Source organism: Manacus candei, unplaced genomic scaffold (genome assembly GCF_025592945.1).
Source record: "Manacus candei isolate 608988 ecotype Guabito, Panama unplaced genomic scaffold, ASM2559294v1 h1tg000011l, whole genome shotgun sequence".
NCBI classification, from domain to species: domain Eukaryota; kingdom Metazoa; phylum Chordata; class Aves; order Passeriformes; family Pipridae; genus Manacus; species Manacus candei.
In genome coordinates, this window is record NW_026138059.1 from 30,971,202 (window position 1) to 31,115,380 (window position 144,179).

General features: G+C 41.4%; 3 protein-coding genes across 5 annotated transcripts; 1 reads left to right on the forward strand and 2 right to left on the reverse strand.

Moving 5' to 3' along the window:
- Positions 1 to 22,515: 22,515 nt before the first annotated feature.
- Positions 22,516 to 27,265, reverse strand: LOC127466864 (uncharacterized). Its single transcript, XM_051778219.1, has 2 exons — positions 27,241 to 27,265; positions 22,516 to 25,381 (listed from the first exon to the last, which is right to left on the reverse strand). Exon 2 carries the CDS (start codon positions 24,953 to 24,955, stop codon positions 24,278 to 24,280), a length of 678 nt encoding a protein of 225 aa, XP_051634179.1. The 5' UTR covers positions 24,956 to 25,381; positions 27,241 to 27,265; the 3' UTR covers positions 22,516 to 24,277.
- On the forward strand, positions 26,983 to 31,469 carry POU3F2 (POU class 3 homeobox 2). The gene has a single exon (XM_051778205.1). The coding sequence runs from the start codon at positions 27,070 to 27,072 to the stop codon at positions 28,375 to 28,377; it is 1,308 nt and encodes a 435-aa protein (XP_051634165.1). The 5' UTR covers positions 26,983 to 27,069; the 3' UTR covers positions 28,378 to 31,469.
- A 10,291-nt stretch (positions 31,470 to 41,760) lies between these two features.
- On the reverse strand, positions 41,761 to 104,266 carry FBXL4 (F-box and leucine rich repeat protein 4). 3 transcript variants are annotated; one of them, XM_051778196.1, is made up of 9 exons: positions 104,154 to 104,266; positions 97,180 to 97,345; positions 96,017 to 96,606; positions 86,755 to 87,100; positions 78,934 to 79,178; positions 70,416 to 70,629; positions 60,512 to 60,583; positions 58,843 to 59,155; positions 41,761 to 50,916 (listed from the first exon to the last, which is right to left on the reverse strand). In XM_051778196.1, the coding sequence occupies exons 3-9, from the start codon at positions 96,523 to 96,525 to the stop codon at positions 50,753 to 50,755; spliced, it is 1,863 nt and encodes a 620-aa protein (XP_051634156.1). In that variant the 5' UTR covers positions 96,526 to 96,606; positions 97,180 to 97,345; positions 104,154 to 104,266; the 3' UTR covers positions 41,761 to 50,752. The 3 variants fall into 3 exon arrangements, with proteins under 3 accessions (XP_051634156.1, XP_051634157.1, XP_051634154.1); XM_051778197.1 differs by lacking the exon at positions 104,154 to 104,266 and adding an exon at positions 103,583 to 103,680; XM_051778194.1 differs by lacking the exon at positions 104,154 to 104,266 and adding an exon at positions 97,842 to 98,663.
- Between the last annotated feature and the right edge of the window lie 39,913 nt (positions 104,267 to 144,179).

A 144,179-nucleotide genomic window follows, 5' to 3' on the forward strand; every position in this document is an offset into this window, starting at 1 on the left:
AGCTGTATTCAATAAGGTGGAGAGTGGGGCTTTGGCAGAAAGATGCAAGGTGTGAGCTAAAAGTGAGAAATACAATGTGAAAGATGATCTTAACAGGGATAACTTGGGTACCTAGACAAAAGCAGAGGTCACCCTTGCCACACAAGGGGGAAAAGCTGTGTTCATTATAAAATTATGTTCTGGTCCACCATCTTGTCCATCTTCCTGGCACACAGTATGGAAAACAACATTGAACCCCGTGGTTGCAACATTGAACACACACAGAGTACCAGTTCCAGGATAACGCAGAGCTGGAAGTGGGAAAATTGATCAAAAATCATCCAAGAAATTGTTTAACAGTGGAAGAGACAAGTCCATGAGTCACCCAACCCCATTCCAGTGGTGATGAGTAAGGTCCCTTCTGCCCTCCAAAGGAAAAAGCAGTGACTTAAGAGGTTGCCAGTAGCCCCCCACCAGTGAAAGGGATTAGAAAATGAATCCTTACTTGCAGTGTAGGAGCTGTTGTTGGCAAGTTTACAGCTGAGGAAATGAAAGTTTCAGACTAGATAAATCATATTTGTGGTGTCTTATCTTTCTCCCTGAGGTATGGGAAAGCAAGATGGAGGGCAAGGCAAGGAGATGCCAAGCGTTGCGAGTTGATACGTGGATGTACACAGGAAAAGATGACATTAGTCAAGATGGGAGATGAGAAGAGCTGGCAGTGCCCACAGAATAAAACTGAAAAGGAAGATGTGGCAAGCATTGGAGACAGCCCTAGGGGAATGGGGCCATGGGTAGAAAGGGGATGAGGAAAGAGGCATAGAGAGGTACCAGATCTAAAAGATAACAATCTAGTAGAATTTTGCTAAGAATAAAGGCTTCTGAGCCATCACTTTGAATTCACATGTCCACCCTCCACTAGTAAAACCATTAGACAGACAAGAATTAAGAGGAGAGAAATCACTCGCCTGCAAACAGCTTGCTGAAGACATGACATTCCTGAAGAAAAATGTACACAAGCATAAGCAGCTTACAAGAGCGAGCTATCTCACCCAGCTCACCCCCCACGAACACTATTAAATCCATGAGAATCAGAACAAGGAAATTGTCAGGGAGAGGCTGCGATTAGCCAGAGTCTCGGCTGGAAAAATAGTCTATGAATTGTCATAAAAATTTAAAGCTCAACCTCACATTAGCTGATGCAGTGCCTCTGCTCCCACCTACAGTACAGTTCGTCTCCCTCTATCTTCATCACTGACTGTGCCAGTACAAGGGAGAAATCTTCTGAGTGTTTCCCCAAAATTAAGTGCTGAAACAGCATATCATTATTTTTGATATTCAAATCTATTATTAATAAGTTATACACTACAAAAAGATTCTGAACATGAGTGATACATCTCATAATTCTGACCTATTAACAGAAGTACATGAGTCTCCCTGGACCAAAAAAATAGTTGTTAAAAAAGATGAATCGCTTACTCAAATCAAAATAACATGACAGTTCCATGAAATATTTCAAAATAAAAGTTAATAAGCTAATGGATTCATTTTACTGCTTCTAAGATGCAAACAGACAATGCAGAACAGTCAGTCATCTTCTTATTAAATAATATGAATCAACAACTCCATCATATTTGTATTAAGCAACAAGCGATAATATGCTCTCTGGTAGTGTGTTAGGTGAGGGTGTCAGTAAGAGGACAAAGCCAAAGAACATTCTGAATTTTCTTTGGAGTCGATGAGCATGTATTTAATATTTTAGTGTGTACCTAAGTATTATCCTGAATGCAGGGGCAGAAGCATTGCCCCAGTTGAGAGCCACCATTTAAACCACCCAAACCTTTCCACTTTGCAATTGCTCCTAATCCTCATGGTTCAGGTAAGACTCCCCTTAGCAACTGCCCTGTTATCTGCCATGCAGCTGAGTGCTGAAAGCACCTTGCATCCCTTCTCTTAAACACCTCTCCAAGGGGAGAGAGCACTTCCCTCCAAGAATGCCTAATAGCTGCTGATGGAGCCCAGGCAAGTGGCTTGAACCAGGCTGCTGGCTTTTCAGTGGTGAAAATGAGGGGAGAGGAATACCATGATCAACCTGCACTGGAGGAAACCATTTCTGAAAACTTTGATTAAAAAAAAATAAGTTTTTTCCAGTATGAGGAGAATAAAAATAAAATGACATTTCCCTGATATAAAAATAATTCTTCTGGCTTCTTTCAAGTGCTGTAGCTAAGAAGTATTCCTAAGGAGAGAGAAGAGACTTGGGAAGAACATTGCCTTTAGGGAGTGACAGAGGGACTTTCTCCAGCCCCATGGAAGTACTGTTCAGGTTTGGCTGCATTATGCAGGTGTGATAACCAAAGTCTTTATATGCACAGGAGTTTAATAAGAACAAGGGGTAACAAAGAATCTTCCACCTGAAAGTGTATTGCACTGTACAGGCATAAGGGATTTCATTGCCTGCTCAGAATAGATAGATGTGGGAGTTTTAACGTTCTAAATCAGACGGTGAAAGGACAGGAAAAGAGTGACTTGTTGCTTCTGCCATTTAAGCATGAAAGGGGCACGTGAAGAGGCATTGATTTCAGCCATGCTAGGCTGGAGGGTAAGGACTATTCACAAAAGTAAGGCTTTGGAGGACTGGTCTTGTAAACTGCAGCTGCTTAAACAAAAGTTTGAGGCACCTTTTTCAAGAGTACCTAAGTCTGGTTTACAAAAGGACATTCCCCTCTTAAGTCCCTAGCATATATCTACCCCTTCCAGCAGAGCCTTGGTTAATAGAGGGACTTTGGCTGGGCTAACAGGGGGAGGAGGGTTGAGGGAGACTGACTGTGAATGGGGCTGTCACCTCAGCAGGACTTCCTTGGGCTGCTGGTGCAGAGCTGTACCAGTGTGGGTGGTGCACTGGGGCCTGCATGCTATCCCACATTTTTCATTCCCTCAGGCACTTTCAAAACTGCCATCTTAAGCCTGCAGCAGGCTTTCAGCAGAGGTCTCTTAGGCTTTAAGCAGCTTCTAACTGTATTTATATGCTTCATCCCTTGAGTAAGATAAACAGGTTAGCAATTAACTCTAGTTTTCTGACTTCTAGCTGGATAACCAGATCTCTAATTATATTTTCAGTGGCAGTGAATCTCCAGAGTTGTGTGACACTGTCTGAAAGTTTCCACTCCCATGTGCAGCTCTATGTGGAAATTGGCAGCTGAGAAATTATTGGCAAAACAGAAAGCCAATTTTTCCCCTCCTTGGTACTTCTGCCTCCTCAGCACTTCCAATCCTTCCACTCTGATGTTTACCCTGATAGATGATTCCTGGTATGCCAGACAGTTCATATTGAGGGGGAAAAAAAAGATTCTGAGAAGTATTTTATTCAAAATTCCATTTTTTTTAATAGGATCCTTGCGGTAGAGAACATTCACAGGAGTCAAGAAACTGGAGGCAATGATAAGCCCCATGTCCTTTATAGGTTGTTTTCCATGGCTTCTCAATAGAGCACTATGTTGTGAAAGAGGGTGTTTTTATTTTTATACAGCTACAGAAATATAATTTATTTGAAAAAAAAAAAAAAAAAAATTTTATGTAGCACTTACTGTGGGAGCACAACTGACCTTTGGAAAGGTGATGCAGTTGGAGGGACAACTCTGGAACTGGCAGAGCACATCTCAGAAACAGAGTATCTAGATGGCCTAACGCCAGAAGTTAACAGTGACAAAGCAGAGCAATTTGGAAAATCAGTTTGCTGTCATCCTGTATGCATGTAACTTTTGAAATAAAACAGTGATCTAACATAAAGGAAGTATATGGATTTACTCTGACAGCTATGCCAAGTATTCATTCTAAGCAAGTGCCACACATATTCTCATTTTAAAAGGGGTAAAATAGAAAGCAAATTTGCTATGCTCACATCTTCAGAATGAGTGGTCTTTGCACAAATTTTCCCATGTGGTTTCCTACCACCTGTACAGAAAATCCGTGTCTGCCTCTGACCCTAATTCTTACTTCATTGCCGATATGAATTATCTTTTCTGAAGACAGATGTGAAAGAACTGTTCAAGGTCTGCATCAAACCTGGAGAAAAATAAACTACTTATTTACATTATAGGACATGATAATTTATTGTAAAAAAAGCTGGTTTGGACTCACAGTACAATAACTTCCACAGTTCAGGCTTCTGTACTGCAAAGAGATTATTTTGGAGAGCTATGCCTAATGTCCTGCCATCAGGATGAAAGGCCATCCAAACACTGGTAGATTCCTTCTCAAGAACACAGAAACTAAAGTGAGATGTGCACACCATGAGATAATGACCTACAAAATTAAAGTCCAAGAGAAGAAAATGTGGTTTACACATCAGCTAAAAAGCTAGTTATACAGGTCTGGAGGACCATGGCAAAGATTTTAGAAGTCTCATTTTGATTCTCTCAATGGAAAAGAAACAGTGGTAGAGGTGAGCCAATTAGTTCCTGCTTAGATCTTTCCATTCTCAGTGGCTTCCTAGTTTCTCACAACTTACCTCCAATTGGGTTCAGCAGGGGCCAGTGGATTACATACTTGGCACCAGCCAAGTCCTTACTTTGCCTGCTCTACCACTACCACTCCTCTAAAGCAGTATGAAAAAAAATATCGTTGTGTTGGTTGTGAAGTACACAGAGGCAAGCCCCAGCACATTTCAGATGGCCCATTACTATCCCCAGGCAAGGTGTGCCTTTGTATCTCTGGCCATTTCACTTTCTGGATTACCTCTCCACAGAATAAAGCAGAATGCAAAGGAGACTGCAAAACACAGTAGCTTTTAAGGGAAGAGCAAAAGCAAATGTGCACCTGAGGCTATAAAGAAGAAGACCCCAAAAAAGAAGTAGCAATGCTATCCCACCTGTGCATTATGGTATTTTTTGCTCCTCACAAATTCCTTGCCTGGCCTGTCTCATCCATATCATGTTACAGCTTCTTCGAATATGAAGGACCATTGTGTACGGTGCTCATGTTTTCTGTGTTGGATGATGCAGACAAGGGTAGACGGGTACCATGGGTAGATTTTCCAAAGCACCCAAGCTGTTGTGGTTAACCCAAGCTGGCAATCAAGCCCCACATACGCACTTGCTCACTCACTCCCAGTGGGATGGAAGAGAGAATTGGAAGGGTATGGAATGTCCCTTTATTCAGCACTGGGCAGCTGCCCTGGCTGTGTCCTGTCCCAACTCCTTGTCCACCCCCACTGGTGGGGTGGGGTGAGAAGCAGAAAAAGCTTTGACGCAGTGCAAGCACTGTTCACCTGTAATGAAAACAGCCCTGTGTTACCCACACTGTTTCCATCACAAATCTAAAGCATAGCCCATACAATCTACTATGAAGCAAATTAACTATCCCAGCCAAAACCAGCACATATGCATAACAAAACCATTGGGCCACAGAGATTCCTATCAAAAGTAGCAGCAAGAAGAGTGTCATCCAGGTCTTAACTTTATGAGAAGAAAGGGAAAGTAGTGGAGGGAACAAATGGCTAAACTAATTTATTGGAAAAGACAAAAGCCAAATTGAAGAGGCCTAAGACAGAACTAAGACTGAAAGAAAGAAACTCATAACAAAGCTCACTCATACAGTGACTATGGAGAAGAGATGCCTAGTGAGCATCTCTTTTGTGCAGAAAGAAACCGGGGGGATTGTGGTGTGAAAAATAGGTGAGATACATTCAAAGGGATGAACACCTGAAGCAGAACGGAGGAAAAGAGGAGAGATCAGTGGAAATTTTACTTGGTCTTGTCCTTTTAAAGCAGTGGACTAATGGAAAATTTTGAGACATGACCTTGAGGAAGGGCCTTAAGCATCTAAATAAACTGTGTAGAGGATATAACTAGAAATCAGCATACCTAGGACAGTTTAGCAAAGTATAAGGTGTGCTGGCTGAGACCAGACTGAGCAGGAGGACAAAAGCACCTATAAACTTTATGTCTATTCCTGTGATGAGCACCCAGCCTACACAGTGCCAGCTCAGCTCACGTGGCACAGTTGGAGCCATATAGTTGCCCTGCTGTCTCCCAGGTAGACAGAGACAGCCACATGAGGTACAACATGGGAATGAAAATGTTGCAGAGCACAGATTCAGGGCAGAAACCATTCTGAGTGATCTAAATAAAGGTCTAAAAAAAATACTATACTGTATAATTTATACCTCAGAGAACAAAAAGATGGGGAATATTCTGTTCTTGAGATGCCTGAAAGACTCCAAATCAATCAAGAACAAATAAGTAGGCAGGCTATTTCAAGCTGATCTTGAAGGGTAATGCGCAAAAAGAGCTGTTTCATGACTGAGTCTACCCCACAAGTGTGTTCTCATTCTCTATAACCTGCTTCTAGGCTAAAAAGAAGACTGGATATCCTTCCTGTTTCTGAAAGTTCTGCCCTGTTTTTGTGCTTGGCAGAGGTTAGAAAGGCCTGACCCACCGTAAATACTTTTTCTGTTGTAAAGAAAAGACAGAGGATCCAGTGGTTGCTGTTGAATAGCCAGCAGTAACAGTGCATGCTTTCCAAATACATTCTTCTCCAAGAAGCTTTGTTGTCTCCCTGTTCCTAGAATAGAAAATAATTACTCCATGAGAGTGTTGGCTTTTTAATAGCAAGTGATATACATATGCCAATATTCAAATAGACTAAAAATTAATACTAAACTCTTGTGAAGTTTTAGAGATTTGCTTTTCCCCTTTCCAGGCAGTGTGTTAGTTTCCATAATCCCATTTAACAAATCTAGAAAACAAGAAGTGACCTGTTTCCAGATTAAAGCTAGCTATGAAAAGTGGCACTTATCCATTGGCATGGTCCAAAGATGTCATCACACCTGATCACACTTTTAATGTATAATAAAACAATACTTCACACATTTATGGAGTGGAATAAAACCAATCTATTACTGGTGCCTTTTAGTTTGGTTTAGTTTGCTCAAGAAATAATGACTTAATAACAGTCCTCCTCACAGAAAGCATGCAAGTCTGAATTAGAAGTGTGAAAGTGAATTTATGTAATAACCTTGGCAGTAAATAATAGCACAACTCAAACCAGGATTCATCACACACCTGTGTGGTAAGGAATGGAAGTCGGCTTCATTACACTTAGAGTATCAATCACTCCCAGGATGCAAATTCTATGAGATACAGAAAGATTACTTTACATAACCTGCAGAAAGTAGTTGAATCAATGTAATAAAAGCTTCAGCAAAGCATTGTACAGCCTACGAGTGTCGTTAAGAGCACACTTTTTTGATCATTTTACATATGAGCACAAGTATGGTATGTAGACAGATATACTAGCTCATAACCGCAGACATACTAGGCTTTATGCGAAGATTTATTCAAAGCTTTCGGTAATGAGTGTTGACTCTTCATGAGAAGAAGCCTCCCCTTCCTTCAAATTAGAAGGAAAAATCGTATGACCTTTGCCAAGGGTGGGTCTTCCACCCCGAATGTATTTTCAGTACCCTGCTTCTTTCTGATAACATCTGGCATTTCCGAGTGGTGTCCAAAGGAGGCTCAGCCAGCAGGACACACAGCCCCATTCATGTGTGTCTACCATTCTAGCTGGCACTGCTGTTTTGGAAGTGTTTCCTAGGGATGGAGATGACTTAATGGACTGCAGCTCTCCATAGGTCTGTCCCTGTCTATTCCAGCGTAGGCACCCAAAGGAAACATCTACATTTCCATGAAGCCAAGAACGCAGTAGCTAAGCTCTTCTGAAAATCCAGCCCCTGATTAAGGTATGTACATTAAAGTCAAATTCTTTTAAATTTGACTTTTGCCAAGAAGTCCAGAGAGGTTGGCCAAACCCTTCTAAACCTCTGTTCTCAGTGGCCATGCGGGGTGCTGGGGAAGGGGAAGCCAGCACAGCACAGTCAGTCTGGACACTCACTGCTCCTTGTGGGCTGTGTGGCAGGCAGAAACTTAGCCAGGAATTTTGCTGGGGAAGGCAAACACCACAGCCAGAAGGAGATAGACTGTCTTATTTTTAACTTGTACTACATAATATAGTACTTAGGCTCCATTTATTGTATATGCAGTCTCCCAAATACTCTGCTATCTGGTAAAACTGTGCATCATGCTAAATCCCTGGATCATGTATATTGCAAGTGATTTCTGACACCAGGATACCTTAGAAAAAAAGATGCTTATAAAATGCGTAGTAGAAAAAAATGAAGATGTCTTTTTCATTCTCATGTTTTTTACTGTCATCAAATAAGTATAAACACATACATAAAAACATAAATCTCATAGCTCATTTTATATGCTTTTTATATATTAAACAGAACTGTTTACTTTCAGTTTCTTATTTTATTCCTTTTGAAAGGAGATTAATACAAAAAAAGTTTAAAAATGAGGCATTGCGCTGCCACTTCTTTTCTGTTCCACTATTTATTACTCCTTTGAGACTGCAGAAAAGAAAAGGGATGCAAAGGACACTTTATTCCGTAAGTCTCTGGGTCAAACTCAGCAGCCTACCATGCTGATCAGATTTCCTTTTTTTAATTTTGGCAAGGGCAAGATATAACCCATCTTCATATTAGATTTTGCAATATAATCCTTGTTATCTAAGCCCACCTACACCTGTCAGCATACAGCTTTCAATTTTTCTTGTAATTTCTTTCTTTTTTTTTCTTTTTTTCTTTTCAGATTCACACATAGAATCCTCACCCTAACTGATATATAAAACATCAGGGTAAAACATAATAAACTTGTTTGCAGTGGCTCTGCAAAGCCTGAGAGGGAGCGCAGGACCAGAGAGCTGGGCAGGTCCAGGTCCTGCAGTCACATCCAAAGTTAATTGAAGCCACTGACAGCCTCAGTATAACATAACCCGAAGTCTCTATTCGGAAAGAAAAAAAAAAAAACACCTTAAAGAAGTGCCTAATTCAGGGCACATTCAATCACCGGCATCATCCACCTTCTGGAAATCAGGCACAGGTCTAAACCTTGGGAGGAGTATAGCACTCCTTGCTATTACACTTCCATTCGGGCAGGGGCTAGGGGTGGATGTTAAGGCTGCACTGCAGAGCACAAAGGCAACATTCATAGCAGCCTTCATTCATTCCTCCACAATAATCCTTCTTCCTATATTATACAGAAAAGTCATTTAATATTTGTTTCTAGGTAATTAATTTTGGAAATGGTCTTCATTAAAATTGAACAGATCACCATGTGTTCTGCATATACTGCAGAAACCTGGCTAACCTGGGGCTTATGCTGTGCAAAGATGGAGGCAGAGGAGCTATAGGTAGGATGGAGAGAATGAAGATTTTTTAAGATTGTTTTTAAAATGTGAGTGAACTGACAAACCTAATTTTCCTCTGTGCAGCAGTGGTTCATCTGTACTTAAAAATTAGTAGATGTAGAATGGTGTTGAATATTCAGTGTGCAAGCAAGACTTCTGCCTTTGCTGTGCCCTCACTGGAAATGACAAAGCATATAAGGCCAGAAAAATAATAAAACTCTGTTCCCAAGAGTTACGCTCACTCTAACTACCTCAAATTGTCATTTTGGATCTTGATTGAAGAGCAAGTGAGGAGGAGGAGGAAAATAGAAGTCAAAACAGGGCCCCAGCTATGAGCTCCTGCAGCTGCTCCATGCTCATTCTCATGGACAAATTGGCCCATCAGAAGCTTCTGTAGTGTTTTCCAGCAACCTTATGTCTTAGAGGACCAGGAAGGTCAGGGTAAGCACCAGCCATTATGACAGGGAACAATATTGCATTAACTTATGTCCATGGATCATCTCTACTTAAGATGAAGAGAACTCAACATTACATTGCACAATGTTCTCTGTTCATCCCAACAAATTAAAAAGGTGGTGTTTTCTTTCACTTCTAACCAAAAGACTGAGTATAATGAGCTTGTATTCCAGCAAATAACAGGAAAGATTTCCTACCGCAGTGAGGGCTAGTTTTCGATGATAAATGAAGGGTTCTACACATATCATAAGGGATGAAAATAATACACACACAATGTATAGTTGTTATCTATCATTGCCATATGCAATTAATGTCTTCTAAAAAGCATTTAGTCGTTTGATCAATTCTTCACAAAGAATCACTCAAGTTTGGAAGTCCAATCTTAGTCAACTGGGACCAGACATGTGATCACACAAGCACATATTAATTTATATACACAAGAAAAGAAACTTTATTCTGACATTCTGTAACTTTTGAAGGCTCAGTTATTCAACTTTCATACCCCTCAAACAGATGGAATTCAGGAGGAGGAAAACTTTATTACTTGTTTTAAAATAAATGTATCGCTGGGTAGGAGAATTAAGTCCTCCACTCATAATTAACTCTGTGACATCATTCCTTGCTTGAAATAAGGGCAGTAACAGGCTGTTATCTTTAAGTGCTGCTCACCAGAGGTGTATTAGAGCAGGGGTGTATTGGAGAATGTTCAAGGCTAGTGCATCCACTGCTACTTGCAAGTCAGAACATGAATGCAGAGAGGTGGCACTCTTGGATACTACTTCAAGTCCCTTAGGGAGCTACAAGCCCTTTGGCCTCTTTTCCTCTACGGTCTCTTTCCCTCTACCCCCTTTCAGCATTGTATTATGTCCTACTTTTGGCCCTGATGTTTCCCACATCCTCTTAATCTCATCCCATTTCTGCTGCACTTCCACCTTTCTCCTCTTTTCCCTTGTCTGAACCCCCATTCTCCCTCCATCTTTCCACACTTCTGGTATTTCCTCCCTCTCAGTACCCCACACTCATCTCATAAGATGAAACACATAAGATCATAAGAGAGTGACCCTTACTGGCAATTCCCCTGCCCAGAAACAGAAAAATATAAAGTTATCACAAAAAGGGTTTGCAGGGAAGACCCCTCTGGCCCACTCGCTTGGGTTCTCTTTCTCCATCCACTACCTGGTCGTACCAGGGAGAGGTTGAAGCATGTTACAGGCACATGGAGCCTGAAAGGACTGTGTCTGGTTTAGGATAAACAAGCAGCTGTGAAACTCACATTTTCAGAAATATCAGAGTTCGGTTAAAGGCACTTCTCTGTCCTGCAAAACTCTGCATTTCTGTGCCGAAGATCATTGTACTAGACTTTCACAATGAAACAATTGTGATAATTTTTTAGGATGTCTAAATATATAATTTTCCCTTAATTTCATTCACGGAAACTTACTGCTTCCAGGATAGTTTACCTTGAACCACAGACTAGCCAAAAAAAGCTCTTTCATTTTTATATGTTTGACAAAGCCATAAACAATACTGTCAGTTCTGAGCATTAAGAAAGTGCAAATCAGGCCATGCACAAAAAGCCTCATAGATTAGCTGTAAAACTGTGATTTTTTTTCAAATAGAAGTAAAAGAAGACACAGTTGAGGTGCTTTAGCTTTTTCATTGCATTTGCAAGGCTACCCTTGCAAACTTTGCAACTTTGCAAACTCAAGAAGCTTTTCTTTTAGATGAAAGATAGGCTGCTTATATTTTCACTTGTCTCCTGGATCTTGATCTGGATGAAAACATCAAGCACTGAAACACTCAAATCAAGACAGATGGCACAACTATATAAGAAAGAGGAAGCAGAATTTCATGATGAAAAGCACCAAGGAACATATCTATAGGTGATAGCACCAGTGTGTCTATCACACTCCTCATATCTCTTACCATCAAATTCCAGCCAATGAATCTCAATTCTGTGGTTAGTTATGTGCTCCTTTCCAGAACTTTGGATAAGATTTCAATGCATGACAAAGTGATTTAGGGATAGCAGTACTCAGTACAGTAAGAACAGAGTGCAGCTTCTTACCCTGATCTTCTCCCTACCTTGCATCATGTCTATTTTCTTACCTAAAACTACAATAAAAAAAGTTGTAACATTTCTAAACCAGTAGCAACCCTAATAAGTCCCAGTAAAGTCTATGAGGGACCAAGGCAGAGCCAGCAGCTTACATGAGCAATACTTGAGAGGGGTCAGACCTTTTTGGGACCAGGATCCCCAGAGATGCATGAAGCAGCAAGCACATCTGTGCAGCCCCTAGCACACCAGGAGCTCTCTGGCACTCCAGGCTGCAGGGGGGACAAGAAGCACACTCCTGTCTACAATGCTTGCAAGCAAGGACACTGAGGAGCTCGCTGGAGATGCTGCACTTGGCTGGCCTGGGAACTGGAATGAAATTCCATGGAAGAAGAACCACAAAGGGTTGTCTCATGGTTTTGTTTCTCTACAGTCCCACACTCCATCACACTGGGGTGAACATGGGCATTTTTGCCTCTGTTGACACTTTTCCCAGAAAGTGAACCTTTGCACAGCACTGCATATGTGCTGACCTGATATTCAGGGGATTTGTGTAAGAAAAAAAGCAGATATGAAAAAGACAATTAGATGGATACTTATTCCTGTACTCCTATAGGCCTGCAGCTTCCAGAAGATTTTCCTGAATAGGTACCTAATTCCTTCCCAGTGCACTTTCTAAATGGCATATTGACTTTGGCAACTGCAATGCAAGGATGTTTCTAACACATCCAAAACTTCCTGGGACATACTTGTGTGGAACTGATAGCACTGTCAGCAAGATATGGGACAGTGGTCCAGTAATAAACCAGGCTACATGGGCATAGAGATGGAAAGACAGATGCAAAAAGTAGAGGGCAAGAATCCCAAACCTACTTTTTTTAAAAAAAGGAGAACATTTCAAAGTGAATATCAGGCACCTGTTGTTACGTGCTAAAGGGAAATCTTTCCACCAGATCCACAGGGCAGCTCTGAGATAAGCAGCTGGAGAATGATAAGTTATCTCTGTTGCGATTCGGGAAATATAGATGCTTCAGATGCTAATGGTGTGTCAGCAGGGAAACAGACACACAGCACACTGGGGTTAAGTAAGCCTGGGAAGGTGTTTATTCATGTATAACATTCGCAGAGAAGGTGACTCCCCACCTCGCTCCTAGCTGCCCAGAGGAACTGCTTATAACTGAAAATATGCTCAGAGAAGTCACTCAGAAAGGTCTGGAAGGGCAGGAGGTGAATCCCAGTCATGACAGTCCCCCGTGAGCACTGGCACTCTCCACCACCACACACATTCTGGGAAGGACAGCAATCTCTCCACCCATGCCTGCTGACCGCTGCACCTCAGCGTAACCCAGCCGGGCTCCTGTGTCAGTGCTGGCAGAGGGGGCCACTGCCAGTGCCCAGGGACCATGATGTGCTGCAGCTCACAAGAATTAGAGGTCACTTGCGCATCCTTTTGCACTGGACTGGATTGACTGTAGCTGAACCATTCCCAGCAGACATTTGTCCAATCTATTTTCAAAATCCTCCCACTGCCACTCTAGGCAATCTATTCTTGTGCCTTCCAACTGAAAGTTAGAAAGCTGTTCTTAATGTCTAATCTAAATCATAAGTCAACTTTAAAAATGACAAGCATGGTTAAAAGTTTCAAGATTTTTCCTAATAGTAAATGTGGTTTTCATTTTATTTCTCTGTTGGTTGCTGCACATTCAGGGTACTTTCAAATCACTTTTTAAAGCATCCCTCTAGAATCATGATGTGTAGAAACCATATTTTTTATTTTTCACAAGAGCTGAGATTGTCATTTAATTACATAAATCCAGGAGTAGGAGATTTAAGGAGGGGGGGAAAATTGCAATAAAGTCCTGTGAGACATGCCAACACTTAATTTAGCTGTAAAAGATGCTTTTTTTTTTTAATCTGTATGCCTCACAGACCCATTGCCCAAAAATGTTCTGAAGTGAAGCAATGTCAAGCAGAAAAGACATCTCACCCATAACTAATAGAGAAAAATATCTCAGGTGTGGGAGACATATTCCTGGTATGTGAATGCATACATTCATTTACCATTCATCAAAATCCACTCTAACTATCCCAATCCTGTGAACACTGCCTTTCAGTAGATATTTTGCAAGATCCCATTCAAACAGGTTATTAGAAAGAGGTAGTTTTCTCCTGCCTCACCAAAGATGAACCCACAGAAAACTGCCACTTTGCTCTGGTGCTTGAATTTAAAATATTATTAAAAATAAAATAGACTCTCTTTCTGAGTCAAGGTTTTTGAAAGAGCAGCCTAAGGTTGCTACCAGCCTCGATACAAATGCAAAAGCACAATAAAAGCACAAATAGGAGCTCTGATCTTTTACATCAACAGCACCAGATATGAATGAAAACCACACTGCCTCAACTTTCTAGACACACATGGCTGGTCACTGATTTGTCCCTGGAGATGAACATGTTCAAAATTTACATCCTCAAAGCTTGTTATTTATCACTGGAAATGCCTAGCTTTTTAACTGGGGTGTCACATTAATTTTGCTTAACTTTAGCATCCACGCACAGTCAGCTATATCTGAGCTAGGCTTTGCATTTCCTCACACAGCAGATGAGCTGTGCCTCCCCTTGGCTGCCAATGGCCCCTGCATTGCAGACATCCGAAGTTAGGCAACACGATCGTCACCCTCACTGCCTGCGTCCTTCTCTCCAAAACTACCCAGGGAAGAGAAGAGAACAACTCTTGGTATGAGAGGAACAGCTGTGGCTGTTTACCATTTTCTATCAGCAGGCTGAGGCCAGCCAACACGCCCCTTACAAGGTGTCCACTTATAAGGATCGCAATTGCAATAACCTGGAGCGCAGTTCCAGCCTCAGGATTCCCTTGGAATGCCAGGTATCTCGAAATGAGGCATTACAACACTGAGCTTCAGCCCCCTTCTAGGTGTCTAGCCTGAAGTGCGTTTCCAGTCTCTTTTCTGTACCTTCAGCAAACACAGGGGAGGGAAGAGGGCTTGCAGCTATCCTAAGCTGTTTACCTATTGTTTTTACCACATCACACCTAACACCTGACATGCAGCTACCATCACTGCATGTCTCTGAATAAATAAATGTACATATACTTACATATATGCAGCATGTGCCTTTCTCTTTATGGATATAATACATTATATACAAATTACATTCAAATCAAAAAGCACTATCTATGGTCCTGTCTTTTACAGGCTAATATAAGATGATAAATACAGTCCAATGAAAGGTCCAGGAGAGTTATATTTTGAGAAAAGAGGAACAACCATTCATGCTCATTGTGTCATCCATGCACTTACAATGTGAAGGCATGCAATTTCCAAATGGCCCCAATTTCCGCCTTCAGCATGTCTACAGGATGTATAGCATCACTCTGAAAGAATTCAGATGTGTCTAGGAGAGCTAGTTCTTGTATGGTATGTACTGCATCTGAAGCCAGTCCCTCTTAATCTGTTCCCCACTCCTTGGACTTTTCTCTTTGCTCCATTGTTAATTTTTCTTCTCATTCCCAAAGCTCTGGGTGACAACAGAAAATTTGGGCCTTAATGATGCGGTCAAGTAACATAATAACCAAGATTTTTTAACTCCAAGTATCAGAACAATTACAACATTACAACTCTCCCATTTCCACCCGTAATGACCAAGATGGGTTCAGATAGAAGGCAAAGAAAAGAGTGAGATCTTCATCTCCTGCCATTAAAACCAAAGCATGCAGATTTTCAAATGCATTTATTTTTTTCAGCAGCCAGAATGTGGACCTCTTTCAAAACAATGTATGAACACTGGGTGTTGACCTGGTTTTTCTGGATGGTTTCTGGATAAATATCTTGGTATGTTTAAAAGATGACTATAAGAAAAATTAAGAAAGGAAATAAAGCAGGAGGTGTACAAGAAGCCCTGCAAGATGCGTGTGAAAACTGGTGGAAGCCACTAAATCACTGAATTGCCCTTGAGTAGTCCAGCCTAACCATGATGCATCATCCTAAGGGGTTTGAACCAGCAATGCTAGAACTCTGGAGAAAAAGGACTAAATCAGAGACCCTTTTGGCTCCATAAAGACCTGTTATTTTGAGCAGAGAGCAAGTTGTTGTGTAGCCATGGCAGGGAAAGCACACTGACATGGGGTTCCCTAGGATTAGTAGTGCCAAATGCAAAAGCTACTGTCGGCTCACAAAATGCTTTGCTGACACACCGAAGACAAAAATTGTGTATTGCCAACCACCCTCACCACACGTCCCAAAACATGCCATGTGGCCAAAAGTACTACAGCGGATTTTGCCATTCCTCGGGTTCTGGTGTGAATTGACAATGAGTCTAACATATAAATTACATCATCTTTTAACTTTTTGTGATATATAACATTGGACAGCTTTGTCTGGGACAATCCATCATGAACCAGTCTTGTTGACATTCTGGATTCTCTCTTCTGACCTTGTCCTTTCAGCACAGGCATAATTGTGCTTATGATAATTTTATTCCCAGTTAGGCAGTGATTTTGCACACCTTTGAGTTACAGAATAACTAAGAAGCCAGTTCTCTGTATGACTGCTGAAACAAGGCACCTTGAACCAATTTATGCTGAAGCGCAGTCCAGTAGTGTAGCAGTAAATAAAAGTGGTAAACTCATCTCTCTCAGAGCACATAAGTAAGTTAACTCTCTTTAGTCCTGTTTACTATTGACAATACCATAGGTGCACTCTCAGCTGGGAGCTCTCCACTGAGGAAACACCAACCACGTGTTTGCACAGCAGACAACAGAAAGAGGGAGACGTACAACCTAGTGTTCATGGTATGAAGGGTCTAGCAGGCAAAAGGAAGGGATCCAGGCTCATTTCTGCCCCCCAGCTCTCATGCAGAGAGACTCCCATTTCAGCCATGGAGCTCTAGGCTGTTATTATTACTAATTTTTCCATACTTATATATCATCATGGGGGTTAGGGATTTTTTTAGATATGTAACACTTTAGCAATCATCTAGGGTGATGGGCAAATCTTTTTTGTTGAAGAATTGACTGTTCGGTGTCACTTTAGTGGGAATATACAATTATTATGGCACATGAATTATTTGAGCTGTTCCCTATGAAGACTGATTGCCTTTCACGGGCTGTGTGTGGGAGCAGCAGAGAAATCCCTGCTGTTCCAACTGGTGTTGGCACCCCCAGACAGTCAAGTATAGCTGCAGAAGTGCAACTGTCACATCACCTGCAGCAGTGTTTGAGTCAAGGTCCCTGCCCACCCTGCATTCAAAACAAGGGAGTGATTTAGCTTCTTTCAAACCACTGGATTTACACAAATGTGAGAAAATATGCTGGACTGCAAATATTTAAAATTAAACTTCAAGATATAACTCACCACAGCAAAGAGAAAGGGGCATCCCACCACATCCATGCCTGTATTTTGAGGGGAGAAATTGTTATGTGAGCTGTAGCGCCCTTCCAATATGAAACTTCTAGACCAATTATTAGATTATTGCAACAAATAGGCTATTGTACTCCCAGTGTGATAACTTGGTAACTAGAGGACAGCAGGTGTGTTTTAGTTGAAGATCACTACTTCACAACACCAACCAGTCACTTTTGCCCTCTTCAGCACATTTTTCAGCCCCTTCAGTTCTGCCACTAAAGCTGATGGGAGGATATGGAGTGATAGACATCAATTTGACCAGAAGAAAAAAAATAAGTTCCTAAAAAATCAGTTACTGTAAAGTTGCAAGGAGTGGCAAACAGCAGAACCTCTGAAGGCTGCTACTTTTTTTACTGCTTGCCACAATATTCTTTTGTGTGGTTTCTGGATCTGCTTCCTTTACATATGTTTTTCAACTGTTTCTGGATTGAGGTTCTTGTTACTGGGATGTGGATATGTTACTGAAGATGCTTTTCAAGCTCATAGACTGCTTGTATGCTACTAACTTCTACTGCCCTTGATGCTCTTGTGCTCTGTTAATCAGACTGTATTTGCCATCAAATTTAAAATATAAGGTATCTGTTATTTCTTAGAAAGAATAACTCCCTGGGGAATAATGACTTGTTCTTAGTTGGTCTGACTGGGTGGCCTAGGTTTCAGACCTGAAGAAGAAGTGCTTCTGAAGCTCAGGGCCAGAGATCAGGACAATTTCCTCTTATATCCTCCACTGCCTCATCACCTTCTCCATTTCTGGAAGCTGTCACTTAACATAGCATTAAATGTAAATGGTTAGCAATGCAGCCTAGAAAGCGAACAAGAGACAGTAATAGACAAGACATGGATGTTTTAGACAAACGTTGAAGCTCACGGAGGAGCAGTAACATTGCAATAACAAAAACTGAGTTTCAATTGAGTTGAAAAAGCAATTACCTGGTACTACATAATAAAGTGAGGACAAGGAAACATTTTATGATGTTATGATTCCTCTTCCTCACAGCTTTTTCGAGGTGGGGAGGGGGTTGCTGTGACTTTTGCATTTAACCATGAGGCTACCAATGGCCACCTCAGCTCTGCTGCACTCCTCCCCTCCCAAAACAGCCTCTGGACAGTAATGTTGGTCTTAAGTCTAGCTTCCTCAGACATTTATTCAGGAGCTTTCCTGGAGGCTCAGCACAAAGGCAGACCCGAGGAAGAACCATCGAGGCACAGCCAGCATCTCACCACCAGGCCAGGGATGCCTATGGGATGATGGAGCCGACAGGGTCGCCTGCCCCCGCATCCTCCACCCCACCGGTGAGCATACATGTATCCCCCCTCCTACACGCTCCTGCCTCTCCTTTTTCTTTTCCTTTCTTTTTTTTTTTTTTTAATTTATTTTTCCCCTGCAGAAGTCGAGGTTAAAACCCTGAAATCCGAAGCCCTGAAACCGAGCTGCTTGGCCCCGCCGGTGGCACGGCCTCGCCACACACGCCCGTGTCCGCTCGGTGGCCCGGGCGCCGTCGGGATGGGAAGAGAGGCGAGGGGGTGGGGAGGGCGTGGGGGTGCGACAGAACGCAAACAGCGAGCAGCTGCCTGGAGTGACCGTGACCCGTGGGTTTTGCGTGATGACCGCGGAGCTGGAGGGGAGGGGTGAAGGAGCAGGGGAGAGGGGGTTTCTCACGAGCAGGAAAAGGTAGGAATCCGTGTGCTTGCGTGAGGGAGAAAGGGGGAACCGCTGAGGTTTTATTCTTGAGAGAAGCAATTAAACACAAATTAGTTGCATTCATGCGACGGGAAGATAGTCCCATCTCTCTGTCCCTTCTCCTTGGGGGGGCCGAAGGGGCAGCCCGTGGGCCTGGGTGTGTGTCCGGGCCCCTCCTCAGAGCATCACCGGGCGGCGGGTGAGGCTCTCCCGCATCCCCCTCCGCACCCGCGCACCCTCGGCTCTCCCCCGCCCTGCCCGGCCTCGCCTCGCCGCCACGTCCGGGGCAGTGAGTGAGAGAAACTCAAGTTAAAGAAGGGGTTGACCAGGAGCTGCTCCCTGGCCCGGCTCCGAGTCCGCGGTGAGCCCCCGGGGTTCGGGAGGAGCGGGACGGGGCCGGGAGCGCTCCGTGCGGCCGGTGGGTGCCGGCGACCGAACAAGTCCAGTCTTCCCAGGCTGCATTTTAATCCTGAAATCTGGAAATGGAAATTGTTTGATGTATGAGGAGACGTTATCTAATTAGGGCGTAAGAAATTTAATCTTTCCAGCAGGCAGGTCATATAATTAATGTTAATTTAACGCTCAAATTCTCAGTCATTAATTTTTATTCTCTTAAATGTAGTTTGGCAGGGCCCCCTGATCCATGGCAATGGATTTTAGTGAATGTAAGAGCACACTTGGTCTTTGGAGTGAATTACTGCAGCCCTTCCTATCCCAATAACAAGATCACATCATGTATGCATTATTAAGCCATGTAATTGAATGGTCCATAGTTTGCATATCAGACTATTAAAGTAATGTGTTTTGCTTTTCTTCCAACACGTAATGTTAAAGCCTTTGCGAATATTTGGTGATTCTGATAATTATCACCAAATTACTACAAATGTTCTCTTCATTAACGTGATTTCTCTCAAGCATTTTTTAAAAAACGTGAATAATGCATTAAGTGGTGATTCGTAAAGTGTTTTTTTAAATAAAACTTGTCAACTACGATTCCAAATGAGAAAAGAAAGAGAAAGAGAAAAAGAAAGAGAAAAAGAAAGAGAAAGAGAAAAAAGAAAAAGAAAAAGAAAAAGAAAAAGAAAAAGAAAAAGAAAAAGAAAAAGAAAAAGAAAAAGAAAAAGAAAAAGAAAAAGAAAAAGAAAAAGAAAAAGAAAAAGAAAAAGAAAAAGAAAAAGAAAAAGAAAAAGAAAAAGAAAAAGAAAAAGAAAAATGGAGAATGACTAGATGTATGGATAGAAAACAATTCTCCTATGAGATTGAAAAAGACGACTTTCCTTTTTTCCCTATTTCAGATAAGTGACTGTACACCTTAAAAGTTTCACTTTTAAGTGCATACAATCTAAAGAACTGTCGATTGCAGATGATACAGGACAGATGGAGGAACAAAGTTGGAGCTTTTCCCTTTACAGGGAATAGATGGGGACATAGGCAGGCAGACAGAGAGATTGATTTGAAAAGATACTGACCTCTCTCCTTCAGCTGCAATTTAACTTGTCCTGGAAAAAAAAATAACAAGGAAAGAAAAACCCCTCACAAGTGAGATCTGCCTCCTCCTCCGCCGGCCTCCCGCCTCCCCCCGCCCCAAGTTCGCACTGTCATCTGAACAAACTGCTACGCCGATCTCAGAAGGTGAATAATTCTCAATTAACTAAGTAACTAACTTTCTTTGTGCTATCTTGAGTCACTCACTTAACTAAATCTTAAGCCTTCGAGACCCTTCATTATTGCCTTCCCCCTCCACACTATTTTCAAAGTTCAATAGCAAGGCAACAAAAAACACTGCTGCAAAATAAGAGTCTCTTCTAAAATTAAAGAACTGGTCATTTGCATCGGAAGAAGTTATCCCGCCCCCGCCCTTCCCCCCCCCCCCCACTTGGAATTATTTAGGCACCAAAAAAAAAAAAAAAAAAAAAAAAAAAGAAAGAAAAGAACACCCCACAAAACCCCCCGCAGTCCGTGTCAGGATCAGTGCCACGGATGCTCTGCGGGATGCGAAGCTACTGTGACCAAGTGACTAGGCGCTGGATCAGGTGTGCTGTTGGGCTGTGCGACTCGGGGCATCCTGCTGCGCCCGGAGGTTGCTGCTCCGCAGCCCGCAGCGCTCGGCCCCGCCGCTCCCCGCGCACGGGCGGCCGAGGGGGCGCGGGGGGGGCGCGGCGGCGGGTGCGGGCCGGGGCGGGGCGGGGCGGCCGCCCCGCGGGGCCGAGGCCGGGACCGGGACCGCCGAGGCTCCTCGCCCCGCCAGCAGCCCGGGTCGGCCAGCGGCCCGCTCTTATTTTGGTTGGGAGCGGGGAGTGCTGCCGGCTGGAGCCGGGAGAGCGAAGGGAGGCGAACTGTGCTCCTCTGTTTGGTTTAGGGTCGGGTTTTTTTTCTTTCCCTTTCCCTCCTCTCTCTCTCCCCTTCGCTCCTCACTATAGCAACCAACGCCAGTCTGACAAAAATGCACCCTCCGTGGACAATGGCCCAGCCTTCCTGCTCGCCTCAGTCCTCTTCTTCCTCGCCAAGCGAAAGAAAGTTTCCAGCCCCCCCGCCCGTTCTCGCCTCTCCTCCCAGAGCAGGCTCCTGCTCAAATCCCGGCATGGAGCGGCCGGGCCACGCTCAGCCCCGCGGGGACCGGACCGACCCCCACGTGGGAGGCTGGGAAGGGGGGGACACACAAGTTGCCCCCCAGCCAGGGCCTCAATTCCCTAAGCCGCCCTGACAGCGGGCTGACAGAGCGCTCCTGGGCCATCGCCAGCCCCGTGCCCGTGTGCGGGGCCGCCCGGTGCGGCCGGGACCGGAGTGGGGCCGCCCTCTGTCCCGGCGGTGCTCAGCTCCCGGCACCCGGGCTCGCCTTTTTTTCTGGCGAAGAACAGCATCCCCAGCCTGGGGCACTCCGCGCCCGGGGGACGGAGCTGGGCAGCGGGGACCGAGAGCCCTCTGAGAAGGCGCTTCTCAGGGAGAGGAAAGGCAGTCATGCCCAAAAGTGCCCCGAAAACTGTAAGGAAGGAGGGAGGATCACGTCGCCCGGTGAAGCCGGGACACCATTTATCTGAACTCTTGCCGGGTGTGTCTGCTTGTGTCCATCAGGCGTGAGCACTGACAAAACGAACAAAAAAGCAACTGTTAGATCTGTCAGAGAAAGCCTGGCACTTTTCTCTCTCTTTCTTTTTTTTTTTTTTCTTTCCCAAAATCTGTTGCTGTGTTTCGTCCTCCACAACTCTCCGGACAGCGCTGGCTTTGGAAAGTCCTTTCTGAGGCCGCTTTCCCGAGTCCTAGAGGCTGGATCGCCTCCTCTCTCCTTCCAATTCACCTGCTTTTCACGCCAACAGAAACGCCCTTCCAACTACAGCGCTGGGCGGTCATTTCCCAGCCAGGCTTTTGAACACTAAATTGCAAACTCCACTGCACCAATCGCATCTGAGTCTGTCTCTGAGAATTCAATAAACAAACTGTATTAACTCTAACCAGAATTTATCTCATAGAGTGATGGAATTCGCCTTTTTTTTTTTTTTTTGCTTCTTCTGCTTCTTTTTCCCCCAAGGCCTCATATTCACCACTCAAAATTTAGCAGCCTGCCTTTGATAAATTACTCAAAGTAATCCCTGCAACAGCTAAGTCTGACTGGTTGACGTTGTGTTAGAAGTCTTCATAGCGGTATCTGTCTATAAAATATTCACTTGCGGACTACAAAGGGTGGATCATTTTTAATGACAAGATTCAGAACCGGAGGATGAAGGGAAAAGATTAATATCCGTGAATTCAAATAATTTAATTTCAAATACCGAACTTAGAACATTATATCCCACTAGTTCAAACAGTGATGCTGATAAAATAGTAGAGTCTCAGAAGAATGAAGAGGCCACAAGAATAGAGTTGCGGGGAATGTTGGAAATGAACATTAATACAAACTTTATGGGAACTTTTTTTTTCTAATTCTACACCTTTCTACTTTCTATCATCTGGGATAGTCAGTATTCTATCAGGGCAAAAATGTATATGATATTACCTGTGTATATCTACGTATGCAGGGAGGGGGATTTTCTTTTCTCTAGAGATAGGTGGAGAAATCTATTTAGATGACAGATTTTAATTTCAATGGGTAATTTGAGCTTGTGCAATCAAAGTTATCAATTTCTGTCCTTTTTGTTTAGGTTTCTTAGTTAAATGTGTTTGTTATATCTACCCTGAGGAGAAGCAACTTGAAAGTGTAGCTTTTGAGTCATCTTATAAATACATCCCTGAGGCTGCGGTTCTTGCCGCTTTAAGCAGTTTTCATTAAAGCAGCCAGCTGCCTCTTTGTGTAGATTGGATTTTTTTAAAGCGATCACTTGTGAAGCCCCGGCCTCAGTTTTGTCTCTCCGCAGGCCCTTAAAGTTGAAGTTTCATTCATGTCTTGGGTCTCTCCGCCGAATCAGACTCCTTGGAGCAACACTGGAAAGAGCCACACGAAAGCGTAGGCTTGAATACCTCATAGAGAAAGGTTAAAAAGGAAGCAGAGATCAAAACAATCCCATCTCACAAAAGGTGCATTAAATGCGCCCCAGCAATAAGCACAAATCTTCCAAGTTGGCCTTTAAAGCGAGCACCAGGAGCCTCACGTTTATTGCACCCAGCAATTCTCTGAGCGACTCGCCGCGTCTTTGCACTCCTGGCACATTTCCTCCTAAAACAACATCTAATGGGAAGATAATAGAGACGCGGAAAGGAGGCGCGGGGATTTCTCCCCCCTCCTCCTTTCCTTTTAGCTGCGTGAGTCTATCTCAAGGTTTTGGAGACCAGAGTTCAAAAAAAAGCTTTTCACCTCTAAACACAACAGGCATATGCAAACACATATTTCTCACCCTACAATCGCACTCATCCAAACGCAGGCAGGACCGTGTGTTTTGGGAGTGCTCCCCCGGCCCCCCGAGCCGGGAAGGCTGACGACCGGCGGCTGGAAGCCGAGGCTCGCTGGGAACGAGCGGTGCTCTTATTTTGCTGCTGGAAATGCAGCTTTCTCTCCGGAACGCGCGGAGTTGAAACACCAGGGAGCTCAACATCTCGTCAGCCGGAGCCCGCCGCGGCAGCTGGGGGCGGGTGGTGGGCAGGAGACCCCCAAGTGGGGAGATGGGAGGCTGGCAGGGGGCTGCCAGAGGGCTCCCGCAACCCGCCCGCGTCCTTCTGCATGCACCTGATGTGTATGCAGCACCTCGCTTCCCAGCCAGGAGTCAGCTCCAGTTAAGTGGCGCTCTATGTATTTTATAGCGAATATTCTCGAGTAGCTGCACTGCAATGAAGGAGATATCAAGGAGGCCTGTCAGTTCAAAGCTTTTGGGGTTGTTTGAAAATCTTCGTCACGTCAAAGTAAGCAGCCCTAGTATTTGAACAGCTGCTTTGAACAGTGAAAAGGGCTGAGCTGAATCAAAACACTGCAGTGTCTGCCCAAGACACCGCATCACCTTCAACCTGCTTTTATACGAGCAGAGAAAAGGAAAGAAAGGCTGGTGAGACCTTTAATCCCGCGGGGTCAGCTCCGCTAGAAAGGGGCCACATGACTGTCTCTTTTACATCCCGAGCGGCCCGGACCTGAGCGGCGGCCGGAGCCGAAGCCTGCGGCGGGCAGCGGCGCGGCGGCAAGAGCGGCGGTCGGGCGCTCGCTTCCCGCTCCCCGGCGCTCCGCTCCACGGGGGGAGACGGGAGCGGAGGATGCTTAAGGAGCGGTATTAATGACAGAGCTAACAATGATGGGGAGGACGAGGAGGTGGAGTCTGCGGCGGCTCTGAATGCACCGGCCGCGCTCCTCGCTGCTCCCAGCTGCATCTCCATAGGCGTGCGCTCCGCCAGGGAGGGGACAGGAGGGACGCCGGGGGGCTCTGCCGGCGGGCCGGGGTTTTGTCCGCCTCCTCGGGCCGTAGTGCTACTTCGGTAACTGCGATTACCGTTAGCCCGTGAGATCCGCCGCTGGGGCGGTGGGGGCGAGAGGCACGGAGGTCTGTGACCATAGGCATCACCTGCTAGGAGGCCAGGCGGGACAGAGGGCCGGAGGGGGGAAGGGGGGGGGCAGGAAATGCACGACCGGGGCAGGGCTGGAGGGGTTTTCCCCTCAGAAAAAAAAGTATTGGTTGGATCTCGCTGACACCCGTGTCCCATCTCCTCGTCGCGGCGAGCCGCGGGGAGAGCGGTGATGCCGGCACTCCACGGGGACCGGCGGTGCGTGGGGCGCGCACACGCCGTGGGGCCGGGGCACAAAGGAGTTCTGTCGGACGACCACCGGGATAGGTCCTTGCTGCGGGAGCACCGCACGCTGAAGGGACCCACGTGAAAACCTCGCTCTGAAAATGACGTGTGGCGTGGCCCCTCGTGTCTCGTCCACGCACGAACTTTTGGCAGCAGACCTGGAGGCGGGCTTGCAGAAAAGCCGCCCCTGGCAGAGCCCCGGTGGCCCCGGCAGCGAGGCGGAGGGCTGGCCCGGACGCGGAGAGCGGGGCGGCTCTTCCAGGACGGTCCCCGCGATGCCTTGGCAGAAGCATGCTGCGGACTTGCCCTGTTGTTTTGTTTCAACTCACTGGTCTACACCTAATTGGGAGGAGAGAGACGAGAAAATGAGCATCAAATTATAAAATTCCTGGGTGCCCAGTTGTTTACACACGGGAAACAAAAGGCAGAGCTTCACTTCAGAGGCACTGACTTTCTTCTCCGCGACACTTGCAGAGCAGGCAGTATTGTTCCTCCTTTCGCCTGCACCTCGAAAAAGTGGGGTGGTGATGGTGGAGGGGAAACCTTTAGGAAGAATCTCCACTCTTTCATGAACAAAGTTTGTGCCCTTCTCCTCCTCTCCTCCCTCCTTCCTTCCCCTCCCCACCCCCCGGCAGAAGGAGCTCTTGATATGCCGCTAAACTAACGAAACGAGGTAACTCCTGCTGCGCCCCTTGTCTCAGGGCACTGGATATCCTGTTTATGCTGCTGCTGTGTATATGTTTATGTGCAGGAGCCCATCCCCCCGCTCCTCCACACCCCCACGCAGAGGAATATTTCCAGGCAAGGAGCCTTTCCAGCGCTCACGTTAAACACGATGATTTATAAACAACTCGCAGAAGAAAGCTGTTTCTTGTTAGTAGTAATAAATTCCCCGGTTCGCCCTATTGTGTTATTTCGATGAAGATAGCGGGAGCCTACGACGCGCACCTACCCCCGTGAGCAGTTTATTTTCGAGACAAAGCTACGGCTTTCAGCTCAAAAATGGGCAGCGAACTCTTTACGTGGCGGCCAGCTGGGCGCTGCTCATTCCTAGGAAATCCGGATCCAGTTCCAGGGTCTCCTTGCTTCCTGTCCGGGCCGCAACTTCTTGGTTTTTTTTTTTTTCTTTTTCCCTATCCCCTTCTTTTTTTCCTATTTTTTTTCCTTTCTCCACCACCCCCTCACCCCCAATCTTCCGCACCAACGCAGAGCCGCCAGCGCCGTCGAGGCGGTCCCGCAGGCATGCCATCCCCAAGGGACGGGACAAGCAGAACAATACCCCCCACCGCAGTCCTCGAGGTGCGAAGCCCCGGCATCCCCGGAGAAGCGGGGCACTCCGGAGAGCACTGGGTGGCGGGAGGGCAGGGCCAGCGGGCAGGGAGGAGGCCGCTCTGTCCCGGCTCCCCGCCCCCGGTGGCGCGGCGCTCCCCGGCCCCTCCGGCGGGGCTGGCTGCGAGGCGGCGCTGAGAAAGTTGGGGGCGGGCAGGCGGGTACCCCCCGGATCCGCATCGCCCGCTCCGGGGCGGCACGACCGCGATCCGCGCAGAGACCCGCGGTGGGGTGAGAGCAACAGGAGCCGGCGGGCGGACCGGCGGCGGCGGCGGCAGCATCCTCCTCCCGCCGGCGGGGCGGGGCGGGCCGGGGCGGGGCCGGGGCGGCGCGCCCCCTGCCCTGCCCTCCCCTCCGTGCGCTCCCCCCGCCCCGCGGCCCCGCTCCCCCGCGCCCCGTTCCCCCTCGGAGTTGGGCTCCGGGGGGGCGTGGCGGGGGCGTGGCGGGGGCGTGGCCGCACCGGAGGGACGCGCCAATGGCGGGCGGTGGCGGCGGCGGTCGCCGGGAGCGCCGCGTCCGTCAGGGCGCGGGGAGCCAATGGCGCGCGGCGGCGGGGCGGGGCGGCCGCGCGTGCCTTCGCAGTGGGCCCCGCCGCGCGGGCCGGGGGGGCGCGGGCGCCGCGCGGCGCCCGAGGCGAAAAAGTAGCTGTCAAATGCGCGGCGCCTTTAACCGGCGCGATCAGTGCGGCTCGGCGAGTCATGGCGACCGCAGCCTCCAACCACTACAGCCTGCTCGCCTCCGGCTCCCCCATGGTGCACGCCGAGCCGCCCGGCGGCATGCAGCCCGGCGGCGGCTACCGCGACGCCGGCGCCCTGGTGCAGGCGGACTACGCGCTGCAGAGCAACGGGCACCCGCTGAGCCACGCTCACCAGTGGATCGCGGCGCTGTCCCACGGTGGCCCCGGCGGTGGCGGCGGCGGCGGCGGCGGCGGGGGCGGCGGCGGCGGCGGCGGCGGCGAGGCGCCTTGGTCGGCGGGCGCGCTGGGCCAGCCCGACATCAAGCCGGCGGTGGTGCAGGCGGGCGGGCGCGGCGACGAGCTGCCGCCGCCGCCGCAGCACCCGCCGCCGGGGCGGGCGCCGCACCTGGTGCACCACGGCGGCGGCGGCGGAGGGCACCACGCGGCGGCGGCGGCGGCGGCGGCGGCGGCGGCGTGGCGGGCGGGCGGCGCGGCGCACCTGCCGCCCGGCATGGCCGCGGCCAACGGCGCGCAGGCGGGGCTGCTCTACTCGCAGCCGCCCGGCTTTACCGTCAACGGGATGCTCGGCGCCGGGCAGCCGGGGCTGCACCACCACGGCCTGCGCGACGCCCACGAGGAGCCGCCGCCGGGGCCGCCGCACCACGGCCCCGAGCACCCGCCGCCGCCCCACGGCCCGCACCCCGGGGCGGCCGGGCCGGCGCCGTCCGCCGCCGCCGCCGCGCCCCCCGGGCCACCGCCGCACCACGACCCGCACTCCGACGAGGACACGCCGACCTCGGACGACCTGGAGCAGTTCGCCAAGCAGTTCAAGCAGCGGCGCATCAAACTGGGATTTACCCAAGCGGACGTGGGGCTGGCGCTGGGCACCCTCTACGGCAACGTCTTCTCGCAGACCACCATCTGCCGCTTCGAGGCCCTGCAGCTCAGCTTCAAGAACATGTGCAAGCTGAAGCCTTTGTTGAACAAGTGGTTGGAGGAAGCGGACTCCTCCTCGGGCAGCCCCACCAGCATAGACAAGATCGCGGCGCAGGGCCGCAAGCGGAAAAAGCGCACCTCCATCGAGGTGAGCGTCAAGGGCGCGCTGGAGAGCCACTTCCTCAAGTGCCCCAAGCCCTCCGCCCAGGAGATCACCTCGCTCGCGGACAGCCTACAGCTGGAGAAGGAGGTGGTGAGAGTGTGGTTTTGTAACAGGAGACAGAAAGAGAAGCGTATGACTCCCCCGGGAGGGACGCTGCCGGGCGCCGAGGACGTGTACGGGGCCAGCAGGGACACGCCGCCGCACCACGGGGTGCAGACCCCCGTGCAGTGAACTCACGGCGGGGGCGCCCGGCTCCTCCTCCTCCTCTCCTCCTCCTCCTCCTCCTCCTCCTCCTCCTCTCCTTCCCCCAACTTTTGATTGTCCTTCTTTTTTCTTTTTTTGTTTTTCTTTTTTTTTTAATTATTTTATTTTCTCCTATCTTTAAAAAAGACAAAAAATCAAAAAAAAAAACCCAAACAAAAAACGCGAAAAAAAGAAAACAAAACAAAAAGCGAGCGAGGGAGAGGGCGAGCGCCAATCACAGCGGACAGACAGACAGACAAAGCAACTGCACCACACTGTCCCCTTAGACGGTAGCAGGTGCGATGCCGTATTTTGACCTTTCCAGACGAGTGCCCGTGCACCGGAGTGGAGTGAGTACCGCGCACGGGCAGGCAGGCGGGCAGCGGCAGGGCAGCGGCAGGTACAGGCAGGGCAGGGGCAGGCACCGGCAGGGCAGGCGCAGGGCGAAGCGGTTCGCACAAAACTCTCGCTTGCTGGCAAAAACATGCGGCGCTGCCCTGCCGGGGAGGGGCGGAGAGGAAGGGGGGACACAACCACCTCGGGTCCCCTCTGCAGCCCCCTTCCGCCACACAAAGGCAGACTGCATTGTGGAATGTCGCTCGGTGTTGGCACATGCTGCTGTGTTTATTTTCTGTGGATCCCCTATATGAATATATGACAAAAAAAAAAAGGAAGAGAACTGAAAAGCTATCCCTTTTGATGTAGACAGTATTTAACCTTACCAATTTGCACTGCAAGAAAATCGAAGTTTACATAAACAAACTCTTTATTTTTTCTTTTTTCCCCCTTCCTTTCCGACCTTAATTTTGCAAATGACTTGCATTTTCCACGGTAAGCGTTAGTCAACCAGTGACCGACCTACGATATGTTAATGTGTTTTAGCCTTTGCTTTATGTGTATTTGTGAACTTTTGTTATAAACAAGTCTTCTTAAATACGTGTAATGCTTATTTTCTCCTTTTACTGAAGCAAAAAGAATTAGTATATGTGTATGTATGTATGCATATGCATGCCTGCATAGACTTACATATATACACATATATATAACCTCTATATATACACATATATGTGCACCTCCAGCTTCTGTTCTCCAGAGGCGTGACTCTCGTAATTGTTTAATATATGCCTTCAGTGGCAAGAGTCGACTTTGGAGAAGGGAGAATAAATGCAAATCAACAAAGTAAACTTCATTTTCAGGCAGTGTGTCCAGGGGCCTAGGCCCAGCCAGAAGGGGAGAAAAAAATATGTACAATCCTTCCAGATTGTGTCAGTGTGGGTGATCAAGGCCCAGTGTGGGGAAGGCGGAGAGGGAACAACATGTTTCCAGAGTTTTCACGGGGAAAGTGGCACTTCCTTGAGAGGGAAAGGGGATTATTTAGTTTCCCCACCACCGCCCCCTCAGCGCCCTTTCCTTCCCCTCCTCCCCCCGCGGCTGCCGTGCGTTCGTGCCTTTGGCATCCCCAGTCTCACAGCCCGGGCAGCCCGGCCGATATCACCCTTCAAACTTTCTTTCAATGAGCAGTTTCGCATTAAGGCAGAGCCAAGGAGAGCCTGAGGAGCTGCTGGGCCCGAGGTGGGGGTCGGGTGCTTACAACTGCCTGTAAACACACGCTGCCCCCTCCTCTCTGCAGAGACCGTGTGCGTTTCTTTCCCACTTTTAATTTTCGTATTTTATTTTCTATTCGTATCCAGCCCCTCTCCCTCCCCATCCTCCCCTTGTCCTTTGGTCAGATTGTGGTATAATTTATTGAAGGAAAGGACCAGTTTTAACTTGGGCAGCCTTGTGTCTTTCACTGGGGAATGAAATGAAGTGGGGAAAAAAAATGCCATTTTTCAATCCGTGTTTTTTTCCACCCCTTTGTTAATAGTTTTAAAGTGCATTTCGTGACATTATCTTGATGGGAAATGGTTAACTTCCCAAAAAAAAGAAAAAAAAAGAGAAAAACCCACGGGGAGAAAAGGAAAAAAAAAAGGAAAAAAAAAGGAAAACAAAAAGCTCTGAAGGGAAGCAGAGGAGCGGGACCTTGGAGCAGCGCATGTATGTGCGTGTGTCTGCGTGCGTGTTTGTGTACTTATGCACACACGCAGCTATGCATATACATTAGAGGAACTTTAAACTATGATAGTTATAAATTCATAAAGGGATCGTTTAGTCAGCACAAATGGGTGCTATAGAGACAAAGCATTTTTATAATCTAAAAGTTTACTTAGTTGAGTGTTGGACAATTATGGAGAAAAAACAGTGAAGCATTCTCTCGCAGAACTCTCCTATAAATATTGCATTCAGTAGCTAAGGCTTTAGAATATGTTTCTCATTGTCTTTTAAAACGCCTGTGACGCTGAGTTTTCTTTCATTGTTTCTTTCTCCCTTTCTTTCTTGCTTTCTTTCTCTCTTTCTTCTTGGTAAGACAGATGATGATTTCTAAGAGGCACATGCATTAGCCTTTTTCCTGGTTTTCCAACAATTGTTACAAAGATACGGGCACCAAGCTTTTCTCTTTTCTTTCTTTTTTTTTTTTGTTTTTCTTTTTTGTTTTTTTTGTTGTTGTTGTTGTTGAGCTGCTTGTTATTTAAAGTGTTGAGGACTAGCGCCTAGTGAAGTGAATCAGATCAGGGCAGATCCAGTGGTAAAGGGAGGAAATGAACTTTCAGACACTTATTAATACGTGCGTAAGGTCAGAAAACGGAGTCAAGAGGATGTTTGAAAAAGCCTCAAACTCCAAATAGGTTTACTAAAAGAAAAAGTTACCATGCAAACCTTACCACTATGTATATATGTTTAATATTTGTCCTTTGAAATGCAGAAATAGTTTCAATGTTTTCTTTGTCTATTTTTCTTTTTTTTTAAATGCTACCCAGGGAAATATTTTCATATCATTTTTAAGTGGCCTGCCTCAATGTATATTTATTTCTTTTAAAGCAAACAGGTTCTGGAAACTGTTTTTCTGTAGCTTTAAATGAGTAGGTGAACAAAATCTATATGGGATGTAATTTTTTTTGGTTCAGTCTCTTTAAAAATACTTTGTTTTGGTACATTTGGATGTGCTTGTGGGGAAAAATAAAAACGCAGAGATCCTTATATATTTATGTTAAAGTAATATTTTATTATCTACATAAAACAGAAATGCACAATACCTTCATAGTTTCTTCTAATTATTGAAATATCGTTATTTTATTTTTAAAGATAGCACAGATTTGCATAGTTCTTAAGATTTCGAAGGAGAAGACCCCAGTACTTATACTGAGTTGAGTTCTGTGTAAAAGCACCGCCATTCCTTTATATTTCATGGAATTTTTGGAATAAATTTGATGCCTATACTGAGAGGTTCCATGCTCATAACTTTCAGGGTCTTGAAGGAGAGCCTCGGAAGCTGTGTTCATTATGTCTCTCCACAGATGAATCGCAGCTGTGTGTTTTGGAGCATTGATTTCTGTGCGAGTAGGGGTGTCCTGCCTTTGATGCTGGTGGGGAGATCTGCTAGATCTGCTCCTCAGGTTGGTTGCATATTCTGGCGGAAGGCATGGTGGAGAAGAGACTCGATTCTTCTCGGTCTTCTTGATAATTTAAGGTCTGATTCTTTAAAAAAAAAAAAAAAGAAGACAGAAAAAGAAAAAAAGGAGAGAGAGAAAAAGAAAAAAAGAAAAACAAAAAGGCGGGGCTTAATGATGGTAGTACCATTTGCAGGAGGAAGAATGCGGCTGACCGGCGGGGCTGCGCACCCCCGGGCCGAGCCGGGCCCCGGCCCCCGCGGCGACGGCCCCGAGCCGACGGGGCCGGGGCTCTCACGTTATAGGCGTCTGCGGCTCCGTGTTTGTAACGACCTGGTCGGTTTTTCCCGGAGGAGTCCCAGCTGGGCACCCGCGGGACTGGCGCGCTGGCGAGTGACATCCAGCTGGGCAGTGTTCGCATACGCAGTGGAGTGTTTAGGTCCTTTTTGACTGGCTCAGTTTCCTAAGTAAGATATCTTGCTCTTCTCGTCCCTTCCCCCCCCAACCCCCGTTCACGATGGTTTCTAGGCTTATTAGATTTAATCATCTTTTCTAACTTCTAGTCAATATTACACTCATCCCGAACAGATTCAGCTAAATGATCTTATCAATAGTTTCGAAGAGAAGTGACAGAAAGAAGAAGTGTTTTGTGACCGCAGACGTGCTGACGGGTAAAATGTTGAAGCTGGGTATGGATTTAAAAGTCCTTGGTCAATAGCCCGCGGAACGGGCTGCGGAAAGCGAGCAGCCTCTGCCCTCTGCAGGACACTCGGGTGGGCGCCCAGGGAATATTTCGCCTTTGACGACAGGGACCCGCTATTGGGGAGCGCTCCCGTGTCGAGTGAACAGGAGGTGACTTGGATGGATGGTGATGGCCGCCGAGAGCCGGCGGCGGGACAGCGCGACCGGCCGCTGCTCGGCGGGAGCCCCCGGGCTGCTCCTCCGGGGCTCTTTGCCCAGCAAGGGGCTGACCTTATGGGAGCAACTTCGCTCGCCCTTCTGGACTGGTTGTGGGGAGGTCGGCCGGTTCGGGGGTCATTCTTCCTGTTTCCTTCAGTCTCTCTTTTAAGAGAAAGGAGAGGTGGAAATGGAGCAGCCATAGGATGCTCCTTCTGCAGGTGGAGGGGTACGCGGTTGCTTTCCGGGCTCCCCCGCTCTCATTCCCAGCAGGGACACTCTGTCATAGGTCAGATGTCAACAAGAAAAGCCCTACTTCCTCGGCTCGCGCTCTCTTGTGGAGGCCGAAACTGGAGGGCGGAAGGAGACTGTGTATTCCCAAACATTTGAATCCTGCTTGCCTCTCCCCTCGTCCCCGGCTCCGCAGGGACGAGAGGCGGTGGTCGGTGCTGCCTGCCCTGTGGCGCTCCCGTTGCCTCCTAGCCCCGCCGTCTTTACCGAGGGTGAGCAATGAGGGGCCGGGGTTTGGAAAGAGAGAAGCAGGACAAGGGAAATAATGCGGCAAATTCCCCGGGCTGCGGGGCAGGCCGGGGTGGTGTCTGGCGAGGCGATGTTCTCGGGCTGGACAGCTTGTGAGAGACCCGGCGGGGGCAGAGGCCCCAGTTGGCCTCGGCTCCGCCCCGTCGTCTCTCTCTCTCTCTCTCTTTCTCCCTCGGGCTTTGTTGACGGCAGTTCGGGGTCCCCCCCGCGACCCCTTCTCCAGTGCCCGGTCCTCCGAGCGAGCTTCTGGAGCCGGGCCGCGGGGGTGCGGCGGAGCGGGCCCGGCTGCCTGCTCCTTCCCGGCCTCCTGCCCCCGCCTTGGACCCGACCCCAGCCTGGGACTGCCCCAGCCCTCCGGCTGATTCACTGGGGGGAAAACCCCTCCCGCGGCTGCCTACCCTTGCCCGCCGGGCGGCCCCAGGCTCCAGGGTTGTCCTAAGCCGCGTTGTTGGAGGTTTGGTGGCTCTTTGTTGTGGTGCCGTCGATGTGGGGGGAAGAGGACGGGTGACCCTCTCTGGGAAGGGAGGCGACGGTCTCCAGTGGGAGATGAGGCGGGGGGGTCGGGGGGAGAGCAGTCACCAGCGGGCGGGCGCGCTGGGTTTAGTCCGACTTAAACCTCTGGGCTAAGATACAGCAGTGGAACAGGGTGGCGGGCACGGGGGTTCCCCCCAGCTGGAGCCCGGGCAGCGCCTTGCGGGGCAGGGTTTGGGGGCAAGGAAGGAAACTACCCGCGGCTTCTTGGCTGTGGACGGGGCAGCGGTGGCCTTCTGCTGCCTCTAGAAGGGAGGCTGGGCGTTGGGGTCTGTCTTGGGAATCGTGGCTCTTCCGCCTCCCCTGCTCCTGCCGGGGGATGTCTATTTATTGTGCGTTTCGGAAGGGTCAGGGCCTGGGCTGCCTCTCCGTCTTTTATCTCGAGACGGAAAAGATAAAAAACAAATTTTCAGAGTTGCAGACGCTAAGTTGGCAGTCTGTGCTCGGAGCATGGCCGGGTTGCCGTCGGGGATGTAGGAAGATGCTCCGCAGCAGTGAGTTTCCCCCTGGCTCGGACAGGCGGTGCTGGGAAAATTAGGCTCTGGGGAAAATTAGTTAGAGCAAACCCAAAGCATGCTGTAGCAGAAATGGTAAAACAAAAAGCAAGAACTCCTCCTCAGACGCGAGTTCTCATCAAATCACAAACCAAACAAATATGCTTTTCGGCAGGCGAGTCCCAGCTACAGCGAGTGGACTCTCACGCCGCAGCCGGCCTCAGCCCGTGGCCTGACCTGCGCTGTGGATCTCTTCCCTCGAACCGCATATCCCTCCCTGCAAACTCCCTGTAAATACCTCCGAAACTCGGCCAAGTGTCCCGAGTACGCCGAGATTTCACACAGGGCCCGCAGGGCCGGGGAGGCCGCCTATGCCGGCGCGGAGCCCCTTTCGCTCGCAACCCCGGCCCCGCAGCGGCCCACCGCCCGCACCAGACCCGAGCCTGGCGGCAGGACGCAGGCATCGGATCCTACCCTCCCGTCGGCGGGCAGGGAGAGGGCTGGGGCGAGGGCAGCAGCGAAGCAGCGGCCGAAACTCTGCCGGCGCTGCCAGGAGGGGCGGTGGGTGGGCGCTGCGCCCCTGCCCGGGGTCCAGGTGGCTGGAGAGGGGGAGCCGGGTTCCCTTCGCCCCGGGGAGGCGGCGGGTTCGGCCGGTATCTGCCTGGCCCCGTCCGGGGCAGGAGGTCTGCCTCCCTCAGTGAATGGGGGTGCAGGGCGTGCGGAGCCGGCCGGGGGACACCATCGCTCCCACGGCGGGGCCGGGGCGATGCGGGCCGTCCCAGGGCGGGGCTCCAGCTCCCCGGCTGCAGCTCTCCCGGCGGCCTCGCAACGTCTCGCCCGGCCGGGCTGAGCTGTACCGCACCCTATGTCCCTGGGCCTGTCCGCACAGATGTCATTTTTAAGGATTAAAAGGAGAGCAGGCCGGTAGGAAATTGGCGGCCAGTGTTTCTGCCCTTCGTACTCGCACGGCGGTAAATCCTGGCAGGACTCGGACTCGTAAAAGTGATGATGGAACAGCTCTCCCCCTCCTCTTCCCTGTCCCGTCTTCTCCTGTCCCGGGAGTTGTGAGAGGCGCTCGTCTAAAAGTTAGGACTTGTTTTTAGGCAGCCTGACTCATTCATTAATTCTCTTTCCCTCCTTGATTCATTCATATCTACAGTCATTCATTGCCAAGTCCATGGAGGCATCAGCTCCTTGGTCAGTAGGGGAGACGTACAAACAAGGATGGTGCTATTTATTTCCCTCTGCCTGTGGATTTCTAAGACGTTCAAGCAGGCACAATCATTAAACTAATTTGTATTTGATTGTTTGGGCGGACGGGGGTGAATTTTATTGCACTAAGCATTCAAGCACGCACGCATCGCTGATTACCAGTATACATTAAATAAAGTTGTTTGTACACATTGTCTTACCACATATAGGCAGTCTTATTATTCTAATTACTCTAATTAGTGCATTGAAATGTTTTCTACTTGATTTGAGGAGACAGTGATTAGTTCTATTACTTCTTTAACTCTTATTTCATGGAAAACTGTTGATGCATGTTCCAATTACCTTGTTTTTCTCTTTAATATAGTGCGGGCCAAAATTATTATGAAACGATACCGTTGGTGGGTAGAAACATACATCGATTTTCCCTTTTTAAAAGGGCTTCAGGTTTTTTTTATAAGTCTCACCACCAGAGAGAAAACCCCTCCACCCCCAAAGCGTTCACAAATAATTATTTCTAGCCAAAGCAGAAATTGTTTCTTTACAATTTCTTCTGCTGGTGTGTTAGTACTTTATGGTTGTAACATTACCCTTTCTTAATTTTTTTTTCTTAAAAAAAAAAAAGGGGGGAGTCTAAGGCATACTTCACGCGAAGCTGTTTCATAAGTTTTAAATTGAGGTTACTATTAATTGATAGGATCAGTTCATCAAACATGTTACTTCTATAGGGAATTGTAATTAAAACCTTAATCCCGTTTGAGACTTAGTTTTATCTTAAACACTTTCTTGAGGGATTTTTCCCCCTTTTTCCCTGGCAGTTGCTGCTTGAAGCATGACAGGGGTGCGGACGAGAACCCAGACCCCACCAGAGCAGGGAGGTTATTTTGTTATCAAAATAGCCATCTTCACTATTGAACCAATAGAGATTTTATGTCGAGTTTTGGGAGGGGGGTGTGTGTGTTGGCCTTTTGTGTTGATGTGGCGGCCACTTAAACCCAGCCGGTGACGAAGCGGGCGGCGGGGATGGAGTCTCGCCTTCCTTTCACGTTACAGACAGGGATACTGGCTATTTCTCCGTCATAAAAACACTGCTTTTATTGTTGGTGTCTCCCCCCTCCTCTTCCCGTTAGTTTGTTAAATAAATACGAAGGGATGGGGGGGAACAAGAAACGCAAACTATCTCTTAAATTCTTAGAAGTCCAGGTCTGGAGGGAAATCTATGCAGTTACATAGGTAAATACTGGGCCTAGGCTGCTTATACTTTTAATATTTAAACGGGGATTACAGGGGATCTAAAGACGCCTTCCTAACCTTTGCCAATTGCCTGTGCGAGGAGAAATCCCGCAAGATGCACAAAGGGGCGAGACGGCTTCCCACCGCCTCTGACAAACGACTCCGCCGCTTGTGCGGCTGGGGACCGACTTTCTCCCCGGGGCGGGGTTGGCGGGGGAGGGACAGCAGTGAGGTTTTCGAGGGGTGTTTGAAAGCGTGGGCCCTATTTCTCCTTGCCGCAGAGCACCGCCTGGCCCCGCTGCGCGGTCCGGTCCCGGCGCTGGCGGCGCTCCGGTCCCGGGAATTCGCCGCCGGCCGGGCCGGGACCGGAGCCGGGGCCGCGCGTGGAGTGCGGGCGCCCCCCAGCGGCCGCTACCGCCGCAGCCGCGGGGACTCCCCCGGGAAGGGCAGGGGAGCATCCAGCACCCTCCTCTCGCTCCGAAACCCCTCGCTCTCCTTGGACGCACGGGGCTGGGCTCCGGGACACCTGTCGGAGAGGTCGCTAGAGCCCGAGGTGCCTCTGGGCGAGGGAAGAGAAAGTCGTGAGTACGCCTGTTGTCTTCCCCTTGGTTTCTACTTTTTCTTTTTTTTTTTTTAATATATACACAGCAACAACGAAGTCCCGTGTTAAACATACTGCTTCTCCCGCCGTCTGGGTGCGATCAAAAAAAAAAAAAAAAGAGCAAAAAAACCAACCACCCAGCAAACCCACGGTTTATTCTCAAGCCCCAGAAAACCGGGAGAGAAGATGCTATTTGAGTCCCCTCCTCCTCCAGCTGAGGAGATGTCCTGTCCCTCAGACTGGCAATCCCAGCTCTGGCGTGTTGGATAACAGGACAAAGCCATGCCACTTCTCCGCGGCGTGGAAGCGGCCCCGCGTGGTGCCACCCGTGGAGGGGGACAGCTGTGGGGCTCGGCTTTTCTGACCGCGCTGAGTGGGCGCGGTGTCGCTCCTGCTGCTGCCTTCAAGCTTGCCGCGGGGTGTGAGCCCAGCGCCTCTGGGAGCTGTTCGCCGTCCGCCGCGCATCTCCTGGTAAGCGAGGGCATAGCCAGGCCAGCGGGAGAGGGGCAGGTCTTGGAGGGCTCTGAGCATTGCCCATCTCTGCAAGCGCCTTCCCCACGTGTCTCCCTTCTTGGAAGGCAGAGGTGCCCAAATCCCACCGTTTCACCAAATGGCTTCTCTTCTTGCTGAAGTCAAATCACCTCACATGCCAGACTGGCATCCCCATAGGCCTCCAAAAAAACCCCCCAACCACCCCAAGACCCCTTCTCCATTGGATGAATTCCCCATTTTGCAGGAAGAGAGAACTAGAGACAGCCCTGGTCTCCTGCAGGGCCTTTTGATGCTTGCTGGGTTCTCTCTCTTTTCACCCAACACCATGACACCCTCCCCAAGCCACCTGGCAGCTGTCAGGGGGTTCAGCTGTGTGGGACCCAGGCCCCCGCAGCAGCATGGGCTGGTAAGACTGTACAGGTTTACATCTTGTGTTTATTTCAGTGCTGCTGGTTTTGTAATTACCATTTGCCACGCTGTGTATGTAGGTGATGAAAATGTTAAAATATTGTGAATATCAAGAACCCAAGCCATTCAGACATTCTGCTACAGCAGACTTCATTGCACTGAAAACTGATAAGTGACATATCACGATCTCAAAGTCTCTTGTTAACTCAATAAGCAAATTGAGCTGAAACAAAACAAAACAAAACACCCAAGACAGATTAAGTTTTAGGAAGAAATAAGCATTCTGCACAGAGCTAATCACACTACAGACAGGCAATACTGTAGCACTGAGCAGACATGAGAGAAAATAACCTGTTTTCCAGCTGAACATCAGTGCTCGACCTGTTCAGATAACAGAAATGAGATGCTATACTATGGCTGGAACTGGAAAGGTAAGCAGTGGCTACACCTCTAGCTGCAGACGAAGCCTGTGTCCATCCGACCCATGGAGACAGTTTTGTTTTCAGTAGGCAGAAAGCCATGACAAAGGTTCCACCTCTAAACGGCAAAGCTGGCTTTGTTCCAGGCACCTTTCCTAAACCAGCAGATAAGTTAGGATTGATTTATTTGCTAACAGGTCTAAGGAGCTGGAGAACATTGCCCTCTTGCATACTCATTTTGCATACACCCTCAGTCTATAATTCATATCCCAAAGCAGAAGTTTTTAATTTTAGGAAAATTTTAGCAGTCCCTCATTAAAATCATGCATGTCTGGCTCTTTGAACTGTGCAAGAAAGAGGATGGACAACCTAGCCTGTCCACATCTTGTATAGCCAATCAAGGGAGGTAGGTGTTTCAGAGGACCTGCAGAGGGGCTTCTGGTCCCTTCGGCTTCGGTGCTGACCCCTTTCCAGCTGACCATTCAGCAATACAGGCCCACCCACAGCAGCAGCAAGGGCACTTTAGGTTTTATATCTATAGCGGTAGGTCAGATTTCACCCCCTTTCACTTCCACACGCTCTACCCACAAGGCTGAAATCAATCTTCCTCTTCCCTGCCTGGCCCAGCACCTTGACTCCTGCATTCCTGCCACTACATCTCCAGTGAAAGGGCAGAAGAGGGCTCACCCTGAGAATCAACACATAACCTAGCAGCTAAGCCTCAGCTATACCTTCAGTTAATTCCCTTTGGCCTGAATCCACAGCTTCCCACATCCTAGCACTGCTCTACTGCCAGACTTGAACCTAACACTTACCAGGTCAAATAAGATTAGATGCAGGAGGCTCCTACTAGTCCTAAACACACAGTCTGAACAGCCACAGGCTGTTACAGGCAGGGGGAAGCCCCATTATTAATAGGTGCCAAACACCTAGTTAAGGTCCAAGTCAGCAGTGACCAGAGAGTCTGGGATATGGGCACAGTGTTAATCCCAAATGCAGTAGTTTCCTTCTCGACCCTTCTATGAGAGACCTCCTGTGCTAAACTAACAGCCGCCCAAACAGTTAACATTTATTATTGGATACTGGTACTAGAAAAGATAACATGTGGATTGACAATCACATCTTTCTGTCACATTCAGTGCAGTTTTTAAATATTAATGTCTATTTTCTTTTTTTTAATATTTCACCTGTGGTGGACTTTGTTTGAGCCCTGAGCTTGCAGCCAGTTAACAAGGCTAAATCTAAGCATGATTTATCCTTTTCGCAAAGAAACTATGCAGACTTTATCACTGGGTTCCACCTGCACCTAGAAGCCTATTGACCTGAAGTTTGAACTTAAATTGTTTGTGCATTTGCATCCAGAGGGATGGACACGACCTTGTTACAAAAATGCTGCTGTACTTATTCTAACTCCTGATGTTATCTGGTAGTTCAAAACTGCCTGGTCACTGCATCAGGGCATTTTTATTTCTAGCTCTACAAAACCGTGAGGGAAAGCATTATGTTAAAATCTGTTTGAAATAATAAATGCCTACATTGTATATAATGACATTTGATTTTACCAGTGAATAAACAATTGCAGCATGCATGGTATCAGATCTACAGCATTCTGTTTTAAATTTCAATCAAGATTGCCAATGGCACCGTAAAGTAACAGAGGCGAGTTTGCATTTTTGAATGTTTTCACAACACTAAGCTTTACCCCATCCATCTGGACATATAACAAGTAAAAGTATACGAGTATGGAGAACATGTAACTGCTTTCACTTGCCCAAATAATGCACGCCTGCCAAATAGTAATGTAATAAAATGCACTACAGGCTCTCAGGCATTAAACTCTGGAAATACAGAAATAATTTGAAATCTGGCTTTATCTGTTTTTGAACTGTTTGCATTATCAGAAGTGCCACACAGAGGAAGACAGACACCTGACATGCTTCAGATTTTTGTGTGAATTTTCCACACTGTGAAACAGGCATTGGTCAGACACAGGGCTGTCCAAAAACTGTACTTAGCATGTGTCAAGTCAGCTGCATTTTGTCCAAGATGCACAGAAGCCAGGTCCAGTCTCATCCTTACACTTCTGGATAATCAGAAGCATCAGCAGCTGTAAGTTGGTGCTAGAAGACAGTTTTAGCACGTTTGGAATGATACTGGCCTGAGGCAAAGCTGTGTTACAAAAGCTGAACACTTCGGGAGGTGTTGGAGATTAAAAGTCTTACTAAAAGTTTCTTTAGAGATGTAAGAAAACAACTCAAAGGTCTATATTTGTTTTAGTTAATTGTCTTGAACAATTAACAGTACCAGCCAAATCTAACATTTATAAAATTTGTCTGGAAGAAAATGGGCACTGATTAAACCAGCATCAATTTTGGAACCAATAAAACCACTTCAGATAATTCAGCAAAAAAAGGAGGACAAAGTCTAGCAAAGCAGTTGTTCATTTTCAGTTCAATACTTGGGTTGTTCTTGACAAGTGGAGTCCAATTGATCACCTCTCCTCTTCTGGTTCCCATTTTCAAAGCTGCAGAATTCTTAACATCTTTGCTAAATTCCAAGTTTAACATATTAAGTTCCACAACATTTAAAAGCAACTGTACCACTACCCATATAATTAAAGGGTTTAAGAAATACCTTATGGTAACAAAATTTGTGCTAAAGTAGGAAATTATTCTTGAAAGAAATTCAAGCATTATATTTTTCTTGGAGGTCTCTCCTGGTACATTGTAATCTCCATATTCCACTTTATATCCCATCTGTCTATATACATCTGTTGTCTCTTGCTCTGTACCTAGACCACAAACAGTTTCAGCCAGCAAAACATCTATTTTGTGTAATGTGCCTTCATAGGGCTATAGTAAGCTATATATTAAACAATAATAAACTTTTCTAATATTAAAAATTAAAAAAAGCTAGCTTACGAATTTGTATTGAAAAACATCCAGGGTGGCTTATTTCAAAATGAACAGAGACAAAAATATGACCGAACTGCTCCTCTGAATGCATCATATTGTATTTTATTTTGTCGGGTTTTTTAAAATGAATGCACAAAAGGTCAATGAATTTAGACAAATAATTTATTTTTGTTTTATTTATTCATTATTTTATGTACATTTGGCATTTTGCAATATTGTAAAAGGGAAACAAATTAAGTGCAAAGCAAAATAACTATTATAAGTTGAATATATTTTAACACTTTTCTGTCATCTCTGAATCAGCAGACACTGACAACCCAGTGAGGACTTTAATTTCAACTTCTTCATACAGGCAGTAACGAAATAAAACTGCACAATACAGTATTACGACACTTTCAATGATCCAACATATCAGAAGAAAAACAGACTTAATTTACTAAATTGAAATCACTGGTTAACTTTTTTAAGATAAAAAGAAAGTATCTTTGAGTTAGCAATATAAGGCATTAGATAATTTCTCCATAATAATTTAAATCCTTCATAAATATAGGGTTAACATCTCTGTTTTGTGTATGTGTGTGTTCAAGTAAACCCCTACCCTATACCACAGAAACATGAGTCAAAGGCATTCAAATGAGGAGGAGCCTGGTATCCATGCCTGGGCTATGTCTGCATATGCACAGACACCTTTGGGTTTACAAACCTGCTTGGTTTTGCTAACCACTGCCTTCACCATACTTTAAATATGCTCTTATTAGCTTTTCTAATCTAAACCTCTCAACACCTGTTTCTCAAAGGACTTTTGTTGGGGAATTTATTGAAGCCAGTTAGGACCCACATGTTCTTATATATTCACAGTAGCATTTTATACTTTAGGGCTCGAACCACATCATGAGGTGCAAATGAATAACCTCCCTTTGGACATTTTTGTGGCACGGTACTGAGGAACTATGTAAAAGTTAAGAAGCTTTGAATCATGACAAAGAGTGGCTATCCTCGTTTATGCTAATTTGAATTAAAATATTTGCATAACCAACATACTCCTACCTGCTGCTTGTTATTCTTTTAATTGAAGATAAATGCCCCTTTCCTTCGGCTGGCCTAATTACCCAAATTGGGGGGTGGAAACAACTACTAGAAAAAAAAGGCTTTCTAGTTTTAGCTAAGATATTTTGTAGGGAACAATCAGATACAGTTCAACAACCAGAGCAAAGAAAGTTGTGGCCTTTGGTGGAAGCAAGTGAAACTAGGGGACTAATTGGGAGCACTGAAAGGTAAGCAACCTCTTACTCTGAATCCACTCATACTAGCTTCCAACAGAAATTTTATATAGTCTACATAGACCTCTGCTTCTCCAGAGGTCAATTCAAGACCTCAGTTTAAGATTAGTCTCCTAGGGTCTTGTCACTGGGTAGATAGGTTCTTCTATAGGGTAATTCAGATCAGGATATCAGTTTCCTAACTTTAGTACCTACTCTGGATATTTAAGAAAATATCCTCCAGCTACAGAAAATGTGCTTAGAGGCAATTATCCCTTTTGTCCTTCTCAATTTACTACAAAAAGGCATAATTTGCTTCTGGTGCTTACTGGCATAGCATGCACAGCACAGTTATTTACAAACAGTGTCCAGAACTATTCCCTCTATTGCTGCTCTTTCACCTTTTATAGAAATTAGTCTTTAAAAGGTAACCCAGTAGGAGTTTCTTGTTACATTACTCAAACTCCTATTGTTGCGACAGAAAATGGAGCATACTATTAAATCAAAAATACAATGCAAGTATTTTGTTGCTGGCTAATTGATGGGGAGCAGGGAGAGACCTACTATTTTTAAATTAATACAGGTGCTGGGTTTAGGTATTTAAATTTGAAGGTCTGGAGATGCCATTCCTTCTCATTCACACATAGAAATAAACATGAGCAGGAAATTTCCCCAGGCAATTCATGCACCTCACTTACAAACATCAGGCCAATCTCCACAACCCCCAACTCCATTATCTGCCTGGTAAGGACATGAATGCAAAACACCACAAGATGCTAAAGAGCTGCAGTGGCTTTATGCTCACTAGGTAGATCCAGAATGATCAACATCATACAGATTTCTCTAAGATGGCTCAGGGGCAACTGTAATTGTCTGTATGCAAAAGTTAAATCACAAGCTGTAAGGTCCCCCTGTGAATACATCAATTCCTGGTTGTTTTAGTAACTATTCCAAAATAACTTCAAGCACAGACTAGCCATTAGTTTCCAAATCACAACCAAACCAGGTATTTTTAATTCATCTCTATTACTTTCAGAACAGTGTATATGTGGAGAAATCTGTGGCACTGACGTGAAAAAAAATAAATCTAGAGCAACCAAGGTCTGACAAAAGGAAACCCATCTCCTGATGGTGAGTAAAGGGCTGTACTACCCAGCCACTCTTGCCAATGCTAAAATAATAAATAAATACAAAAAAGATGGGAATTCACCACAATTATATCCATTATCTCCCTAAAATGCTCAGACAGCTCAGTATTTCATAAACTTGGTCCTCTTTTTCACCTGAATTCAAATGTTCATGTTTAACACCATGAACAGTTAACTACTGTACTCAGTTCACAATAGAGTAAGCAGGAATAACTGGCATCTAAACAATGTGTAAGATTTATGTAAACAAATACTAAAGATTTTAAAACTAAACTGTTCCTAATGTATTACATAAAGTCAGTTTCTAAACAGAAACTATTGTCAGTACCCAAGAATAAGGTTATTTATTTTAGTCCTTGGTGTAGCTTTCAGACTTTGGAGTGATCACACTCCTGTAAACTGTGTGTTTTGTACATTGCAGAACTGTATGTTGAAAATGATACCAAAATTTTACTTCAATAAGTCACATTTAGCTTTTCCTTAAACCGTGAAAAATGTTACTTGTCTTAAAATGACAAAAAAGGAAATTAAGAAGATTCTTGTGGCTGTTCTCAACATCACAAGTTCCCATCTATTCTTCCTTTTCTCCCCTCCCTACCTTCTTCAGCAATCAGTACACTGAAGCAAACAAAACAACCACAGGGCATGTCTCAAATCACAGAATGATAGAATGTATGAGGTTGGAAAGGGACCTCTGGAGGTCAACTAGTCCAGCCTCCAACTGCTCAAGCAGGGCCACCTAGAGTCAGTTGCCCCCGATGATGAGTTATCTCCAAGGATGGAGATTCCACAACCTCTGTGGGCACCCTGTGCCAAGGCCTGGTCACCCTTACCATACAATGTGTCATCTTGTGTTAAGTTAGAGCCTCCTGTATTTCAGTTTGTGCCCATTGCCTCTTGTCCTTTCCACAGGCATCACTGAGAAGAATCTGGCTGTCTCTTCTTCATTCCCCACCCTCCATCAGGTATTCCCAGACACTGATCAGATTTCCCCTGGGCCTTCTCTTCTTTAGAGCCTTCACTTTAACATTTTTTCCTCCAAGCTGCAGTTTATTTGTGCTCAGAAAAGGACCAATTGCAAAGAACCTAAGCAATTAAGCACCTGAGTGTACATGCACAAAATAATTTCAGATTTTAACAAAAAATGTGGCTGGGCAGTCATAGGCAAAGAAAAATATTTTTATGTAGTTCATAAAAATGAAATGAAGAGACATCATTAATTACTGCACAAATACGTACATGAAAGCCTCTAAATGCTAGATCTTGACTTAAAAGTATGAGCATGTGATATTATGTGGGAAGCTACGTTTCTGCGAAAGATAACAGCTGATCTGGAGCAAGGCACTTACTTTCCTCACATCTGTAAATAGCTCTGGCCACCCTTCCACTAGTTTCCAGATAAATCTGGATGAGTCCCCTTTCTTTCTTTTCTCAACTTTCTTGACATTTGCGTCACTTCAGTAACCAATGAAAATGAGTTTTCTAATAGTTGAGGGTATTTTTATTTGTTTATTTTTAGAAAAGGTGAACAAAACATGCAAGAGAAAAACTTCATTCCTCACAATGGATCACTTTCAATTTAGGACATCTGTCCTAACTGTGCCATTTATCATTCTTAAATGAAAACAAGACAGGGAGAAACTATAGCTATATAACTCCATCAAAAGTAATACTGCTTAGTCCATCTAGCTAAAAAGGAAAATCTCACCACTGCCTGCTAGTACAGAGGCTGAAACTTCTTAAAAAGAGCCACCTCCTGCTGAGCCCTTCTTTGAAGCTCATGAGAATCTGTAACACACAAGACTCATTTCTCACCCCTTCCTAATGTCAGTTACCACAATTTATCCCATGCCCGGTAATATTTAATAAAGAGCACCTTCTGGCATTTCATTTTCAAGTCAGAAATCTAAAAATCACAGAAATCATCATCTCAGTGAAGGACAAATGCCTTCATTTGGGAAAAAATGTTGACTGTGTCTAACACAGCAAATTCAGATGCACTAAACCAGGATTTTCTAAGTGATTTCAAAGCTACAACTTATGGAGTCATTGTGAACGATTAATAATGAACATATAAATCAATATATATAAAGTCGCTCCCATAGTCCTCATAATAAAATGCTACATTTTATCTAGTTTTTTAAAATGTAATAGTCCTGCAGATGTAAATGGGAAATATATCCCATAAGATGCAATAAGTACACACAGTAAGAAGCAGGACTCTACACACAAGTTTTGCAAATGCACAGTGGGTAACATTTCTGATGACAGTAGAGCAATTAAACTACTCAGTCTTAATTACAGCAATATGAAAGATTATCAAAATAGTGGCAATATATCAATTACATCTGCCTGTTACTTTCATGCATTTACAGAACTATACATATAGATAGTTAAGTACATGAGATTTCAGAAGAGGGAAAGGGGATGCATTTCTAAAGAAAAAAACACCCCAAAACCCGACAAAAAAAAACCGAAAGACATACCACAGCCATTGGCAAGGGGCAGAAGAAGATCCTAGGTTTTAGAAACTTCTCAAGTTGTCAGAATTTCTTTAATTTGCTTCTTTCTGGATGGAATTTGAAAGATTTAAAGGTTTGGGGATGGATGTTGTTTCAGGCTTGTTTTTTAAGACAGCTAGTACAGCACTGGATAGAATTAATCTCAGTTTAGTATCTGACCTGAGCTAAATTACAGATTCCACAGTCTCCAGAGAGGCTCTCCAGAACATGATTCATTCTACTTTCCTTAAATATCTATCTTAGAGGGTGATTAATATCTCTCTAGAGGTGCCCAGATTCCTCCCACAAAGGAGATGCCTAACTTTAAGAGAGCTAACATTCAGTGAGATAAATTCTACTCACCATGTACCATGATTACTGGACATCTTGTATCTGGAAAAGTTAGCATAGGAGCTCTAAGGAAAGAATCAGACAGAAAATACTAGTTTTTTAGTGGTTTCTGTTAGTTGGTTGGTTTTGGGGTTTTTTTGGTCTGCAATTTGGACCTCCAAGTACATGGAGATTATAAGGTCCAAACTCCTATGCAAAACTCTTCTATATAAGTCGTGCTCAATAATGTACTTAATCAGGTATATAATTTAAAGAACAGAAATCCCATCCATTTCAATAGAGCTATCTAGCCAGACAGCTCAGAATTATGAATACAAGTAAGTTCACTATTGAATTGAAGGCTTGAAGAGAAGAGGCTTTAAACGGTAAAGGTATCATACTAGTTTTTAAAATTACCAAAGGAATTACGTATTTACCTACATGCCATCCCACATCAATTTCATAGATGGTATGGAAGCCCCCTTCTAGTGTGAGAGCAGGAGCAGTTCAGAGCAAACCTCTTTTTTTGGACATGTTAGCCATGGTTTTTTAACACTGGTTGCCAAAGCACATCTTTTACAAAGCTTCAGAAAGACAGACGAGATCAAAGGACAAGATTAAACAAAAAGAATATCCTTAAAAGCAAAATTTAGATAATGTGACTGAGAGATGGTCTAGTGATGGAGATGACAATACAATTCAAGAAGAATTAAATTCCTCCAATGGAGGAATTGCCATCATTCATTTTGGATTAAATGAAACTAGAATATAAATTTCCTGCTATATGACTGCTTCACAATGAGACAGTCCACAGTAGTTACCGGACTTTGCATTCACACTCTTCATACCCTGTAACACCTTTCATGTGTAGACAAACCAAAAGGCACTTTGGCAAAGCAACATAGGAAATCCAGCACATCTCTTGTCCAGGCTTTTTCTGCTGCATGGGTGGAGAGGAACTCAGTCTCCAGGTACAGTAAAACAACAGTTGAAAGTAGAATTGCTATGAAACATTTTTTGCTATTACACTCCACAAAAGTAATTCCTAAATGACAAACTTTGAGATTTATACATATATAAGTATGTACACACATCCAAAAAATTCATATATATACACATGAACATATGTGTGTACACATATAATTTACGCATACATGTGTATAAATAGGTAGACCCACTTAAGTACAAAATAGCAGAACTAAAAAGACAGTGATCTGTTCTTGCTTCTTTGTGACATATAAGGAAGGTCTAAAAGCATGTTGTTTTCTTTATTCCTACAAGTACTACAAATTTCAAGTCTGGTCTATCTTCTCTTTGCTGGAAGACTTCTTGGGACTTATAAGGCCATAGCTAAAAGAGCTTCTTACTTTCTGATTGAAGGTTGAAGTCTAGAACTACAGATGGAAGTCGCTCCCAATCACTTCTTTGCTGTTTGAATTAATTATATGTTGGCAAAAGCTAAGTTTTAAACAGTCCAAATAAAAAGCTGACTTCAATTTATCTTTCAAGTGACAACAGAGAATTCCTGAAAAAAACAACATGACACAAACAATAGAAAATACTTCAGTATGAACAAAATGTCAATTTAAACCTCCTTCATGCTACCTAAGAAGCAACAGAGAATGAAATTCTTTACACATACGTGATTACAAAACCACTTATTTGATTCACTGATGCCACAGAATTTAAGCTGTATTATCCACCAAGTTGACCAGTTTGAAGGCACAATGGCTATCATTTCACCCACACTCCATTCTATTTACAGTGAAAAACAAACAAAAAGGATCTCTTCAGAAAAAAAGGAGATAAACATAGATGCACCCCTGAGAAGTGAAATTTTACAACAAAAACATTTGTTTGGAAACACTGTTCTTTGTAAACTCCCATTATCTGAACTTGTGTTCTCCTATAACTAGAATAATAGCATTTAATATTCAATTACAATGAAATATATTACTTATAGATAAAAAAAGTTTAAAAGTTCCAAGAACAATAAATGAACCCAAACATAATTGAAAGAAATGAGGTCTCTCACAGAATCATACCAAAGTTGACATCTTTCAGTGTGGAAGAAAAGTAAATCAATCTAAAGTTCTCTGACAACACCTAGATTTCTAAAGGAAAAAAAATGGAATGGTATAATCCAGTTGGAAATCCCATAGTGCCATCTGTGAGGAGGAAAAAAATCAAAAAGCCAACTGTGCATGTCCTTCTTTGGACCTGGAATTCCCCAAAGAGTCAGCAAAATTTAAAAATTTGAAGAAACAGGTCTTTCAATAAAATCAGATAAATGTTCTGTAGCTGTTTCATGACATGGTCTCTAAAGTATTGGCACCAGCACAAAGAGATCAAAGCAGTCATTCAGGAGTCAGAGAGATTGTCAGATTTTTAATGATTCATAGCAGTCCTCTAGTAGCAGTTTGGTTATTTACTGCATGAATGAAGTGTTCTTTGCAACTGATCTTCAGTACAATAATGTACTTCTGCCAGACAAAGTATTTTTCTTCTTAGTCCAGTAGGCAATAAATGCCATCAATACAAGGATAATAGAGCCAATATCAAATGACAGGCTATATTTCATGGTCCATATTCATCAACAATGGCCAAAAAGGCAAAATTCTAAACTCAAGCTGTACATAGTGACATATTCTAGTGGTGCTATTCAAAGAAAAAAAAAAAGTGAAAAGCTTCATCCAAGAAAGTGCAAAAGGAAGAAACTTTCAGAAACTTTCCACCAACACAGTTTTTCTTCTCCAGAGGCTAAGCAGTGCTAAAGAGAGAACGCAATAGTACTTTGAGCTACCATCTCTTCCAAAAACAAAACAAAACAAAAAACCCCCAAACAAAACAAATCCAACACTGAGGTTTGGTGATTAAAGAATCACCAGATCAACATTGCCTGTTTCAAACCCATTACATTTTCATTGCTGTTTTACTGAACAATGATGCTTGTTTTCACTCTTGAAAGTAAATTTGATGCCAGTGTAAGGGATAGTTGCTAACGCATTACCCTAAATTCTACTTTTCATGGTACTCTGCACAATAATCAGATGTATCACAAATCAAGTCTTGACCACGTCAGAAATTTGAAAAACTATGCTGGAGTTTTCTACACATTACCAGCTACAACATTAAGTACCTGGCTCAAACTTTTTATATCGATACCAAGAAACAGATGGCAATTTTCTCTTTTGCTTCTGCTCTAAGTTCAGGAGGTTCAGGTTCTTGCATTTATCTGTTGTGTCGCTTAGGCTGGACTGTAAAACATCACTACATCTATTTCAGGTGGAGGAAGGGAGAAAAATGTATCAGATACAGATCACTGCCAAACAACTGAAGAGGACAAAGTGCCTTTTTGATCTGTTCCTATACAAGCTTAAACAGCTTTAAAAACAAATAACTAATTATAGGCCAGATCACAGCATCTTATGCTGCAGGCCAAACTAGAATGCTACAATATCTGTGTATGTATATACAAATACATCTGTATACATTTATATATACACACACAAACACATAAGAAGGAAGCACCCATATTTTCCTTACTGCTCAATATTGAACGTTTGCTTTCACCTGGATATTAACATAGTTTACTGTGTGTAACACCCTTTGACGGGACATTTAAGAAGACATTCATTTGCTTTTCATTAAAGCCAAACATATGGCTGGTATTTAAAAACATGCAGTGTTACAAATTAACACAGAGTAAAATAATTCTTAGGTACAATATCAACTCTTTAAGAAACATAATACATTTTAATGTATTTTACCCATTTGTATAGATAATTAATAGTTTCCACTATTTCACAGCAGATTTATATTCTTCTTCAAAAAAGTCAGCACAAATTTACAGGAAACAACTCTGTCAAATGAGTTCCACAGCAGCATATGTAGGGAGTCACTGGGTGAAACTTTTTTTTATGAACACATTAGGAAAGCTGGCATTCAGTTCTAGCACAACTCTGTTATCGATCTGCGAACAGAAGGACACATCGAGTAAAGAAAGATCTTTACAAGACTCCAGCAATTTTCTTAAAGATGCGGGGCTCACCATCCTCGTCCCTGTTCAAAAACAAAACAGAATTGTAAAGTTACTAAGAATAGTGTTTTAAAGCTGTTAGTACTGTGACATGAAAAAAATGCTACTATATCACAACTTTTATCTAGATTATTTCAATTAGTTATCAAATTAAGAGCTTCTCAGAGACTGTGCAGAACTTTTACCTTTAAAAAGCCGACGGTATTTTCTTAACTCCTTAAGGAACCATCATTTTCTATTGGGGGCAACTTTACAATTTCAAGGGGAATCTTTACCTACAGAAGCCAGGTACCCAAAGTCACAAAACCTCCCAGTGACCAGATGCTGGGCTTTAGCAGCAAGCAACACGGAACGCTACACTCATGACTCTCCTGTTGACTGCACTGAGCAGCACAGCAGATGAGCTATTGGGGGCTACTCCAATTCCAAACACATCAGCAAGGCTCCCGGGGCTCTGGAGTGAGTGTGGGTGTTACACACATGCAGAGGCAATTGTTCAAGAGATTACTGATCATACCTATATGTACACTAAAGAAAAACACTATTTAATCTTGCTAAAGACAAGACCATAGTGAATGAACTTTTAAGTGTCACACAAGGTCAGATCAAGCATAGGATTCAGTCAGAAACCAAATAAATGGACATTTATAAGCACGTATCCACACACTCATTATAGCTGATGGAAATCCAGTCAGCAGTCCACAGTGCTTAGCACGGGATGCAGCTGACTGGGCATCGGGGTATCAGTCAGTATCCAGTGCTCCTTGGGGTTCCTTACACCATACAGGACCCCATACAGAGCTGGCAGACAGTACACTGGACCCAAAAGAGGAGATTCATGCCTTACAGGAATGGCTGAAAGCCAGGCACATTACTCTAGGCAAGTGAAGTGAGTCTGGATGTCTACAGTGGGCTAAATCACCCATCAAGCTCTCCTGCTAAAAAGAGTTTATATATCCAACACTACTGCTGAAACCTGCTGGTAGACACTTCAACTTACACAGCTCTATCTTGAGCTAACTGCATCTCAGAAAGCCATCTAGTCCAGGATCTTGTCTAGGGCCAGGGCCAATGTTCCCCACCTGCCCCCATCCCAAAAAAAATGGAAAAAAGAAAAGTAAAAGCAGATTTTTAAAGTAGCTTTTCATTGGTTAATCTTCTCAATTGCCAAAAATTATCATTTTAGGGTTTTCTAAAGCTATCTTTCATGAATTCTACTACTTTTCTGAATTTCTTCATCCTTACAGCCCCTTCACAACTTTCACAGTTTAACGAGATAATGTTAAACAAACAAACAAAAACCCCAGTCTATTAATTGCAATAATTAAGGGGCAATGAAAGAAGCAGTGAGAGCTCATTCTCAGTTCGCTATTTCTATATGACTCATAATCCCATGGACATCTGTTCCCTCAAGGCTGTCTGTTTTCCAGACTGTCTTGTATCTCAAAATGACTCCTGTTGTGTTGTTTCTGCCCTAATTTAGTGCTTTCGAAACTGGCTGACCAGAACTATACAGTGCACTGAGCGCAAAGTTAGCAAATTTATAATAAGGTCTTAGTGTGTTTTCTCTGTTTCTTGCCTAAGAAACCCTAATCTTCTCTATGCCCATTAGAATCATGTTGGGCAACGAGCTGACGTTATCCATAGGATGTGTTTCCGACAAAACAGTAGCTAACATAAGCCCAGTCCCCCATATGCTCAGTTTAATACTATTTTGCCTCACGCAACCACTTCGCACTTGATTGAATGGTTTTTCTCCTGTTTTATCACCTGTTTAATAAGAATCACAAGATCATTCTGTGATTCTTAACACTGTTTTTTCAGTGTTAAGTTCTTCAGTTTAAGCTTTTTCTACCCTGAATACCTGTGTGTTGCCCTCTGGCATTATTCACCCCTTTGCCTGGTTTACTTATAAGCAGATCAGCGCAGACCCTTGGTGACCACAGTAGGGATATAACTTCACTGTGAAAAGAGACGATACCTTCTTGTCCTCTGCTGTCTCTGAAACACTCATAATCCAGAAGAAGACAGCTAAATTACAAAAGCAGCACAACCCTGGCTAAAGCTTTTGAAAATTCAATCCTCTATGGATTGGAGCAGTGCTCAGGTTTACCAAGAACTCCAAGGAATTCTGAGAGACTGGAGAGGCAGAACTATACTATCCTTGCAGGGATGCAGCTCTGCTTCAAAATATGGTAATGGCCTTCTCATGTCTACTGACTGACTTTCTTATGGTTGCAACTGCTTTACACAGAGCAAAAGACAATACCACTGTTTTGTAGCTCCTAAACCGCACCCTTTACAGAAAGTTGGGCCATATTTGTAACCCTGCATTACTCTAGTGCTGAGGCTGATTTAAGTGACAGATCACACACCAGAAATAAGATTTCCACAGCCCTGTATTTGAGCTCATTTAGAACTCCTGCATAAATACCATTTAGTCCTAACAATTTATTATTGTTCAATGTATTGATTTGTTCAAAAGCTTTCTATATTGGCATTCCAATTTAAGGCAGCTTTCCAGGCTAATCTCTTGGAAAGAATGGCACTGACGTAGCAGCTTTCTTGACCTCCCCCTGCCATGAACACTAATGGACAGACAACAGTTCTCCTGCAGTAGCCTTGTATCTGAGCAATCCTTCACATCCAGACTATCTACCAACCTCAGTAATTCACCTGTAAACTTCTACCATAGCTGAAATACAATTTTAACATTCACCTTTAGCCAATGGTTCCATAATATTTTATACTGCCTTAACTCAGATTTTGTTTCGCTTTCTAGAGTTCATCTTCCTATTTCCTCTGAACAGGATTCTTTTCCATAAAGACATCAAATGGTTTCAGTAGTCTCCAGTACTCTTCTGCATAAGCAAGGAAGTATCTAAATGTGCTCATCAGTTATTCTGTGTCAGGCTCAGATTGGTTGCTTTGAGACATTACTGAACATCACCCAAAGACAGTCTTTGCTATCGTGCCCCAAATTTTACCTCATCTACACAGACAAAGGTTGCCATTATCATTGTGATTTTTAACTCCCTTATCATATGATCCCTGTCATCACAACTGTCTGGTGGTTGATGAAACAGCTCCTATGGCTTTACCCAGAAATTCTGTAATATGTTTTATTTATTCACTTCACTTGATCATAAACTTTACCACAGTATCACTGTTCTACCATAAGGACCTGCTCTACCATTCCAAATGTGACTCTAGGAACAACACATTATGCTACTTATCTTTTTTCCACCAAGCCTTAAAATTGCTACTACATCAGCACCTTCATCTAAAACCAGTCTCATTTATGCATCACAGCTTTTATGCTTCAAGATCCAAATGTGTGTTTCTACAAAATGCTAGATCTAGATGCCTAGCCATAGATTTCTTTGTGTAGGATGTTCTTCATTCCTTCCTACCTGAACTTCGACAGTTCTCCTACCATTTCATCTAAGACTAAGATTTCTGATAGATTTGCAACTAAGTAGGTCATCCTAAATGGCATGTTTTACTGTACCTGTTCAGTTTTTTTTTCCTTCTCAAAATTTTATGTTAGGAAATACCTTTATCTAAAAGCAATCCATGGGGCTTGGTTATTCACACCTCAGGACAAGCAATCATCTGTAATCTTACTTTTATTTATACAATGTACAGTTAGTCATGCATGTATCTTAAAAGCCCATTCAAAAGCATTTCAGAATTTTAATATAGCACATTTTCCCTTGCTTTTGAAAGACTAACAATGTATCCTGCTAGTTGCCCATGTAGTGCATTTCTTCTAGAGTTTGGAGGCTTTTGGACCTTTGTTATTTACTATAACTTCTCCTGCATGGACTAATCAGCCATTTCTCAGAATACAAATATAACCAATATATTAAAATCTGCTATTTACTTCTGCTGTTCAGTTAATTCTCAGAAAAAAATTTTCTGGCATTACCTTTGTAAAAGGCACTTCTGAACGATTTAATTTATATGTATCATATATCCGAGTCTTCAAATTCTAGAGCTGTTCAGGAGAGCTGTGCACAAAAAAAACTGCCAGAGCCCCAGTTTCTAGGGCAAGGGATACTACTACACACCACATAATATTTAAGAGTAGAGACCTTGAAAATAACTAGCACTCTTCCCTCAAACGTTCTTACTTTTCTTCCTTCCTCCCCCAGACCAACCAGACTAGCGTTTTAGTCTTTACATTTTTTCCAATCTATTCCACACAACTCAAATTCAAAATTTTAACATGCTACACATTTTCATGTTTGAATTGACTAACTACGTGTTGATGTTCTCAAGATAAAGCTGAAAACTTTGACAGCTGGCAAGGGGGCAGTTGGGTTTTCTGTTGCTCAGGAAGGTGTGGGAGGTGTCGGCATGTAGATAGGAATACATGAATTTTTGCGGTAACAAGGGTGTCTATTTTTCATTACCTTTTTGGTGCAGGACAGAAGCAGTTGGAACTTTTGGGGAGCAAGATTAATATGACTTACTCTTCACCCTTGACAGCAGCTGGGAACTCCACAGAAACAGAAATAAGCAGCTGATACTATGCGCAAGAAAAGCTTTCACCACTGTCAGTTCAGGTTGATTCGTCACATTCTCAACACTATATCACAGTTTGAAGACTAGTTTTTAACTACAGGTCTGGATGTGTCCACTTAACTTTTGACAGCACCAGCTGATGTACTGCATCACTACAAGACTGCCAGATGATCACAGCTGGATCATCCTACCACAAGGTGGAAATATGCCATGTCAGTCAGTGGAAAAGATGTGGGCCAACAGGGAAATGATACTCGTAAGCAGGTAGCTCAGTATGTAACAGGTGAAAGAAAGCTCAGAACTAAAACTTCAAGAGAAGCACATCCTCATGTACTCAGTGACACACATCACACTTCCTCTTTCAAACTTGTAATACAGCAGATACAGACCCAATCCATGACATGTTTTTTTAAACAGTTTACTTTATGAAGTATGTTTTACACAGCACAAACACAGTCAGACATCCATGTTGTGAAATGAGTGTTTTAAGGTGTCTCAAATCATAATGCAGCCTTGGGGGAGGGCAGGGGATGCACCACCACAATCCAACAATGCTTTACAAGAGCCATAAGTTTATGGAGCTCTTGAAAAACAGCAGTTTTCACCTTCTACAGAGTCCTCTGACTCTGTAACAAGGAAACTGCCAAACAATTATGGTAAAGGACAGATGGGTAGCAAGCTGCAGGACCTATCACCTTAAAACAGCATCCAAGCTATAATAACATGCTTTTTGCATCACTTACAGCTCAACAAGATTTCTTTCAGAGGCTTAGACTCCTCCAGCTCTTAAGCTATTGTGATGATAAATAATCTATAACTGAAACAAGAAGTTTTCCCTAGCCAGTTTATAAGTTCTAGCAACTGCAGAGAGACACTAGTATAGTATATTCAATGCTGGTGACTACAGTGCAGAGTAAGACATTCTGACCTCTACTTAGGTAAGTGCCTATATACAGCAAAAAAAATCTTGCTTTTATTCAGCTTTGTTGAAGCAAAAGAAGTTGCCTTACAGCACACAGTGCTAACCTAGACACAATACTTCTACACCCTCCACAATGCATGTACAAGCCAGACATTTCTGTACTTGGAAGATGACAAAGGATATAATGAGAACATCTTTCATTCGTTCACATCACAGGGAAGACCCACTGTTCAAGGTTACTCTTGCAAAGCTGAGTGTTGACCTCCAGCCTCTAACAGCTTCAGACCTGTTGTCACACTTCTTCTAAAGGACAAAAACATATTACACATTTATGCAGCTTAAAGTAACAGGATGGCCCTACATCAGATGCCAAAAGTTAGAGCACATACAGAGATTTATGACTTTCTTAGTACTCCTGCACAGTAAGAGACTAGCTCTTTAGTTCAGACAACAGAGACTTCTGCACTTACATGAGTTACCTGGCAACTCTACCTCCAGATGACCCAACATTGTTCCACTTGACAGCTCTTTCTTTTAACCATAGATTGTAGTGCTTACTATATTCAGACAAAGAAATTAACACAGTTTTCTTGCTGTTGTCAAAAAAGCGGGGTAAGTCCTTCACATATATCGTATCACCTTGTACTGACCTGTTTACAGCAGAAGACAACCTTCTTTTCACTCTACTAAGTATTTCTCTGTAGGAAGAAAGTGAGGTCTGGTAGGTGAATACTACAGTTTTTGGTAACATCTTGCAGATAATTCAACTGCATATCCCCTACAGAGCATTTATCTGAACCCAACATGCAACCTCACTGAGAAAGTTTGATTACAAATCCACTTGACTCAGGAACATTGGTAAGCACCTGGGGAACAGAACAAGCTCCTTTTCCCCAATCACATATTATTTTTCAACACCCCCCCCAAACATCAATAAGATGTTAAACAATTAAAACGTGAATTCAAATGCTAAAGAAGTGTGGCAACAAGCCTTCACCGCTGGCAGAGAGACAACAGAACTGGCAGACTATCCACAGGCTTAACACAGCCAAACTCTTCATTGGGGAGTCCCAGATGCAGTGAAGAGGTCTGACCACTTCATGGGCAGACACAATGCCATTGCAACAAAAATACATGGAAGTTGGTGGTCAGGAGCACATACATGTTTATGAAAGACTTAATTCACTATGCCATTTGGAAATTTTGCATGTCTGAATAGGGAAATGTGCCCTTGATAATCTAGCTACAAACCAGATTCTCTTAAAGATACACAAAACACAGCACCTCCTGTGGACATATACATCAAGTCTCCACAATTTGTACTATGTGAAGTTAAGTTTTTAATCAGTTCATCCTCCTTTCCCATACTCGTCAGAAGACCATTTTGTCAGTCAAAGATGAATAACCTCTATTTCATAATAGAAGAGTGTACTACCTGTACTGGAGTGACAATCTGAAGCCATATGTTAAATATTTTGTAATGATAAATGCTGATAGCCTTCAACTTGCTTGGAACATTATTTGAGTTGAGGGCTCTCAGCTTTTTGCAGTGTCTCTCTCAACCTAAATGTAATATTTTCATTAAAATTATTAAATATTAAAAATATACAGTGTAGCTAGGTTTTTTTCCCTTTCATTTAAGTCTTCTTTTTACAACTAACCCAGTGAAAATAGGCTGTCAAAGCATAAAGAAATTACTCTCACATTGATGCCACAAACTACCCTGCTGTCCTACATTATTACAAAGACAAAATCTTATATTCCACCATATAAAGAATAAATTCAGTACCCCGCAAAACTACACTTCTCAAAGTCCTTACTCAAGAATCCAACGTATATTTACTTGAGATTTCTAAAAATATTTTTAACTATGGAAGCTGCAGAGAATTAAAAATTTCAGATTTGCTATGCTTTTTGCCCCTCACCACTTCCTTCCCACCTTTCTAAAGAGTCCATGTAAAGTTTTGCTGGTAAGTACCTTTTCATCTTTAATAACTCAAATTCCCTTCCTGATAAAAGCAACAAAGAAAGTCAGTATTGCATAGTGTATCTGTACTGCACAAAAGCAAAATCTGTTTATTGATCACAGACTCATACTATAAATATACTTTGTCACAGAAAGAAAATTATAAATAAAAGCAGAAAAAGGATAAGAAATTGGTTCTTCTTACAGTCAAAGAGAACGATTTCAGTTAAACAAAGCTATGGTCATCAAACTAAAAGTTATTGGAAAAAATCTTGTACTTAAATCTCAGTTTAAGCAATTCATACTAAGCAGTCAAAGCACATAGTTGGTATAAACCCACTGGATTCTGAGTCAGAAACCTACTGCAGTGAGGAAAACTTCCTCTTTTTTTTCATATGCCAAACCATAATTTTAAGAAACAATTATTTTAAAAATATGTCTAGAAGACAGTTTTGTCTTAAGGTCTCCTTTTTAACCACAAGGTTTTTGAGACACGGTCAAATAAATACCAATATTCCCGTATTTTCTTACCCAATATATCCAGCTGCCGTAAATGTGTACAGTTAGCAGCAAGCTCCTCGATGTCTGTGTCACACACAGACCTGTTGGCCGTAAGGAAGAGCTTTTGCAAGTTTGGGAGTTTACGTGCAAGGTTCGTGAAGCAGCCTGTGCTGCTCTGTAACGTAGGGCACCAACCAAGATCAAGTTCTTCCAAAAGCTGGCAGCCTGAAGCCAATTCTGCGATTCCACTTTCAGTTATGTTTTTACATCTCCACAAATCCAGACTGCGAAGCTTTTTGCATTTTGCTCCCATCATGCTTGCTATAAGGTCATAATCTTCAATCTGCAAGGAAAGCAAACACTTTGTCATGTGTACCATCTTTCCAGACATATATGCATGTTTCAAGATTTGCTTCCTAACACCTACAGATTTGTCTTAAGCATGTAATTTCTAAAGAGCTCTGAAAATTGTTCATTGTAGAGTACAATGAGGTCTACTTTTAAAAAAGACAAAAATAAAATTAATTTCCTATAAATTCCAGACATAAGTGTTTTTAAGTTCACTTAGTTTCAGACATAAGTGTTTTTAAATTCACTTAAAACTAAGGATCAAAATGCACCAAAAAGTTTATTTTCTTTGAAAAGCACTTTTTTTCACAGTTGTTTTTCCTGTAAAAGATTATTACAGCTACTTTTATGACCGTGGGTACTGCAACCATAAGCACTTGCAGACTGAAGAACACACTTATTTTCCAATTTAGGTTGATCAGTTGCTGCATCTCTTATTAATTACTTTGGGCAAGCCAAAGGGATTTTTACAAGGGCATGCACTCAGGACAAGGGGTAATGGTTTTAAACTGAAAGAGGGTAGATTCAGGCAACAAAGAAATCCTTTACTGTGAGAGTGGTGAGGCACTGGAACAGGTTGCCCAGAGAAGTGGTGGATACTCCATCCTTGGAAGTGTCCAAGGCCAGGCTGGATGGGACTTTGAGCAACCAAGTCTAGAGGAAGGTGTCCCTGCCCACGGCAGGGGGGTTGGAAACAGTTGAACTTTAAGATCCCTTCCAACCCAAACTATTCTGTGATTCTTGAACTATGAGGAAGCTCGACTAAGTTGCCCCGATCAGCAATTTGCTACCACCAGGGATAGCAGCAAGCCAGAATCCCTCTACACACAGCTCAGGTGTGCACATGCAATACAGCTCAAATGAGTGCCCTGCAGGAATTGCTGCTGTCCCTATATTCACTTTCTTCAAACCAATGAATGTGCCCAGCAAGTCTACAGCTCAAATGGCTTTTGCCAAAAGATATTGCTCTTGTGGTTGTTACTGCAGGGTCAGACACAAGAATTAAGCTGCTAGGAATGATGATCTGAGCTGAATAAAAGTAAGTAATTATTATTAACTTTGGATTATTAGCCTTGGAAAGAAAAAGCAATTATGCATATAAAGAATGTCCAAAAACTGTCAAAAAACACCTGAAGAACTATGAAAAAGCCTAGAAGCTATGCTTTAGGCCCACTAAACTGGTATGTAACCCCTATGTATATGACCAAGCTGCATTTATGTTGGACTTTCCAAGCGAGTAGAGTCTAATATCAGCCTAGCATTTAACACACTGTTGTGAAACAATCCCAGACTGAGTTCCAAAGTGAGTGAGTGCATGCACACATACACCCCAAGCGGCTCCAGTACTCACCATGACACAGCTGCCCAGGCTGAGGTGTTGCAGCTCCGAGCAGAAGTTCAAAATACTGAGCAGGGCTGTTTGCTGCCAGGGGGAACACATCCAAAGGAAATATGGAAAGTGAAACAAAGAGGTCAATTAGACATTAAAGGCTGCCACTGCGTTTCCTGAAATACAGCTCAAAATTCTGTTATGGAGGGAACAAATGCCACTTAATGAGTCCCTGGGTACTTTACCCATTGGTTGGCTTAAAGCAAAGGTAATCATTACAAACCTTTATGCAAATCACTTTGGATGGGGGTTTGCATTGCCCTGAAGATACCCACGTACCACTGACCTATCCGCTCATTTCCCATAGGAAAGCTGCAGAAGAAGTGTGGCAAGATCAAATAAGAGGCAAGGCCAGCCTGAAAACACAAGAGAGCTGGTGACACACCAGAAGAAGAGCGGAGGCTCTGACATTCGCTGATCAGCTGCAGCCTGATGGAACTGCCAATAGAGCTGCACAGCATCAGTTGGTGACTTTAATGTCAAAGAGTCTCCATGCTGACAAGCATGCTGACAACCACGGAGCACCTGTCACTATTAGCATGGAGATTGAAACATGTAACATGTATTTTACAGCCCTGTTCCTGCCATTTAATGTGGTCATTCTTTTCAGAAAGCACTGCATGCTGCTCAGCCTGAAACTGGACTGAAACATCAGAGTTATCTTATAAAATGTACAGTACGTGGCCTGTCTCCTCCACAGCAAGTGAAACTTCGTGGATTTTTACTTCTGTTTCTAAGATACAGAAAAGACCCTCCTGCATTGTCTGTAGTCATATTTTGTTTTCTTGTTAGAAACATGCACAGTGCAAAAAAAGAACAGTCTGGGATTCGCATCACAAATAGTTGTGCATCATACTTAAAACATCACTTTGTTAGGACTTTGTAATCTATATGAGCTGAAAACAGGGTTAAGCTTCACAACACAGTAACAATAAAAGTATGTGGATTTCTACAGGATATTCAACAGTTTCTAGCAGATAAAAAGCCCAAGTAATACACAAGTGACAAATAATCTACTGCTATTACGTGTAATTCCAAAAAGAACACTTGTCAACAATATTTGTACACATTGATAGTATAATTTATAGGTTTTTAAAATATAAATTTACTTATTTGCAGAAAGTTTACAGTTAAATGCTTTATGTAGTTTCCTCAGTTTGTTGCTTTCTAATGAAACTTGGCACAAACTCATCCTTTGTCCTATCACTGAGAAGTAACATGTGATTCCTTGCACAAAAAGACTGGCAGACGCAGAACAGGGACACAGGGTATTCACAGATACCATTTCAGACATCTAATTTAGGTGTCTCCAGGGAGCAATTATAAACACTCAACACTTGACAGGTATGGAATCTCGATTCCAACTTGGCCTTCCAAGATTTGATTTCCCAAAGGCAGCCTAAAAGTAGATGCTAAGAGTAAGCCTTCCTCACATATATCTTGGTAGAAGTCTTACAAAGTCACTATTCACTTGCTTGCTTGCTTAACTTTCATTCATTCATGTTTTTAAAGGAAAAGGTAGCTAGGGAATGGAACACAAGAGCATTGAAAAGTCACTATTAAAGACATTATTAAGAACATCTTAAAGCTCGTAAATGTGTAAATATCCAATTCATTTTAAATTACACACTAACTAAGCAAATGTTTCATTTGGATCACTAAACATGAATAAACGACTAAAAGAGAATGAGACACAGTCTTTACTATTTAACTCAGTGAAAGCTATGAGCTTTAGAACCTACTCAGGTGCACAAATTAAAAGCAAAATCCCCAAATCCCTCTCTCCAAACCCTAAATACTGGAGAAAAAGCAGTCTCTGACTGCACACACAGTTCTAAACAGGGTTCCTGCAGGTATTCAGATGACTCCACAGGAAAGCTGAGTACCTTGCTGCATTCCACCAAGTTTTTTAGTAATGGTTTTCTGACTGGAATTTACACACTGGCCTGAAAGGACAGGAACCAGCGATCTCTTTCTTTAATTGACACAAACAGTACAAAAGTGAACAGTTACTCTGAACAGCTTGTAGGGTGTGAGATCAATTCCATACTTCTTCAGAAAGGGGTAAAATAGATAGGAAGACTAGTATTCATAGTTATCTTGATAGATAACTGAGCTCCTTATGTTAACTTCAACAGGAATGTGATGCATCTCTCAGAGTACCGTTTTCGTCCCTCTCTATTTAAGACAGTCCTTCCTGTACTGACACGCACTGAGTCCACATTTTCAAAGGTCTTTTCACAACCTGTAACACCTAAAGTATTATTTTAAACCATTATTTAAAAAACCCAAAAAACTTTAAAAAACGCACTAGAAATCTGGGTAATAGAAAGGAGTTTAGTAGAATATCATGTCATACCATCACAAATCATGCCAAGTCAAGCCCAAGAGTAAACAACTACATACCCAACATTAATTATACTGGCTATATTAATTCCTCTTCTGGGGTGCATACATGCCCACACACAGCAAACCAGATTTCTTTCAGATGCAGTGTCTGTTCTCCTGTAACTGAGGTGGGCTTTGCATATGTCATGTAAGAAGAAAAAAACCTTTGTGCATGCCTAGTTGTGCCTCAGTCAACTGAGAATCCAGGTGGCAAAAGACAAGAAAATAGCAGGAGAGAATGGCAGCTCACAGAATCCATATGCACTACATATAGAAGGACTATCATTGTAATAACCTGTCTGTTTCAAGCCATCTGTCTGTACAATTCATCTCTCTGACTTGCAGTACAACATGAGCCATAACACTCCTATTCAAGCAAAGGAAAAGAGCAAGGCAATCATCCCATCCTGAAGCTGTAGCACAGGCCAAACTTCAAATGTTAGAGTGCTTCACAAGAGGAGCTGAGGCCACCTAAATTCTGTATCAGCAAGCTTTAACCTGGAGTCTAATTTCTCAGCCAAGCAGAGACAGTCAAATCAAAGACTATCCATCTAACAACATTCTTGAGCCTATCAGCCAAGACATGTATAGTTTGGAGATTTTTTGAGTTTTCTCTGAACCAAAAGTAAAGTTTAGCTTCGTACCTGCTCCCTTTTACAGAGATTGAGAAAAGAGCAGACGATTAACAATACACCAAAACAAAACAAAAACCCACTCCGTAAACAAACTTAAGATTTACTTTTTCTTTGTGGAGTCATGGCTTCAGTGGTCCACATTTCTTTTGCCATCCAAGCCAAAACAAAACCTACTAAAATACTTAATTTTTGTAAGATGGCACAGACAACAGGAAGAGTTCAAAGGGGGCAAATAAAATTGTCTGTCCTATCCTCCATTCCCAGAAAGATGTTTTTAGATGAGGAAAACATACAGTGCAGAAGTTGCTTTCAGAGAGAAGACTGATGTTGAATTGATCAGAAGGATATGAATAGTGTTGCTAAACCCAACATTACAGAGCAGATTTCAGAAATATTTTAGGGCATCGTAGTTAGTCCTAAACCTCAGAAAAAGGGAAGACTGACTGCAGGTTCTCTGCAATCTTTATGAACAGGTCAGAAAAACGTGTGTCACAAAGGACAGAGTTGATCATGTCTTGGACAAAAGATGAGATTACTGTTTGAAATCCTAATTTACTCCACACAAGACAGGTGACAGGACTGCTCAAACATCAAAGCCCTCTACTCTGTAACACATGCCAGCCTGGAAGACAGTTACGTGTTGTGTATAGTTCAACTAAATAGCTGATACTGGACTAAACTGTATCTTACCTGTCTTTGTAAAGGTCTTGGCCATCACATGTATGTTTTGAATTAGATGATGCAAAAGCATTGTTGGTTTGAACAGACAACCCATCAGCAGAGAAACCAAATACCGGTGCCAGAGAAATACATTTGGCGAGACGGAAGCTTACTTGGCTTTTTTCAGGATTTTTTACATTCATGATACAGCAAGAAGTGTAAATCATTTCTAATGTTAGTATGAAAGGAAAGTATCCAACAGATAGCCTGAGCTCAGTATCTGTTCAAACAGAAAACCCTTCTGTCTGGCAGATGTGACTCACCTGTGAAAGATGCACTTTGAATATTTGACTATTTACTCATTGCAGTTTCATTGTCGAGTACTCAGAGATTAAAAAAAAATAAAAAGGGTTTGAAAAATACAAATGATGTACTATAATATAGCTGTCACATAATGGCTGCACTATCATACAAGGCATGAAAACAAGTGTACCACAGTGTGACTCTGAAAGATTAAAGGAAAAGCTTAAGAAAAACAACAAAGTTTTACTTTGGGGTTGGGTTAGGGAAGAAATAGGCTGTACCTTTTAATAAACTTTCTTTCTATAGACAAATCTGAAAAGCTACTTTTAAATTTCTTACTTTTTTTCTGGAGACAAACAACAGGCTGTTTTTCCCCTTTCTCAGAAGAACTGTGTATGACATAAGTTGGGAATTCTTCCAGCCCTTCAGTGAAACAAGAGCCTAAATCTTTTACAAGACTCTTATTCTTCTGTAATTTTTTCTTCAAATTTTTCATTGAAGTGAAAGCTTAGATAAAAGAATCTTAGGGTCTCATTAAAGACTGCTTCCTCCCTTCTTTAAGTCCGGTTTCCTTACACACACCCCAATGTACAGTATCCTATATAGTACCATACATGTCAGAGAATCTCAGCCTTCTGTGTATCTATCCTCATACCACAGCTACAAAATCACCAGTTTACTACACAAATTCTATTGATGGAAAAAGTGTGGCAGTTGTCCTGGTCCCACATTAGGAAAACAAAGCTCATGGGTTAAGTCCACAATTAGTGCCATCAGCACAAAGTCACAGAATCACAGAAGAGTCGAGTGTGGAAAGGAACTTCTGGAGACTGTTTATCCCAGATCACCTGGCTCCAGGTGAGCTGGTGTCTCCAACCTGACTGAAGAAAGCTGTCGACAAATGTAGGAGCCAATCCCTTTCATGACTTCTCAGCTGATGTCTGCAGAAGGGGATAACCCTCTAGCCTGCCCTTTATTACCACAATCAAAGCATATTTGAGTGATGCCTTCTGACACTAACACAGACCATTTTCATTTATAGATTCAAAATAAATATGGCAGCAAAATCATTTTCCTATACAGTAAAAGCTGGCATTAGAATAGGAAGTCTATTCTCCCTCAAGCATCCATCAGTTATCACCCCAGAAGATATAATAACAAAAGGGAGAGATTTGGAATGTATTTGCTAAAAATCAGCTCCCCATCTCCCCCTAATGCACTTGGATTATTGAACTATTTTTGAGATGAAGAACTGGACAGTGATAAAACTTTTGCCTCCAAAACTTCATGACACAGGTTTAAAAACAGATGCAATATGAACACTACATGAGCATCAGGTAAGAGAAGAATGAGAGTATATGGAAATGAAGGTCAAATGAACTTTATTACTGATTGCAGGTGTAGCCTTTCAAAAGTCAGAACACTTGCTTCCTCACAAACAGGTGTAGTGTAATTTGCAAGCTGGGATTCAGGATGTACAGGGGCACCTTTTTGTTCTCTACAGCTACTTGGCAGCGCCAGGGATACAGCAGGGACTGAGACACAGCAACATGACAATTACTGAATTAATTAAATGAAAGTAATAGTCTCTGTAGTTAATTCAATTACTGTATTTTGGTTTTGCTTCATTTGGTCAAATTATGTCCTCCCTTATGTCTGTAAATTTGTTTTACACCTTCATTCTTTCCCCTCACTCTTCACATTACAAGCTCAAATGACAGAATTCCATCCTATGAGCCCAACATGAAATCAGAAAGCATCATCGAGGCGCTTTATTGCACAATTATTTGTCACCAGCTCAACCTATGTCCAAAAATCCACATTCCAGCTAGAGGCTTTCACCTTTTTCTCCCACTATTTGCTCACAATTCTTAATCCTAAAGATTTATACCCAAGCCAAAGGAATTTTGTCCAAACTGAAAATCCTCAGACAACAGCTCTCAAAAGTATAACATGACCCATAACAGGTTATTTCTGAAAACTCTGTAGAACAATTTTATGGCAGCATTAACTCTGTTACTGCTCATGGCATAAGAAAATACGAGCTATTACATTTACTGCTAAGATTCTTATGCTTCTTTTTGGTATCCAAGATTTCCAGTGTCTTTTCTCACAGCTGCACAAGTTCCAAATTTGCTTTTGGTCAAAGGTATCAGAGATAAAATTTATAAATACAACATCTGCTTAAAAATATGTGAAAAAAAACTAAGTCCTTTGCCCACTGCAACTAGCTTTAAATTTAGTTTGTTTTGTATTTTAAATATAATTGCAATACAAACTGTAAAAACTTTTTCTTTATATATTTCATGTTGCATGATATTCTGATTCTTTATAATATGTAATCTTATGTTACAATTTACATCCAGCAATAAGGAGACTGACAAGTTCTCCTACTGTAATTGTGGCTTCCATTTCTTTAAAATACAATTTTGGCTGAATTATTTATATGGATTGAATACTTCATGATAAGCATTAAATCATGATAATATTCATGCTTAAAGCAAAAAGATGTGCATTGCCAGTTACTGTATATACAATAATACTTCCATTGTTCATTGTATTCTTCAAATGTATCAATGCCAATAAGCGCTTAAATTATGCTGTGAATACACTCTCAGTGAATAAACACTATGTATCAGTAGATACCAAAACCACCAGCACAAAAACCCCACAAGTATAATAGTGGTCTTGAGTGCACAGAAATTACATTTATAAAATGTTGAGATTAGTTTCTCAGAGCAAGTTACAAATTCTTTCAAACGTACACATTATCAAACAATCTTTAAGAATTAAACCTTTTAAAAATGAACTTATAGTACTGGAAAAGTGAGCTGCATTTTGTGGGGAGGACTATAGCAATGCAGGTCATTTTTTTTTAGTTACTGGAAAGTTACTGAAGGTCACTGGGCCTTCCCTCTTCTAACAGAGAGGTTGGAATAATTCAAAGGCATTAGAATTTTCAACTCAGAGGTTTGAAAACAATTTTACACACACAAACGCGCTCTCAATAAGTCAAGGAAATAACATTATACATGGCCTTAAGAATCAGCAGGGTTAGGACCAAAGAACATAACCTTCTCCAGATCACACAGCCATCTTCCAAAGTGGCAGTGCAATAAGTAGCAGAACACCCATATTGCCCATTACATTAAAAACAGACACTTAAAAATTGAAGCTCTGATTACAGAGACAATGGTAACACTTTTAAAAACAAAACCTATTCAAAGGAAACAGCTAAAATAACAAGAAACTGTAATAACAATTGCTCAGATGACAAACGTTATCAATTTTATTACATTTCCACTGTCCTCAAAATCTATGTACCTAACACAAAAATCATTACAGTAGTCAATTTTCTGAGAGCATTTTCTTAGAATTTATCTGTTAGTGTCATAGTAATCATATAAATGGAAAAAGTACAACAAATACTTTACATTTAGATGTTGAAAGAATTTTTTTTCTCTTCTTTTTTAGCATTGAAAGCCAAGGAAAAAAAAAGGAAAGACTACCACATGACTTAGACTGAGCAAGGAAATCCTGTACCTGGGCAGGTACTTGGGAGTGTATATGGAAGAAATACGATTTCTTTTATTAAAATGTTTATTCTGTACTTTTTATAAAGCATAATGCAAAACCAGGAACAGTTTTATCACATACTGACAAAAAGGATGGAGAATGTTATTTAAACACATGTCCAAATTCACAGCCAAAAGAAGAAGTTGTACTATTTACCCAGATGTGCTCTAACACACGAAAATTTGCTGGTTATTATTTGGTTTAAGAAAAAAAGCAAGCCGCTGAATTATTTAGGAAAACAGGCTAAATTAAATGAACAGATTTTTCTTTTGGTTTCTTCTTCTTGGATTTTGAGATAGAACTTTTACAGAGGACTGTATCAGCTCTGTTCTTCTCACCTTCTAACTTACTTTCTCTCAATAAATATATACTTGTTATCAGTTAAGAGTTTTCCTTTGTGGATTCACAGTTTTAGATTCTTTTCACTGATCAGATCCAAATGATCTGGTTGGCAGATCATTTGTTGGCAAAAATACAATTGAGCCAAGCTCTTGACTAATTGTTAGCATTGTTCCTTTGTTTGCTCTTTAAAAGCTCCAGCAATGAAGATAGTAGTAGAAATTTCACAAAAATCAGGAACACAACTATATTACAGCGCTTTGACAAGTTTTATAGAAGTCTTACTCACTTCACAGCATGCTTGATCAGTCTATCCTGTTTTGTATAGAGCCACCACTTACTACCAAGCATCTCTGTACCAGCTGAAGAGTACAGAAGGAATGGCAGCCTATTTTGTGTAGAAATCCAAAGACTTGCATTAAGAGAAGCTAATGCTGGGAAAGGTGATGTTATTCCTACAAACCTGTGGTTTTTGTAACTCTAATGCTCTAATTCAAATCCTATTCCACATCTTCATTCTCTCCATTTTACTTTTCTATCTGAGATGCACAATGTATATTGTTAAGTGGCTTCACATTAGCAAGTAACACAAAAGCATGCTCTCTAATTTACCTATTTAAATTTCTAGAAATTTCTCTTCCACGGTTTGTTAGGAACAGTGCCTTTTGTTTACACTTATGTATAAAATGGAAGCATAATCTTAAGAAAACTTGATTATGAATGAATGTTCTTGGCAGCTACAAGCAGATGCATGTCCATACACATGAAAGGCAGAAATGAATCTTCACAATTTAAGGGCTTCAAAGTCAGGAAATCTTTACTGTTGCAAAGCAGTTTAAATTTAGTAGTAGAATGGCTAAGGCTTAAGTAAAAGGGGAGGCCTAGAAAGCAACACATTACAGTAGTGAGTTAAGCAGCAGCCTTGTTCGTGGGAATAGAATGTACTGAAGAAGTAGAAACAATAATCAAAAGATGTAGTCAAGCATGTACGTAACGATTTGTACCTTAGATGTGGTAAGGGTCTGTTAAACAGTTCTAGGGGGGTAAGGCAACTTAAGCAGATTTATGATTAGAGTAGATGATTGTTAATTGTTATAAACTACTGCACCTGGGTTGCTATAGAAACTGTAATTGTTTTAGCCGTGAGAATACATGTAAACTTGTTTGTGTATAAAAGTTGAACTGAGAACGAGGGTCGTCGGAATCCTGACTTGGGGCGTTAGCCCGCAGGTTCCCGGGGCCCCGAATAAAGCACCCATAAACCGGCACTCTGTTGGTTTGTGTCTTTGTTTACGGGCAACATTACCACCTACATTCAATCTAATTTCAAGCTCTGTTCAGCAAAGCGATAGAGGAGAAATGAGTTACCAGTCACTTCAGAGTATATCTCAGCTACTGCGCTATTACAAGCATGAAGTCTCAAACTTTAGAAGTTACCTGAGTAGAATCAAGAAGATTCTGATCAATCAACAGTAGAAAATAATAAAATTATACAATCATTACCTTTGATACAATGATCTTCCCTGGATCTGAGAAAGCCTTGTAAATTAGACCCAATGGTCAAAACAAAATAAAGATTTATCCAAGATTTACAGAAAGATTAATGATGTAGAAACAGAACAGATACAACCAAGGCACTAATTCAGCTCTATACAAAATGCACTTAAAAGCATGGCTCACCAATTTGTTTTTAGTTTGAAGAAAATAACAACTGCTTCAGAGCAACTACCACAAAGTAAGAAGTTACTGAGGGGCACTGGCTTCATGGTGACTGTGGCATAGCCACAGCAAATGCCAATCATTCAAGACAGACTATCCTTTAATCTAACTACCTCGTGTTACCAAATCACCATCAGATACCTTGCTAGACCTAATTGAATTCTTCAGTATTGAAAAAAATACACAACTTTATCTTACCGGGACTGAAAATATTTATTGCGAAGGTTAAAAATACTTGTTCCTACCTCCACTTTCGTTCTGTAGAGAATGAGACGCTTTAGGCTGCCCACTTTGGCTATATGGTTGAAAGCCTGAGGTGGTATTTTATCACATGATGAGAGATTTAATTCCTGAAGATTTGGACACATTTCAGTGATGACCTCCAAGCACGCTTCATTGAGGAAATGGCCACAAGACAATTCAAGACGTACTAGTTCAGAGCCACAAACTTTCAAGAACCTGTAAAATAACATATTTTTAGTGAAAAATAAACATACTTTCAGGTGAGAGTCTGAATACTGTCAAAATCTGAAACATGTAAATCAGGAAATAATTCCTTTCAACAAAGAAAAGCCATTAGTCTTAACAATTCTGTTTTGTTTAGAAAGTTGGAACATGCTTTGTTCTTAGCATTTACTCTGAGACAATGGACCAAAGTACAACACTGATAATGTCTGAAATGCTTCTAGACTGTCCAAGGCCAATTTTGACAACGGTCTCCAAGTTTCCCCCAATAATTTCATATTTATCCGAGACAAATCTTCAAGTGTAAAAATGTGGTTAAACCAAGCGGTTTCAAGACTTTCAGGAAAAAAAACCTCATTCCTTTCATTAACGAGTAAGTCAAAATGAATATTTGGTAGCTGTTCTAGAACACAGAAATTCCTGAGGACTATTTCACTTTACTTTCATTGGAATTATAAAAAAATCAGGATATCAGATGACTAAAGATCCAAAATTTAGAAACTTTGATGGTCTCTACATGAATTACACTTCCTGACAGAGATCTTGTGTCAGAAACTCAAGTTCTATTATGTCTAATCCCAGCTTTAACTAAAAATACACAAGCTTATGTCACAAGCTTAAGTCCCTTTTTATTGCAAAGATAACCTTCAAACTGTAAATCAGTCACTGGGCTTGTAAGTTTGATATTTAATAGGATAAAACCCCCTACACATTTGCCATGCCTTTGTTGTATTTTTATGGTTTCTCCAGTAGAAAAAAATCTAACTTCTTAAAATACAGGCTGCAACGAGTTTTGCATGTGACTTAGTAGAATAATGGATCTACTTGTGAAAGAGCATGAATTAGTTTCTCACAGTAAATATTCTGACCTGCTCTATTACCAGTTCTATCCTCCAAAAACCTTCATGCAGACTAAGCAGATTCAGGTCCTGATACTTCCGCCACAAAGTTACTTCTTGGGTTTAACTGATACAGCAGAAACAAGGCTTCTGTTTGGACAAAAACTCCTATTGCTACAACTAAAGAGTTATTAGCCTTCCCAAGCATCTGCTCCTGCTGAAACCGCTGGTCTTAGAAGCAGACACATTCAGGGAGGCATTCCTCAACGACACTAACAGTAGCGTAGGACTTGAAATCCATCTTTCAAGATCCAAGTTTTCAAACCTTCTCCTTGTTTTTTCGTTACTCGCTCAAGTCATACTTCTCATTCATCATCATCCTTCTTTATTCCTTTCATCTTGCATATAACATGGCCTTAGTTTGACTATGCAGATCCTATGCAACACAGAGGGAGAGATTCCGGGGTGGCAACTCCAGCCCTGGATGTTAGTTTCCAAGAGTCACCTGAAACCTTGACCGACCTGATCTAGCACTGGGGACACTGGTACCTCAAGTTGGGGCCTGGACTAGACAACCCTCAGAGGTCCCTAACATCCAACATTTCTATGAGCCTATGTGAAGAGAAACAAGAAGAGGATCTGAGACATGAAAGGGGAGACATAAGCCCCAGAGCCACAGGAGTTCTGCCATGTATCCAAATTTACTCCTCCGCTATTTTTGCCTAACTTTGAAGCCCCTCTGCAGAATCTATTTTAGCCTGTAAAATCAGTTTAATCAAACACCAAGCACTTATTTGCTGTTTCCATACTGGACACAGTGAATTGGCCTAGACTGATAAGCCTTCCTATGGGAATATCAGAGCTGAAGTGACATGACAATTCACAACAATTAACATTGGGTATTTAAACATTAAGCTGTTATTTTCTGACTAGCAATAGAGTTCAACACTGTCATGGAGAAATGCAGGATGGAAATCAGAGTAGAGATATACGGATACATTGCTGATTACCAATTAGCCAATTCCTCTATTTAATGAGTGCTTTAACAATACATTCACACAGCTTCTTTCATCAACAAATTATCACGTTTGTTTGAATGGCAATATTTTCCATAAAACTTTGCCAGTTGCCACTTATTATACATCTAGCTTTTAATCTGGTAATGAATAAATATTTTATGAATTACACCATTACAATAATGGATGTTAGTTTAACTGCCACATAATTTAACAGGGCTTGGCTGCTATTAATATTAGTACAGATCAATGCTTTTCTCTTTCTAGGACTATTAAAAGTTAATATTACCAAGTCAGGGAAATGCTCAGTTAACCTCCTAGACTTGGAGAAGAACTCCAGGCTCACCAGCTTGAGGAGTTATTATCCTCATAATGTTTTATTTAAACTCATTACACTTGAAACACACAGGCAGATAGCAAACACAGCGACAGCAAGAAGCATTGCTCTTCATGGCTTTGCTGCCCTTTTGGGAAGGTTATTTAGGAGACATAAAAGAGAAACACAAAGGGGATAAGGGACATACAGCAGGGCACAAGAATGAGCAGAGAGGTATGTAGAAAAGAGATGAACAGAAACAGAGGAGGAACCTGAGGAAGTCAACAGACAACACAGGACAGAGAACACTAGGTAGAACTGTGGAGTTCTCTAAACAATGGAGACATCCTCATTTTTTGCACTTAACAGAGTGTTCAGAACTGAGGCTTTTGCTTATGTCTTTCTACATGATCTCCATGTAGAGCCATATGGCAAGGTAGAATACAAGTTCTCATGCTTTCAAAACAAATGTGGCATGGTCTTCGTACTTCTTAGACTTAACAGACTCTGGATGACTGGCTCCGACTTAGCTAATTTGAAAGCAAACAACATCCAAAAAAGTACCTTCTACCCAAATCAAAATTTCTTCACATACCTCTCCTTTAATCACTGAAGACTGACCAGTGCCTGATTTCAGTCTCTCCTCTGTTCTGCAGTCGTCCATCCCTTTAAGTTTTGCTTTCATTATCAATACTTTATACACACAATTTCTCAAGTGATTTCTCTTCATGCCTTCGTATTTGTTCTAAAATATAACTAAACAATCTAAAATAATGTGAACATGTACATTTCTTTTACTGGATTAGGTCTTTCCCTCAAAGTTTATCCTCATTCTAGACTGCAGTGGTTCAAGTTTTTTGGTTGTTCAGTTTTGGGGGTTTTGGGGTTTTTTTCCAAGATATTTTTGAGTTTGGGTTTTGGTTTGGTTTTGCAGGTTTTTTGGGGGGGAGGGAGTGGTTCTTTTTGTTCAGAGTTTTTTGTGCTGTTTCTAATAAAAAGAAAAAAAAAAGCAATCTCACTTTCCATCACCTTCTTCCTGGCCTCAACAACTGCTTCTCATTTTCAACTCCTTCAGCTTTTGGGAAGAGAATTAGTCCTAGTGAAGTTCTTCTGAAACATCAAATATACCTATTAGCAGTTAGGACGATATTTGCTCATGGTGATGCTAAACCTATCAGGATCGCTTAGTCAGCTAAAAACTTCTAATCTTGTAATTCATGTCTGTATCATAAACATATCTCATGATCCAAAATTAAAATCTAAGGTATGTTCATGTCAGAACATAAGACTTTTCAAAAAAAATTCTCAAAATACCTTTAGACATATGCTTACAAGGGTACTGAAGACACCATGTTTGCTCCAATGGTTTCTGATGAAACTGCACTGGATCCAAAACCTATAGTTGAGTGTTAGCTTAATGATCCCCACTTACTCTATATCCCCTAGTTCAAAATTACTGAAAACTCTACAGCAAGCAGGGATCACAGTCCAGTTCTCTTTCATCTACTCATCCTTCTTAAACACAATTATCACAACAGTTGTCAATCATGCTGATTTTACCAAATCTATTTTCAATTAAAATTTTCAGTACTAATTTTATACTCACTGACATACATTTGAATCTGTTATCCGAGGGGTAGGGTGGAGAGGGGAAGCAACTTCCATTTGTGAACAACATAGGGTTGGATAGATTGTTTTTTTTTCTTTAGCACTTTCCTTTGTAGTGTTACCTTATACTAGCATCCACATAGGGATGTTACCTCCATTACTTAACAGATATAACATTGCCCCATTTGCCTGGCCTTCCTTGGTATTGGCCTGCTAGAATCAGTATTTCCTGAAAAGATCCATTTTGGTTTGCTTCAAGCCAATTGCATGCTCCCTCCAGCCACTCAGGTCTCCTATTTCCAGAGCCTGCCACCAGACAAGAAAAATGTCAAGAATTCACTTGGATTTTATTCTTTCTCATTTCACTTCTAAGATCCTGAGGTTTTCTCCTTCTTATGGTAGTTCTATCTATATGATTACTTGCACAAACTCAGCAGAGGACTTCCTGTCTTGCAGTTACAGTCTTGCGTTTAATACAATGGTTTGTAGAATTACATTTTAATATGCTTCTTAAAAACATGTTCAGATATTTTTATATTCACAGTGATGCTTTTCCTTTCAAGGTTGCTGTGTTACATGACAGCAGCAGCATTTAGTACAGATAATTGTAACAAAAGTGTTAAGATTGGTATGAGCGGAGAACAGCTGGGTACATAGAGGTGCAGACGCACGAGAAAGAACAAATGGCATTACAAGGGCTGGTGCGGTGGTGTGTGTTGGTGGAAGTCAGATTAGCAGGTCATGAAGATCCTTGAATGTATGTATGAGCAGTTTCTCAGGACACACAAATTAGGAGATGAAGGACAGAAGCAGCATAGGATGGTGAGACCACATGCTACACAAATTGATTTGGACACATGTCTCGGTTGTCTTGGTGCATGCAAGTATGCATGCTTGAGAGTGAGACTTAGTAAGATGATTAAAATTAAGTCACCTTCCCTTTCTCTAAGCTATTCTAATTGTTACAATGATATTTTCCATTCTAGCACATATTACACATTCTTTTTGGTAACCAAATTCTAAAACATTGCATGCAAGTAGGAAGAATATTGAGTACCTGATCTTGTGTTTTTCTCAACACAGATTAAACTATTTCAAGAAAAAAATGCAAAACCAACATTATTACTTAATGTCAGTTACAGTAACCCTAGTTTTACCAAAAACCTGTGGAAACTAAAGCAAGAGATGAGACATGATTTTTAAATTGAGAATCCCTGTAAAGCCACATTACTCCTATTTTCTGTGACTATTTGCTGCATATTTCAGTAATTTCTCTGACCTTCCTGCTTGTCTGATTTGTAGCAAAGTCTCGCCAAGCTAAACATTGTCAAACTACACTTCTACTAAAAGCAACTAAAGCCTTCAAACACGAACAACAAAATTGTTAAAGAAATATTCCTGGATGTGCTTGACATGCAAACACTGCACGACTAACCTGAAAATAAAACACTATTAATTCATTTTCACAGTATAAAATGTCAGATGTAAATAAAAATTTTAATACCTCAGATATTTAAAGCAGAAGAATTTAAACAGGTTAATGGCATTATCAGTGATCCAAAGAAATCTGCATACAGAACTCCTGTTTTTAAACTGTCACTGTCCTTCAGCTATTTAAACCTCAGAGTATTTATTCAACACCTCGATATTTAGTACACCTCCAGTTTGATTTGTCTCACTCTTCTTACATAGGTCTTACCCTCCCACGCTGATATTCCCACCTGGCATGAAGAGATCCACCACACCTTTAAAGCCAAGAGAAGTGCAGAGCTGTTTATGTAATGATTGCTGTGAAATCTTTCCTTAATCCCAGTCATTTTGCATTCCAGACTCCTGAGACTGCTCAGATACTCATTTCATTTGTCTTTCACTTTTTGGTACACTTTCGTTTCAATCTAATATAAAGTTTAGTTAATTTATATTATATGCCAAAGTGAAAAATTTATGATAGTAATTTTTAGCCCTAAGGAGTAGATGTTATCAATAAGTTAAAATACCTTCAGCTTTGCCTCAGGATGTTCATATGCCTGAAGCATTCTGTCTTCTCATGATAATACAGTATTTGCTTCAGTCACATTTTTTAAAATTACTCTTTAAAAAACTTTCCACTTCAATACATTTTATAAGAAAATATATATTTTCAATAATTTCATGCATATATGAACATTTTAAAGCAACACACAAATTTATACAAGCTACTACTTTTAAGACTGTCATAAGAAATTACAGATAAAAAAGTTTTTTAAAGATATTTTCCAAAATAAGATTTGAGCAAGAGTAGCATTTAAACGTGTCCTGACTTGCAGAAATCATAACAAACTGTAAAGTTTTGAATTCCACAGTGCCAACTGTAACACCAAATGCTGACAAAAACACCGAATTATAGATGTCCTGGTTTTGGAAAAAAGGAAAAGTTGTGGGAATTCATGGTTATGTGTCCTGGATGCTGTAATATCCCCAAGGTGGTTGCATCTTAATGACAGCCAGGGCAATAGAACCATCATTTATTGACAAATTTATCTGCCAAGGAAAAGTATCTCTTACCAGGAAGCTACTTTTTTGACAAAAGTTACCTTAACACTTTTGAAAAGCAAGTCTTATTCTAGTAAGACTCCTCTATTACTAGATACTTTCATAGCAAATGAGTAGCAAATTTTCCTCTCCTGAAGGCCAGAAAATTTGACAAATATGCTGATGAAGAATGCCAAAAGAAAAATTGTGTTGGGAAATTTTACTAGAAAAGACACTTTTACAGAACAAAGAGTTGTAAAATTATTTCTGCAATAGAAAAAAGAAAATATATAAAACCAGACCTAGTTAGAGTAGAGAAGTTTTGTTTCAGAAGGGAAAATTATAAGCAGAATTTAGACATGAAAATTATGTAGCTTATAACTTTTCTTCAGAAATTCACGATTGAACTGCATCTCCCATTCCCAGACTGCATGCACCTCTTCCAAGAAATACTTTTTCCTAAAACTGCAGATAACTTCAGAATTGCATCAATGTCCAAAAACATTTCCCCCCTTGTTACAAATAAATATAATCCCTTATAACAAATATAAACTGAACATGTTTATTCACAGATTATTAATAGTCAAATAATGAATATGTATTATTTTAGAAATGCTGAATACACATAAGTGCCACTATTAGTTAAGCATTGAAGCAAAAAAAAAAAAGTAATTAGCAATAAAGCTATTTTCAACTAACTGGAAGTCAGAAATACCAGAACTATATAGTTTATAATTCTCTAAATTTGGCAATAATTATTTTCGAGACTACAAAAATTTTTAGCAGTACTCTGTTAAAAAAACCAAATTCATGAAAATGAAAAAAGGCTGCCACGAAGATGCACGTACGTTTTCAGAAGACAGACTTAATAGCCAAGCATCAGAAAGCAAGCACTTCATGATTTCAGAGTTGAATTCTCAATTAAAGCTTGCATATTTATCCTCTGCATAATGTATCTAATATGAAATCCAAATTCAGAAGAAATGTTTGTACCCCATTCCACAACTAGCTGATGCTTATTTGCGTTTTCTACCAACAAGCACAAAAGAGCATAGGTTTCTTGGATTATACTGGAAGGTCAGGAAAAACAGAAGCAACATTCTCATCTTGACAAAGTATTTCTTAAAAATATTTTACTTCCTCAGGTAAGGCACTCAGACACAAAAGGAAAGAAAATGTCTGCATACTCGATTTAATCTTTTTATTCAGACAAGTTAAGACAACTTTTTCAGATATATTAAACACGTCTGTTTCTTATCAGTCCATTTCTGCTTTCACCTGACATTGCTGATTACCCCTTAGTTGAAGGGGCCATTTTTGCTTAAATGAAATGCATTGATAGAAGCTGTTTAACTAATGCTAATGAGCAAAGAAGCGAGAAATGATATCTTAAAGAAAGCAGAGAACACGGCTGTTATACAGAGAAGAATCCCTGCAAATTTGCTATTTTAATGACCTACAGCAGTCATATTTTCAACTCAATAGAGTATGCACATGCAACCCCCCTGTTTTGCAAGAGGACTAATGTTTTAAATCATTTTTATGAAAATATTTGCATTTACATTGGACTCTAGTGATTACTTGGCTCATACCATGCAAGCACGCAATCAGTTTACTACTACAGCTGTTCTAATACAGTCCTACTGATGACTCATCTGTACAAAGAACAATCACAAACGTTTTCCTCTTGAGATGGATTTTTGACAGCTCAGTTTTAGTAGAGCGTTTTAGAAGCCCAGAAGAAAGCAAAACACTGCGCCCCCTGGAAGAAGCCTTTCAGTCACAACCAGCTTGGAACACGTAGACTCTACAAACTGAAACAGACTTCTGCTGCTGCTTTCAGTATCTATTACTGTTTTAACTGATGTCTTTTTCTACATCATAACAATCCCCCCCTTTATAGTAAATAATCTGTCTTCTAATAAGGTTTCAAATACTCAGTGAAACTACTGTACAGCAGCTCTGCAAACAGAGTTTGTCAAAACACTTCTGTACATTTAACACTGACCTGCTAAATCCAGAAACAGAGATGGCTCCCCTGTTTCCAGTCCAAGATAAATTCAGCCATTGGATGAGAGTGCAGCGAGACTGTAGGTATTCCAGAGATGTGTCATTAATCCTTGCCCAGTAAGGTTGTAAACTGAGATGAATGTACTGTAGAGGATCACAGCAATGTTGATAGAGTAGCTTACAAGTTTGTGCTAGTCTACACAGGTCTGGTACTGTAAGGTGACTCAAAATCAACTGGATGAGCTATATTAAAAACAGAAAAAAAAGTCACAGGTGGTCATATAGCACTTGAGGTGTTAAGGGAAAACTGTAAAGGAATAAGAAAAGACATTCTAACTTCAAAGAAAAGTAAAACCTTTTAGTTAAAAGTAACTTTTCAAAAAAATCATTGATTAACTATTAAATAGGACTGCACTGCCTTTTCAATTTGACAACATACTAAACAAGAAAGGAAAAAGCAAATCAGCATATGAAAGTGACAGGAAGCTTTCAAATTAAAAATTTTTTTACCCATGCTAATTTAAACAGTGATATATATGTAAACACTATGTTTACATATTTCCTTTCACAATATCTGCCCTGCCCTTGATCAGAACACAGAACTGGCATCCTCTTTCTTCTCTGGATTTGGTTTTTCAGATGGGAGCATATTTGCAAAGTACATGGAAAAACCATACCATGTCCCAGTTTCCCCACACCTTGAACTGATTTCAGATTTATTCCTCTTCTCCCTGATTTAAAAAAATCAGTGTTTTGTCTTCTATTTTATATCCTCTCCTCTGAATTACGCAACCAGGTAAAAAATTTAACATATTCATATCTTCTTTTACAACATAATCTCTTCCTTCCTGTAATACTCTGAGAGCATTTTTGGTCTACGCTAGAGTCAAATCTGAAAGGCAAAATCCCCTTTTTATCTGTATCAGTTGAATCATCTGAGTTTCAGAATAATCACCAGCCCTTCTGACTAGCATCACTATAAATGTTTTTGTAATGACTTATCTCACACTCAGAAACTAAGAAATATCCCTCCTCTCTTATCACGCTCTGTTTTCCTTTCTAAAGAAAAATCAACACACACAGAGACATAAATACTCACTTTAGGAAACAACAACACCCCCCCCCAAAAAAAAAAAATCTCCTTTAACTTAGGAACTGAGAGAAAATGGACTTGAAAAATGAAATCTAAAAATTAATGTCTACTTTATCAGGGCTGTCTCTGACAGATATAAGTATGTGCACTCAAGTTATATAAGTAAAATTGACTGTTTTCAAGCAGAGTGGGAAACAATAACTTGTTGAAATGAATCAGTGTAAATTAAAAAAACAAAACCACCCGCAAATCAACTTAAACTGAAGAAAATCCTTCAGTCCTTTCAAAATACCAACATGTTTCATTTTAATGTTTTAGAAGGATTCATAAAACAAATCCGCCAAAAATCAGAATAAAATGCTTGACATAAAACAAAAATGGAGCTTTTCGTGAGATCCAAACAGATTGTACTTCCAGTGTACTAGTTTATGATGCAGCTACCTTCCACCTCCCCTCCTCCCCGCTTCATTTTTGGAAGAGAAGAAATAAGAAAACAATTCAACTTCCTGCAAAATGGAAAATGTTACTTCCTACTCAGCTCCAGATTTAGCATTTGGATTTCAAACATGATCTACGACTCTTAAAAAATTTAACTTCAACTCCAATGCCAAAATAAAGTGTTTGATATACTTCAGTTTCTCTCATGCTTGATTTCCAGCCTCCCCTCTTCCCTTCTCCTTGCTCTTCCTTTCCCCTAAAAACAGCCTAGGTTTTTTGTTTCTGCAGGTGTCTGGAACTAAGACTCAAATTGATGCAGAGGACCTGCAGAGCCATTTCAATGTAACAGTAATATACAAATGCACTGCAGTTAATATATGATAATCAACAAAGTTTGCACCCAACTGACATTTAGGTTGTTGACATTTTGGAATCTGAGAAAGACCAAAATAACTAGGAGCTAACATAGATATAATCCCAAGTTAGTATCTTGATTTTTCCTTGGCTCAGTCCCACACTTAAGCTTTAAAGTTGCTTAACACAGTTTTGTTCATCATTCTGAACAGTAGATACTTAAACATATACCTATTTTTCTAAGATCATCAATTCACTTAAAATAATTTTCAATATTCTGAAAGACAGCTTCAAACTATTTTTCAACCATTCAGCCATTCCACACTCTGTAAGCCACCTAAATATCTATTTTATTACTGCCTTTTCCCTCAGACTTTTCTCCTGTGTTACATACTAAGATTTCTAGAGCTGTAAGCTCTGCAAAGGCTGTACAGTTAGCTGAATTTATGTCTACAATTAATGTGACATAATAATGTCTGATAAAGGCAAAAGTAACACAAATTTTTTTCAATGAGAAAAAAGTCATTTTGTAAGTTCCGAGCAGTACAGATAATGGTGAATGAAACTATAAATGCCTCAACAATGTCCCTTTACACTAACTGACGACTTCAATGAGTATTTCATAACATACAGGATTGTTGCAATCTTTCCACATGTGAGATGAGAACTCTCACCACACAAAAAGGTCTCAATCAGAAAAAAAAAAAGAAATCTGTCTTTTTTTTTTACTGAAATTATGCTACTTCATAACATCTAGAATGAAAACATACAATGAAATATCACTACCATGACACTACATTATAAAGAGCTCTTTTTCTGGCTCTTGATTAAAGAAGGGTAACAAGTTCCAAATGTGCAGGCTAATAACCATTAATCACCATTAGCCTGGAGTCTGGTGTCTGTCAGAAATCTGATTTTTATGTATGTGTATCCTAGCATAACATACAATTTGATACCATGAGTATGTGACATGATAGGCTGTACTGTGCTAGGTTGTGTTTATGGCAATTCCAAGAATGCTACAGAACTGACTATCTGCTTTGAAAACTAATTTCATAATGCAGTTTCTTACAAACAGTTTTTACTCTGCCTTTATGAAAAAATATGACAATCATTATCATTTCACAATTTCTTATAAAATTGATCAATAAAAACAAAGTTTATTGGAAAAACAACAAAAGGAAATATAAGAAGGAACCCAAAACATAATTTATACAACACTGATTGCCTTTTCAGGCTATGATGGACTTAAAGTACAAAAGTACTTTCTCTCCCATTTCCAGGGCAAACATGGCACACGCCAGCTTTAAACATCTGGTGAGATCAATGGTCACTACAGTGAGAACCTCCAAGAACTGGAGGTTTCCAAATCATAATTATCCAAAACAATTCAACAAACAGCAGTAAACAAAATCATTGTGTGCTAAGTACAGAAAGGATCCTGATTCATACTCAACCCATGTGTGTTTTATCATCACCATAGTCCCTGATTGCAGTAGCTCACATATATGCATATTTTTTGAATGATCAGTTAAAAATATAACACGAGAAAAAAAAATGACATCTTACCTATTGCAAAGCTGCTTAAAAGCTAAGAGAGGATCTCCACTCTTCAGTACACAGAGTAAAATTTTACTGATGGTGTAGTTCCTAATAACACTTACTGAACCAAAAGCTTCTCTAGTATTTTAAAGCTTTTTTGTTGAATAACAGCAAGCAACAACCATTTGTACCTAATAAAATACTTTCTGTGGCTAGAGCACAATAATGCAGAACTTGACTTGGTCAGAAAGAATGCCTGGATGATGGTCAAATCTACAATATTTGCACTTTCTACGAATTTCCTTTTTCAGTTCTCCAACGTGAAGATGAAATGATTTTACAATACAAAAATACACAGATTTATGCACACCACTCATTCAGAAGCACGCAAATGAATGACTTGCAATTTTTTCATTCTGCAGCCAGAGCTGCTACAACAGCCTGGACACCAATCAGAATTGATACTAAAACATGCTCAGATAAAGGACAAAGGATATGTGCACAAAGAGGAAAAGGCAGGAAGGAGAAGATGGTATTCTAGAGCTTTTGACCTTTCTCAACATAGTTTAAGAAAACACAGAACCCTGGTTCCACAATCGTATGGTTTGCACCAGCAAATGCATGCACATTCAATACTGCACGTGAACACCTGAAAAGTGGATCTTGCAACTGTTTCACAAAACACAACCATTTAAGTCTCTTTTTTCTTTATTCTACTCACATAACATGCTTTAGTGGAGTCGATTTTACATCACCAGGCCACAGGCTCTGATCCTTTCAGCAGTAGAAGGCTGTAAAAGTTTTAAGACCCTTCTTGACCCGAAGAACAGAAAAGGATTTTACTGGCAGATTGCACAATCAAACAACTAAGGAAGACTAAAGTTGGAGGGATCTTCTCCACGTGCCACTAGTCAGTCTAATCTGCTACAGCAACTGGCAGTATATTGGTTATCAGCTGAAAGGAATCTTGTGACATATGGTCATCAGCTGTTAGGACAACTTATAAGAACCTCATGAATTTCCCTTTGCAAAGAAAGGCATAAAATCTTGGAAGTCTACAACAGTTTGTTCTGGAAAGATGCAAGAAGTTTACTGTTAAGGGAAAAAAGTATATTGCACTTAAAAATGCTCTTGCTTATTGCTCTGATTCGTCTATCTAAGTACCATTTAAGGGATGCAGATCTTACTTTTGGGACCCATTTCGCAGAACAGAGGTGCCAAATCCTCGTTTAACAGTGAAATTCACTTCCCCAGCAGACACAAACAGTTCATAAATCTTACAGGTAGCTGTTGGAAAAATTAGCTTCAAGGAATGACTAAGATGTCATTTGTATCTTTTTATATCAACATTTATATAAAAAATATATTTTGGACTTCAGCATGCAGGATTTCTCCTGACTCTCCTCTGGAGAACAAAAGTCGGGGTTTTGGTACTTGGCACATCTTGGTGAGTCCCAAACTGCACAAGATGTACGCTGTGACAGGTATTCTTCACCTTTCCCAAAGGCTTTGAATTTGTTCAGGCCTTCAGGTCTCAAGCATTTCTGCAAAGCCAACTAAGACTAAAGGCCATACTCCTTCCACTTTACATGCTGCACAAGTTAGTCAAAGAACTGAGAAGAAAGACAAGGACATGAAGTGTCTCCTATAAAATTCTTTCTCAATTTTAAGGTAGTTCTGGAGAGGAGATGATAGACAGTACAAGTACTTCACAGCTATTTAGGGCTGGTTAACACCATCCATGATCAGGGAAGAAAAATTCTCTCACCTAGGTCATCCAAGAGTTCACACTTTTTTCTACAGAAGTCAGTGCCTGTGAGTCAAGCATTTTTCTCAGCTTTTTGGCAGGAACAGTCCATAATGTTTCTCTAGAATTCTTACAATGATTTTTGAGCTCACAGTGCATCAAGCCATTCCTAATGCCATTTTGAGGAACACCACAGTCTACGAAAGGATAGTCTATGGAAGTTTCAGAAAGACAACAAAGGCAAAACAAAGACTGGAGGAACTGCTGCCTACTTAGCACAACCCACTCAGCCTGTGTGTTTTGTGAATTACAGAGAGTAGTATGAAAAAGCCTCAAAACAACTCAAATAAAGAATAGGCATATGTATGAAGACTTAGGACAGCTACACATTGACAATCAATATGCCCTTACAAAGAGATACAATTTCTCATATACTGTATAAATGAAAACTGGAAGGAGTCAGTAGTTGCCTTACTTCATTTTTACACAGTTCGAACAGTTCCCAGAAAACTCTGACACTTGTCAGTCTTGAAGACAGCATGCAGAGCATTGTTCCCATATCCAATATGATAAAAAACTGTCACACTACAAAGTACAACATTTTTGGTTTTCTGATGCCCAAACCTTCCAGCTGGACTAGAAGGAGGTAGACTGGGATTACTGCTGTCACAAAACCAGTCCAGAAACAGTCTTTTCTAGTTTTCTGACAAATATTCCACCCATATTTTCAGTTTCTTTAAATCAAGGCAGAAGAAAAAAAATGTTCTTGATATTGATAGACCATATAAACTTATTCATGAACCAAACATGTTAAAAAATGGATAAAAAAAGGAAGCTGGTAGACAAACAGGAAAGCAGAAAAATACAAAAAAGTACATGAAGACAGAAGTTCATAAGAGTAACAAGACTACACAAACATTCCCTAAATTAAAATTTTAATATGTATAATCAACCATTTATAGTTGGATTTGACGATCTTAGAAGTCTTTTTCAAGTTTAATGATTCTGTGATCACATGAAACAGTAAAGAGATTGATTCATCTCTCTGGTATTCTACTATACTACAAATCAATTTATCCACCCTTTTCAAACAAGAAAAAATCCTATATTTAAATGAAGTTTTATCTACAATTAATTTATTTGAATTACTAAAACCAACATATTTGCAAACAGTTATGCAAAGTCCTTTTTTTACTTCAGTACTGATATTCAAGCACCAACAGTAAAATATATTAAGTAATACACTGGCTCTAGGGAAAAAAATCAAAAACAAACCACCACTAGAGCTAACTCAGGATGAAGTTAGTATCCTCATTTATTATTCCACTGCAACAACAACAAAAAAGACCCAAACAAAACTCAAGTTTGGTTTCAAGAGAAGAAAGATAAGAGTTGTTACATTCTCTTCCCTTCTCTTTCCTCTTTACAAGCACAGTAAACTTCTGTAGGTTACTAGGACACATGGTCACTCAACCATGGTCCTCATGTCTCAAATTGGGGTACTTAGAGACAAAAGATGTCATAAAACCAAAACAGTATTTGATTTGAACAGATATTTCTGCAAGTGCCCTTCAATCACCGGCAGCATCTCAGCACACTCCCTTCACTTTCAAAAGCAAGACTAGTTCAAGTGAGGAGCACGCTGAGCACTGGATGAGCTACCATACTTGCTGCTTTTGGCACACTGCAGCACACTGAAGAGCAGGAACAAACTTGTCCCTGCCCAAGCCCAGAGGTCTGACTGGCAAGTAGAGGCTCCTTTCCACCATGCGCAAACAGTTTATTTCAGGAGAGGTGAAGATAATTGTTTTGTCTCTCAATTCTTACACTAACCAGGGTACCAGCCTCCATAAACAGCTACATCCCACTGAGAATGGCCTGGCCTGCACACAGTATTCAGTAATCATACTCCAGAATCTCATTATACTGGAAATTACAGGAAAGAAAATATTTATCTACTGACTCTGAGCACAATCACAACTGCCATGCTTCCAGGGGATCTGAAAGGAGTTTATTCATAACTGTTTTCTGTGCTAATGATAGAACAAAAAGTAGCAAGTATTGAAACAAGACAGTGTACAGAAGTCCATCTATAAGACATTTTACCTGCACCACGATTCAAAACTTAGCTGGCTGGAAGAAGCTTATTTCATAATAATATGAAAACACAATGGCAGTCCCTAGAACAAAGTTCTGTAAGTTTTGTACGAGAAAGAACAGGAAAACAAACTTTTAGCATCTTAAAAACTATTTCCACTTTCAGATGTTGATTCAACCTTTTCATATCTCTTTCGTATATTTTGTTTGTCAAGCATGAGGACTAAAAACTATTGGAAAACTGCTAGAAGCTTCCAAGTTCAAGAGCCGGAAATTCAAGGCAAGAATAACTGGTGTAAAAACTGTGTGTGAATGCACAGATTCTTGAGCAATAAGAGTGCAGTAACTATGCAAATACCTAACATCCATCCATGGAAGTAGATAGACTTACATAATTCAGGCATACCTATACAATAACTGCAGGAAACTCACAAGGAATTCACAGGGATTCGCAAGGAACTGTAACCAATCTCGACCAATACCCTGTAAAGCACCTTTGCACCCTTAATGATCAAGACAATGATTGAGTATAAACATTCTTTTCTTACCTCATAAGGCAGTTTATCAAAATATCCGTTAGTCGGCCATTCCCTGAGGGTAACGATGCTGAACTGTTTATTAAGGGTGTCCATTCCACAGCCATACTTTTCTTCATCCTCATCTTCATCTATATCATTCATATCAATCATTGAAGTCTTTAGTGAAAGCACAGGTCTCTCTTTCACACCATGTAGCACTACTGCATCCAATTCAGTGTAATAGTCCAGAAGAGAGCTGTTCACTTCCAGTCGGATTAAGTTTGTAGGAAAGTTTATCTGTTTGATACAAGGTGTGAACTGCCGAGCCTGAGGACCATTCACCTTTGTAGGTGCCTCAGACCAAAGTATTTCCCATCTGTGAAAAAAAAAATTACACACACACATACAGTATAGGGATTAAAATCAAAGTTACTAAAGCAATTCCTGAACACAGTAAGAGGGCAGCTTCTTCTGTCAGAAGTATTTAACAAGTGAGAAACACGGTTAAAAAGACAACAAAATTTATGTTTTCCCTAGATTTTATAAATATCCTAAGGACGAATTTAACAGGGCACACTAACTCATGACCTTAGCATGTTTTTTCTGCATTGTTAAATAACAAAACAAGCTGTAGACTCATGGTCACACACTTGTTACTGTTACTGGTGCACAAGTTTTTCTAACATCTCGCAGGTAAGATAACCATAACAAATGGATTACAGATGTCTTCACAATGATTGTATGTTAGTCTAAGTATACCAGGAACAGTCTTGCCATGTAACCCTAACATACAGTCATCTGACCTCTCTTATTTTCCACAAAACAAAACAAAAAAACCCCAAACCCCACAGCTCACTCTTTAACATCAAGCCTGTCTAAATTACAGTATTGCAAGTTACTAAAAAAATAATCTAACTTTACTTTGTTTACCTGTCTAGACAAGCAAAATATTCCTTTTAAAAGTAGTTCACTGTCAAATTAGCAAAGAAAGTAGAATCTTCAAGTCCTTTTTTAAAGGGTCCTTTACAAAAAACGCTAGAATTTCCAAACTGCAAAACTGAGAAGTTTTTCTCCTCTTTGGTCCAGTGACAGGAGGTTCAGGGCATGCATAAAATTACTGTACATACATCTTTACTTGAACACACAGACCTCAGATTTCCTCCAGTAAGTGACAGGGAAACCTGTCTCCAACTCAGTAATCTGGAAGAATCAAGTCTTACATTCCTTAGGTCTTCAGCTCTTCCAAACTTGCCAAAAGGCCTGAAAACAGAAATGTACTCTTTATATCTGCATGAGTCCTCATCCAGTGAATGGAAATCCTTCAGTCACTGGTACCCATGTTTTTCCTCCCTCGAGTCTAGTTAATTCCTAAAGAAGGAAGCCTCTAGCAGTCACTGCTGCTACTCTCTCTGACAGCATGCTTACCTCGATACCAATCTACACACTTCCACATCTTACTCCATATTCCATCTCTTTTTGATCACCCTAGTCCCAGCTTCAAAAATTTCTCTCAGACTACTTGTCCTGGCACATGCATCTCAGAAGCACTCTACCTGCTCCCCAGTATCTCAGCATCTTGGCTTTTCTTACCAGATTCCATGCAGGGGCGAGGTGGGGGAGTGGAGAGGAATATCAATTAAAAAATAAAATAAAATCAAACATGCTTTATTTGCAGAACAAATTGCTTAAACTTTTTCCATCATGACAGAAAGCAAAGTGGACTTTCATTAAAACATTGCACATGGTATAAGGTGCAGAAGTTCGATATTTGTTACTAGGAAAATTAGGAAAATTAATTAGGAAAAAAATAGGGAAATTAATCCATATTGGTTGAAACTTCAATTTCACAACTGACATTTTCAGGTATGCACAGATAAATTTTCCTAACCTATATCAAGCTGCTCTCTAAGTACCTTACAGTACAATGAGAGGCTTCCAGAAGTCTTATGTCAAAAAAATAGTTATGAACTAAAAACAAACATGCAAGACGTGAACACGTGGCACATCAGAAAGTACTTATGCAGGAGAGTGGACAATTGTACCCTAAAATTAACAGTTTTCATAAGACAGACTTAGTCATGAGAAAAGCTTTCATTAATTTATGAAATTAATGCCAACTCATGGCAAAATAACAGACGTCCCACTGCCACACCCTCTCACATAGGTCAATTCTCTAAGCAAATACTTAATGTCAGCAATGCACGTGTGATGTTTCTTGAACACATCCAGATCACCATCCGAAATTTTGCTTAGACACTTCGAGGTACTCACTCAAGCCACCCTTAGGGAAACTCAAGGCTATTTTTTCACTAACTTAGCAAATGTTGGACCATCAGCTTCTAACAGAATGGGTCTCAGTTACTGAATTTCCCTTTGGTACCCTGAAGAGAGGACTATCTAGCAGTAGTAGAGCTCTGGAAAAAAAATAATGCATCTGGAGATCTAGGTTCACCAAACTGGAGTTCAATAACCAACTTCAGCAAGCAGTATCTGTTTTCCAGTCTTTGTAATAAACTAGAGAAAATGAAAGACATGTAGGATGACTTTACAGTCTTGTGAAATTCCACATTACATACCAAATGCTGATGAACAACAAAACCAGTGACAATTTTCCACTGTCCTTGTCATATTCTTCTTTTCATCAACAGCCCACCAATCTAACTTTAAAGGAGTTAGCTCTTGGTTTATCTGGAAAACCTCAAGTCAATCAGGTTGATTTGATGTTCTTCTCTGCCTTGGTGGCACTGCACACAAGAACAAGCAACAGCAATCACTCTGAGTCAGGGCTGGTAGATTCTTCCCAAGTGTAGGTATACTCAACACACCCATTACTGCAACTGGAAGTGATCTCTTCATCTAGAATCACCAGTGTGATACTTAATGGGCTGCACATAATCTGAATGGGATTGAAGAACTCACAGTGGGATCAAAAAAGTCTAAATTTTCAATCGCATGTCTTCTGTTCTGGAGCATTCTTTTTTTATGGTTACCCATTTAAAAATCTTTCATAAGAAAGGCATTTTTACAGTCAATCCTGGTTTGAGGGTACATACCAAAATCAGTTTCCCTAATAAGGTTGCCTGCATTTGTTCCAAACTTAAGGTGCTCAATGAACTATTTAACTCAAAACAAAGAGAAACTGAACCTCAACAAATAACGTTAAAGAAGACAAAGGAATCTAGCCCTTTCCCTGTACCAAATTAATTAGGCAGCTCTCAAAAAATCAAGCAGCATCAAATGATTGCAGGTAGCACATCCTCTGATGTCACTTCTTGCAGATATACAGTAACAACAGATCAAAGATGTTGCAATGAGTGTGCTTTGATAAGAAGGTTTCACCAGCACTGTGCTAGAAAGCCTCAGTCTTTGCAGTGCCATGCAAATCCTGAGTAAAAGCCAGCAACATCTGTATTATTTTCTCTAGTGATTAAAGAAAAGGAGGACTTTACGTGGGTTTCTCCATTCAGCTTTAATGGACTCGGTTTTCTTATTAAATTTGTCTCTGTCTCATGAAAATAGACAGGAACTCATTCTGCTCTGATACTAAAGACTCCATACACTTATGAGGTAAAAAAAAAAAAAAAAAAAGGATTCCCATTCCCCTTCCCTTGCCAGGAAGAAAAATACAGTCTAGTGATTTCTAGGTTGAGAATCATATTTTCAAGGTTTGTGTCAAATGAGAATACATTTTTAATGCTTGCTTAACTTTTGTTGTCCTAATGCTGTTGGAAAGGTTTTTAATGGCTAGGATGATGCCTGAGCAGAGCTGGTTACTTCTGAAGAAATGTATGTAATAAGAGAGAGTCTTTGGAAAAGACTCTAGAAAAAGTAATCAGATTTCTCCCTAGCAAGACAAGATTAAACTTTGCTTGCAATCTAATGAAATTTCTTGCATTGTCAAATTCAGATTGGTGAAGAAAGAAATGTTTTCTTTCCTGTTTCTTTTTCCTCCTTATTTACCCAGAAGGCTTACTCTTGGTGATTCCCTAATGGCTTCTTCAATGTAAGCCCTTTTAAAACATTTTGATATTCCTAATAGGTAGCTGTTGTTAGACATTGTTTAAATGGGAGCTATCAAGTAAAAATTTTTTCAGAAGTTTTTCAATTTTTTCCCTTCATAAAAATAACTTTACCATTTAAATTTGGAATATAAAATAAAAAGTTCATCCTTGTTTTTCTGTTGTGGTCTTTTTTTAACTTAACTTGACAGTTTCTTTTGTATCATATATTTTACAGTGACACTGTATACTCATGTGCTTCTATAAAAGTTCAAAACCAGAGATTCCTAACTAGTCTGAAATGTGTGGCCATGCTTGGGGTGATGTTTCATAGCGTATATCCTTATTGCTACGTGATGATTACCTTTTCAGTAGGTTAGAGACTGTCTTGTGACTAATTTTTTCTTGTTTTCTACAGATAAAATGTAACACTGATTAGGTTGTTTCTCACAGGTGCGATACCATGGTCATTTGTCTGGAAGCAGTTTCATTCTGCCTTGTGTGTTTCTGCCATTTATTTCTATTTAATTTATTTTATTTTGTGTCATTTAGAATTTTGCTAGAAAATTGAGCGTGGCTCAGTGTTTCCTAGCTTAGTTGTGTTTGCTGTATGCAAAGTTTCTTTTTTTGAAGGTCTTGAAGCCTGTAGAGGCAGAAACTGCTGCAAAACAGAGGAGCAGGCTAATGAAGATGGACAAAGTAGAAGGCTCTCTCTCCTTCAATTAGGAAGTTCATGGTATTTAAGCAGTACAATGCTAATTCAGATGGGAATGTTGCAGATTTGTTTGCTGGCAGCCAGGATAGGGATCAAAATGTCTGATCAAAAAAACTATCCCCCCTTCTAAAAAAAAGGGTGTGAAACCAGAAAGGCAGTGGACTGAATGTAAAATATGATCAGCTTTTACTCGTAGACAGTGGCATTCAGATGGTTCGTTCACTCTACCTTTTATTCCCTGTGAATCTCAGATCAAAACACCCAAAACACTGCTGAAACCATCAACACATTAGAGTGTGATAAGGAACCTTCGAGGTTCTATCTCACCTACGTGTAACATACAACTTAACTTCTAGGCATTAGTGGTAATCATAACACAACACAATCAAAAATAGGGATCGATTTCTTCCCCACATAAAACCTGAGATTTTATATTACAATATTCCCTCAGTCTCACACTACGATTTTTTTCTTAGGCTTTCTGCACTCTGATAATTCATGTAACAAATTTGTACATGGAATGTTAGTATACTTTAAGGAATTACCAAACACTTCTCACCAATCAAGGTGTGAGTGGTACAAAAGAAAAGCGCAAAAGGTCTCCATGTGTTAAAACAGCAGCTTCTCTGACATTTATGAATTTTAAAAATTGGTTTATGTGAAGGAGAGTGATGTAGTGCCTTCTGTCTCTAAAGTAGCCAAAAATATGAGAGGACAGAAAATTCTCAGCTGGATGCTGGTTAAACCATAATGAAAAAACTTCAAATTACCTGTCATGTTTTAAGCATTAGGATCATTTAGAAACAATTACATGCCCTCTGAAAAATACATGCTTATTCTCATCCATGAAGGTCTGACTCCATCTCTACAAACACTCTGAATAAAGTTCACCTGAGCCAGCATCATACAGAGCTGTGATAGCAGTATTCAGTGCACCAGCAACAAAGAAACACAACCAAAGACCTCTTTCTGAACACCTGCATGAGTCATTCTTCCTTGCAACTGAAGCATAAAGTGAACACATGGGCCAACCATGTGGGTGTTAGCCATTTTTCAACAAGAATATATAAAATCCTCTTGAGCAAGTATTCTGGTACACCAGCTCCTTACAGAGCCTCTTGCAGGCAGCAAGCTTTTGCACACAGAAAAGTCTTGGATGAGCTGATGCTTTAAATATTAAACAAAGAGAAAAAAAGATTACTAAGCTGGACTAGTATAATCCACTAAACATTTAAGCAAATCTCAAATGTTTTCCTCTCAACATAGAGTCCAACATTAATTTGGCCTTCTTTTTATATCAAAGCAGGAACTGGTGAAAAAGAACCTTCCTAATAACCTGCTGTAGTGGGTTTCTGTGGCAGGGTTTTGGTAGCGAGGGCGCTACAGGAGTGGCTTCTGTTAGAAGCTGCTAGAAACTTCCCCTGTCCCGTGGAGCCAATGCCAGCTGGCTCCAGGATGGGCTTCCTGCCGCCAGTCAGGAGTAACAGTAACACCTCTGTGATAACATATTTAAGAACTGAAGGTTGTTGTGCGGAGGAAAATTCCAGCCAGGGAAGAGCAGAGTGAGAATATGGGAACAACAATGCAGATACCAAGGTCAGTGCAGAAGGAGGGGGGGTACACCAGATGCCAGAGCTGAGGCCGCTGCAGCCCATGGTGCAACCCATGGTGGACTGTAACCCCCATTCCCCATCCTCCGGCTCCACTGGGGGGGAGGAGGGAAGACATGGAAGGAAGGAGGGGTGGGGGCAAGGTGTTTTTCAGATTATTTTACTTCGCACTCTTTTGCTCTGATCCTGTTTGTAATAAATTTAAGTAATATCCCCACTTTTAATCTGTTTTGCCCGTGAAGATAATCAGTAAGTGACCTCTCCCAGCTCTTAACTCATGAATCCTTAGCTGGTTTTTTTCTCTCCACTGTCCAGTTGCAGAGGGGAGTGACAGAGTGGCTTTAGTGAGTACCTGGCATCTGGCCAGGGTCAACCCACCACACCTGCCCTTTCCACACCAATGTTCAGAAACACACCCATAGTCAGCTGATAAAGCAGCACTGGAAGGTTTTTTGGTAATAAGGTGATTTAAAAATGAGTATCAAAAGAGTCAGAAGAGGAAAACAAGGTTCTAAGTGCCTTTTGAGTAAGTAGGACATGGCCTTTTTTAACAGAAGAAAATAGTATGCCAGTTCTTCAAGACCAAAACATCAGTTAAACAAGGAATCATCTGAGATTACAGCAGCATTCCATCTTCAAAAAAAATAATTCTTAGCTGACATCTCAGAGAACTTTTGGAAGTGAGAACAAGGGACCAAGAACTGAAGCAGAAAACAGACTGCGCCCTTGCAACATTTCAGATTCCCCTCATAAAGGTGAGCAAATGAACAGAGAAAAAATATTGCATACCTCATGTGGAGAAAAGGTCCCTTCATCTTCCCGTCAAGACACTATGTATAAGACATGTTTGTCTCCTTTAGAAGAAAGGAGACAAACCAAATGTGCAGCCCTGAACAGACAAGTCCTGCTGAGGGAAGGTAAGCCAAAAGAAAAAAACGAAGTCCCTCTAACACTTCTCTCACATCAAGACTAACAAGTACTGAAGAGGCAGCACAGAAAACTGGTTCCAAGGATCCCTGAGACAACCTTTTTCTAACCAGAAATGTTGTTAAACTATGCAGGCAGGACAGAAGGTATTCTTGCCTACAAATTAAAGAGCAGGGTCCTACAGAAGCTTCATCTTTTATCATGAAGAAGGGAGTCTGAGTTCTCAGTGATCACACCTCAAGAGGAGTCATAAAGCGCATACCCAAAAGTTTTATATTAGTATTTTCACTTCCATCTCCTTTTACCTCTCTGAACAATTTTCTCTTTTTTTTTTTTAATGCACCTCACTAAGTAGCTCCTTCAGTTAACATTTCTTGAGCTTTCCTCCAACACTTCTCGGTCTTTACCGAGGTGTACTATTTTAAGAACCTAAACCTAAACAGACATAAAATAGCATTAGCTTATCAATCAGAACTATATCCTTGTGATGCCCTGAAGCACCCTATGTTACAATTACCCTAATGCAATATTATCAAGTTACAGAAATAATCTCTACATAAGTTCTGTGCTACATCATAAAGGAGTAAAAATCTACATCATAAAATAAAAAAATAAAAAGAATGTTCACAGAGTAATTGCCCAAAAGTTATTTCACACTAGGTTCTAAACTTGAAAGTCTTAAAAGCTGCCTTCACCACATATCATTCTATAAATAAGTTCTGTGTTACAGTGCCAAACACACTCATTCTTCTGAAGTTAGGTGGCCTATTATTACTAGTTTGACTCATCACTGTTCCTTGAATTCATGTTTTTGAGCTGTACAGAATATTCTCACTAGCAACTTGTAAAACAAACAACTGCTCTTAAGAACAGTATATGACAGAATCATACAAAAGATACTAATTGGGAATTTTGAATACATAACACTCAATTTTCCAAGAATTTTCAAATGAACATCAATGGGCTAGTATTAGGAAGCAAGGGATACTAAGTTAGACCTATAAGAATGCTTTTTAGCTGCATCTGTAAAAGGCAAGGCAGGAAAAAACACCCGACATCCAAGCTAATACTGGTTATACCACCAAAGTGTGCATTTCAAAGTAATAGAGTATTTGCTGGCATACTATTTTCTACAGCATACATTTTCTTCTATCGGCTCTCCCTTTCTTTATAGTTTTGGTATCATTTAATCTCTTCTGATATGGAGTACTTTGATAGCATATACTGATAGCTTTTCCCAATGCTTTTGCCCACTATGTACTTTGACCTGTTCTCTTTCTCCTTCCATTTCTATTTCCTCACCTCCTCACTAAGAGCTTCACACCTCATACAAAGTGTTTTATTTTACTATATTACCACTCCCCAGGTCACCATCTTCCTGACCCCCCAACTGAAATTTCATCAGGACTCTACTATGAGGAAAACCAACAGGATCAAATCAGCTTCTTTTAGCCTATGCAGTGAGTGTAAAAACAAAGTGCAGCTCACACCCTTTGATCAGAACAAAAATAAAGATCTGACAAATGGCATCACCTTTTGTCTGACTGTTCTGTGCTTCTGGTTTTAGTCTCATTTCCATATGAATAGTTACAGTGCCTGATTATACTATACACGCAACCTAAAGCATGCAGAGAAGAAAGTTTATGGCTACTTGAAGCAGGGTGATACAGCAACAGTGAATCCTCACCTTCTATCACACAATTTGCTTTTCTTATTGGAGGAAGAACTCAAACCTGCCATTTCAAAAGTGGTTTCTGTACAGACATAATAATTATTGCTCATAAAAATTCCAACACAAAAACTATCATTACACAAATTAAATTTGATATTAGGAGCTGCAATAATTCCTACAAAACATCCACATCTCTGAAGTTGTTATCAAAACATGTCACCACAATTTTAAAAACACGCAGAAATAAAGTAAATGTTAGTGGGTCGGATGCAAAACAGATAAATACTAGGAAGTAAACTTCATTAAACAGCACTGTGTGTAGCATTTAACATCTTACAGGAAAGCATAAGGAAGAAAAGAAAAAAATTACCTTACTTCAGCTGGTGGATTTTGAGAGTAAGGATTTGCAGAGCATGCTAAAATCCTGACTACAGCTCCAGGATGATAGGTTTCCAGAATGTGCACCGCAGTGGGATAAACTGGTTCTTCAAAAGCAAGTTCCACATAGTCTTGGCTACAGAAGGTGGATGGTGTCCTCTTGAACGGCAGCCGAGCGCTGGGACAACGATCCCACCACGTCCCGTAAGTTCGAAAGACAGCAGTCTGAGTAAAGTCACCAGAACTAGGGTACACATTTGGAATACCTGCTAAATTCCACATGGTATACGACATGCTGTTTTCACTGCCATAGTGAGAGCTGAAATCCAACACTTCTTTGGCATACTGAACTATTTCAACATTGATAGGTAAGGCTCGGGTGTTTGATTCAATCGCCCTCCGACTGTTCATTTCTCCTCTCGTCGCTGTCCTAGCTCGGCGCCGAAGGCACATATAGTAAAACATGCTCAGAACTGTTAACATGGGAAACACTGGTGACATCTAGATTTGACTTAGGAAGAATCAAAAAGTCAGGAGTCCTTTATAAGGTGCATTAACTGCTTGTGGTGTTTTGGAAAAGAGCTGATAAAACAGAATGAATAAACATAGTGAGCAGATACAACATTCTTAGAAAGTAAATTGTGCTCTTTCTAATATCCTCTTAAACAAAGTACTGCTACTAAAATACTAACAAACTATTAGATTTTATTTTAAGATAATTGTTTAGTTGGAGGTTACTAAGTGTGGCTTCCCATTTACTGTGTTTAAAAGAAGAGAATAGTGTGAAGAATCATTAGCCAAAACCTGCCCTCAAGCAAGAAAAAAACTAATGGTTAAATTAAGCATTATTTCCAGGGATTTATAAGAAAAAAAAAAAAAACTTGCACTGACTTAGGGAAATGAAATCAAGTATGAAATTAAATGTGGCTCTTGCCATAAACAATTGTAAAAGAGTATCTCAAGACAGAACTTCACATTGTGAAGATACAGGTTCTTAAAACCATTGTGAAAAGCATTTTCTTAAAAGCATTGTGAATGGTTTTAAGAGTCAAAAAAGCAAGCTTTGGGCCGTTAATCTAAACCAAAAAACTTAACGTGCTGCTTCCTCTATCAAAGTACTAATCTGAGAAAGACTCACAAAAATACCATCTTTACCATTTGAAGTTGTCCATGACAGCATACATCAGTGATAGAAGGGTCACCAGTCTCCTGAAGGATGCTCAGAATTCATTAATAATATCATCTGCCTTTAAGCCATGCAACAAAGTAAGTCTTCAAAAGAGTCTTGGCATCAGAAGTTCTCATAGAAAGCATTTTACTTCTGAAGAGAGAAAATTTTTTTCACTTAAGTAATAATTCCACTAAACATAAAATGTACTAGATCTGCATACTGTTAAGCTAGTTAAAAAAATCAACACAAAACATACTATTAATTAAGGATACTAGTGTGTTTTACACAGCCTACACCAACACAAGAAAAACTATCAAATAAATACATTTAACAATCAAAAAAAGCTAAATTCAAGGTAAGTCACTAAAGTTTTCTATTTACCACAGTGAAGAAACATTTATAGCTGAATGTTGGCTACAGGACACAGAAGGGCTGTATCATATTCCCTACTAATAAAGGTCCTCTTACATATGCTGGTCCCATATTTAGCAGCTGCTCCATACCTGCATGATGTAAACTGTGAGGTTTACCAACACACAACAAAATGTGGAGCGTATTCTCCGGTTTCCACTGACAGTACACAACACACTTGGGCTGTGAATTCACATCCTCCAGTAACACAAACCGGCCTTCTGATTATGATTACCTTGTTCATCAGCTTTAATAGGAGAGAATAAGGAGTAATGCCTGCAACCCGTTAAGAGGCCAAAACAGGGATGACTAAGCATGTCTCAAAATAGAATAAATGTTTCTTCAACAGCCTGTACTGGAGTTGCCAGTTAGTTTATCAGAGGATTACATGCTGTGGTAATCTCTGAATCAACAGACACAACTCTTCTATTGCAGAAGACAGCTCAAACAACAACTAACATGATGCCTCACACTGCCAGGCAGACAAACCACATATTCAGTGTTTGCCATGGGTACAAGCAAGACCACACTTCAGAGTTTTTGGAAGCATAAGCTTAAAGTAGGGTAGATAATTAAACAAATGGAGACTTTTGAATGCCTCTATACAAATCCACCATATGTGTTTCTCGGGTCAGTTGCTTGTTTCCCGTACTTAAACACACACACACACACGTACAAATAGTTCTCTCTGAACGTTTCCAACGAGGTGGCGCTGTAACAGATAAGGACAGGCTGCACTATTTGCCCCTCTTACCTATCACAGAAAGAAAATTTACTAAAGAAGCGTTCACTTCTCACTTTCTTGACTCTTCTATTATTTGCCTTTTGTTTAGTTCCTGTCCTTCCTTTTCACATGTTGACATAGCTGTCAACAACATGAATTACTTCTGAAATTCAGTGAAGAAGGGAATGCATAAGACAATATGCTGGATCTACTTCAAGCTCCCCTGGAATGCCAACAACCAATAATGTCTATTTCCCCCCTTCAACCTGAACCACCTTTTAGAAAAGGCACTGGGAAAAAAAGCAGCACAATCCCGAATCTCTGCTCCTTAAAAACAAAACAAAACAAAAAAAAAACCAAAGTAAACAACTTGAAACTGAAAACTGCTATTCTATTTTTTCAAAGCAGAGATGCTTCAATGTAAGCAAAGATTACACATACATTCTCCTTCCAGAGTTTTCCTTCTTAAAAAATCTATATACAAAACATGCCAAAAGACATTAAACTTCAACAAACGTACTGCTATCAAGCCCTGGAATGATGGGTAAATCAGTATATACACTACATTCTAACTCAAAATTTCACCGATTAACGTGATTTGAAGGCTGCTCCATGGAAATTATGGCTTTCCAGATCTCAATTTCAAGAATCATTCAGCTGGGGTACTTCAAGATCAGGTGGGAATCACTTTATCTCACATACACAACCTACACAACTTCGTGTCTGCACTGCAAACTCAGGTTGCCTCTAGCCACAGCCCGGAGCTCCCACAGTGCTGCTGTAAAACCCAGCTGTGCTCCTTATCAGCTCATCCAAGAGCAGCATAATCGTGGAGTGGTTCAGAGCTGTACATCAACTAGCTGGCCACTTTAAGCCACATCTAACAGAGCAGGTAACTTGAAATCATGCTGCAGATTTTCCATTAGCAGAAACAGAGTGGGTCATTCCCACTCTGGCAACTTGATGAATTCATAAAACCTGCAAAAATTTCATAACCTTGATGCTGACACAACTTCATCAATTTTGGCTGGCACTAATCAACAGGCTCAAAAGTAAGTAAGTAGGAACAGAGAGCTTTCATAAAAATGTATTAGTTTAAATAATAGAAGTGGAAGTAAATTAGTTCTAAAGAGTTAAGAACAATATAGGATTTAGCTGTTTATAACAAGTAAGAGGAAAGAGAAAACTATTCTAAAAGAAGGATTAAGTAAGCATTAGGACTACAATACAAATAGGAAGTCTTCTGGCATTTTAAAACAAGCATTAATGATTGTGTGGAGTTAAAAGACCAATGAAAAATTGCTTCAGAGGTCAAAGGATAATAAGCTAGTGAAAGAATTACATTAAATACAGATCAGTAGGGTCAGATGATACAAAGAGATTTTTTCAGGAACTAACACAGGTCAAGCTGATTTCTAATTAAAAGGATTTAACTTTGCAAAAAAAGATAAAAATGCAGACTCAGATCTATGCAAAGCATCAAGACAAACAGCTCTGGAGTAGAGCAGTTCATGTACATGCAAATTTTATGTGGAAAACTCCTCCCTCCCACAAACTGCTTGATTATTTTAAAGAGATCCGTTTAGCCCATGTAACTATTCCAATCTGTGGCAGCATCCTTGGCCTGTTGCATATTATTGATTTTCTTTTTACAGGCATAATTATGCCAAAGTGAAGATTAATAAAGGTTTCTTTTAAATGCATCTTTTTATCCTCCTCCCAAGCAGCAGCCTTCTACTTCTTTTATTTGGTTTCTTTCATATCATTAAATTGACTGAAATGTTGCTATTAAACACCAGAACCTTCAGCAGCCACCAGAGACTAGCACAGAAGACACTAACAGTTTTATCAGAAACAAAAAGCAATATGTTATGAACATACAATAACATTGTGAGGTGCTTTCCTATGTCTACGTGTCCATTTTGCACTTCCAGGCTGGATCCAATTCCCAGCCTCTCTCCAGGGCTGCATGAGCTCTGCCCTCCCATCTCAGGCTGCACACAGACCTATCCCTCTCTGCTTCACAGCCACCTCTCCAGCCAGCACTGCTGGGGAGTCAGATGAGTCCTGGGGCTTGCCCAGGCAGACACTAAACACTCCTGCAAGCAAGTCTGTTCTTCTCCCTGAACCAAAACATGAAGTCAGTGCTGGCTCAAGGGGGCAATAAGACTGCAAGGGCCCCAAGTCAGACCAGCTCAAAGGGCCACTGAAATGTTACTTCTAGTTTTACAAGATAGACAGGACTCCAGAAAACCACACTGGACTAGACCTGGAATAAAACTTTAAGAGAGAGAGAAGCTACCTTCTTTCAAAATACATTACAGTGCATCACATTATTTACAGTATCTCCTACCCAGAATATTACTTAATTGACAACTATTTCAATCATATGGGCAAATTCCCTTTTTCTATCATGAATACCCTTTCTTCCCTTCATGCTATGCATACAGAAAGTTTTCTAAGACTGTAATGCAGGATTTGTGTAAAAATGTAACAAGTAACAGATACCAGATTTATATTAAAAAAAAAAAGAATGATGGCATATTTCATCCCTGAGCCATCCCTGGAAAAACACGTGATAGACAAGAGTTCATACTATTTCAAGAGAAGCAAATATTGTATATACAACATGTATACACCAGGTTTGATTTTTAAAGCCAGAGAGGCAATAATTCCTGTTTACACCAGTGTGGGAAGATGGTTGGGGGTAAAAATTAGAGGAAACTGAGAAGTTATAATCAAATCTTAACAGAAATTCTAATGGTACAGAAATTACAGGGTAAAATGCAGCTGCTACTCCCTGGATGGAAAGCAGTTGGCAGTTCCACGATGATTCCCCATACAACAGTAAGCACCTGCTATGGAGGATGAAACGGAGGGTGGAGTGAAGACATCACAACCAGGCTCCATGGAAATCCTTCCAGGGAGGGGAACTACATGGTACTTTGCACCTGACAAATGGCACAGCACCTGTCAACTAAGGGAGGTAGGAGATGTCCTGCTGCTGAGCCAACAACTGTGGCAAAATCTCTCTCCTCAGATGAACTTGGTTCATTAAAGCCTAACTGTAATATTAGTGCACACCTCCATCCCAAAGTTACCTGCCTCCAAGTATGACCACCGCCCACTGGGCATGCACTCTATATTTTTTTTTGACTGTATCTTTAAAAATGAAGTAAGACAATTTTACACCGATCAGTAATAAAGGTATTTATGACTACAGTCACTCAAGCTCCACCTAAAAAAAAAAGAAATAGTATAAAAGTAAGTTGAGAGTGGGGGAAAAGTTACGGAAGACTCCACTGTAACTGCTGGAATCAGTCGACAGGCTGAACCCGTCTTCTTCCCTCGTAGGGAACCCTGTTGTGTAAGAACCACTCTGTGCACGCTGAATACTTTTACTGGGACTAGAACTTTTCTGTATTTTGCTTTGAATATGTTTTTTGCAGTCAGATACTATCACTGGCAATCTTTGAACCTTAACCTGTCACAATTTTCTATTTGTAACACTGTTTTCCCATAAACTGTTACTGTGAGTCCTTCATGGGTGTTGGCAGCCGCTGGCAGTGGGTTACACACTCTAATATAAAGTGTGAAGACCCACTGAGGGGTCTCCCTTACCCTGTTGGCTTAGCCCCCTGAAAAGGGCAGTCAAATTGCCCTCCGATTCAGACAGACTGTTCAGTGAACGGTCCCCATAACAGGACACTGACACACTGGTTGGGCATGAGGGTCTCAGCTTTTCTGGACATTAACAGACTAATGAATCACTGATGAACTTTCCCCACACTAAGAGTAGAGGAAATTTCCCCTTTTCACATGACACATGAGTTTTGCTAATCTCACACTTGGGAGTACTGAACAGAGTTTTCTTTCATTTGAATATAAAAGAAACAGCAATATTGACAAATTACAAAGAACATATAAATGACAAAAGCAATAGATTGTACTATCTGTAAAAAGATTAATGCACTTCAATATATGCATCTTACATAAAAGATGGTAAATGGGAAATCTCTTAATTATCTTTGTACACTAATGCACAGAGGGAATACTGGATCCTTACATTACAGTCTAAAACAGAGTACTTTTACCACAGGTTGGCATCTCTTGCTGTTAATTACCTAGATTATACCAACATCTACATTCAATTTGTTGAAACTAGAAGCAATTATTAATTAAAAATTAATAAGCTCTTACAGCATACTTTAGACTCGGGCCCTACTTGCTATGTTTCTTCACATCATGTATTCTGGCACTAAAACCAGCCATTTTACACATTTTTAACTTATAAATTTACAGTTTGAAGAAACTTGGAATATATGGCAAATTCCACCTATCTAGAATCTTCCTTTTGTTGCCATCATGAGCACCAAAACACGCAAAATCGAAGAATTTCACACTACTTCACTGACTGCCTTCCTGCTAGGACCAGACTCATTGCGTGGTTTAGAATCGCAATATTATGGAGACAAAAGTTCCTTCAGCACCTATGACATGCTCACGGTGGCCATCCTGCCTTCTGAAGGCTGTCTTCACAGATAAAAGAAATTGTTTCTCAGTAGGTAGCCATTTCTATCCAAAGCCTAATGTCACCAGCATTATACCACTTCATTTCGACCAACTACCCTTCTAGCTATGGTGAAACTCTCCTCTTCATGCCAAAAAACTAAAATAAAAAAGTCCTCATTGAATACTACTTTTAAAAAGGAAATTGAGTGCATTTGTCTATTTGTCTTCTCAATCTTCTCTTGACATTTCCTCTAGATCCTGTATAGCATTTACTTGCTGGTCAGCTGCTTCCTCACCGCATTGATGACAGCTATTAGGCCACAGAGTTGTTATCTCCCACTGTAACAGAATCAATTAGGTTGGAAGAGCCCTCTGATTGAGTCCAACCTTTGACCTAAAACCACCATGCCAACTAGACCATGGCACTAAGTGCCACGTCCACTCTTTCCTTAAACATGTCCAGAGACAGTGACTCGAGCACCATCTCCGGTAGCCTACTCCAATATCTCATCACCCTTTCTTTGAAGAAATTCTTCCTAATGTCCAGCCTAAACCTCCCCTGGTGCAGTTTAAAAACGTGTCACCTTGTCTTAATCATATTCATTCAAGTCCAAATGATACCCATTCATCAGCCTGCACTGGTAACAAATAACAATCCAGAAGAAGTGAAGCACCCCAAAGCAGGTAGGTGGGGGGGGGGGGAAAAAGAAGGAATAAAATATCTCTAATTCAGCTCCTACCCTGCCTTCTGTGGTGTTGTGATCGGGCAACTGGGTAGAGGTGTAAGCGTGTAACACGCAGGCGGGACATCCGCAAGGGAGAGGAGCACAACCCGTGCCCAGCCCTGCCCGCTTTGTCTGCTCCCAGCACTGTTCCTCCTTCCCTGCTCCAGCCCATCCCCACCACTTCCCACCCCTCAGGCGCTCGCGCTCTCTGAGGACAGGGCTAGTTCCCTTCCCCGGGGGGAGCTCCCGCCGAGGCCCAGGGACAGCGGCGGGGCAGCTGCAGGCGGGACCGCCCGGTGCCGCCGCTGCCTCCGCGCCCCTTCCCCGCCGCGCGGGCACCAGCGCGGCCGGGCCCCGCCTGACCCCGCCGGGCGGGTGCGAACACACACGCACATACATACATACACACATACATACATACACACATACATACATACATACATACATACACACACACATACATACATACACACGCCCGCAGCCGCCCGCCCCCGCCGCGCAGGGCCGGCCCCACACGGGAGCTCCGACAGGCCCGGCGTCGCGGCCCCCCCGCACCCGCCCGGCGGCGCCGCCGCCACCCTCCTACCCCGTCCGGAGGGCGGAGCCGCCCAGGCCGCCGGTGCCGCCGCCGCGCCGGGCGCCGCCGGAAGCCCCGCACGGAAGGCGGCGGGGGCGGGAACCGGGGGAAGCGGCGCGGCGGGGGCGGGGCCGCCGGCTGCGCCTGCCCGAGCCCCGGCGCGGGGCGGGCCCGCATCGTCCCGGCGGGCCGCGGGCGGCGGAGGGTTGTTACGGGGTGACAGAATCACGAAATTTTAAGAGTGGGAAGGGAGCTTAAAGATCATCGAGTCCCAACCCTCCTGCCATGGGCAGGGCCACCCCCCATTACCCCGGGTTGCTCAAAGCTCCGTCCAGTCTGGCTTTGAACACCTCCTGGAATAGGGCATCCACAACCTTTCTAGGCAACCTGTTAAGAGTGTCTCACCACCCTCACAGTAAAGAATTTCTGCTGTTTATCTAACCTAAATTTCCCCTGTTTCAGTTTGTACTATTACTCCTTGTCCTACTACCCTTACAGTTCCTGAGGAAGAGCTCTTCTCCGGCTTTCCTGTAGGCCAGCCTCAGATACTTGGAAGGCTGCTGTGAGGCTTCCATGCAACCTGCTCTTCTCCAGGCTGAACAGCCCCAACTTTCTCAGGCTGTCTTCGTAGGGGAGGTGCTCCAGTTCTCTTATCAACTTCATGCCCTCCTCTGGACTTGCTCCGACAGGTCCACATCCTTATGCTGGGGACACCAGAGCTGTGTGCAGTACTCCAGATGGGGTCTCACAAGAGCAGAGTAGAGGGGGAGAACCACCTCCTTCAACCTCTGGCCACACTCCTTTGGATGCAGCCCAGGACACGGTTGGCTTTCTGAGCTGTGAGTGCACACTGCCGGCTCATGGTGAGTTTTTCATCAACCATCACTTCCAAGTCTTTCTCTGGAAGGCTGCTCTCAGTCACTTCTCTGCCCAACCTGTAGGTGTGTCTGGGATTGCTGTGACCCAGGTGTCAGACCTTGTGCTTTGCTTTGTTGAACCTCATGAGATTCGCATAGGCCCACCTCTCAAGACTGTTAAGGTCCCTCTGGATGGCGTCCATTCCCTCCAGCATGTCAAATTATTGCCATGTTGTGCTTTGTGACTCAGACCTGCTCTGGCTTGTGTCATCTTACCTCTGCAGACATGAAGACTGCAGTGATGTGGGCACCTGCCCATGATGACTCCCAGACTGGTTTCTCCCAGAGGTTTTTACACCAGGCAGCATATAAGCCTTGCCCTAGCCCCATCTCAATCAGGTTATGCTTTTAACGTGGTGTTGGAGTCCCTGGCATATCATAAGGCAAGCCCTGATTTTAATTAAACTTAATGAGTACTTACTCCAGCAAACCGCAGTGCCTCTTGGGTTCCTACCTGGCATATTGCAAAGGAAGTATCATGGTTTGCATCCATATCCTTTAATTTGGTACATGCATCCAAGCATTTGTGCTTTCTCTCCCAACCACCACTTCTGATTATAGCTTCTGCACTGACTGTCAAAATTGCTGTCACTCAGTCTAGTCTCCTCAGGTCTCCAGTGATGCTAGTGGACTGTACCTGGGATTGTTCAGTTACAGTAGAAAATGGACTTGCTAGTAGTCAAATATAATTCTGAAATTCCAGAAAATATTCAAAATACTTGCTAGCTAAGGTACTTTTTGTATAATGCTTCAATATAAACTCTGTGTATTTATAATATGTTGCAAATATAGAAATTTTTAAGTTTAGTATAGAGTACTTGTCAATTGCTAACTGCAGCAGCAGACAGGCCACCACACAACCCTGCTTTCCACAAGCAGACATGCCAGGATGACCAATTTATAGGCAATTCATACCCCTGCATGCACCTATGTGCACACATACAGAAATACACGTACGTACGCACGTGTTTTATATGCCTAAGATGCTGCCATACTATTTTAAAATAACAGTCCAAGCCCCAACTTTTAAGGCACTGCTTCTATGGAAGAGGAAGGTAGGCCCTTCAGGTTTCAGTGCCATCAGTGTAGTATGCTTCTTGGCATCATTTAGACTCACCTCAATCCTACAATCAGGTGCTAGCTACAGAGTGTTTATAAAGGCACTTTCAATAACCACCTTCCCAGGAAGTGGACAACTTAAAGTTTGAATTTGTAATACAAAATAAAATTGGAAACAATAAGTTTGATGAGTCAGAAAATAGGTTAGGCATGAAGCTGAATTTTTGTGGTTTATTTTGTTTATGTTATTGTTTTCATTTTATGTTTTGTACATCTCATGCTATCCTCCCTTTGTAAATTAAATGAAGAAAAAGGGAACACTTGCAAGGCACAATTTATCTAACTAGTGTAAGACTTCTACTTTAGCATTAATATATCACCTAAGAACAGGAACCCAAAACTTTTTATTTCTGTCTATTGGCAGCTATAAAGAGAGAGCAAGCAACTAGTTCAGACATTTGTACAAAGGTGTATGTTTGGCCAAATCATTCCTATCCTATGTTTATTTTCATACTGTATTGAAATTGATTTCTGTGTCAGTGCAGAAGATGAATATGAGAAGTTTTTCTATAAGTCCACTCATCTGCCAGCTCACAGAGGCTGAAACAGAGTCCTTCTACTTAAATTTAGCATTGTCGGAGTTCTATGTTTGGATAGTCTGCTAGGCTTATTCTATAAATCATGAGGAGACAGGCATACCTCCAGGTGATCTTGCCTGTCCCATTTACTCCTATGACAGGTGCCTAAGAGGCACAGAAAGTATCACTGCTTGGAGGTACACCTCTCTCCACTTAGCATAGACCATCCCCAAGCTCTTAGACAGCAAATAGGATGTACTATGTCTGAACGCATCCTTAACAAGGCAAAGAAATTGCAAAACCAACTTCATCATTATTCACAGAGGTTGCCCAATAGCAGGTAGCATTTTAAAACTGCAGAGAGACTAGTATTTATTGAAGGGGGTAGAGGATGTTGGGTGACAGTGTCCTTTTTGTCTAGGCTGCTGTCTCAAAGTCATGCTATGTGCATTCAAGATGTGCTCCAAGTTACTGTCAAATTGTCATTCTATGGCCTTTGCAAAAATCAATTGATGATCTCTTTTTATTCAACAGTTATCCACATCTGGAGCTGACAGATAATTTCCAGTGAGCTATGGCACATAAACACTTTACACATATTTCTGTATCCACATTATCAGTAAAACTAGGCACAGAATATGTTCCAGAAATGGGCCTGTGTGTTGAAAGGAAATACACTGGCAGAGCAGTACAGGAAGCCACCTGTTTGTAAAATAAGAGTGAGACTTGTCTTCTGTGTGTAAATCAAACTTTGTAATCACCAAATTCATGTCTTAACAGCATTCTGCTTCTCCTTCAGCTTTTCCTCATTATTATAAGCAGTGGAATGTCTTGCTTGTGAGGGGAAATCTTTCTGAAGTCAGTAGGAATATTGTTACTTAAAAATTAGATGTAAAGAATGGAAAGGCCACGTAACCGGCACGGATAAATGACACTGAGTTTTGTTTGTGTCCAAAGGTACATAAGGGAGTGATATGGCTAGTGACATTTCAATTACTTTTGACTCCCAAGACAGGTGACTAGGTCACCTGGATCCACAGTCCGTTACTTTAACTCGCTTGTCACCCTAAGGCACCATTGTGATTATTGATAAAAATGTCCAGAGGGAATCTTGCCATACGAGGAGGTAAAGATCCCACACATCAGCTATTGGTCAGTGCAGGTCCAAGACTTATTAATATTCTGCACTCGCCGAAGATGTCCAGGTCCCCTTTTCCAGGCAAGGTGGTTGTTGAAAGGCAAATGTACCAAAGGGATTTTTAGTGAGAACAAAGAATCTGCTGATTAAACAGTGAAGCTTACCTGAGCCTTGGGTAATGAGTTAGGAGACAGCTCCTACTAAAAACAGAGTAACGCTTTAGTTAAGGCTGCAAAAGAAAGAGGCCTGTATTGCTATTTCTAACATATTGGTTAAGAAAACATTTTGTAAATAAACAATTGATTTGGAAAAACTACCTGGCTTTTAAGTCTCCAGATCCTGATTGCAGCAGGAAACTGATCTGGATTTTGCTATCACTTTGCAAAGCTTTGTATTTTAAAGTGCTAAGTTGAACCCTAGAAATAATGAAATCATTTTAATCAGTGAGTTACTTTTAATACAACAAACTTATCCAAGTGCTAACTGCAAAGCAGCACAGAGTGCGTATGCATAACACCATTGCCACTGGTGTGAGTTGTTCTTCCTGGCTTCCTCTGCATCCCAGGATATTAACCCAGCATGGGAAACATCTCACTGCCTCTTGGACCAGCATTACTGCTTTTTGATATGTGAAATTACATATAATCTTTGAAATGGAAGAGAAAGTGTACTAAGTCAATGAGATCAGGTAAATTTGAACATGTTTCTAGGTGTTTCCATGAGCCAGGTCTAACAAGTCTTTGGCTTTTATGTCAGCTTGAACTCTTTTTTTCAAGAGGAAATTTTTTACTCCCTGTGTTTATTTTCTTCCACATAAAAATATTTTGTGTAGCATCTTCTCTCTCTGCCGTGCTGTATGAAAATGCTGTATTGTGTAGCTGATCATATTTACTGCATTTTATCTTTATTTTCTTGTATTTTTATTAAAAAATAAAGAATGTGGCACAGTACAAGTATGTGCTTAAATTTTATGTACTATTAAACAACTGCAGTATTTCACAGAATCACAGAATCACAGAATATGCTGAGTTGGAAGGGATACACATGGATCATCAAGTCCAATCCTTAGCCCTGCACAGGACCATCCCCAAGAGTCACACCGTGTGCCCAAGAGTATCATCCAAACGCTTCTTCAACTCTGTCGGGCTTGGTGCTGTGACCAATTCCCTTGGGAGCCTGTTCTGGTGCCCAACCACCTTCTGGGTGAAGAACCTTTTTCGAAAATCCAACCTAAACCTCCCCTGACACAACTTCAGGTCACTCCCTCAGGTCCTGTCACTGGCCACCGCAGAGAAGAGATCAATGCCTGCCCCTCCTCTTCCCCTCACCAGGAAGTTGTAACTGCAATGAGGTCTCCCCTCAGTCTCCTCTTCTCCAGGCTGAACAGACCAAGTGACTTCAGCTGCTCCTCATACAGCTTCCCCTCAAGGCCCTTCACCATCTTCATTGCCCTCCTTTGGACACTCTAACAGCCATTAGGCTGTTATATTGTGGTGCCCAAAACTGCACACAATATTCAAGCTGAGGCTGCACCAGTACAGAGCGGGACAATCCCCTCTCTTGACCAGCTTGTGATGCTTTGCCTGATGCCCCCCAGGACACAGTTGGCCCTCCTGGCTGCCAGGGCACTGCTGACTCATTTTCAACTTGCCAACGACCAGGACCCCCAGGTCCCTTTCCATGGCACTGCTTTCCAGCCTCTCATTCCCCAGTCTGTACGGACATCCAAGGTTGCCCCATCCCAGGTGCACAATCCGGCACTTTCCCTTGTTGAACTTTGTGTGGTTGGTGATTGCCCAGTCCTCTGATTTGTTGAGGTCTCTCTGCAGGGCCTCCCTGCCTTCAAGGGAGTCAACAGCTCCTCCCAGTTTTGTGTTATCTGCAAACTTGCTTCGTATCCCTTCCAGTCCTGCATCCAAGTTGTTTATGAAAATATGGAAGAGCACAGGGCCCAAGATGGAGCCCTGTGGAACCCCACTAGTGACAAGTCACTGGTCTGATGTCACCTCATTCACTGTTGCCTCTGTGCTTGACCCGTGAACCAATTGCTCACCCACTCCATGCTGTGTTTACTTTGGACATTTTGTCCAAAAAGGTATCTCTGCTGCTTGGCACTGGTTCTTGGTAGATCACAAAGAATTTAGACTGTAGACTCATTGGGGCAAGGGCAATGTCTTGCTATGTCTCCTGTGAAGTCCCTAGTATACATTATGAGATATATATATATTTTAATGTATATATAAAAATTATATAACAGTAAAAAATTCAGCATTTGAATGGCTAAACACTGCCCTTAGTGTGGAAACGCTCTGCATGATATATAATTAAGCTTTAAGAATAAAACATAAAGAATGAGAAAATCCTAATTTATCAAAATACAGTATTACCTGGACATATTATGGTTGAACATCTTTCCTCTTTTTACCTTTGTGCAGAAATATGAGCAATAATTCTAAAGCCTGGAAAGGATGTGCTGACTGAAGTCTTTATGAGGTTTTTAATGAGGATTAGGGAATCTGAGATAGCAAAATCTACTGTATACAAGGAGGTTGTTGTGCAAGACTCTTCAAACAGATCTTTAGATCAGAATTCTTTGTCAGCAGCAGTAGGATCCAGTAGGGATGATATGCTAATTTTAACCAGCGATATGCTTCATATAGGGATCTAAAGACACAGAGGTAGATACAATCTCATTAAGCTTTTGTGTTGACACAAAATGCTTGTTATAGCATTCAATTGAAATTTAAGAGTAGGAATGTAAAACTTGTATAACATTTTAGCAAGATATATGGTAACATTGAAACCTGAATAACAATTGAAAGAATAAGTAGGATATTCCCTTAGCCCTTGGGCTACCACCGTTTTTCTGTTCCAGCAGACAAGTAAATGCTCTAGGTGTCTATGCCATAAAATTTTTCCCAGAGGCAATTCTGGCAAAGCACCTACTTTCTTCAAACCAGACTCCCCGCTTTAACCTTCTGAATGTCAGATTTCTAACACTAAGTGCTCCTGGTGCACTGCTGGCTGCTTCTATTCTCTAGGCTTCCCTTGCAGCCTGCTAGGAGTGCAGAGAAGTATCACAGTCAGGTGCTCTCAAGGAACAGGGACAATTCATTCCTTCTTCATAACAACTAGAGAGCTGCAAGGTACATTTAAACAAGGTCTCATTGTAATTTCATGATGAAAGGAATGTTCTAACAATTAGCAGGACAATTAGTGTTTTATCAGGCTTATTATATTGATTGGTAGTAATTGTTAATTAGCTGAAGTCTCCTTTATCATGCCAGTAATTTTTCTTTAGAAATTTATCAGCCATTTCATATTTTATAGCATAATGGCTGTATGAACTGTCTGGCAGCAATGAGCAAAAGACTGGTAGTTTTGAGATAGATGTGTGTAATGTCCACACTGCATTTTTTTTAGCACAAAAACCAAGGGAATAAGTACAGCTGCAGTGCAGTACTTCAGTGTTTGCACATCTGAGCCATATTGATTTCAATAGAGATATGTCATATAGCCTCACAAAAAGGCATTATCAGTCTCACATCAAGCATCACATAACTATTTTAAACTCTCTACGATACATTCATATGACCACAGATATTTTTATAGGTCAGTTGTGTTCCATGACTACAAAACTGACTGTGGCTCATCCACTGCTGCCACATTGCACAATGGTACCATCAGTCAAATCAGAACTCAGCAGAGCTGAAGAGTTACAGATGCTAAACAGTAAGGTAATTCCATCCAGGGCTTAGAAACCTCGAAAGCGTTGAAAAGTGAAGTTCATATCACTGTTCCAATCAGATCAATGAATGGAGAAGCTGGTGGTGGTGCTTTGCAACTGTCTTAGGCTTCCGATATGATGGATCAGATACGCAAAAGTTTTCTTTCAGAAATAGCACGTCCATCCGCTGCATGCAGAAAAGGGACTTTCACACATGTAAGTATGCCAACAGTAAAGCCATATGCTTATTTAGTACCTTTCTCAACTGCTGGAGATATCATGCAAGTATGAAAAGTAAAACTGATATATTAAAAGACAATATAAGAAACTATACCTATAAAAAGTTAAGGAGGCTTTAGTGCTTACTGTGGTTTATTTAAAAAAAAAAGGAAAGGAGAGGAAATATACAAAGTGCATTGCAAAGCTTATTTTGTGATGGAATAGTTCCGACTATATATTAGAATTCAGCATCTTATTTAGTTTCCTTCTTCTAAAACAAAATTATTCCCGAATTTTAGTGAAGGAAAGTCTAGAAGCTCTAAATGTATGCAAGCTTTAAAAAGTCATGGGAAATCTACCACAACTTGGGCAGTTAATGACCTAATGACCTCTTGGTTAACCTAATGAGTCTTCTTCAGCAAGCAAGGGCACGAAAAAGGAACCTATATTCTCAATGAGATGAGGTCTATTCGTCAGCAGAAATTCAGTCCTCTCGGAATTGAGGATAAATGGTTTCCGGTTGTCCGTCTGAGCTTGTCATTCAAGCATTTTTCAAGAATGTAGAGCAAACGAGGAAAATGGATTGAGAAAGAAGGCTCATGTTGCTAGGGCAGGTGTGTAAAACCGGCAAGAAGCCTCTAGTTTTGTTCTTTGTCCTTTTTGTTTTGAGCAGATAATGTGTAAGTAAAGAAAGTGACACTTCCCTAAATATGTAAGCCTTCAGCAGCCAATTTCAGGAGAAACTTAATGAGCTTCAGCTTCTAACTAGAAGCTTGTATCCACCTTCTTTTCCCTGCTATACCAACAGCTAAAAAATACACTGTGTATGTGTGCTTGTAAACTGCATATGTGCACACACACACCCCCCCACACACACACTCAGGAAACACTTTTGATCTCCTTAATTTGTGAAAGTCCCTTGAGTATGGATACAGTACAAATTTAAAACAGCCAGATGTCTGACCCAAGCATTCTCTGGTTAGTAAGGAGTTTGCTACAGCAATAAAAACAACTGGACTAACTCAGTTCTGAAGTATGCATGGGTACCGTGTTGGCATTCAAATGATCGGAATATAAAAGCCACAGTTCTGGGGTGTTTTTCATTCTTGTCTAATAATTATACTGGAATTTTCTCTCTTAATGAGCTGGATGCTCTATTTCTGTCTTGCAGCTAGTCAGAAACAAGCAAACTACAAGTTACAAGGACTTCTCCAACCCCCGGGTCTTGGTTTATTTAGCTATCTCCTTCTATTTTGCACATTTTAGCTTTGGAAATTGTCAAATTTTCTTACAAGAATTTTGCTAGTTTCCCTAGTTGATGAAATAAGTTCCTGATCTAGGTAATATTTATTAAGAGACGGCTAATACGAAGCAATATCAAGCAACATAGTGTCATACTAGTACACAGGGGAATCGTAATGGGCAGAACATCTACATATAAGTTCTCCATTCAGCATTGACAGGGAGAAATGCAGGGAAGTGAGAGTAAATGCTAGCTGATCCCAAACAAGACAAACTAGGCATCATTTTAAAATAATTCCTTTTCTACATCCATGCGTCATTATCACTTTGGAGAGGTCTCATAACATAATATGAGGTTTTGGTTCCTAGCTATAAAATTACCAGCACTGTGAAACTTTAAAGACACAGATATGTCCAGGCTGAGTTAAATATGGTGGAGTCACATGCTGTTAAACCTACATGGTCTGGGATTTTATCAGCTGCGAGTTGATTCCCAGTATGTTAATGAAGACCTATGTACAGTGCTCTTGATTAACGTAAGGCTTATAACTTGTTACTTTAGCACTAAACAAGATTTCGATTTTTGAGCTGTTGCATCTGATACCTCAATTATTCATCCTGGGAATTAATGTACAATTAGCATGAATTCCTGCTCTCATGGAAATAGATGGTTATGTTAATTTGGATGCAGTTATTGAAAGAATTCTGAATAATAAAAAGATTGATATTAATAACTTTTTATCAGATACAGCTCAGACTGTGTCAGGAACAATTTTTTTTAATGTAGAAATGTTTTCCCAGTTTGTTTTATTTGTTTCATTGTCCCTTCAGTTTCAGACTATTTGGCACATAGGACAATGACTTCACATAATTATGACTGTTAAATAGTTTTCGACTACAAATGTATATAAAATATTTTTCCTGCTGCTGTACTGATTTGTACACTTTAAAGTGACTGGAATTAACCCATTATGAAGCAGCATAAGGAAGATGGTAGGTAGGTCAGTTCTTCCTGGACATTTTTCCACCAGAGTAGCGTGCATGAGATTTGTCAGTGAGTTACTGGTACTGCAACTGATTAGATGATCCAAAAACAAGGTAACAGCGTCCAGTTGCTAAGAACACATTAATATGTTTTTCAGGGCAGAGCAATTTTATTCTTAGTTTTTAAATACAGCAGCTTCACCAGAAGACTGGTGTTTGGTTTGAATCTATTGGGATTTTTTTAATCTATTGATTTCTCTGTTCTTGGCACCGAAAGCTTTCCTTACTGTTTAGAGGACGTAGCTAGGGATCATTGGTCCAAGCCTGAAGCTGCAGTGACATCTGCAGCTTCTGCACGGATTTGGGATGCACAGAAAACTGCTTATGTGCATGCAGCCCACTCATCTTCACGCAGGGGACAACAAGTTACTTGGAATAACCAGCAAAATTAAACAGGGCTTTTTTTGCTGCCTGCTTTTACCTTCCAATATTCATTAATGAAAGATATTCAACCTTGTTAGTGAAATTTTTCCCTCTTCTATTATTATAACCCTTCAGATTGAATGTTGTCCTGTCCCCGGCTTCCTGATGATCACTTATTCTGGGCACATAGTTGGTCCTGAAGGTGGCATTGTTATTGACTGAACCTACTAACTGCTTGAGAAAATGTTGATTACTTTACATTCCTGGAAATTAATCCTGAAACCTTCCTGAACTATATTAATCAACTCCTTTAACTTTTTCTCCAGTGGAGAAGGTGGAGGCCAGCAATGTCATTGAAGAACAGGTGCTCCTCCCTACCTCATTAGCACCTTGCCTTCTTCAGTTGCAAAATCCTGGAAACCAAGAATGCTATTTATAGCTTTTACAAAGCTCCATTGGCCTGTCCTGTCTCTGCAGCTAACCATTTGTCTGCCTCTTCCACCATGTTAAATCAGCCCCTTGTGGCAGCACCCTCAAGACCTGCAGAAGCGATGACTCTGGAATGACATGACAGGTCTGAAGGAGGTTGATGGCAGCTAGAATGGAAGACCAATGGGAGCATTTAAACACACCAGCTTCTGAGAGACCGAGGAAGACATCAGTAGCATGAGGAGGATCAAAGGGGAACATGAAGGCATAGGAGGGATGGGGAGCAGGGATTCCCATGAATAAGAGCTGCCTTGATCCCAAGGCAGGAGGGTAATCTCAAAATGCCTATAAAGCAGATACTGGTAACAAATTACTTTTCATTTTTTAATATGTGTATCCAGAATACATTATGATCAGAATGAAAGGGGGCACTTAGATCTAACAATAGAAGCCATGTTAGAAAAAAATGGGAATGTTTTCTTCCCTGTATTTGCAATAATTTTCTTCTGACAGTCATCCTTGCATGATGTCTCAAAATCAAATACTACTGTTGGATTGCGATCAGCAAGAATATTTGTAGTCCTTTGTCTGCAAGGTATATCTCAGCAGATGTCCTTGTGGTTTCTATAGATGATTTTTCCTTCCATATGCAAGGCAGCACAGCTTGACTGGCCAAGGATGCTACTCTCGAGCACTAGGCCCTCCTAACTCCTGAATACTGGATACTAGGACTAAGAATCAGTATTTCATGTTGGAATGAAAAACCCTGTGTTTCTAAGGACAGTAGTGATAGCCATGATGACAAGTGCTTTTTTATGATGTTAAAAAGTAGGAATCTTTAAATGTTGATAAGCAGAGGTGTGCAGTGCAAGTTAATGCTGTGGTGACCCATTTTCAGCACGTAGGCAACATCTCAGTACATATTCCTAGCATACAGTAGTAGCTATGCACACAAATGGAGATCAGATGCTAGAGGTAGTAACATTCAGGTCTGCTGCAGCCAGCTGAGTGACCTTAAATATCTATAACCTATCTATGTATGCAGATGCTCTCCCATCACAGAGGAGGATTAATGATGTTACTTCACAGAACTAATGAGAAAATGAATCAGTTAATGTTTGATTCACAATAGCCATAAAGCATTATATAGACATTGTTTTTAATTCTTCCCTCTATCATGCTGGCTAATAAGTAGTATTTTTCATAATAATACCATTATTAAAATCACATTATATTTCCCAGATAATCCAAATAATCCTTCTGATATGCTTTTTCTTGCTTCTTTTCTACTTAGTATTTCTCTTCCAGGCTGTGTGGATTGCAGAATCTCAGTTCAACAGTATGCATAGGTTAGAGGATACAGGTAGGTAGGATCATGTGTGTATGGGTGTATGTGTCCCCCCCCTTTAAAGTCACAATCAAAGGACTTTATTCTCCTCTTGGAATACCTAATGATCTCTAATTTTTCCTCACTTTCAGGATCTCATTCTTGAGACCCAGTTTACTCTTCTGGATGGAAAATATTTAAAGGATGTATCTCAGAGTTTGTCCTCCCACTTCTATAAAGTTGAAAGAGGTCATTCTTGAACAGTCAAGTGTACATTCACATTTGGGTAGAACATACATGCTTTTCCATCGCTCCTTGCATCAGCTAACGGAAGTGAAAAGATATCATCAGCAAATAATATGAAACATCATTGAATCATGTGTCATTTCTTTGTTGTTTAATACCAGAGGACTTATGATTTGGAAAAATTTCTACAGAGTCATAGAGCCACCTGTATAATAATTGGTTCATATTCAATGATAACAGATCACCTGTGCAAGCCTGTGCTTGTTAAAATAAAAGGTAGCAATGATTACACACTCATAATACAAATAAGAATTCTGATCTGTGTTCTTGTTTGCTTCTTTTTTGTTTGTTTTTATTTTTTTCAGTAATATTTTTGGTTGTCAAATGCATACATTCCTCAAACAAATCAGGCTATATCCTGTCCTAATACAAGCTATAAGTGTCCTAGGAACATAGTTTGAGGATGAGGCAGGTCCTGTTTAGATTTCCCAAAGGACTCTTGTATTTCCTTTAGGAAAAAAATAATAAATCATTCTTTTATTTCCTTCTGCTACATGCTGTTAGACTTGTCAATATGAGATGCTTTCTGAAAGCGAGACAGCAGTTCATTTGAAGCATGCATTAAAAACATATTTCTACACTACTGTGCGAGTCTTTCCAGTCCACCCAGTAAGAGAGTTTCTTTTTACTTCTAGCTTTTCATGTGGATTCAGGCATTCTGAGAAATCAGTTCTCACTCTTCCAAGGGTTAAATTTCTGCTAACAAATATGGACTATTTGATATGAAAACCATTATTGTTTGATATGTCAAATAAAACATTTGTCAATCAAAAGTCTTTAAGCACTGGGCTATGTGACATTTACTCTTTTATAAACCGACAAAGTCCCTGGTGGCATGCCTTTCTTCCTCTCATTTAAATAGTGGTAGGAGAACAAATCACACTTCAGGGCAAGTTGATAACTGCCAGTCACGATTTCTGCCTTGTTTACTATAATGAGGAGGGTAATAAATGCATCTGACCATTTCAGCTGGCATTTGCATAGATGAATGATTTGTCCAGTCAGTCGCTCTCCAGTGATTTGGGCCTTTTTGTCAGCACAAAGAGCATTCAGTCTCCCTGGAATTTACAGCAGCCAAGCTCTCATTAGCAAACATCCTTTACCATGAATGATTCAAATAATTACCACTGAAATAATAAACTGTTTCACAAAAAACATTTTATTTGATGGCTCCAAACATCAACTTTTCTGAATTGTTGACATTCAAATAAGCCAGAGAGCTTTATTGTTGAGCAACAATGATCCCCTTGTAAAAGGATGGGCATTGTTTTACCTCCAGCAGACCTTTAAACTTGGCCAGATATCAAATGTGTCCCTCAAACAGCTAGCCAACATGCTGGATAATTGGAGGGCACGTACCAGATGGAGCTATAGCAAAACTGTATGTTCAGGCTCCCAACTAATTTTCACTAGATTTACTTAGGATATTGTGAGCGTAAAATTCCAGACTAATTAGCAGCAAGTTACCTCTTTGCTTCTACAGGAGTTGTGTAATTATTAAAAGCTTCTGCTTGCACTGAGCTCTCAGTTCTGAGTTCTCTTCTGTAATGGTATTCTATGTGCATAATTAAGTGTTATTTGATATAGTTTTGGAGTTCAATCAAATGAGCAAGCAACAATTATATCCCATTATGATCTCCTCTAGTGCCTGGCAATAGGAATGATGTCACTGAATTTTCAAACCCGTAGCATGAGGCAAAAGGAATTTCCTGCTATCATTCTCCTTTACCCTTTTACCATGCGTAATTAGAAAGTTTTATTAGTTAATTTAGAGTAAGGCTATTTACTACAGGTTTTCATAGGCTGCAGGAATGTATTCAGTTTTCATCACAGCATTGTTTGTATGGGTATGTGCATGAAATTATTATCTTAATATCAAACAAATGGGATTCAATAGCACATTTTATGCTTCTCTTAACTGCAAGGAAACAAAATAGAACAACAGAAGGGGGAAATATTTCACTCATCCTAGCACATTCTTCATTGTATGATTTCACTTCCACATTAAGGTCGGGTAGGTAACAATAATCTCAAACAGCCTAATACCTGAGACCTTGATGTTCAGAAATAGAATAACTGAGCCCTGATTTTCATTTATAGACCCTTTATATCCCTCTGGCAAGATAAATTTCTTACGCTGCCAAGGAGAGGTAGAGAGCTCTTAAAATATGTGAAAGTCAGGCCAGTAAAATTAAATACATTAAAACATGTGACTGTTATTTGCAAGCTATAAAGTGTACTCCCTAAAATATAATGTCTAATAATTGTCCTGAGTCAGGAAGGCAAATATTTAGAACCCAACTTTTCATACCTAGGAATTTACAATAGGATGAACAAAATCTGCCTCATTTTTTTTCTCCCAAGGGTAACTGCCCATTACAACATCCAAATTTGTGACTATATATCCTATTCAAGCATCAGGTTTTGCAAGCTGAATCCAAGTGAACAAAGTTACTTAGATAAATTGAACACCATTTTTGAGCTTTCCATGTTTGTCCACAGGCATTTCTTCTTCATCCAGCCAAGATCATTCAAGTCCAGCCTAGTTCAGTGTTATTTTTCATTTCTTCCTGCTGTTTCTCTAATCTATAATCAGAATTTTGATGAAACAAACTATTTTTCATTTTCCTTTTTGGCTTTTTAGGTGCAACATCAGAAAAAAATTCAGAAATCTCTTAGTAATTCACTTTTGACAGATATATAGATTTTTAAAAATTTCTAGTCCATCTTGGTGTTGATAGAGATGAGGAAAAAACCGAATTGGCTGGAGCCATGTGCAGATGACCACATGTGAAGAACATTTTCTGCAGCTTCTGGTAATATCATGTTCCTTTAGGCTGAGAGGAGCTTGCTGCCTTGCAATGAACAACAGTAAAAGCTCAGTTAAAAGCAATGCTGCTTTCCAGAGCAGTCCATTTTACATGGCAGCAGGAAGAGAACCTGCACGCTTATATTTAACTCATAGTTTTCTCTCTGTAGTCTTCTGTAGTGATTAATTTGCATTGTTACCATCTTGCCAATGTGCCACAGGTGAATGTGCTGTTTCTGCCACCACCAAACTAGATTTTAAAGTTGACTTAATTAATGAGCTATTCAATCTCAAACTGCAGACATCTTAGACATCAACACAGTTTCAACAGCAATAAAAAAATATTCAGTTTCAATGAGAACAAAAACCCCCAGAATTTAAACCAGAATTTAGAGTGGGATTCATCTCCAGATATAGATACATATAGTTAGATGTCTATGTGGGAGGCAGGTATCTAAGTTCTCATCTCAGTAAATTGAAACCCTGTCAATACTGTCAGAAGACCATGGAGAACAAACTCAGGTCTCTGTTGACTATAAATAGTAGAAATCCACATGTTACAAAGGAAGATTAAATATCTTGTTCACCTGTAGAAATCTCCATGTGGACACCTAAGTCTCAATTTAGTTACCTAAAAGTAGTCACTTGGTGTTATTTGAGATATTCTGTGGTATCTAAGGCATCTGCACAGTGCTATGAGCAATTTCCACCCCTCTGGAATAGCAGCTGGAGGCTTAGTGCAAGCAAAATACCACTAAAACTCATGTCGGTAACTCTAAAAAAAGTATCTTAATATTGATCTGAATCCTTCCTCTGGTCTCCAAATCCATAAATGCTGAAAATTCTAGCTCTGACAAAACAGTATACAGTTGGTTTTAGACCCAGGCAGAGTAGGTGCCTGCCTAATGCTGCACACTGCTGCTGACAGGGAAATAGCTTGCAAAGGACCATTTATGTGTATGTCAGCTTCTTGGGAATCTGGCACCTTTCTCACATCTCCCCAGTCAGCCTCCACTGCTGCTCCCGTTTCTACCTTGACTGTGAGGTCTCATCCCAGTACAAGAACTGTTTACGGAAAGCAGTTGTATTTTATTTCTCCAGCTCACCTTGTGCTTAGACAAACTACATGATTTAGCTCATCAAGACATCACAATTCCTTGTAATTGTAAAATGCAGCTGCAGTTCATTAGTAAAACATTTTTTTAATTTCTTACTTACACCTTTCTGTATAATTAGGAGATTTCCTACAATATTTATGTCTTGTTCATTTTTAACAACAAACATAGAAATATTAAGTAATCTTCATGAAATCAGTAAATCAGGCCAGTAGAAGTAGAGAAAGTGCCATCTGTAAGAACAGTAAGGTGGAGTATAAAAAGTTTCTTCAGATTACCTTCTGTGTTACCCTTCATTGTGACAAGGAAACCTCAATTAACATCCATAGAACAGAAAAATGCACCATTTTTACTTTTTTTTTTAATCCGCTGCTGTGGCAAGGCTTTAACCAGTAGATTTAAATTTCTAAACACAAAAAGCTTTCTGTAAATGAGTTTTATTTGCAGTTATATTATCTACAGCAAAATTGGTTAACTAAAAATGATCTTGCAAAGTATTCAAAAGCTGTCAATCTGGAACTGTTGTTTTTAGAGTTTAATTCAGACTATTTCAAGTCATAATGTAGTGAAGCAGCAATGATATGCACCCTGTAATTTTATCACAAGCAGATATCAAATAATTTTCTCTCCCATGTAAAAGAGGTTGTTCTGAAGATAGAAATGTTATATAACAAAATAGTTAACAAATTTGTTATATGACTTCTCAAAGGGAAATAAATACCAATTTATTTAAGCTGTTTCCTTTTAATTAGCTGTGGAGGTTCTTCATGAAAGTCGTATAATATAATCACTTCCAGATATTATGGCAAAAGTAAAATTTTCATTAGAATTATCACATATTATAGTATCCCCAATTTCATGTGGGCAAACATGCCCCTTAATTTTCAGTGATATCCAGAGTAAGTTGTGTGTTTATTCAAACATATATAGTTCATGCTGCAGTAAATGCTTGAAGGGCTTGAGGTATAAATTATTGCACAGAATGTGAAGGATGTCAAAGTAATGCAACTTTAGAGTTATGCGCCAAATAATCCATTGTATTATTTGTACTGGATGTTCACATTTTTATCAGTATGGTCTTTGCCCGAACACTCTGGTCCTTCTCTAGCAGTATATTTAGAAACTGTCAGAGTTACGAATACACTAAGTACATTAGGTGACTCTCAGTTTTGTGAAACTGCTGTCTACTTGAACTCTTTGGCAAAGCTTCAATGAGAAACAAAGGAAAAAAGAGACAGTTCTCATAAGAAACAAACTCCTCTCTTTCGGGATGGATGCTTTCACAAATGATGTGTTTATAACCAGAGGCAAATGCCCAGCTTGCCATCTTCACATAAACAAGCATTAGGGTCTTATGACCTGGGCAACAATAAGATGCTAAAAAACTGCTTTCTCTTCGTTTGTGGGTAAGTCACAAGAAGTGACCATTTATGAAATCTGTCCTCAAACCTCATGACTCTGAAGTCTATGTTCTTTGTGTATGCAGATTTAATGTTTAAGAGCTAAAAAAAGCTCAACAGGCCCTGAAGAATAAATAAATCCCAGCTACTGAATTTCCTTGTAAGTCATGTCCTCTGAAAAACTGTCTGACTCCTCCAGAGGTGAGTCATTTGGCCCGAAGTCTTTTTGTCAGTGAGCCAGCTGCTAGTTCCTACCTTCTTTCATATCACTCCTGTAATGATCCCTGGCAATTCCCCAGGTGCAGAAAGAGTAAATCAGCCCCATAACTGTGCCTTTACCACAGGGCAAGTGCTCTCAGAGGCACTGCTGGAAGAGCATCATAGCTTCCTTGTTTCTCTGCAGTCCAGGCTTTGGTGGTATGCTAAACCAGTTTAGAGCTGGGAAGCACTCTCTAGTGCTGCAGTCTCAACATTTCCTGGATTTTTACTGCTCTTATGTCTGTGCCGTACAGACTCAGATGAACCAACATAGTCAAGAGAGGGACATGGTGGCTCATGACTGGGAGAAAATGCATTTAATGTGCAAAATATGCATAGTGGCACAGCCCATAGCCAGTTCACAAGGCTGTCAAAACAGAACAGCTGCAGATGGCAGGAAGTGGAGGAGCTCATGTGGTCCCCAGATCGACCAGAATTAAGAAGGTAACAAAATCACAATATTGCTTATTTTCGTTTCAGTCCAGCACTCGATATTTTCTCATCAGCTTCTACAGCTTTTAACCTGACTCTGGAGTCAGAAAAGTACTGGAAAATAGAAGAGGGTCTGTGTGAAAAGCTTAGCATGGAGATATTATGCCTTATCCTTAAGATCTTTAACTGAAAATGCAGCCTATTAAGCCTGCAGACGCCTTCAGCCTCAGAAAGCTGAGTGCTTCCAGGGAGTCCTCCCTATCCAGCACCAAAGTTATAGCTGCTGTACAGCTGTTTTGCAGTTGTGAGAGTGGTGCTCTGCCTTTCTGGGACACTGCACTGTGAGCACAAGTAGAGCTCTTCGCCTTTCCTCCCATCTGCCCTCTATCCAGGAGAGTAGCAGCTGCTGGGCTTTCCCTTGAAAGCTTCCCCCCACACTGAGCACCTACACTGCAAGTTCCCTAAGTTTGACTTAATTTTGCCATGGACAGCAAGGAGTTGAAATCACATTGTACTAAATTAAACTGTAGAAAAAGGATGTGACTCCCACATATCCCAAACTTTCAGATGCCAAGCATATTTTCTTGAATGAAAGCCCTTTTGGTATTTCTCAGTGGAGGAGAAAAATGCATTTCAGAAGAATCAAAATCAACAAAGAGGTTACAGATAACAAATATAACACTGCACATATTATAAGGGATAAGTACAGTAAACAGGGATGGCTAATTAAGGAAATTCTTGAGAATGTCTTGAAACAGGATTGCTATGTACATTTCTGATGAGCCATCCTTTAAAGACATCACACTCAGAAAGTGTAATGGAAATCTTGTTCTTTCCTATCAGAACTGCTTTATCAGAAAGCTAACTTAATTTTTATTATTTACTAAGCTTACAGTAGTGCCTAGAGTTTCCAGATGTTAATCTAGCTGCTTAACAAATCTTGATAAAGACAGCTGCTGACTCAGGTTTTTCAGAGAGGAAAGCAGAGGTCCAAGTAGCTCCTCTGCACATCTTAGATTTTAATCATTACTTGCTCCATCTAATTCTTCATTTTGAGCTGCTGGAATAATATGAAACTTGTGCTGCAACTCACTAGAGCAGTGTTTCTACAAAACTGAATGCAATCTCCTCCATATTGCCTTTTAGGAACAGACCTGGGGGTGAATCCATCAGGGAAGGTACCTCTGCCTTGCCTGTGAATGGCTTCTCTGCAGTGATCCCAAGCAAAGTCAGCAGTGGGAAAGCAATTAGCAGCATGCATATCTGGAGGACAGAGTGAAAACTTCTTTCATTGAGTAGTATGGATAGACTCCTATAGAAATCAGAGAAGTGGCTGGGATAGGGTAGAAACTGAAGCTGCATGTCTTGAATCTCAGCCCTGTTATGCATTTAGTGGAGAATCTCTTCCTTGCTTCATCTACTGTGAAAAAGCACTATATATATATATATATATATATATAATTTAAAAAAGACAGTTCTAGTTTCTTATTTGGTATTTAGTGCTCTCAAAGGAATAAAACTCTCTCCCCCTTGCTGCTGTCACCATTTTCAGTTCCCCATTTCTGTCTTTCAGAGTTACAACAGAAAATCCATGCACAGAATGGATTCACTAAAGATAAAAATTATACTTGACCAACCTGATTGCCTTCTATGATGAGCCAACCTGAATGGATGAAGGGAGAGCAATGGAAGTTGTCTACATGAACTTCAGCAAAGCTTTCACCGCTGTCTTTCACAACATCCTCATAGGCAAACTCAGGAAGTACAGGCTGGACAAGTGGACAGTAAGGGGGATTGAGAACTGGATGAACAGCAGATCCCAGAGGGTCATAATCAGTGGCACAGGGTCTAGTTGTAGGCCTGTCAGTAGTGATGTTCCCCAAGGTTTAATACTGAGCCCAGTATTGTTTAACTTATTCATCAATTACTTGGATGAAGGGGCAGATGCCTCTTTGGTGAGTTTGCTGATGACACAAAGCTGGAAGGAGTGGCCAATACCCCAGAGTGCTGTGCAGCCCTTCAGAAGGACCTCAGTAGGTTGGAGAATGGGCAGAGAAGAACAGTCTGAAATTCACAAGGGCAAGTGCAGAGTCCTGCATCTGGGGAAGAACAACCCCATGCACCAGTACAGGCTGGGGGCTGACCTGCTGGAAAGCAGCTCTGCAGAGAAGGACCTGGGAGTCCTGGCGGACAACAAGCTGTCCATGAGCCAGCAGTGTGTCCCTGTGGACAAGAAGGCCAAAGCTCTCCTGGGTTGCATTAGGAAGAGCATTGCCAGCAGGTCAGGGGAGATCCTGCCCCTCTCTAGTCAGCCCTGGCGAGGCTGCGTCTGGAGTGGTGTGTCCAGTTCTGGGCTCCTCAGTGCAAGAGAGATGTGGAGCTCTTGAAGCAAGGCCAATGAGGGCTACAAAGATGATTAAGGGCCTGGAGCATCTCTTTTATGAGGAAAGACTGAGGGAGCTGGGCCTGTTCAGCCTTGAGAAGAGACAACTGAGAGGGGACCTCGTCAATGTATATAATTATCTGAAGGGAGGGTGTCAAGAGGATGGATCCAGGCTCTTCTTGGTGATGCCAAGCAATAGGACAAGAGGCAGTGGGCAGAAACTGACGTCCAGAAGTTCCATCTGTACATGAGGAATAAATTCTTTACTGTGCAGGTGACCGTGCACTGGTACAGATTGCCCGGAGAGGTTGTGGAGTCTCTCTCCCTGGAGATATTCAAGAACCATCTGGGCACAATCCTATGCAATGTACCCTACAAAGACTCAGCTTGAGCCGGGAGATTGGACCAGATGACCCCAGTGGTAGTCCCTTCCAATCTTACCTATTCTATGATTCTGTGAATAGAATGGAACCCCATTTCTCACATTTGTCACAGGTTTGATTCTGTGACAACAAACCAAAGTGCTCATTCTTCACAGCAATAAGAGGCAGGGACAAGGGCCATTCTGAGTAGGAGATCTTGAATAGGCTTTGTCTGTTTACTCATCATAAATTCTGAGAAAGGAACACAAACATATACTTCAAAGGAAAAGACCCAGGGTCATTAGAAAAGATAAAAATGTCATTATCAGAATCTAATGAACTTTCAGTATCAGCAAACATTCCTACTTACAGGACAACTTTGAGAATTTAAACTGGTGGGGGTTTATATTTGCTTCTCACCTATTTGACTCTAATGAATATAAGGTCCATCTAGCCCAAGACACTGTTTTCAGCAGTGTTAGAGGGCAGATGGCTACAGGAAAGTATGAGATTATAGAAAACACATAGTGATATTTCCCAAAAATACTCTTCTAGCAACCACAAATTTACATCTCAGGGGCTTTCTGAACCACAGAGAGTTTGGTTTTTAACAACCCTTGGTGGATTTCTCTTGCATGAATGGCTCTGAAACAGAAACAAGTCAGAGACACTACTATATTTACCTGTCTGAATGCAGGAGTCAATGGAGGGAAAATATCAAGAAAAAATTTCAGGTCTTTTTTCCTGGTGTAAAATAGAGCGTTTTTCTTGCTGACGGTACCACGGTACATACTCAGCTGAAAATTTAAGTATGTTTTATTAATCTCCATTCATGCTCTAGTAGTATAAATCATGAGAGCCTTCATGAGGTCAGGGAGTTTCTCCACGTAAACCATGAGAAAATTTGGCTCACCGTAGCTTCCCCTGCTTGAGATTCTCTTGATAATCAAGGCTGCAAAGAAATATTGCATGTATTCTTGAGTTGCAGATAAAAATTATGGAGGTTTTTTGAAGAGAACTTGCTCAAAAAATGTCAAAGGAAAAGAACTGCATGCTTCGTGTTGTATTTAAAGGGGTTAGAGAGTAACTTGGATAGCTTTGTATGCTGTTAGATAGTACAATTTCATTCTGTTTAGGAAAGTTTGCTATCCAACTTTATCAGGCTCCATAAAATTTCAGTATGATATTTTAAAATCTATCTAAAACAGCAAGAACACAGATATGTGCAACACCATGAATATAAATGCAAGCTATTTAAAATATATCTAAGCAAGCAATCCAGTAACAGTCTGATCATGCAGGAGAAAAACAGATAATCTGAATTTGTCTATATCCATGTCTCTCTCTGTAAATATCTATCTATGCATACTCATAAATATTTCATCTGGATCCAGTCTGAATTTGGATTCAGCTCCTAACCTACACAGGCAGAGTTCACAAATTGTCTGTTCAGTGATCTTGCTTTGTTTTATAAGTGTGTAAGGTTGTGATTCTCACAACTGATATAGAAGCAAAAAATCTCATGGAAGAAAAACACCCAATGGACAGTGCCTTCAGTTCTGAATATTGAAACATCCCAGATTCTTGCTGCAAGGTGCCTCATGAAGGGTAGTCAATTCACTGCTCAATTTCATATTAGAGAGACTGAAGTGAGGGCCTGGTTTCTAAATAGTTATTTCTGTTGACCATTGCAGAAGACTATCCAGGGCACTCAGTTGTAACGCTGTTGAGCACCTCCCATGACATGTTTGTCCTGTGCTTGGGAAGACTTTTCTTAAATCAGGAGCAGTATGCATAAGATATTTTTATCCCCAGAGAAGGTTTTGGGTTTTTTAATACCTAAAAATTAAGCACACAAGTGACATTTTTTATTTGCTTATATATAGTTAATTTTCATCAATATGAAATAAAAAAGAAAGAACCATGTATCTTTAGCTCATCTCTTCTGTAAGATTTTTCTTTAAAAAAATATTCCCAGGTGCAACATGTATGTTCACAAGTCTTGATCCAGGAAATACAGTGGTTTTGCCTTTGAAAAGAATTTTTGGTGTGAAAATCACTGGTTTTCTATATTCTGTTCATTCTAAACTGGTTTAAGCTGAGATGCTTGAAGTCCTTTCTAAAAGGTAACTTTTCGGATAAGTGTAAGATCTTCAAAGCAAGAACTTAGCAACAACTGCTCCTATGTGGTTATAGCATGCTACACCAATTTCAGCCCTATGTCACCAGCCTGACTTGGACTGGCAGCGTCTGCAGTGCTGCTCTCCAATGCATTGCCTTGGCTGAACTCACACCTGTGAGCTGTCACCCAGGCCGATGGCCTCAGCAGGAGAAGGAGGGACCAAATGGGGTTAAAAATGTGGCTTTCCATTGCTTCAGTGGAAATAGGGACTTCCAAGGCTTGAACGCGGACTACAATGTTGCTTTAGGCAATTGCATCTCTTTTCCTCACTGTTTCTCGACTGTGAAGTGGGAATAAGAGTATCTAAACATTGACATAAAGTAAGTAATTATCATGCTTTCATGCGTTTCTGTTTTCTCATTGCTATGATCCACCTGAAAAGTAGGAAATGCTCAGTCTCTGGATTTTGTTTGGTTTGTAGGGAAAGGGAATATGATGCGCAAATGTCATCTGGAAAAAGGAACCTAAATTCCTCCTCTTAATCTTGATTCTCATTAAACAATTTTTTCTGAAGTATTCCATCAGTTCTATTTTTTATGCATCATCTAGATGTGTAACAATAAGCAAAAGTATCAATATCTGGAAAAAAACCTTAATTTTGTCCTCATATTGCTTCACAGAGTAAAGCACTTGAAAAAATTGCCCCATTGTCTTTTTATAGACAATTTTTAATGAACTTTTTTCTCTTCTTACACTTTAAATCAGTTGAAAACAGATTGTGTGAAATGTACCTCCTGTTACATAGTAGTACCAAGCTCTCGAGTAGCTGGAACAACAGAATGCATGGGTAGCTGCAGCACAGAGAACTCCAGGCAAACGTGCACACAACACAAATTTCACAGATTTAGGTCCCGATTCAGCAAAGTCCCTAAAACATGAACATAATATTAAGAATACAAATAGTCCCAGTGAAGCTAGTGGAATTATGTTCCTTCTAGTTCAGCGCCGTATTCTGAGGCACATGTGCACAAACAAAGCCATATAAACCCCCATCTATCTTTCAAATAGCTGCTGTTGACAGCTGCTGAATGCGGAAAAGTATGCCCAGTGCCATTCTGGCTTCTGCCGGCATTATTGCTCGTGTCACCCCGGCGTTAGGCCAAGGGAGCACTGCAGCTGCTCTCGAGGGCCAAAAGAGACTGTAATGAACAGGAGGGAAGCAGGCAGAAGGGCCACGTGGAGCTGTAAGGACCAAGGGAGAGAGATGTGTTGGCTGCAATAAATCCCCTCGCTGGAGCCATAAAACTTGGATTTTTCTGTTAATAGGGCTCTGAGTTCCTCTGTAATGTCATCAGAAAAAAATGGCAGCATTAGAGATGAAGGAAAGGAAGCTTCTTGATCATCTAGGCTGATTCAAACTAATTTGACCAGACTGTTTCTTTATTAAGACAATGTATTCTTATATCCATGAGACAGTATTTATTTCAGTATTCTGTTTCTTTAAAAGCATACAATCTCTTCCTAAGCTCATCTGTGTACACTAAGAGAGGAAGACTGGAACGAAGACCTATCCTAGTAATCTGTGACGAGGTACTTGATGCAGGGTTGTAATTCACCACGGCATGGAGCAGTTACCCATGTGCCTCTAGCATCCCTGTCCCCTTAGGGAAGAATTAGATAAGGCTGTCAGGGCCTCTACACTCAGACTCAATCTAATCTGAAGACTGTAGATATATGTCTTGAAAGTATAGTGTGAAAAAACTCTACCCTTGCTGTATTATCCTTGTTTTCAAAGGAAATGAGGTCTGTGTTGTCACACTCTGTATTTGCATGTGCATCCACACCCTCTCTCCACACCCTAGCACTATCTGAACTTAAAGTTTTGGGTACTTTTCACCAAATTTGACAGAGGGGCAATAGGCCCAAAGACACAAACTTCTGCAGTTCTGTGAAAGCAGGCAGCTGACCAAGGAAAAGAGATGCACCTGAAAGAAAGGCAGGAGTGTGCATTCAGCCCTTCTTCAACACTGGAGAATCCTTGTGGCAGAGGGAGGCTTAGAGTGCTCAGCTGTGGCAGAGGCTCACTCACTGCAAGTCCCTTAGTAGACACTTGAGAATCCAACCAGAGATACCCATCGGTCCATAGGAAAACAGACTCCTTTAGTCCCACCAGCAAGGGAACCGCCCTGCTTCCAAACAAGAGAGCAAAGCACTGGTTGGAAGATAATGATACTTGTCAACCATTTTAGTTTATTTTTACTGGTAAAATCTTAGCGCTCGTCACAGCTTTAACTTTCTAAGGTAAGTCCCGTGCTCCACCTGACAGTGTTGCTCAGTCTGCCCACTGTACAGCCAGGGAAAGATAAAAGCAAGCATATTCTGCACATCAGGCTAGTTCAGTTCCAGTGCTGAGCGTGGACCTGCCTGAGTGCAAGTGGAGCTGTCAGCTCATACAGGCTTCACTGTCAAGGGCTGTGTCATCTGTCAGTGTCGGTTCCAGCTCACTGTACCACATAGAGGCGATGCACTGGTGCCTCCCAATTGATAACACGCTGCCAGAAGCATGTTACTTTCTCATCTGTCTTCTTGTAGCTGTCAAAACTGGAATCCATTAATTAGTTTGTTGTTGTGAATTTTATTTGTTCTGAAGACATGTAAATTTCAGAGTAAGACACGGGGAAAAAAGAAACAACCAACAAACCACGAGGAAGGTGCCGATGGGGGGTTCACAAACCCTAAGTGGCAGCTATTATGAGCGGTAAGTGCTGGCCACAAGAGCTCCGTCTAAGTGAATATAATGATGTGGCTAGTTTCACCACGCTGCTTTTAATGAGACTGAGCTGCTTACAGGGGGCGAGATGTAGTGACAGCCAAGGAAAGGGAAGAAAACAAGGCATAAACTAGGAAAGTCAGCTGGGTCAAGAAGGCTCTGCTTATTGTTTGTGTAGGGTTTTTTTCTAATTTACATTCTTACGTAGATGAGGGAATGTTTGAACTTTATTTCCCCATATATTGCATGTCATGAAAGAAATACTATGATTTCTGAATGGGATTTTACCGGCTCTGTGCATTATAAGTGAGATGCTTTTCACTCTAGCACTTGAGTGGACAGTGCCATCTCTAAGCAGAACAGTGGTTCCACTGAAATTTCAGATATTAAATAAGTGTATTTTTATTTTACATGAGTGCTTTTGTCTACTCCCTCACTTTCTCATGGTGTCAGCAAAGAGAGAGAGAGGTTTCAGAAGCTTCCTAAGTGAGTCTTCAAAAGCAAGTAAGAGATTGGGGGGCCTGCATGAATGTAGAATCAATGAGACCTTAAGTGTATGGTGTAGCAATCCTTGAAATGGCACTACATGAGCACCAGCCTCGCCACAGTTACCAGAAGAGCTTGCTAGCTCCACCACAGGCACACTGACACCACCAGGCAGAGGCAGACTCAGGTGGATGCCGCCCCAGCCTGAGCTGAAGCAGCCATCAGGATTTTTCACACCATCGACAGCACGCACTTCCACATGCTCTCTTGTTTTAAGCTCAGTCAAAATGAAAATTAAGCTCATGTACCACTTAGTATTGCTGAAGTTCCAATCCTAAGGAATCTCACACACAAGCTAACTTCAACTTGGCTGTCTCACTTTCTACAAAAGTCTACCCTTCGAAAACCGTGTGCTAATGTAGCAATCCAAAATTTGGATACCAGAAAAAGAAACTGCTGGGCCACAAAAGCTGGGGAAAAAACCTACATTTGAGGACCAGACAGGATGTCACCTGTTTGGAATGTCCTGCCAAGATACAGAGAGATTGTGCTGTGATGTTATCAAGGCTCTGCATAAAATCTATTGTTGTTTTCCCCCTCTCTATGTATTCTCTGAATCCTGTGTATTCTGTAAACATTGGATATCTCTCCCCCATGTAAATCCTCAAAAATGTAATCCTAAAATAAGTGGGTTTTCCCCATTATGTAAGTGCTAAATCCAAAAGGTGTAACTTGGGTTTTTCCCTTACCTCATCCTTGTAAAACCCCCTGTTTGGAATAGCTAACCCCCCTATGAATATGTAAACCCCAGACCCTTAAAATATCCGCTTGTAAGTCCAATAAAGGATTCCAGATTCTGCCTCCAACTGGGATGGTGTTAGTTTCTCTGACTCCCACATGCTAAAAGTTTTGGTACTCTAATTCCTTCTACTGGAAGGGCAATTTGCTAATGCTGTGACAAGACATGATTTGTTTCAACATTTTCTTTAAAGAAATGATGGAATACTTTCCTAGAGTTTGTTCTCAAAATAGCTGTTTCTCTCTGAAAAACCAAGATATCTTCTTTTTGTCCCAAATTACGCCAGCCAAGGGCATACAAATATATTCACCTAATGTAAAAGGTGGGACTATATATTAACAGATAAGACAAACCTGCTTCCAGGAAATCAGATCCTTTCTTTGCTTTTGCACTGGTTACATAAAAGGAAATGAAGCCGAAATTTGCAATTCAACAAGGTTAGTTCTGTGTCAATAAAATACCTTTCATCAATGCTTTATGGCCATTGTACTTGGATATCTTCATTTGCATGCATTTGCCTTATGTGGCAATGCACACTTTCCTAGGTATGTGTTCATCTCTTTTAATATCCATTGAAAATTTGGCTCAGAATCAGCTGTTTAGTGGTTTAAATTCATCCACTTACACAAGTAATCCATGAAAGAACAAGTATTTTAAATGCTCCTCAGATAAATAAATAGCTGTTTTGTGTGGGTGTTGGGTGTTTTAGGTACTCACATAAAGAAAAATAAATACTGTTTATGATCACTGGTTATATACATGTAATAACCCATTTCTGAAGTCCCGAAATCTCACAGCCTGGCACAAGTATCTCAATGCTATATGCAGGAGTGGAGATCTATGTTGTTTAGCAGTGCTAAACAAATTGCTGCTGCCTGTGCCTTCAAAGCCACCCAAATCTGTCCAGAACAACAGTTTGCATGCACAGTCAGACCTGGGGCTGGAAAAAGAGGACTAAAAACCAAATATTTACACCATGCTAGGAGGGAGGGGACAACCAACTGCAGCTTCCTTGGCTCTGCTCTTTGCTTCTGCCCTCAGAGCTATCACTGCTCCCCTTCTCCTTACCAACAGCCCTGGAAGACAAGGAAAGTGTCCACCTGTCTGTCTCCAGCAGCTCAGCTCCAGGCAGGCTGGCAGGCAGGGTCCTTCCCAGGCTGTTCATCTGCTAGAAAGTGGGACCTAGAAGAAGCAGCAAGCTGCATCCTCCCTGGCTGGGGGGCATTGGGTTACCCCTCTAGGTGAGAAGAAAGCACCAGGCACAGCTGGGAGGCTGTGAGGACCAAAATGCCTCTCTGTGGGGCTAGGCTTGGCCTGTTGTAAGCATCTTCATTTCTAGGCACTGCAGTGATGGTGTGGGACCTCTGTATTGTGGGTGCTCATAAAAATAAGCAACAGCTACTGTGGATATTTATTGCCTTATTTTGGGAATCTTATCTCTCAAGTATCAGCAAACAGAGTCATTTAAATACAGTTACTGGCTATGAAGCACACAAAATCAGAAGTATTTGTTGGACAGACTCTTTATAATTTTCATAGCACAACAGGACTTTCTGGAGAGGGACAGGACAGAGATGCTCTTGAGGAGTGGCTGGTGAGCAGCAGCCATCTGGCAATTTGCTTTGATGGGAGGCCCCAGTGCTGGCAGGTGAGAACCAGAGCTGTGAGGCTGTGTCTTCATTCCTCGTGCAAGGGGTAGGCACATCTTACCTTGCCTGCACAGGTAGAGTCAAGTTTGGAAAGGTTTTGGCTCTCAGTTAGATATCACAGTGTGTCTAGATAGGCTCTTTTGCATTTGGGAAGCCAGACAGTCATTTACTGTGTAAACATCCTTTCATATCATCAGTGGCCATTCACACCCCACCTACATCAGTCTGTCAGGAAAAAGCAGGACTGAGCAAGAAGAAGGTCAAGAGTAAGGCTGGGAGGAACAGATATCACCTCCCAGCATTGAGTGGAAACTTTTGGTTTCAGAGTTCTCTCCCAAGATGCCTGGTTGTAGTTTGGCAACATAACTCTGCTTTGTCACAAAGCTGCCATAGCCAAACCAGGGACATCAAAGCTCCATCCCCATGAACATCCTTGAGCTTCCTATAGGTCCTGTGGGGATCCTGAAGTCCATGATCATCTTTGTCCAGAGTCAGTGTCAAGCTTTGCCTCTCTGTGCAATGGAAGATTTTAAAGAAAATCCTCTTCAATGGGATTACAAAGGACATTCTGCAACATGGAAACGATAACATTTATGGCTAGATTAGAGATAATCTATCGTCAAGTTGTATTAATGTATCATCAGCTACCAATGATATAAACAGTTGTTTTATTGTAGAAGGAGGAAACTAGATTGCCCTAAAACAGTCCCACCTCACTTACCCCAAGAACAGAGAAGTATATGCACCCAGCTGTTCGTTTATAATAAAGTCCTTCAGGAGTACATTTGTCTATGAACACTTAACAAAAGCTTCTGCTTTCTGCAGTGGATAGAAATTCATACTTTTATTCATACTTTCTCTTAATGACCTTCTGCCATAAGAGCAATTTGCTTAGTCCACTCCAGGTGATTTTGCATGATTTGCAAATCTAATTTTTATCTCCATGTCTCACATTTGAAAATCTTTTGCCACCATATTAATTTAACATTTTTATCTTTTACCTACCCAGACAGCTCATTGTGACCTTTAAATTCACTTACAAAGGATAACCCATTGGTTAATCTGGACCAATTGGCCTCAGTTACACACTTGGTGACAAACCATTATTTCTACCCCGGTTCTTTAATTGGCCAGAATGCTCTTTTTTATCAGATATATTAGCTGTCAGAAGTGTCTGCTAGCCTTTGCATACTTCCTGGATAGTGTCCAGGTCATTAAAGCAACATCTTCTGTTCAAGTCTGGAATATTTATCCTGTGCCAAAATCCTAACTTTCTCCCTGCTTTTAATTAATTAAAGCCTGAAGAATGCTGCATGGGTCATTCTACAGGCAAGCCTTTTGAAATGGGAAAACTGATATGAAATGTTTCATGCTTCTTTTTCTTTTACTCATTCAGCAGTTTTGCTTCACAAATCACGATTTTATACTATTTAAATTTCATCTGGTTAAAGTATTTTACTTTTATTTCTGCTGAATTACTTTGCATTACAATAAGGCAGACACAGTTTCCTGGGCAAAGAGGGAACAGCAGGAGCCAAAGGGGCTGTAACCCCCAGCATATGAAGGGAGAGCAACATATCTCTCCATGGTCATTCTGCCCATTTCTAAAGGGGTGAAGTCTTATGAGGAATAAATCCTCTGAGAATCAGAACCAGCTTTTGAGAAAAAATAATCCCCCACAACTCTGGCCAGAATTCCAACAAACCTCTACACACTTTCCTGCAGGGAACATCCAGGTAGCTGAATCCCACCTCATCTGCTGTGGTGGAACAACTGATACATCTCTTCAAGGTGCTTAGGCACTAGCTGTACAACAAGCATACATGACCCACATACCTTTCTTAATATAATGTCTAGTAGAGATGCTGGTAACATTAATAGTCCTTCATCCCTTGCACTCACAGAACAGTAACATCAAGATTTTGACTGCCTTATTGCCATAAATATTCTATTCACCAGCCAAGAAGATCTGGTTAAAATAATCCTTTACAATGAAAATTTATTTATTATTTTATACCACTGTGTTTATTGCCATTTATACTCTGTGTTCTTTGTCAGTGACTCACAACAGAACAAAGGATTTCTTGAAAGGAGATGTGGTAAGTGTGGTGATTTCTTCATATCTATGTAGTAAAATATTGTTCATTAAAGACATATCTTGTAATATCTCTTGATATCTCCCTTTTGCCGGTCTTCAACATAAAATTCCAAAGTCATCATATGATAAAAATGGATTGACCGTCTTCAAAATGTTTTAAGTTTACTCCAGTTTTTGTCAGTGTAATGTGAGTTTGAAAACAGACCTACCTTGATGAAAATCTGTTTTGTTAGAAATACTTCTTGCAGCTTCATGTTCTTCTAGCTGTAATATTACCACCCTTTAAAGTGTAAGACTAATGTCTAAAGGTGTGCCAAATGGAGTTATTATTTGAATGGCAAATGATGAAAAATTAATGTAATACTTCTATTCTTGCTTTGTGTTATTGGCTTATGAAGCAAAATCAGCACATATGCTCCTTGCCATACTTATTTCATATTTAGATTTGGATGATCTTTGAATAGTTGAAGAACATTTCTGGGAGAACAATGCTCCTGCTTTGCTGTTTGATCAGGGATCAAACTTCACTATTGTCTGGATTTTTCCCCACGAAAAGAAATGTTTTTCAGGTGAAACAACAACCCTTAAGTAAAGTCATGGGGGCCACATGACCTGAATGAGGCGTGCTCTCTATCAAAACCTGCAGTGTCACCTATCAGCAAGCCGCCCTTCAATCTCCAGCCTACAGTATGTTTAAATGCTGTGTAAATACAGCTTTCGCACTTCCATTTATCTTTGTCTCGCTTCTGCCGTGGCGCTGCCAAACAATGCTGGGAGCAACGGGGTGGGGGCGAGCATGCAGGCTTGTACGGGAGCACATCTGCCAGCGGGCTGATTGAAACGTTCAGGAGGTGAACACCGGCCTCGCTGATGAAAAGCAAGTCCTGCGGTTCACAGAGTCTGTCTCAGACGGACTGGGATAGGCTGCTCAGATTTTTAAGCCTACTGTATTTTTTCTAAGCTGAGGTCTTGTGTTTGCACAGGGTCAGAAGATGCAGTTGCATAGATCCCATTCAGCAGGAGGCCCTTTGCACGCATTTATTCTTAAGGAATGATTCTGCAGTACCTCAAAAGAAACTGTAGCTTGGTCATTTTTTTCCCATATGTTGTAGTAAATGTAAGTCTCTCAGAACTGCCTTTCATTTTGGCGTCTAAACCTGGTACAGACATTTTTTCTGAGGACTTGAATTTTAGGTCTGTTCTGTTTTCTGATTTTGTTAATGTATAAGCAGTCTTCTTATTGAGAGTATTTCAAAGGCAGGAAGATCAGTCTAAAAGATAGTGTTGCAAAAATTAAGTCTGTGTTTGGAATACAAAGATGCACCCATTAGGAGCATCTTGCAACTCAGGAGAAAGTCAGAAAATTTGTCTTTGGACTAGACCATGAACAAAATTTAGAAAATATAACAACATATAGAAAATAAAGCATGCCAAACAAGGGAAAAGATATTTAACTGGAGATAGTTGCTGAGATAAGTGGTTTTCTTCACCCAATTTCTTATGCACATTGGATGGACAAGGGGAAATTAAATCCTTGCCTAAATTTTTAATTCATAGCTTAATAGTCCTTCATATATTCTCTTTGCAAGTAAAATATATATAACATGAATACTCTAGCTCGGTAGTACCCAAAATCCAAATAGAGAATGAATAAAAAAGAAAATTAAGAAGTCACAGGGAAATCCCCATGTCAACATGCTTAACAAATTCAGTTTCATAAATCCAGACTTGTATATTAGAGGGCATGTATTAATTACAGCTTTTAAAAGACTTTGCATGAGAATATTCAGAATAACTGCAAAAAGCAAGTCTTGTGTAGAAAAGTCACACATCCTGCCAAATTTGAAGGCACCACTCCAGAGCATTTGCATTAGAGAGTTCCTCAAATAAATGTGGGGTTTTTTTTTAACATAGGGAGACAGTCATTCTACTAACCTGTCCTCAGAATTAGCTGAGTCATTTTTAATTGAATTCTTTCAGCTCAGCCATACTGAAATAAGCCACTGCATGAAAAATTTCCACTCACATGGTTGCAGCTTGTCAGCTGAAAACAAAATCTGTCTGTAGAGAGGATCAACGTACCCTGAGCATAGCAGGGGCTTATACTGTTATGTTCCTGCAGGTGGTGAGCACGCAGATCAGATCCACCTGACTTCTGGGACACAACCCCATTCAGCCGTCATCTCCAAAAGGGCTTTCTTGCAGAAGCTGAAGAACAGTACTTTCAATGGCAACACCTTTGCTTTCCATGGCGCTGAACACAGTGCTGCATCTTTAAAACAAGAGAGGGGGAGGACTATGACTCAAAATGTCCATTTTAGCACCAAATACAGAATTCAAGTTTTGGCTCAAACTGAGTTATTCATTACTTTCACTACACAAGCTGATCAGAAATTGAATTGATGAGACTCTCATAGGCAATTATAAACTATCTTCTGAATTATCTTTGTGCAAGGAAGGAGAATAAATCTCCTTCAGTGAAAGCAAGATAAAACTAGGGTTAATTTCATGCCATCTGAGTCCACAATAGTTTACTCTTCTGCTTGTCAGCTGAACTGCTATGTTATTTGTAATGTATTAGTTCTGCAGCCTCTCAGGATATGTAGGTCCAATGTGCTGGTCTTCCAGCACTGTGTTTGATATAAAACCATCTCTGGATAAAACCAGCACTAAAGGTAGAAATGACAGCAGTGTTTGTCAATGCCAAGCTCAGTGTTTACAGCTTCCTCAACATTGTTAGCTGTTGAGCTCTTGGCTTATTTGGCTGCTTTTTAAATATGTTCAGCCTATGAACCCTTCTGGATGTCAAATTGCAGCCGATGATCTGCTGCTTGGAACCGGAAACATTTGGTGGGATTTTACAGGGACCCGATGTAAATAAAGTACCATGGAAATCAGGTGCAAGCCACTGACTTTGCCAGGAAAACAGCTTTAAAACCTATTGTAAGGCTGAAGCAGGGGATGTAATCCAGGGGCAATCTTTGTCCATTTCTCTGTTTGTCATTTCTGATCTGTATTAATATTCATCCTAACCTGACCCCGGTGGGAAATTACTATGCATTTGTTCTAAATCGGTCAAAACTCCTGAACCAGCCATATGGTGTGAATCCCTGTTTGTCTGGTAGCGCAGAGTCTATCTTTCACAGCCCTGATGCACATACAAAACTGTCTGCTTTCACTGCTTCGTAGCAGTGTTGTAAATATAACTGAACTTGTGAAAGAAACAAGGTGTTAATTGATGGTGTACATATTCGCCCTCATAAACGTCTGCTCCTAAACTACTTTTCATGGTTTCTAAGGAAACCCTTATTCTTTAAAACAGCCAAGGTTCTCGCCCATAATACAGTTTAAATTCTTAATCATCTAAAGCACTTTTTGCTGTGAGGGGAAAGGTGTAGATATGGCCCATCTGTATATTCAACAGTTGCTTTGAACTTGTAGGAAGGGAAGATTTTTGTCAGCGCTGACTGTACAAAACCGTCAATTTGCACATTATGGGAAATGTGATACTGTATTTTCAACTCCAGCTCCTGACTTTCTTAATTAAGACTGTGCTAGACATGCCAGAAGAAGGGTTCTGTGTGTCTGATCATGTGCAGGCAGTTAAAAACAGTTGTTTGTGGTTGCTTCATTGTACCTGTTCATTCTGTCTGGCTATACCGAGATGAGTTGGCATCACATAAAGGAAAGGCTATTGCCAATAACCACAGTGCCTTCCTTTGTGTCATGGCTTGTCTTGCTTTGCTTCTCCACTACATCCCACCAGCCAGGTTGAAGCAGAGATATCAAACCCAAGGGATCGAACCTGGAGACCAGCTGCCTGTTGATGCATTCTGGGGCAGTAGATTCTCCTGGGTTTTTTCTCCAGCCTAAAGCAAACTAACCTAATAAACTCCCTAGACTCATGTTCTTTTTCTACAAGAACAACTGTTGTGTTGGTCAAAACAAGATTAAGGTTTATAAACCATAATATGTGTCTATTATGCTATGCTTGATTTACATTTAAAACATAAATGGGAACTTCTGTAACTCAGAGAATGCTACTACTGTGGTAAAAGCTACATAAAAAACCAAACAAACCAAAAACAGAAAACAGAAAAACAGATCTGAACAGACCTGGTAGGACACCTGAGCTGATGAGTATGGGACTCATGTGCCTGCTGACTTACACCCTGCAGTGCAGTTCTCTGCTACCTCGAAACACTTCATTTCCTTCCAACTACTTGGACATGTGCTGATCCCTTCCCTTAATAGAGGTGAAATGGAGGGATGCTCAAGAAAGCTACTGAGGGTTTTTGCTGCCCAAAAGTGACCGTTCCTGTCATATCAATCCTTCTCCTCACAAAATTGTGTGACATAGTTTAAGAATCATCTTTTTATTATTGCAAACAAAGCTTCAGAAAAAGAATATGAATATTTCCAAATCATAACTGAATAAACAGACCTGTAGATCTGCAAAATCCTTGCCTCTACTAATATCCTAAAGCTTCCCAGGGCAGTACAAGGATGAGGAATGTTCATTGGTCCTCACAGTTTCAAGGAATAAATTGAGGTGCCCTGTATTTCTGAGCCACAGAATCCAGCTAGTTTTATTATTTCCATGAATTGCCACTACTTCCCAATTCATTTTTAGATTAAAAAATAAATAGCTAGCCAGTTATTTTTTGCTGGGATTAAGCTTTCCCCCAGAATGAAAAGGGAATTTTCCGGACTGTATTGTAATGTCCAAATCACTGCTAAGAAGGTTACAAAACCATGTGGATAAACCTGCCCAGCTGCAGGTGGACAACTTGTTGTTGTTATCAAATAACTCTCCATCAGTCCTGTCTTTCAGCCACTCAACAGCTGCCTTGGTAGAAATTACTGAACACATTTTCACTGCCATAAAAATTGGCCAGGGCTATATTTCTGGATTCCAAGAAAGCTTCTGACAGCCAACCATGATACTTTATGTAATAAGTTGTCAGCACACTGTGTATCACCTAACGCTGTCACTTGGCTTAGGTCAAAGCTGTCAAATTGCCAACAAAATATTGTTACTAGAAGTACTAAATTTTCTTTTCAGCCTAGTCTTATTGGGGTCCATCAGACATAGTCCTTGGCCTGTTATTGTTTATGCTGTATTTAAATGACCTACCACATGAATATTCATGAAAAACAAAGCTTACATATATGTAGACAACATTGCTAGCAGATGCTGCAGTCACATTTCGAAAAGATCTGTGAACCAGTAGGGGAGGACCGCTTATGGTCTGCTTATGGTTTTAAAAGCACACATATAAAATGTTTCAGGTCATCATCATCATCATCAAAACTCAGACTTTGAGCTTCTCTGTTATACTTGCCATTTACATTTATGTTGTACATTAAATTCACATCTGAGTTATAGGTTTGACCCTTTGACTTTAAAATAAAGATGAAATTTTGAAAACTCATACAGCCCTGGGCTGAGAGGCCAAGAGATGAGAGAGACACCTGAGAGGGGAATTTGGGAGCTCGCCTGCCTGGGGTGCAGCTGTGAACTGCCCCAGTGCAGCTGACCCTAAAGGTGGGGAAAGGATGGAAAGAGAAGAAAGAGTCCATAATCAGGACAAGATCTCTGTTGAAAATAGGATACCATAAAGCCTGAACTGTGGGTGCGATGCTCACACTGCAAGGATGGCCTTGTTGAACAGAAACAGTTTTGTCTCTGTTATATAAAAAGAAGACTTGAAGGGAGCAAAGCAGTACATTGTTTTCTGTTTTCTCAAATACCTTTAGTCACCCTTTTAAAAATACAGCCTTCCTAAAGCATTCCATACAAACAAGTAGACTCAAAAGCATGAAGGTGTTTTAGGGATGTGTACATGTCCATCATAGCCAATACACTCTGCGAAGAGTGCACTATCTTGACGCCAGTTTGGCAGCAATAGAGGGAGGTGAGTACCAGTGTCAGTGGGATTTCCTCTTGAACCTTGAAACTCCGTCTGCTTCTAATTTCATGTGCATTGGTGCTGGAACTGTACATTAATGAAACCCATTTAGCATTAGTGGGAGCAATTCTCCTATACTGGAATGAGCAAGAACTGAATGAGGCCCTTGGAGAAAGTACAGCAGCGAGACACTTACATATAATAAGGTATCATGAAAGAGGAGAGGAGAGGTTTTGGAGAGGTTCAGAGAGGGGAGGGGAGGGGGTGAGGAGGGGAGGGGAGGGGAGGAGGATGAGGAGGAGGAGGAGGAGGAGAAGGAGGAGGGGAGGGGGGTAGGAAGAGGAGGAGGAGGAGGAGGAGGAGGGGAGGGGAGGGGAGGAGGAGGAGAAGAAGTGAGGCACTTGAAAAGGTTGTCCAGAGAAGTTGTGGATGTCTCATCCCTGGAAGTGTTCAAGGTTGCATGGGGCTTTGAACAACCTGGTCTAGTGGGTGGCATCCCTGCCCCTGGTGGTGGGGAGTTGGAACTAGATGAATTTTAAGGTCCCTTCCAATCCAAGCCGTTCTATGATTCAGTGAGCCAGAGGTTCAGACTGGGAATTTCAAAAGTAATCTATGAGTTGAGGCTCCTCAATTTCTAGATGCCTGGTGTAAGGCTCTGGAAAAGGTCTTAGTTTCCATAGTGCTGAGAATCAAGTGTCTAAAAATTAAGTTCAGTTAAGAAATCAACATTCCTTACTGAAAGGCTCTAGCTTAAAAAATATAAAGCTCAGACACCTTTGCAAATGGTATGAGAGGGCTCAGTGCATCACCATACATTTCATGTGCCCTTGCAGAAGCACGTCCACCTAAGATGTTTGCAATCCTAGTCACAGCAGCTGTATCTGTACTGCTAAACTAAACAGGTCTGGGAGCTGTTCTCTAGCTCTGTGGCTCAGAAAGGCACAGCCTTACCAGCTGCATATCACTAGGCTCTGGCTCCCCCTTGGGCCCTACAGGATGCTCCCACAGGCCTGGGATATAAATGTGACATTCTGTATTTGTCATTGCTGTATTTGGCACTGAATCATAAGGGTTGCAGACCATGACGGTGATGTTTTTCTAGCAGGAACCCCAGGCACTGTGTTGCAAGTGCATGGGATGAGGCTTTGAAGAGAGCATCCTGGATGCCTGCAGGACAGAGGTAGCAAAGCCTGGTGTGCCCTCCCTGATTGCGCCAGCTGCATCCCGGTGCTCCCTGAGGGAGAGAAGTTGACACATATCAAGACCACGCTGATATGTGAGCTAACAGCTAATAGCTAAGTAGCCTAGATGGCCAGCAGTCAGGCTTGCTCCCTGGCCCTGTGTTATGTAGCAGCACAGATACAGCCTGTGACAACTTGATTTTTGCTTTGAGAGCAAACGCCAGTCTCATGGAAATGTCCATGAGGTGTAACATGTGACTATGGCTCCTGGATAACTCTGCCAGTGCAATCCAGGCGTGACACGGCCTGCAGTTCCCTATGCAGCTGCCCGTTGCTTTCCAGGAGCCCAGGCTGACACTTGTGGTAATTTGTGTCTAATCCTGGGGTTGCTCGAGAGATGAACAAAAGGATGAAATCATCTTGTTTGGCAGCTTCATATGAAACTGGGAGGAAAAAAATCCCAAACTCAAGTCCCTTTTTTCTGTTTAATATGAAGCAACTGTTAGGACTATTTACAGATCTATACATTTAGGTTCTTATTGCTTTGGTTAATGATTTGATTTAAATGGCAGCAAAGGTTCTACCAACTCTGCACTATTGATTATGTGATCAATAACTGGATACAATTATTGCACCAAAATGCATTCTTATATTAATGCTGATGTGAAGGCATTTCAAAATATGAAGTGGCAGTGGATATGTTGTGACTCAGAGCAGAGAATCAAAGTCACAGCATGGGATGGCAATAAAGAAAAGAACACAGTAATGAGGAGAAAAGTCTAAGAGAGAAAAAGAGGCAGCACTTGACAGACTCTTTGCAAGTTAGAAAACAAGAAGTTCTGAGAGCTGCATCGTTAATGAAGCCTAGTTTACTATGAAACTGTGTCCTATATTCCTGTTCCATTCCTTCCCACAAACCATCCCAAATCCTCACCATGTTCCCTATGTACTTGATACCCTCCCATAGCATCCTCCCCTCATATCCTTCTCCTCCTCCAGCACTGCCATCTCTCTGCCATTCCCTGTGCTGCCTCAGCCACAGCACATGCCCTGGCCAGTCCCAAGGGATGAGGGTGCCAGCTGTCTGGCCAGTGAGCACCTCCTGCTTGGACAGCTGGCAACCAAACCCACAGATAACTGCTAGGTTTAGGCTCCTACCACTGAGCTCCTCCACGAGGAAATCTCCAGCACAGCATTGCCTTGGATCCTTCTTCCCTTTGCAAATGCTGCTTTTCACAGTTTCTAATAGGCTCACATATCTGAGAGCTGCAGTCAGGAAAACTTGTTTACATCAATCATCAGTGGATTAAAGACATTATGAGCAATTGGGATGTAGAGGTTTAAATCCTTTTTTTTTCTTGCAAAACTGGAAAACTTTATCAGAATTCCTGTCCTGTATCTACTTTTCCAAATGAGAACTACAACAAACAGCTCTGATCAAGTCTCAGTTACAGGGTCTTTCAAAAGCTTATTTTCCCTTTAAAGAAATATTCAGATTAGCTGCATTCTGACATAATATAAAGTCCACAGAAATAAAGGCCAACCACTAAAATAGCCTCAATTTCCCTCAGCCATCGGTATGCCATGGAAAAGTAATGCTGCCCTCTAAAAAAGCTGCAACTGCATGTATAGCTCGGTCCAAACCTTGGCTTGTAGCCACATTCCTCATTTTAACTGTGACTTCGGAGTCATGAGGCTCCCACTCTTTCCTCGCACAGTGTTTGGGGATAACTGAGACAGATATGATACAAGAAACAATCAGGAGGTTTCAGCATTCACAGCAACCTGGGATTCTGCACAGAATTGCTTGATGGCATAATTGAAAGTCTGAGACCAGAATTAAAGTTCAGCTGCCACTTTTACCCTTTTTCCCTGACTTTGGACCTTTAATTTTACTATGTTAATAATCT

Excerpts from the sequence above, each read along its gene's own strand:
- LOC127466864 (XM_051778219.1), bottom strand. The coding sequence starts at position 24,955 with ATGGGACACGGGTGTCAGCGAGATCCAACCAATACTTTTTTTTCTGAG.
- POU3F2 (XM_051778205.1), top strand. The coding sequence starts at position 27,070 with ATGGCGACCGCAGCCTCCAACCACTACAGCCTGCTCGCCTCCGGCTCC.
- FBXL4 (XM_051778196.1), bottom strand. The coding sequence starts at position 96,525 with ATGTCACCAGTGTTTCCCATGTTAACAGTTCTGAGCATGTTTTACTAT. Across the intron at positions 87,101-96,016 it reads AATCCACCAGCTGAAGTAAG|ATGGGAAATACTTTGGTCTG; the intron begins GTAATTTTTTTC and ends TTTTTTTCACAG. Across the intron at positions 79,179-86,754 it reads TTGATAAACTGCCTTATGAG|CTCATCCAGTTGATTTTGAG; the intron begins GTAAGAAAAGAA and ends TTTTTAATATAG.